At 45.7% G+C, this 105441-nt stretch overlaps 4 protein-coding genes and 1 non-coding gene across 8 annotated transcripts; 4 read left to right on the forward strand and 1 right to left on the reverse strand.

Moving 5' to 3' along the window:
* The first annotated feature begins 9499 nt into the window (after positions 1-9499).
* LOC125553748 lies at positions 9500-12199 on the forward strand. The gene is made up of 4 exons (XM_048717469.1): positions 9500-9883; positions 11060-11156; positions 11300-11359; positions 11921-12199. Exons 1-4 carry the CDS (start codon positions 9564-9566, stop codon positions 11999-12001), a joined length of 558 nt encoding a protein of 185 aa, XP_048573426.1. The 5' UTR covers positions 9500-9563; the 3' UTR covers positions 12002-12199.
* Positions 12200-30148: 17949 nt separating this feature from the next.
* LOC125551274 (probable GTP-binding protein OBGM, mitochondrial) lies at positions 30149-32759 on the forward strand. Of its 2 annotated transcripts, XM_048714446.1 has the most exons (5): positions 30149-30295; positions 30399-30507; positions 30878-30960; positions 31263-31325; positions 31416-32759. In XM_048714446.1, exons 1-5 carry the CDS (start codon positions 30161-30163, stop codon positions 32577-32579), a joined length of 1554 nt encoding a protein of 517 aa, XP_048570403.1. In that variant the 5' UTR covers positions 30149-30160; the 3' UTR covers positions 32580-32759. The 2 variants fall into 2 exon arrangements, with proteins under 2 accessions (XP_048570403.1, XP_048570402.1); XM_048714445.1 differs by having other exon boundaries at positions 30150-30507.
* A 426-nt stretch (positions 32760-33185) lies between these two features.
* On the forward strand, positions 33186-33258 carry TRNAK-CUU. The gene has a single exon. It is a non-coding gene; the product is annotated as a tRNA-Lys (tRNA).
* Positions 33259-36105: 2847 nt separating this feature from the next.
* Positions 36106-36931, forward strand: LOC125551275 (metallothionein-like protein 1). The gene is made up of 2 exons (XM_048714447.1): positions 36106-36310; positions 36493-36931. The coding sequence occupies exons 1-2, from the start codon at positions 36258-36260 to the stop codon at positions 36665-36667; spliced, it is 228 nt and encodes a 75-aa protein (XP_048570404.1). The 5' UTR covers positions 36106-36257; the 3' UTR covers positions 36668-36931.
* Positions 36932-38958: 2027 nt separating this feature from the next.
* LOC125551276 (disease resistance protein RPM1-like) lies at positions 38959-43471 on the reverse strand. 3 transcript variants are annotated; one of them, XM_048714448.1, is made up of 3 exons: positions 43308-43471; positions 42529-42941; positions 38959-42123 (listed from the first exon to the last, which is right to left on the reverse strand). In XM_048714448.1, exon 3 carries the CDS (start codon positions 42041-42043, stop codon positions 39290-39292), a length of 2754 nt encoding a protein of 917 aa, XP_048570405.1. In that variant the 5' UTR covers positions 42044-42123; positions 42529-42941; positions 43308-43471; the 3' UTR covers positions 38959-39289. The 3 variants fall into 3 exon arrangements, with proteins under 3 accessions (XP_048570405.1, XP_048570407.1, XP_048570406.1); XM_048714450.1 differs by lacking the exon at positions 42529-42941; XM_048714449.1 differs by lacking the exon at positions 43308-43471 and having other exon boundaries at positions 42529-43291.
* Between the last annotated feature and the right edge of the window lie 61970 nt (positions 43472-105441).

Below are 105441 nucleotides of genomic sequence, written 5' to 3' on the forward strand. Positions count from 1 at the left end.
CTAGGGAATGCAACCAGAACCCGAATCAACTGGCCCTTCCAGCAACTGGCCGTGGAAGCAACCAGCTCCGCAGCAACAATGCCAAGTCTTATGGTCGTGTTCATGCCAACCACGTTGATCTGAGCGAAGCTCAAGACCAGCCTGCTACTGTGATGGGTACCCTCCTCGTAAATTCAGTACCAGCATCCGTTTTATTTGATACAGGTGCATCGCATTCATTCATGTCAGAAGGTTTTGCATGCTTGCACGACATTAAATGTGAGAACATGGATGCTTCACTATTAGTACACACCCCTGCGGGCCAATGTCGAACCTCCATGATTTGCAACGATGTCCCTGTAGAAATCGAAGGACTGGAATTCCTTGTCTCTCCCATCGTACTGAAGTCCTGTAGCATTGATCTCATTCTGGGAATGAATTGGTTAAAAGCGCATACTGCTTCTATAGTTTGCGCCACTAAGGTCGTCCATTTGCTACACCCTTCTGATGAAATAATAGCTTATCAAGCTCATCTAGTTCAGAACGCCGAGGCACGACTTTATGCCTTGAACGCGTTGAACGCTGCACCACTCGAGGGCATTGAAAACGTTCCCGTCGTTCGTGAATTCCAAGATGTATTCCCTGAAGAACTTCCAGGGATTCCCCCTGCTAGAGCTGTCGAATTCATCATCGACTTGAAACCCGGCACTACCCCTATAGCTAAGCGACCCTACAAGATGCCGCCGCATGAACTCCTTGAGCTTAAGGAGGAAATCGACAAATCTCTTGTCAAAGGTTTCATTCGCCCAAGTTGCTCTCCTTGGGGAGCACCTTCTCTCTTTGTTAGGAAGAAGGATGGAACAAACCGATTGTTCCAAGACTACCGTCCTATAAACCAAGCTACCATTCAGAATAAATACCCTCTTCCTCGGATCAATGATCTTTATGATCAACTGGCTGGTTCATCAGTGTTCTCCAAACTCGACTTGAGGTTGGGTTACCACCAGATCCGTGTTCGTGAAGAGGACATCCCAAAACCCGCCTTCGTGACTCGGTATGGATCATATGAGTACACAGTCATGTCATTCGGCTTAACGAATGCTCCCGCCACCTTCTCTCGTCTGATGAATTATATATTCATGGATTACCTCGACAAGTTCGTCGTGGTTTATCTGGACGATATCCTTGTATTTTCCAAGAACGAGGAAGAACATGCTGGACATCTGCGTCTTGTGCTAGAGAAGCTTCGAGAACATCAACTGTATGCTAAGTATTCCAAGTGTGAATTCTGGCTCCCCAAAGTAACCTATCTTGGGCATGTCATCTCCAAGGATGGTATTGCCGTCAACCCTGAACGAGTTCAAGCTATTCTCGATTGGACTCCTCCGAAGAACGTCAAGCAAGTCCGAAGTTTCCTCGGTCTCGCCAGCTACTGCCGTCGATTCGTCGAGAACTTCTCCAAGATTGCCAGGCCCCTGACTAATCTGTTGCATAAGGGTGTCAAGTTCGACTGGACAGACAAGTGTCAGGAAAGTTTCCAGGCACTCAAAGACAAGTTGACTTCTGCCCCCGTGCTTGCACCACCTGATACTAAGAAGGACTTCGTCATTTACTGCGACGCTTCCCGCCAAGGATTAGGCTGTGTCCTAATGCAGGAGCGCAGAGTGATTGCTTATGCCTCTCGTCAACTGCGCCCTCACGAAGAAAACTACCCGGTTCATGACCTCGAGCTTGCTGCTGTCATTCATGCACTGAAGCAGTGGCGACATTACCTTCTCGGTAATCGTTGCGAGATCTTCACCGACCATCAAAGTCTGAAGTATCTGTTTACTCAGCCAGACCTGAACCTCCGTCAGCAAAGATGGATGGAGACTGTTGCAGACTTTGACGTGGATATATCATATACCCCCGGCAAGGCTAATGTAATGGCTGATGCCCTGAGCCGCAAGTCTTACTGCAACCACCTCCAGGTCCACAAAGTTCAGCCCTCGCTTACCGAAGAATTTAGAAGGCTGAACCTCCATATTGTTCCTCCGGGATCACTCGCTCCCCCTCCCGAAGGTTTCCCCAAACAGAACCTCCATGTTGTTTCCAAGGGTTCTCTCAATACCCTGGTTGCGAAACCAGATCTTGTGGACACCATCAAATGGATACAGAAATGTGACGATGAAGTCCTCAAGATTAAGCGCGACCTCAAAAGGGGAAAGCCCTCATTCTTCACGATCGCCGACGATGGCGCCTTGTATTTCAAAGGCCGCTTAGTGGTACCATGTTCGGAGAAAAACCTAGATAAGACTAAAAGGGTTATGCAAGAAGCTCATGATACGCCTCTGTCCATCCATCCTGGTAGTACAAAGATGTATCAGGATATTCGTCAAAGATTCTGGTGGTCTAATATGAAGCAGGACATTGCTTGTTATGTTGCTGAGTGTGACATTTGTCGCCGAATCAAAGCAGAGCATCAAAGGCCTGCTGGGACTCTGCAACCTATCTCTATTCCTGAATGGAAATGGGACCATGTTGAAATGGACTTCGTCACTGGATTTCCCAAATCGCAGAAAGGTAATGATGCTATTCTTGTCGTCATTGACCGGCTTTCCAAAGTTGCCCATTTTCTGGCGGTCAAAGAGACAATCACTGCTAGTCAGCTTGCTACTCTCTACATGGCCAGAATTGTTTCACTTCACGGTATTCCACTGGTTATCAGTTCAGACCGTGGCAGTTTATTCACTTCAAGGTTTTGGGCGAGTTTCCAAGAAGCTATGGGGACTCATCTGTCGTTCAGTACTGCGTTCCATCCTCAATCGCAAGGGCAAGTTGAACGTGTCAACCAAGTTCTCGAAGACATGCTTCGAGCCTGTGTAATCTCATTCGGCAAGAAATGGGAAGAATCTCTTCCATATGCCGAGTTCTCTTATAATAATAGCTATCAAGCTAGTCTAAAGATGTCCCCCTTCGAAGTGCTATATGGACGAAAGTGTCGAACCCCTCTGAACTGGTCAGAAACTGGGGAACGTCCACTCTTTGGTCCGGATATTATACAATAGGCCGAAGAACAAGTTCGCATTATTCGCGAGAATCTCAAGACTGCTCAGTCACGTCAGAAAAGTCAGTATGACCGTCATCACCAAGACATGGTCTATCAACCTGGCGAAAAGGCTTATCTTCGAGTTACACCAATGAAGGGTGCTCACCGCTTAGGGATCAAGGGCAAGCTAGCTCCTCGCTATATCGGTCCCTTCACTATTCTCGAAAGGCGTGGAAAGGTGGCATATCAACTGGAGCTTCCACCGAACCTTTCTCAGGTTCACGATGTGTTCCACGTGTCACAACTCCGCCGTTGCTTCAAGGATCCAATCCGAGCGGTGGATCATGAAGTGCTCGAATTGCAACAGGACCTCTCCTATAAAGAGCATCCGGTCCGCATCCTCAACCAAGCTGAACGCCGCACACGCCAGAAGGCGATCAAGTTCCTCAAGGTCCAGTGGTCGAATCACTCTGAAGACGAAGCCACCTGGGAACGCGAGGATCGCCTGCGTGATGAATACCCCGCACTGTTTCCTTCTACCTCCTAAAATCTCGGGACGAGATTTCTTGTAGTGGAGGAGTTTTGTAACGCCCGGATAATTAAGCTACAGTGATTCCCCGCTAATGATGCCACGTCACCACGGTTACTGTGGTAAACTCTCGATAGTTCAGAACCGAAACAAGTTCAAAATTCAAATAAAAGAAAACAATAAAAGTTTTCAAAAATTAAAACAAAAATGTTCGGTGGTTGCCAAATATTACAAAGATAATTATGGTGTAAGGTTCACCATTTTATAAAATGCCTAAGTGTTTATAAATAAATAAAAACAGAAAAGATAAAAAAAAACAGAAAACAAACAAAAAAAATATAAAAGGCCCCCCCCCCCACACTGGGCCAGACGGCCCAGCCGGCCAGGCCACCACCGGCCCAACTGGGCAAAGGCCCAGCCGGCCACCCCCCCCCCATAACCCACACCCCCGAAACCCTAACCCCACCCCGTCGCCCCACTCACCCCCCACTCCCCACCTCTCCTCTCGCCCCCACTCCCCCCCGATCCAATCGGGATCGGGCCCGAACCCATCGCCGCCTCCCCGACGCATCACCGGCGCCACCCCGCCCGTCGCTCGCCGTCGTCCTCACCCCCTCCCCCTTTCCTGGACCGGAAGGGGCCCCCCTTCCGTCGCCGCCACGCCAACCCCCGCCGTCACCGCCTGCCCTCGCTCAAGGGCCCGGCCCCGTGCCCCTGACGCCATTCCGGCGCAGCCCCGCCACCTCATCACCATCGCCGGACCCCCCCCACCGGACTGCATCCTCCTCCCCGCCGGCCTGCATCCCCTACGCCGCTCGTCACCGTCCTCCTCCTCAACCCCCGCTGTCCCGTCCCTACGAATCCCGGTGAGGCCACGGCTTCGTCCTCCTCCTTCCCTGCCTCTGCTCGAGGCCGACCGTGCGCACGCGCACCACCGCGTCGGCCACACCGTCGCCCCTTGCCGTTCTTGGCCGTGCCCCGCCACGAGGTGCAGCAGCAGCTGCTGTGCTGCGGCGGTGCGGCCACCACCACTGCAGCGCCCCGTCGCCGGTGGCCTCGCCCCTCTGCGCCGCCTCCCCTCACCGCCTGCCCCCCTGCTGCTCCGGCCGGCGCCCCATGGCACCGTGCCTCGCCACGCCTAGTCTCCGCCCTCTCCTCCTCCCACGGCCACGCCACCGCGCCACTGGCCGCACCAGCGCCACCCCTCGCCTCCGCCCGCCGTGGCCCGGCTGGCCGCGCCGGCGTGCCCCGCCGTCGGTGCCCCGGCGGCCTCGTCCCGCCCTGCGGGCGAACGCCCGCTCGGGTGCGCCCGCACCCGGCGCCCGACGCTGAGAACCACTACCCGTATGCCCGTTAAGGGCCTTGGCCCTATGACAAGGGGGCCCCGCCCCAGAACGATTAAAAAAAAAGAGGAATTAAAATTAATAATAATAATAAAATTAATTAATTAATTAATTAAGGAATTAATTAAGTAATTAATCATAATTAGATTAATCAAATTAACTAATTAGTCTAATTAAACTGTGATTAGTTTAGCTAAAACCTGATTAGCCTAAACAGGGTATGACAGGTGGGCCCCGCTGGACCCACACGTCAGTTTGACCAGTCAACGCCCCTGTTGACTGCTGACGTCATGCTGACGTCATGACGTCAGCAAACACTGTTTTGGATAATGTTAGATTTAAATAATTAATTAAATTCCAGAAATTATTAAAATCTTTAGAAAATCATATCTTTGAATCCGTAACTCGGATTAAAATATTTTCAACATGAAAGTTGCTCAGAACGACGAGACGAATCCGGATACGCAACCCGTTCGTCCGCCACACCCCTCTAACCTATCGAACTCGCAACTTTCCCCCCTCCGGCTCCTCTGTCCGAAAACGCGAAACACCGGGGATATTTTCCCGGATGTTATCCCCCTTCACCGGTATCACCTACTACCGCGTTAGGGCACCTCTAACGCCGTAACTTGTCTTGTCATGCATCACTATGCATATGCTTGCATTGTATTTATTGTTTCTTCCCCCTCTTCTCTCTCTAGACACCGAGACCGACGCCGCTGCTACCCCGTACGACTACGGAGTTGATGACCCCTCTCTCTTGCCAGAGCAACCAGGCAAGCCCCCCCCCCTTTGATCACCAGATATCGCCTACTCTTCTCTATACTGCTTGCATTAGAGTAGTGTAGCATGTTACTGCTTCCCGTTAATCCTATACTGATGCATAGCCTGTCCTTGCTACTACTGTTGTTACCTTTACCTGCAATCCTAATGCTTAGCATAGGATGCTAGTATTTTCATCAGTGGCCCTACATCCTTGTCCGTCTGCCATGCTATACTATCGGGCCGTGATCACTCGGGAGTTGATCACGGGTATATACTATATGCTTTATACATGATACATGTGGTGACTAAAGACGGGTCGGCTTGTGGAGCACCCGCGAGTGATTCACGGATTGGGGGCTGAAAGGACCTTTGTCCCAATGGCCCTCTGTGTGGATCTTTGAGGCGGAGCGACAGGGCAGGTTCCGACCACCTAGGAGAGAGGTGGGCCTGGCCCTGGTCGGCGTTCGCGGATACTTAACACGCTTAACGAGATCTGGGTATTTGATCTGAGTCTGGCCATTTGGTCTATACGCACTAACCATCTACGCGGGAGTAGTTATGGGTATCCCGGCGTCGTGGTATCAGCCGAAGCCTTCTTGACGTCAGCGACGGAGCGGCGCGCGCTGGATTGGACTGGAACGCCACTAGGCTAGGTCTGCTTCCGGCCGCCCACGCAACGTGCAGGTGTGCTAAGGGCGATGGGCCCAGACCCCTGGGCGCTTAGGTTTAGACCGGCGTGCTGACCTCTCTGTTGGTCTAGGTGGGGCTGCGACGTGTTGATCTTCCGAGGCCGGGCATGACCCAGGAAAGTGTGTCCGGCCAAATGGGATCGAGCGTGTTGGGGTATGTGGTGCACCCCTGCAGGGAAGTTAATCTATTCGAATAGTCGTGATCTTCGGTAACAGGACGACTTGGAGTTGTACCTTGACCTTATGACAACTAGAACCGGATACTTAATAAAACACACCCTTCCAAGTGCCAGATACAACCGGTGGTCGCTCTCTCACAGGGCGACGAGGGGAGGATCATCGGTTAGGTTTATGCTATACGATGCTGCTTGGAGGACTTCAGTCTACTCTCTTCTACATGCTGCAAGACGGAGGCTGCCAGAAGCGTAGTCTTCGAAAGGACTAGCTATCCCCCTCTTATTCCGGCTTTCTGCAGTCCAGCCCACATATAATAGCCTTATTCCAGTTGATACCAATGCATACATATGTAGTGTAGCTCCTTGCTTGCGAGTACTTTGGATGAGTACTCACGGTTGCTTTCTCCCCCTTTTTCCCCCTTTCCTTTCTTCCTGGTTGTCGCAACCAGATGTTGGAGCCCAGGAGCCAGACGCCACCGTCGACGACGACTCCTACTACACCGGAGGTGCCTACTACTACGTGGTGCCCGCTGACGACGACCAGGAGTAGTTAGGAGGATCCCAGGCAGGAGGCCTGCACCTCTTTCGATCTGTATCCCAGTTTGTGCTAGCCTTCTTAAGGCAACCTTGTTTAAACTTATGTCTGTACTCAGATATTGTTGCTTCCGCTGACTCGTCTATGATCGAGCTCTTGTATTCGAGCCCTCGAGGCCCCTGGCTTGTAATATGATGCTTGTATGACTTATTTTAATTGTAGAGTTGTGTTGTGATATCTTCCCGTGAGTCCTTGATCTTGATCGTACACATTTGCGTGCATGATTAGTGTACGGTCAAATCGGGTTCGTCACAGTTTCATACTTATGATGATATTTTTCGGATGATTGCTCTTGTACTATTCTTTTTTAGCAAGTATTAAAATATCTTGTTGTACGGAAATCTGATTTCTACTAAAACTTTGTCAAGAGGCTCATTTTCTTGTACTAAAATCTGCATTTTTTACTGATTACTGAAATGTACCTTGTTACTAAAATTTCATAGTAAGGAGGTCAATGGAGCAAAAGGCACGAGAAGGAAGGAGCGGCGCCACAGGGACGACGTTGTCGGCAACGCCTTTGGAAGGATTCGCTTCAGAGAAATTACGGTAGTCGGCCATCGCGCTGGGGAAGCGGGGAGGATGTCGTTCGGAACGGTTGGGCCTAGAGGAGTGTGTCCAGGTGGACAGGTGGTGGCCGAGGATGGCCACGAGCAGTTGGGTTGGGCATTTGTCAACGCGATGGAATTGTTGCTCAAGGTACCAACACCCTTGTTTTGACTCAACGTTTCTCGGCTAGTTGTGCATAGTCAGGACTGTTTCGTGCATCTGGGCGATGGCTCATGCCATCCACTTTCAAAACAATAAGGTAGCCATCCATGTCATTGTCTCTTGTTGTTAGTTTTGTTGGATTCCATACTTTATGTGGTGTTCCTTAATGCATGAATCATTTTTAATATGGACGGAAGTCTGAAAATTGTTGTAAGGTTATCGCCATTTTTTTAAACTACAGAAGTCTGAAGATTAGAAGCATGATCTTTTATTTTCATGTTGCTCTACCTCTGTAGTGTCAAGTCGCAGAAACTTTTATCACATATCTTCATGCGCAATATGCTAATTTCTCCTTGATGGCAAATAATCCGAACAAAATATTGGGAAGTAATGGAGTCCTCGCCAGAGTAAGGGGGGAAACTGTGGGAGTGGATGCACATCATGTAGGCGAGACGTCATAGCTGTGGTCGTAGTGGCCATGAGCGGGCATAGAGGAGTTTACACTAATTACTTCTACATTGATATTATTGCTTGTAGACCTGAAAGGAGAAAATAATGGCAAAAGGTCCCTCAAAATTCATAGCATGGGTGTAGAAGGTTTGGGGATTTTGAGCCGGATGGGACATTGATGATTGCGGCTGGCTTGGATAGGGAAGGTAGAGATAGTAAGTGAAGAGGAGCAGGAGAACGAAGATGAAGAAGAATAGTGGTTTATAGGTAGAAAAAAAAATCAAGAATGTTGCTTAATGTGCATGAAGATCCAAACAATGTATGTTTGACACGATTAAAGTTGACTCATGTCGAGCCTCAGGGTGGTGGTGGAGCAGTCATGGCGGACGGTTGGTTGCGGCCACCGTGTAGTTGTGGAGCTGGTCCTGGGAGAGAGGTGGTCGACGAGCCCGTGCTGGAAGAAAAGTGCTGCCGGTAGGAAAGGTAGGGTGGATGGTGACCATCACGGTGTTTTCGAGTGAGCGAGGCGTCTGCCATCGCGCAACCAAAGAAGTCAAAGTCTGTGTCAAGATTGGCCACCGTGGTTGGCGTGAAAGTGGACGGACCCGAAGGCCGGTGAGAAAGACATTTTTATTATACTTGCTCAAATATCGTATGAATGAAACTAAAGATAACATTTCTGATATTGTGCGAGATTTTTTTAAACACATCAAATATATATTAATTTGTAACAGATTTTTAGTTGGATCATTGCTCTATATGTATGCATTGTCAAATTGCCTTTTGTTAACAATTTTTAATGTAAGTGAAGCAGACTTAAATTATTACTCAATTATGCCCGTGCTATTTTTTTCTACATGTGAAATATAACATACATTATATTTACATAATTTCAGCAAAATATTTCAAAAGCCTGTGATAACACACGGCGGGCATTCTACTAGTTATTATAGGTCATGCCTTTTTGAAGGACGATTTATTTTGCCCCTCTGTAAGTCTGTGAGATGTAATTATCTGTGGGGCTTGTTTGGCCCCAGCCGGTGTTAGTGGAAGCAGGTCTCTGAGTCCGAAAAAAAAGAAAGATCTACTCATGGACATTGCCGAAACATGAACGTGGCGTGGGTTGTGAAGCGGAAACGGCCCATGTTCCTTCATCTCCCGCCCCTACTGCCCAATTGGCGGGAAACTCTCTCCCACGCGCGCCCTTTTCACATTCTCCACCATCTTCTTCTATAAGATACAATCTCTTTCCTCCGCGAAAACCGAAGAGCCAAACACCCACCCAATCCACTAACCAAGCGATGCCTCCCAAGCGCAAGTCCCCGGTTGCGACGGCGGCGGCCCCCGCAATGCCGCCTAGGATGACCCGGAGCATGGCCGCCGGGAAGCGGGGCGCCGACGCTCCGGCCAAAAAGGAGGAAGCACAGGCGGCGCCGGCGGCGGCCGCGGAGAAGGGGAGGAAGAAGGCCAAGAAGGAGGTGTCTGCGGTGGCGAAGGAGGTGGAGACGGTACTGTCGCCTCCTGCAGCGCCCAAGCAGAAGGTGAAAAAAAATGCCAAGAAGGAGGTGGTGGCGGGCGGTGCCGGCGCTGAAAACGGGAAGCGCGTCATCGTCGAGGCTTGGTAAGTGCTTGCGCCGGTGCACGTGACGGTTAGGTTTAGCTTTTTGTGACCATGGATGATTTTAACTGATTTTGTGTCGGATTTAACGGGACTTTGGGTACGATTAATGAATGAAAAAGGTGTTGTTTAAGATTATTATTTCGTAGTTTAGATGGGGAAAAGGTTGAAACTGATTTTGGGGGGAAGATGAACGGAGCGACATTAAGCAGATCTGTTATTTTCACTTCTTTTTTTTAATTATATATGCTGCTGCTTGTAGATGGTTCCACACAGGAACTACTTCTACTCTTCTTGAATCTCATCACATATTCACTCTGTAGTTAACCGTGGAAAAAATCAAAATATGTGATTTAAATGGTATGCATCATGCATGATCATGATCAAATATGTATTGCATGCGTTCCAATTTGTAAATAAATATAGTATAATATGATTCACAAGTCGGAATATACTAGGCTACTGTTCTAAAATGTGATTAATAATATGAAAACATCAGCTGAAAATGTAAGTTTCATTCTGCCAGTTGCCATCTTAACCACCATCCAAAGTCCAAACATCATGTTGGATTAAATACGTCCATTAAGCTGGCTTGGAGAATCATCTATCTTTGCAACACTTGCTAACTTGTTGAATAGTTAGCACCGAAAGAAGGTTACACCATCTTCTTTTTCTGGTTCTAAAAATTCCTCTCCTTTGGTGGCTTTCTAACAACAGTCTTTTTGTTTCTTTCATACCAATTTCAATGGAAAGATTAAATGATTTTCAGTAGCAAGGGTGGTAGAATACCCCATTCGCGCTCTCTTTAATTGCACCTTTCCATTACTGTAATTTGATATATGGCAACTACACCCAAAACAACCTGTTCTTTATTGTTTCTTGGAGATATTTCTCTTCTTATGTAGGAAACTGGAGTAGTGAATTATAGTTGGCTGGGTGCAACCATTGTTCTGTATCATCTACTAAAAAACCATTGTTTTCTACCTTGATACTCAAAATATTTCTGACATGGTTACATTTGATCTGGACATACCTTAGACTCAAAGCATGTACTTCAATATCCTTGGTCATTTAAATAATCTGCAAGACTTCTCCAGCTGTCTGTATGTAAACTCAATAAGCTCTGCAGTTATGGTTGTTCTTTCGTCTTACTGATTGCTTGTTTGTTGAACTCTCCAGCACCCAGTGCCAACAGTTCAAGAGAAGAGCTTTAAAGGTGAAGGAGGATCTTGAAAGTGCTGTCCCTGGGGTTTCTGTGACAATCAACCCTGAAAAGGTATCTTCACTGTGTTTCATCTACATAATCATCAACTTTGCCACATCTTTTTTGGCATATTTTTTGTGTATATTGATCTTTTAATTGGCATTTTTTCGTGTATATCTACACCTGAATTGACATATCTTTCTGTCTTTTTTCAGCCACGCCGTGGATGCCTCGAGATACGGGAGGAAGGTGGTGATGTGTTCATTTCACTGCTGGTAATCTTAACTGTCTCTGGGTTAATTTCTGAACCATACTACACTGATCAGATAACAAAGAACCTCATTTTCCTGTGAAAGCTTGCTAACTACTCCCTCCGTTCTAAAATAGACGACCCAACTTTGTACTAACTTTAGTACAAAGTTGTGTCATCTATTTTGGAACCGAGGGAGTATTTCTCCGTCCCAAAATTCTTGTCTTAGATTCGTCTAGAACTCTAGATACGGATGTAAGAAATACTAAAACATGACTTGATACATTCGTATTTAGACAAATTTAAGACAAGAATTTTAGAACGGAGGGAGTAGTATAATCCATATTCTTTGTTTGTTCCAGTCTGATGGTTTCATACTCCCTCTGTCCGAAAATACTTGTCATTAAAATGGATAAAAAGAGATGTATCTAGAACTAAAATATATCTAGATACATTCCTTTTTAACCATTTTGATGACAAGTATTTCTGGATGGAGGGAGTACTAGCCAACAATTTAGAGAACCTAAACTTGTTGCACAGCTTGATGCCACTCCAAATATTTTTAATGCTGAAAATTGACATGCAGAACATGCCACGGCCCTTCAACAAGATGAGGGAGCTCGACATGGACAAGGTTACCAAGGACATTGCCCAGAAAATTGCTTGAATCTGACGTGGCATTAATGTATGGATGCCCTCCTTTTGCAATTGAAGTTTAGGGCTTATTTTGTGTGGGAACTTGGTATTGCAGTGGCCGTAGAATGTGGGATCAGTGTTTCGTTATCGTGTCCTATGTGGGCTAAGACATGCTGAAATTATCGCAGTGGCAATGGATATTACTCCTCCCTCGGTTGCCCTTGTGTTATGTGCTTCCTGTCCTGAAGCCTTGGTTGCTCTTAATATTTGAGTACCTATATGTTCTACGTTTCCAGCCGATGCTGTAACCTTTCTATGACAAATTGGTCAACTGAGAGATATAACTCACAAATAGTCCTTGTGCAGTAACATTGTCTTCTTTCAACGTATAAACAAGCTTGTCGCTTGTTTTTTTTCGAAAAAGGAAGACTCTTTGGCCTCTGCATCAGAACAATGCATACGGCCACATTTATTAAAAAATAAATGAGGTTCAACAAGGTAAGTCTGAAAACAAAAAAGAACGGTTAGTAATAGAATGCACAAGAAATCATAACTGGTTGGCAAAATAGAAGATAGGTAAACTAATCGCCTATCCTATTACATGACTAAAACTAGAAGGGGACGCATGCTTTGTTGTGCCTTCAATGGGTTGGCACACTTCTTCTGCCTTTGTTTGCACGGACAAAAATCATGGCCTATTGTGGTGACAGAGATAGACTGATGTCTGTTTTGCTGTCTATTTTGATTCATTTTCAGCCCAAAATTTGACTTGGTTTATGTCTGCGTGGACACGCCGCGGACACCCGCCCATCAGTGGCATACCATCTTCACTCTACCCTTTCCCTTTCCAAATCTCGTGCTTAACAACAACAAAGAAGTCTTTAGTCCCAAACGAGTTGTGATAGGCTAGAGATGAAACTCATAAGATCTGTCACATGGATAGCAAACTTCCACGCATTCATTGTCCATGGCTAGTTCTCTGGTGATACTCTAGTCCTTCATATCTTTCTTTATGAACTCCTTTCATGTTAAGTTTGGCCTACCCCGACCTCTCTTTAGCTGTCTGCTATGCACCGACGCTTCTGGAGGCATGCGCTGAATATGCCTAAACCATCTCAAACGATATTGGACAAGCTTCTCTTCAATTTGTGCTACCCCAACTCTATCTCATATATCATCATTTTGGACTCGGTCCTTCCTTGTGTGGCCACACATCCACCTCAACATGCACATCTCCGTCACACCTAACTGCCGAAGATGTCGCCTTTTAGTCGATCAACACTCAACGCCATCCAACATTGCAGGTCGAACTGACGTCCTATTGGCACTCTCTTGTCACAGAGAATGCCGGAAGCTTGACGCCACTTCATCCATCCGGCTTTGATTCGATACTTCACATCTTCATCGACATCCCCATCGTTCTGCAGCATTGACCCCAAATATCAAAAGCTGTCCTTCCGAGGCACCACTTGCCCATCAAGGCTAACCTCCTCCTCCTCGTGCCTAGTTGCAGTAAAAGCGCACCTCATGTACTCAGTTTTAGTTCTACTAAGTCTAAAACCGTTTGATTTCAAGGTTTGTCTTCATAGCTCTAACTTCCTACTGACCCTCGTCTCACCATCATCGACTAGCACCACATCATCTGCAAAGAGCATACACCGTGGGATATCTCGTTGTATATCTCTCGTGACCTCATCACCAAAGTAAAAAGATAAGGGCTCAGAGCTGACCCTAATGCAGTTCTATTTTAATTGGGAAGTCGCCAGTGCCACTATCACTTGTTCGAACACTTGTCACAACATTGTCGTACATGTCCTTGATGAGGGTAATGTACTTTGCTGGGACTTTGTGTTTCTCCAAGGCCCACCACATGATATTCCGCAGTATCTTATCGTAGGCCTTGTCTAAGTCGATGTACACCATATGCAGGTCCTTCTTTTGCTCCATACTAGAACAATGCCCGTGTGTTGCAACAAGATATAAATATTCTAGTACGTTAACTTGTGACTTACCTGTCAATAATAATACGATTGTGTAAATAAATGTTCATCAAATTCTGACTGTGAATTACCTTATATTTTGATTAGAACTTTGGTAAGTAAATTAAAGTGGAATTGAAGGTAAGTAAATTAAAGTAATTGATTATCATATACATGGAAGATTGAACGAATGGGTGGTGAAAAGAAAGGTTAAATGGGAACCTTACGTTCCTTTTAAGTTTTTTAGGGAAACGTTCTTTTTAAGTAGTAGAGATATCTATCCATGAGTTGTCGTACCAAGAAAATGGCGCCCACGCAGCCACTCCCATGGGCTGGCCTAACAACGTGCTGGTAGCTCCCACAATCATACATTCGCTCGCTCGCTTAGTCCCCTAAAAAAAGAATTTGCTTGCTCGGTCAACGATTGACCGATCAACCATATTTTTGAAAAAATCAAAAAAATCATGAATTCAAAAATGTTCATCGAATTTGAGAAAAAGTTCATCATTTTTCAGAAAAAGTTCATTGATTTTGGAAAAAAATCATTGATTTTGAAAAAGAGTTCATCATTTTTTAAAAGCACACAAATTTAATAAATTTCATCAAATTTGGAAAAAAGTTCATCTATTTTGAAAAACAATTCTCAAATATTAAAAAGCTCATCAATTTTGGAAAAAGGTCATCGTTATTGAAACAAAATGTGCATTTTGAAAAAGAAAAAAGTAAAACATAATTTTTGTTAAAAAATAGAAAAAAATAAAACTGGTCCAAAAAAACAAAATTAAAAAAATAAAAAGAAATAGAAAAAATAGAAACAAAAAGGAAAAATGATGAAAGAAAATAAATAGAAAAAGAGAAAAAACAAAATCCGGTAAAAAAATCCAGAATGAACAAAAACAAAAAAGACTAGCTGGAGAAAATATAAAAAGAAAATACATTATCACAACGTGTGGTCTGTCTAGTTGGTTAGTGCGAGTCCAGAAGAAAGTGGAAGTCAAACCGGGCCGCGGGCCGGGGGGGGGGGGGGGGGGGGGGGGGGGGGGTGCGCCAATTTGCCAAAGGGCCTATGAATGGGTGGCTGAAGCGCTAAGTAGGAAATCTCCTGCATTGCCCGAGCACCGGGAGCAACTAACAAACAAGTACTCCTTCGGAAGCCCTTGCAAGAGTCATCTCAGGTGGGCTAAGAGCGCGCCACTCTCACTCGCCGTCACGTGTCGCACTTTGGGCGTTCTTTTTAATTTTTGTTTCTTTTTATTTTTCCACACATTTTCGTCTTTTTGGTTTTCCTTAGGTTTTAAAACAAAAAAATTGATTTTTTCCGCGAATAAACTCGTATTTTTCCTTTCATGAGAGGTATAAATTTATTTCTCATGCAGGAACGGATTTGCTTCCGCGAAAGGTACAACTGTGCCTCTCGGATTTGCTTCTGTGAGAGGCACAATTAAACGCGTTTTTTCCTTCCGCGAGAGGCACAGTCGTGCTTTTCTCGAAAAAAAACACGTTTTTCCTTTCGTGAGAGGCATGGATTTGCTTTCGCGAAAAAACATGTTTTTTCCTTTCTCGAAACGAAAAAAATGCGTTTTCTTTTTTTCCCTGCGAGAGACACAGATTTATGCTTCCGTGAGAGGCACATTCGTGCCTCTTTTTGAAAGGAAAAAAATGCTCCCGGCTTGACTTTTTCGTCTATTTTTTTCGTGAAAACCTATTAACATGTGATCTACTTTTGAAGATCTCGGCGCGAGGAATTCAATGGTGAAAACGGTTCCAGATTTGAAGGCACAGTTTAAGGGATAAAGCGTTTTGAATAAATGAATCTATGAAAAAAGAAAAACTCTTAGATTGTAACAGGTAGCTCACATGCACCATTTATCACAACTTTGAAAGATGGAAGTGACCTTTGTAAGAGTGTTTGGTTAGGGAACAAAGTGGAATGAAATGTCATGGTTTCATGACATTCTGTTCCACTAGAAATGGGTTGGTTCCGTTTCTATATTTGGTTGGACAAATAGGTGTAATAGAATGGTTCCATTATTCGATAAAGATAATGTCACGTATATGCATAATTGTCACAAGTCTTTGTATTTTTAACGCATAATAAAAAAGTGCCAAACAAAATACTCCCTCCATTCCACAATGTAGTGTTTCCTCTATCTCCGTGTTTCAACTTTGACCATAAATTTAACTATTTAGACCGATTGCAGCAGGAGCAAAAATTATATCAGTGAATTCGTATTTCAAATAAGTTTTCAATTATATTTTTTTTTCTCCCGCCGCAGTTGGTCTCGTTGATTAAATTTATGGTTAAAGTTGGACCTCGGGAAGCGCGGACGCATTATATTTTGGAATGGAGGGAGTACTAGTTATCACTCATATACATGTCAAAAATCTGTCAAAACACTGGCCTAAAAGTTGTTAAAATACAAGTCGTGCATTCATATTCATGTCAAAATACAAGTCATCCATCCATATAGATGTCAAAAAATCTGTCAAAATAGAAGAACGTGGGGCAGGCACGGGACGGACCCGTTATATTTCATCCGGTGACCAAAACCAAAACCAAAACCAAATACAAGTCCTCCTTTTGATTTCGCTGAGCATCGCCGAAGGGTGGAGCTATGTAAGGGCCAACCTGGGCCGTGGCCCGCCCATCGCTGGAAACCAAATTTAGCTAGGCCCAGCCCACACCAGCTGACCAGCATAACGCAACACGCAGCAGCCCAGCATCCAGGAACTCACGGCACGGACAACAAACACTGTTTTCTCCAGCGGCCGCCGCCCGCCGCCGGATCGTCACACAGGGCACAGCAGCCAGCCGCCCCCCGCTCCCGCTGGCCAGCGGCACAAATCGGCCGCCGCCCACGGACGACTAGCCCACCGGCAGCCAGCAGCGCGACGACGGCAAGTCGGCCGACCCACGTAAGCTGCACAGCTAATTTTCTTTGATTCGTTCCCAATTTCTTTCATTTAGGTTATTGTCTGTTCGTATGTGGACTGTGGTGGCATAAATAAACCACTGAAAATCTTATCGTTTACATTTTATGCAAAGCCATCGTTTACAGTTTATACAAAGGCATTGTTCTGTACATTTTGACAAAAAAATAATCCAGTTTGGCAGTATCAATAATTCACTCAATTCGTCTGTAGTTTGATATCTCCAAGCTTTTGTAATGGCTAACTAAAATAGTCTAATGGGGAAACTGTATTGCGGTATAGCTTCTTTTGTTTATATCTACTCACTTTTTCACGAATACACTTAGGAGCGTATCATTGCATTGATAGGGGGGGGGGGGGGTGAACATACAGGTTGGCATCACGGACGCGTACACAGAATGGCGCTACCGTGATGCTCAGTGAGCATGGGAATGGGTTGCTCAGCCCTACAAAAATGTTTAGATTACAGGGATGATAGTGCTAAGCGTGCCTCCTCCTGTATCGCAGCCAGGAGAGAGGCGGAAGAGGTCGTAATCTTGTCGAAAATCATGGCGTTGCGGTGGCGCCAGAGTGACCATGCCGTGAGCACCGCGATGGTGGAAAGGCCACGTCGCTTGTCGGTAGTCATCGATGGGAGGATCCTGCTCAGCCAGTCAAAGAACCCAAGAAAACCATCCGGAGCCGCAATCGTGGGGCAGCACCAGGAGAGGATGCCATGCCAAATGACGCGAGCGAAGACGCACTCGATGAGAATGTGGTGCAAGGTCTCGGCCTGTTGGGAGCAAAGCACGCATGCCGGTTCATGTGGAAGCGCGCGACGGACTAGGCGATCAGCCGTCCAGCAGCGGTTGACGGATGCGAGGTAGATGAAGAACTTGACCGAGAGGGGGGCGCCGGATTTCCACATGAGGCGCCAATGCTCGGACGTTGTGGATCCGGTGAAGAGGGCGTTGTAGCAGGAGGAAGCGGAATAGGCACCATGCTCCATCCACTTCCAGCGAATGGTGTCGGGCTCCGTGGTCAGGGTGACAGACTGAAGCCTGCGCCAGGTCTCAACGTACTGGAGCATGGCCTCCGGGCTAGGGGAGTCATGGATATCTCTGATCCAGGCGCGGTCTTGAAGGGCGGTCGCAACTGTGCGAGAGCGGCGTGGTCGGCTCGGCACAAGTGCCACCAGGTTTGAGGCCAGGTCCTGGATGGAGTAGCCCTGCAACCATTTGTTAGTCCAGAAGCGGCAGGAGGTAGCATTGCCCAGGATCAACGTCGTCGAGGCCCGGAAGAATTGAAGGGCTTCGGGGTCCGAGGGCGGCTGGAGGTGAGACCAAGGGCGCGAGCTGTCAAAGGCGTGTAACCAGAGCCATCTAACGCGGAGAGAGATGCCAGTCCGATGAAGGTCCCGGATCCCGAGGCCGCCAAGCTCGATGGGGCGACAGACTCGCGCCCAACTGACGAGGCAGCAGCCTGCACGCGCGTCTTTGCGGCCATGCCACAGGAAGTCGCGGATGATCCTGTTCGCCTTCTTGAGGATAGGGGGGGGGGAGAGCGACATGGCCAGGAGAATGTGCATGGGCAGGGCCGTCAAAACTTGCCGGACCAAGGCAAGGTGCTCACCGCGCGAGAGAAGTGTGGCCTTCCATGTTGCCAGCTTGCGGAGCAATTTTTCCACGAGAGGTTGGAGCTGTGAAGCCGGCACCTTCCCGAGGGAAAGGGGAGCCCAAGATATTGTATCGGGAAGGCCACAACCGGGCACGCGAGGGAGGATCCGATACTGTCAGAGACATCGGCGGTGCACTGGATCGGCGCGGCCAAGCATTTAGCAAAGTTGGTGCGTAGGCCGGAGACGAATCCGAAGAAGTCCAGGAGGCCACTAACGGCAGTGAGCTCAGCCGGGTCGGGATGGCAAAAGATGACCACGTCATCCGCAAAGAGGGAAACGCTCGATGCGGCCTGACGCTCCGTGAGGCGCCGTATGGTGCCGGTGGTGACTGCGTGCTGGAGGAGAGAGTTGAGGACATCAATGGCGAGGGTGAAGAGCATCGGGGAGACGGGGTCGCCCTGCCGAAGACCTTGGTGGTGAGGGATGGGGGGGGGCTGGGTGTGCCGTTGATCATGACCCGCGTGGAGGCCGTGGAGATGAGGATGGAGATCCACTCTCTCCACCTTGGCCCGAATCCCAAGTGCTCAAGGACCTGGAGGAGGAAAGGCCAGGAGACAGAATCGAAGGCGCGAGCAATGTCAAGCTTGAGGAGGACCCGAGGGAGCCGGAGCCTGTGAAGCTGCCTTGCCGTCTGCTGGACAAGGGTGAAATTGTCGCGCACACTTCTCCCCGCGATGAACGCGCAGACGAGGTGCCAATCTGAGCGAGAGGACTTTGGCAAAGAGCTTCGCAACCAGGTGAATGAGGCTAATGGGCCGGTAGTCAAACAAGGAGGCTGCGTTTGGTCTTTTAGGGATCAAGGTAATGAGGGCCTCATTGAGTCGCTGGAATGCGTGCCCATTGAGCGCGTAGAGCTTGTTGAAGACGGCACAAAGATCGTGCTTGACGATATCCCAACAGGAGCAAAGGAACTCCGCCGTGAACCCATCAGGGCCAGGTGCTTTGCCGGACGGGAGCTTCTTAATGGCCTCCCAAATCTCATCAGGCGTGAAAGGCGCTTCGAGCTCGGGTAAATCGAAGGAGCGATGATCGATAGCGTCAAGATCAATCGTGAAGGCCTGATCTTCCTGGTGACCAAGGATGGAGGAGAAGTGGTCAAACGCAGCCCGGGCAAGGTTGGCATCGCCGGAGACATGTTGCCCGTCAACAGTGAGGTCTAGGATCCTGTTCTTGCCGGCGCGGTGTGACGCGTGGATTTTGGAGAATGTGGAGGAAGCCTCGCCCTCCTTTAGCCAGCGCAGGCGGATACGCTGCCACACGATAATGCGCTCGAGGGATGCGAGGCCTAGGTATTTGCACTTGAGCTCGCGGCGTAGCCATGCCTCGGCGGAGGAGAGGGGCCGGGAGTCCTGAGCCGCATCAGACCGCGCGATAAGCTCCCGAGCGACGCCCAATTGGGTGGTGATATTGGTAGTGATGCGAGAGCTCCATTGTTGAAGGCTGCGGGTCGTAGCTTTGAGGCGAGCGAAGAAGCGCCGGAACGGATCCGGGTCAGGGGGAATGGAGTTCCAGGCCGCCAGCACGGTGGAATGAAACCCATCCAGTTTGGGCCAGAATCTCTGGAAGTGGAAGCGCCGGCCCCCCGTAGATCGGACGACACAATCTATATGTAGGGGGCAATGATCCGAGGCCGTGGACGAAAGGCACCGAAGGAGGCAGTGCGGGTGGGCCGTCTCCCAGGAGGGGGTGCAGAGGACGCGGTCGTTCCGGACGAGAGTGGGATTCGTTTGCTCGTTAGACTAGGTATATCGCCGGCCGTGCATGTAGATGTAGTAGTGTCCGTGATCAAAGATGAAGCGGCGAAAGCGATTCATAGTGCGTTGAGAGATCCGGTCGTTGTTCTTATCAGCCGCCGAGGTGATCATATTAAAGTCACCCCCAAGAAGCCAAGGGCCAGCAATGCTAGTGCGGAGATCCGGAGCTCGACGAGAAAGGTCAGCTTCGCGTCATCGCCTTGGGGACCATAGACCCCGGTTAGCCACCAATGAGGCCCACCCAGGGGGGAGCTCACCGCAGCGGAGACGCGGTGTTCGCCGACCGACGGGCTGGTAAGGGATAACAAGCTACTCTGCCAAGCAAGAATGATTCCACCCCGGGTATCTATCGCCGGGAGGAAGTAGAACCCATCGAAGGGGCTACTAAGAGTCTCAAAGATGAGAACCGGAGAGACCGAGGAGAGCTTGGTCTCCTGAAGACACACAATAGAGGGAGACACGGAAGCGATAACAGAGCGAATGGCTGCGTGCTTAGCCCGGTTGTTAAGGCCCCGGACATTCCAGAAAATAACTTTGAAGTTGATATCCATAAGAATAATTAAAACACGGAGTGGAGGCCCGGCAACCAGCGCTCATGCCGCGAGCCGACATGACGGGGAAGAGGGGGGGCGAGGCCATCAAGGATCGATTGGGGGAGGTGCCACCCATAGAAATCCGCAAATGCACAAACGACCTTGACGCAAGAGGACGCTCGAAAAGCTTGTAGTATGGGTCGAGGATGGCATCTGACACCGGCTCATCATCTTTTCGGAGGCCCAAGCGGAGTAGAAGAACGCGCTTTGCCTTTGCCTCGGAATCAAGCCCCGGTTAGCCTTGGCAATGCGCATGCTACGGCGGGGAGTGAAACTTGGCGGCACTGTGCATCGGCCTCGCCGCGGACCAAGGGTAGGCAGGACTGGGTTCACTGCAGCCGAGATGGAAGCCAGGAAGCTTTGGAGTGGGGGTACGTGGGTAGGAGAGCGCTGCATGGCCATGCATGGGGAGGGGCGACGTGGCTCGCTCTGGGCCACGGGCATGGGCGGGCTTGCATGCAGGGCGGGGTCCACCCCATCCACCCAAGGCGCGGGCGCGGGAGTGGATGGATTCGAGGCAGGGGGCAGATCGTCCTCGTGATCCGGGCAAGCCAGGGAGGGGATCACCACCGGATCCGAGGCATCTTCCACAGGCCGCATGACGGTCTTCGCGACAGGATCAGGCTGGCCGTTAGCGGGCCCAGCGACCGGATCAGCTTGGCCAAAGCAGGCCTCGGGGCAGCAGGAATCTGGTCAGACTGTGCCCCCAGGGTTGGTGGCGGGGTGGGGCCACCGCATGACCGGTCCGCGGGGGGAGGGGAGGCTGCGCCTGGGGCAGGGCCAGGGGAAGGTTCCAGAGTCGCTGGCTGGACACACGGCGAAGCTGGGTTGGACTGGCTCCGCGGAGCTGAAGCAGGTGGGGTTGGATCCAGCGGATTTTGAACAAGGCTCGTTTGAACGGCCGGGGCCGGCCCCACCCTGGTCGTCGCAAGGTCCAAAGGCGGGGAAGGCCACGTCAGGCGCAGAGCAGGTGGGACCCGGGCAGTAGGCGCAGGTGTCAGACACAGGGCAGGTGGGACCCTGGCAGTAGACGCAGGGATGGAAGGGTGCGGGCCCAGAAGACCCTGCCACCCACGGTGAGGGAGCGGCCGGCGGCGAGACCTTCGGCCACCTGAGGAACCAGAACGGGGCGGCGGCGGGCAGCCCGGCTCGCCGGGCGACGAGTGTTAGACCTTTGAACCTGTGCATTGATAGTTGTGGATGACACTAGGAGAGTTGGGACAATTTTCGTTGGTTTATTTCTCACAATGCCATGCCAACCTGAGAGGTTGGGGATACATACTTATAGGCTGCCAGCCAGCCAAGCATATGCTGAGATGCTGCTAAGATGCTAGTCTAAGATGCCAGTCTAAGATGCTATCCTAACTGCCAGTCCTTGATGGTCAGGAACTCTATCCTAACTACCACAAGGACCATGTGCTGCAGCCCCACAACGACCCTAGTACACAGACTTATCCATCATTCTCCCCCTAAGTCTTGTATGTCGTCTTGTGGGAGAGTTGAATCATCCCGATCCTGGAGCAAAGCTCGAGGAACTTGACCCTCCCAAGAGGCTTGGTGAGCAGGTCTGCGAGCTGGTCCGTGGTGTTGATGTAGCTCACCTCGATGCTCCCTTCTTCCACACAGCTGCGGATGAAGTGATACCTCAGTCGGATGTGCTTGCTCCGTTCGTGGAACACGGGGTTCTTTGCCAGGGCCAGGGCGGACTTGCTGTCCACCAGGAGCTGCACCGTTCTGGTGTCTTGAACGGGAAGATCACCAAGCAGTCGAGCGAGCCAGAGCGCCTGAGTGCAGGCGGTGGAGGCCGCTATGTACTCAGCCTCACAGCTGGACAGGGCCACCACCTGCTGCTTGACTGATTGCCAGCTCACAAGACACTTGCCGAGGAAGAAGAGGATCCCGCTCGTGCTCTTGCCGGTGTCGATGTCGCCGGCGTGGTCGCTGTCACTGTACCCGACGAAGTGTGCCGCTCCCGGACACCTAGGGTAGTGGAGGCCGTGGTCGAGGGTCCCTGCTACGTAACGGACGATCCTCTTCACTGTCTGCTGGTGTTCCGACGTCGGTCGCTCCATGAACCGACTGACATAGCCGACGGAGAATGCTAAGTCCGGCCATGTGTGGGTGAGGTAGCGAAGGCTCCCCACAAGGCGTCGGTACTGCGTAGCATCCACTTCCTCCGTCGTGCTGTCGCGGCTCAGTTTCAGCCTCTCCTCCATCGGAGTGAGAGCTGGGTGGCAGTCGGTGAGCCCAGCTAACTCAATGATGCGCTTGGCGTAGGCGGACTGTCGAAGCGCGATCCCGGAGTGGTCCTGGTGTACCTCAATCCCTAGATAGAAGGAGAGGAGCCCCAGATCACTCATCTGGAAGGTGGCCTTCATGTCTTCCTTGAACGCCGCCACCTCTGCATCTTTGGTGCCGGTGATCACCAAGTCGTCAACATAGACGCCCACCAGCAGGCCATTTCCTCCACTGCCCCGTCGGTAGACGGCAGCCTCATGCGGGCTTTGCTTGAAGCCCATCTTCTTTAGTGTGGAGTCCAGCTTGGCGTTCCACGCCCTAGGTGCCTGCCGTAGGCCATAGAGAGCCTTGCGCAGGCGGAGTACCTTGCCCTCCTGGCCGGGAATCGCAAATCCCGATGGCTGATGCACGTAGACTTCCTCCTTCAAGTCGCCGTTGAGGAACGCTGACTTGACATCCATGTGATGGTCACGCCAGCCCTCCTGGGCAGCCAGCGCAAGGAGAAGTCGCACGGACTCCATCCGTGCCACGGGAGCGAAGGCGTCGTCGAAGTCGACTCCTTCCTGCTGCAAGAAGCCTCGGGCCACCAGGCGAGCCTTGTGCTTGATGATGGCGCCAGCTCCATCCCTCTTCAGCTTGAACACCCACTTAAGGGTGATTGCATGGTGACCACGAGGGAGTTCAGCGAGCTCCGAGGTGCGGTTTTGCTCGACCGCATCCATCTCCAACTGCATCGCGGCGCGCCACGCCACATCTCCCTTGGCCTCTGCAAAGGACCGTGGTTCGCCGTCCTCACACGCGAGTTGTAGCTGCGCCTCCAGGTCACGTGGCATCAGTCCCGGCACCGGTTGGTCGCCGAGTAGATCATTCATCGTGCGATACCGCAACTGTTCGCCTCCATACCACGCGTCGAGTGAGCTGGTGCTGATGCTGATGATGAAGCCGAACCCACAGTGGTGACTGCCGGGGCTGGAGTATGCGGCGTCGCCAGTTGTGGTGCCGTCGGCGTAGCAGGCGCCGGAGTCGATGCAGTTTTGGGGGTCGGGGTAGACGTGCCCGGCGAAGAGGAGCTGCTTGCTCCCCCGGCTTCCTTGAAGTGGGCATACTCGACAATGAAGTCGTCATACGTCAGCGTCGAGCCGTCGTCGACCGCCTTGTCCCATTGCCACCCTCGCCCTTCGTTGAACACGACGTCTCCTGTTGTGCGCACACGCTGTGTCTTTGGGTCGAGGATGCGGTAGGCCTTTGACCCCTCCGCGTAGCCGATGAAGACTCCCGGAGTGCTCCTGTCGTCGAGCTTGCCGATGTGGCCGAGCTCCTTAGCGAACGTAAGACAGCCAAAGACCCGCAAATGGGAGACCGCCGGCTTCCGCCCATGCCAGGCCTCGTATGGTGTCCTGCCATCGAGTGCCTTAGTAGGCGAGCGGTTGAGGATGTAGACGGCCGTCAGCACCGCCTCTCCCCAGAAAACAGCCGGCATCCCTCTCTGCTTGAGGAGAGCCCGAGCCATCCCCACAACCGTCTGGTTGCGCTGCTCGACGACTCCGTTTTGCTGCGGACTGTACGGCGTGTAGTGGCGTTGGATGCCCTCATCGGCGCAGTACGGCGCGAATTCAGCCGCCGTGAATTCGCCGCCGTTGTCAGTGCGCAACACGCGCAATTTGCGGCCGCTCTCCGCCTCCACACCAACCTGCGTGCGCCTGATGGCGTCTGCCGCTTCTCCCTTGCTGCCGAGAATCACCGCCCACATGTAGCGAGAGAGATCGTCGACGAGTAGCAGGAAGTAGCGTCGACCTCCTGGTGTGGCTAGCGTCACCGGGCCGCACAAGTCTCCGTGCACGAGCTCCAGCTTCTCCTTGGCCCGAAAACTCGCCTGTTTGGGAAAGGGGAGTCGTCTCTGCTTCGTCAGTACGCAGATGTCGCAGAACTGCTCCACATGGTCGAGGCATGGCAGGCCTCGTACCATCTCCTTGGCACTTAGACGCTTCAGGGCCTCAAAATGAAGGTGCCCAAAGCGCTCATGCCATTGCCATGCCTCGTCGTCCCGACGGACAGCGAGACAGACCGGTTGTGCCACCTGCACATCAAGGACGTAAAGTCGATTTTCACCTCTGGGTACCTTGGCGAGAAGGCGACCCTGGCGATCCCAGATGCGTAGGACCCCATGCTCAATCAGCATGCGTGAGCCGTTCTCATCCAGCTGCCCCAAGCTGATGATGGAGTTCCTTAGCGCGGGGATGTAGTAGACACTGGTGAGCAGCCGGTGCTCTCCCGTCTTGGTGGTGAAGATGACGGAGCCGACGCCCTTAATTTCCACAGCGGAGGCATCCCCAAACTTGACGGAGCCTCGCGCATTGGAGTCGAGCTCGGCGAAGAATTCCCTTCGACCGGTCATGTGGTGGGTGGCGCCGGTGTCGAGGCACCACCCCGTAGTCTTGTCCTTCCCGGAGCCATCGCCGAGAAGAGCGTGTGCTTTTGGCTCGTCGAGGTGGATGAGAGCTTTTGCGACTGGTGTCGCTGAAGATAGCTCAATGCTTGCATGCGCCATGAACAGAGCCGTCTCCTCCTGCTTCGCCTGTGCGACGTGAGCCTGGCCTTGTCGTGGTTGCCAACACTCATTGGCCCAATGGCCAAACCGGCCACAGTTGTGACAACTGTTGTCTTGTGCCGGCTTGGGCTTGCTAGCGGCGCCGTCCTTAGCGCCTCTGCGGGCGTCACCTTCGGCACGTCCTTGTGCCCTGCCCGGGGGGCCTCTTCGCGTCTTACGCTGCTTGCCACGCTTGCGGCCGCCCGTCGTGGAAGAAGGCTCCCCCTTCTTCCTGTCACCAAGGCTGGCTTCCCACGACTCCCGAGTTAGGAGCAGCTTCCCGCCGTTGGTGATGGGCCCCGAGGAAGGCTGTGGCTCGTCGGTGTCGACGACCTTGAGGCGACCTATCGCCTCCTCGATTGTCATCGTGGAGAGGTCCAGCAAAGACTCGATCGACCGAGCCATCTGCTTGTACTTCTCGGGGATGCACCGAAAAAGCTTCTCGACAGCTCTCTCCTCGGTGTAGGTGGCATCACCAAACTTCACCAACTTCTGCAGCAGAGTGTTGAGACGGAGAGCAAAGTCATCAACGTCCTCACCTGCATCTCGGGCGGGACTGCGGCGATGAGGGCGTCCAGCGCCCGTCGGTCCTCTTGGTGGTCGACGTTGCTGTCCTGGACTGCCTCCCACATGCGCCGCACCTGGAGCCTGATCTTCATGATCCTGGCCCACTCGACGTAGTTGGTTTTAGTGAGGGTAGGTCACCCGACACTGGGACCAACATCCCTGACCACAGTCCGGACCTCGTAGAGGCCGCGGTCCTGGTCGTTGCAGCCGCCGTCGCAGTGCGCATCTCCACCTGGAGCGCGGGCGTGCTCGGCTGCCCACTGCGTCGTCCGCTCTTGCGCCACTTTGGCGCGGTCTGCGTCAGCGCCGTCGTTCGCAGGCGTGGAGCTGTTGGAGCTGCCGGAGCCGCCGCGGAGTACCTTGGCATCCGCCGTAGCCTCACGTGCTGCGTCTGCTGCTGCTGCTGCTTCTACCTCCACCCTGGCTGCTGCCAGCTCCGCTGCAGCCAGCCTTGACACCCTTGCTGCCGCAACAGCTGTTGCTACAGCTGCTCGCTCACGCTCCTCTGCCACGACGCGCTCGGCCTCCTGCCGGCGTCGTATGCTCGAGGTAGCCGTGTGCTGAGAGCGACTTGCAGACATGGCTCGCTGCAGGGGGGCTGTTGCGTGAGGAGGAGGCTGTTGAAGACAAACTGCTGCTCGACAGTCCTGAGGGAGGAAGGTAACCAGAGGCAGACGGAGCAGCTGCTGCTACCGACTTAGGCTGCTCACAGGAAATGCTCAGGGTACAGGATAACGAGGCTCTGATACCACTTGTTAGACCTTTGAACCTGAGCATTGATAGTTGTGGATGACATTAGGAGAGTTGGGACAATTTTCGTTGGTTTATTTCTCACACAATGCCATGCCAACCTGAGAGGTTGGGGATACATACTTATAGGCTGCTAGCCAGCCAAGCATATGTTGAGATGCTACTAAGATGCTAGTCTAAGATGCCAGTCTAAGATGCTATCCTAACTGCCAGTCCTTGATGGTCAGGAACTCTATCCTAACTGCTACAAGGACCATGTGTTGCAGCCCCACAACGACCCTAGTACACAGACTTGTCCATCAACGGGGAGGCTGCTCGTGGCGACGGGGCCAGGGGCCAGGGACCGGAGGAGAGCCACGGTCCGGGGCGTCCGGATCAACGTCGGGCGGCGAAGGCGGGCCCGGGAGGCGGTAATCTTTAGTCTCCTCGACGTGGATGGAAACCGGGAAGCGGAGGAGCGGGCGTGCGAACCGGAAGACGCGGTCTGGGTCGGCGCGGTGATCAATCCCGTCGCGCGCCGGCAAGAGGAGCTCGGACATGCGTGGGATGCTGTCAGGATTGGCGGTCCAAGCGAACAGGCGGAATTCCGACATGTCCTGGCCGGAGCTCGTCTCAGGCGCCAGGTCCTCAATGAGGCAGAAGGGGGCCAGGAGGAATTCCGCAGAAGAGCGGGACCAGGCATGATCTGGGATACCGCGGATCGAGATGCGCACACGGAAATGTGCGGTCACCGGCTCATCGCCGGCGAGGTGGCTCCAGGGGCTGAACATCAGGCGAAAGCGGGGGGAGCGGAGGCTGCTGGCCGCCACCTGAGCACGGTCCTCCAGAGACCGGAAACGGACGAGGAAGTCGTCGGGATAGTGGCGGTTCACGGAGAACGCGTGACGCTGGAGGCCAAACCACTCCAGGAGCGCCGCGGTGATCTCGACAGAGATGCCGCCGCGGTTGCCGTCCACCGTAGCCACAAGCGCAGACTGCAGCTCCAACTCAGCCTCCGCCATCTTATCGCACCACGGGAGGTAACAGACCGCCGCCGCGGGGCGCAGGGATGGATGGCCGGACAGCGGCGAGGCTGTGGCAGAGGACGGACCAGACCGAACCGCGGGGGGGATGGGGGGGGACTCCGAAGTCGGCGGGGAGGCGCGCGGCGAGGCCACAGGCGGAGAGGCGGACGCCGAGGCCGCAAGCGAGGACGGCACGGACCGAGCCCAGGAGGACGCAGGGCCGCACGGTCCAGCGACGCTCGCCGCAGACGATCCAGGGGAGCGGGGGTGCAGCCGCTTGTGGGGCGGCGAACCAGAGGAGTGGGCGCGCGGAGCGGAGCAGAACCGAGCGACGTGGCCATAATGGCGGCAGCGCACGTCGCGCCGACACTCGGCAGGGCGGTGGTCGGGGGAGGGGCTGAGGCAGCGCGGGCACTCCGCGGGCCACGGGGAGGCAGGGTCCCGGTGGGGAGCGGCCCGGTCGCGGCGAGGAGGACGCGGGCGCAGGCGGGGACGGCGGTCACGACCACGGCCGCGGACATCGGTCCAGCCTGCATCCGCCAGCAGATCCACAGGCTCCTCCACCGGATAGACGCGGTGGATCTCGGAGTGTGGGCACGGACGGGCGGCCGGAGGAGAAGGCGACGGGGGCGAGGCTGCCGCCTGGGCATAGGAAGCAGGGCGGGCCGAGGCAGGGGAGCCGGTCGGGCTGGCATCTCGCCAACGAAGCTCACGGGTCCTCCCATGCCCAGAGGAGGGGGGGAAGGAGGCCATGGCAGTAGCGAGCGGAGGCGCCAGTGCGGGCGAGGGCGTGGATGCCGGGGCCGGAGTGGCCACCGGCGGTGTGTGGGTGCGGGGCGGGCGGAGCAAGCTAGGCGCGGAGCAAGCTAAGCCAAGTCCCACATCTACTCACTTGATCTTGTAACAAATGGGAACAGAGGATACTTACTAATGACAATGATTCAGAATTTTAAAATTTTCGCGTTCTTCTTTAGCTTGGCCCGCCTAACAATTTCTTTGTAGTTCGCCACAGCGCCGAAATCAATGCTACTCCAGCTTTCCGATCTAATACTGATCCAGCAGTTCGTGTTTCTGCCCCCCCCCCCCCCCCCCCCCTCCCCCAACAACGATCGAGCGAACGTACTCAGCGATACGATGGCAGGTACACATGTATTTGGCCCCCCCTATCAGATTATCCTCAACGTGACAATCTCAATAATGGAAAAAAGGCCCATGTGAAAAAAGCCCAGTAGTAGTGGCCGATGGGCATTGACTCTAGTCTGCCACCCCTATCTTCCATCGTAGTAACTGCAAGATTAGTCGCCGCCGTTCCAGTTTTCGACGCCCTAGCCGACGTCGTCCGTTCGCCTCTTCTCGCCCTACTCCCAGGACCCAGCCCTGCTGCTCTTGATCAGTCGATCTGATTCACAGATTCAGGTATTTGGCTGCTGCACTTGTCAATTTTTCCCGCTTAATCAACGAACGAGCAAAGGTTTAATCTCTGTAGATTCTCATCCTGTATCACTGTCGATTGTGGAATTGATACTCCAGATTTTGTTTTGTTTTGGTAATTTGCTTCTGTAATTTGTTAACGCTTCTGATCAGGATATGTCTATTTTGTAAATGTCACAGTCCCACAATTATCATGAATTCAGTGGTGTACTGGTGTGTCTCGGCCAGTTCCTATTTTTGTGATGCAAATTACCTTGTATTAGTTCCTATCTGTGATGCAATATTTTTTATTGTCGAACTTATAGATTATGTTAATTCTCCATTGCAATCCAGCAGGCAGAGGTTATGAAGAGAAAAGCAGGGCCAAACACCATTAAGATTAATGCTTTTTAAGCCGGTTGCTTCAAATCTGAGTCCAGTTAACCGCAAGTATGTTTTTCTACTCTCTAAAAGTACTTATACTGCATTAAGTTATATCTTGGTTGCTTTTTATCTTCAGAATTGAGCCGACTTTATAATCAAATTATTAATATTTTTGATCTTATTGGCAGTCGTAGAGGCCACTTTAAATTATTACGAATGTAATGATATTTTTATGTCACTTAAGCAAAACCTTGTTCTATACGATTAATTTTTGTACTGGGATTTTCTTTGTTACTTGGCTTGGCCCCCCCACAGTAGTGCCCCCGAGTAGTGAAGATGTTGCGGCGGCCGCAAGCTGTCCTGTGTCGCGTCTCGCTGGCGAACCTGTCTCCAGCGGCATGGACTGGTGGTGGGGCGAGCTACCATGGCTCCTCGTCAGAGGGGGGGAAGGGAAACGCGGCGCCTTTGCAGGTCAGAGTCTATCTTCTTACAGCTTTATGTGGGCTACACTTGTCCTCAAGCTTGTTCCGACGAATCAACGACGAGCCAAGGCATTGAATACCCGTTGTTCCAGGCACGTGGGATGGTGGATAGGTTCCGGCTACTTGCCAGGGGTGGCGACGGTGGCAATGGCTGCATCAGCCAAAGGCGCTCCAGGTCCGATCGCCAAGGCAGGCCCGATGGTGAGCCTTTCCAAATTTAATCCATTATCTTTTTTTGTGCACTGTTCATTGCTGTCATATGTATGCAAGCCATCCAAATCCTTGTAGACTGATAAAGCTCTGAATTCAGAGTCTGATGCAACTATGGTTGTGGTGTTATCGGTTCTGTTTGTTTGCATCATTGACCATCCAAATGTATGTTACTATGGTGCAACGGATCATCTGATTTGGTTGTGTTTCATTGAGCTCCGGATGCTGTGAAAAATCATTGTAGATTTATACTGTGCCATCTACACTATGTCAAAATGTTTCTAATAGCCCAAGTGATTTTCTGCTACTTAGTCTAGTTTTCATGCGCCCAGAATTTCTTATTCACAATAAAATATTGCAGGTGGCGATGGAGGGACAGGTGGTAATGTCATTCTTGAGTGCTCAAGATCTGTCTGGGATTTCAGTAACTTGCAACATCACACGGTATGCTTTTGGTATCATCTTATTTTGTGTTTCGGCATGAGGTATATAGATGTCATGGGCTCTTTGTTTTGCTAGATGCATTATCCCTCTTCGTAAAAGAACTAATCTCTTGGTGTAAATTCTTAGCCTGTGCATATTATCGAGTTAGAAGCTCACCCTTACTTCTGTTGGACTTAAGACTAAGAGCGACTTATTCACACTCTAACTTAATATCACATTGAGTCTTTGCAAATGAAGAAGATTCTGCAGAATTTATGCTTTTCAGTGTCATGGTTTTACACTTATTTACTTTGTGTTTCCAGAAAGCAGTCCGAGGAGGCAATGGACTTTCTAAGAAACAGATAGGGACAAGAGGTCCTGACAAGGTTACCAGAAATATATGTATATACATGTGCATTTCGCATTTACTAAGTTCCTTTTCGAAATATATAACCTTCTCTTCGTGTGTCTGACAGGTTGCACAAGTACCAGTTGGCACAGTGATTCATCTAGTCCGAGGGGAGCGGCCGTCTTTCACTGTAAATAAACCAACCAGATCTCTAGATCCCTGGGATATCCCAGATGCTGTGGATGACTCTGCAGACAGTTCCAATCAGAAGAACAAGGATGGCATTAATGGAAATGAAGCTGAAAGAGAAAGTAGCAATCAGCGGGAGAAGCAAACATACCCTAGTACATGCTCCAAGACTGGGTTTTCGAATGCTGAAGATGGTGATGCAAGTAGCATTCAACATCAGGTCGAGTTTGATGAAAATGATCAGTTTGATGACGACGATGAAGAATTTTGGGAGGATGAAGATGAAACGGAGGAAGAGGCTCTAGATGCAGATGGGGAGAGGGAAGAAGATGACATACAGTATTCTGTTGCTGAAATGACAAGACCTGGGCAACGGTTGATCGTAGCACAAGGAGGGGAGGGTGGGCTAGGGAATGCTTCTATCGGCAGAGACGTCCGTCTATCCAAAGGAAATAGACAAGAGGAGGTAGCCCGTTTAAGTACTGGACAGGCAGGAACAGAGTCTTTTCTTGTCTTAGAACTGAAGAGCATTGCTGATGTTGGCCTTGTTGGTTTGCCTAATGCCGGAAAGAGCACACTTCTGAGTGCTCTCTCTAGGGCTCGGCCGGAGATCGCTGACTATGCATTCACCACACTAAGGCCCAATATTGGTAGCCTGACCTACGACGACTACTTGTCAGTGAAAGTTGCTGACATGCCTGGTCTTATCAAAGGTGCCCATGAGAACCGTGGCCTGGGCCATGCCTTCTTGAGGCACATTGAGCGCACCAAAGTTCTGTCCTATGTACTTGACCTGGCAGCAACACTCAACGGTAGGAAGGGTATCCCACCATGGGAGCAGCTATGCGATCTGGTCGTGGAGCTAGAGCATTACCAAGAAGGCATGACAAAGCGCCCATCGTTGATTGTCGCAAACAAAATAGATGAAGAGGGAGCTGAAGCAATGTATGAAGAACTGAAGAGGAGAGTGCAAGGTGTTCCTATATTTCCAGTGTGTGCCATCTTGCAAGAGGGAGTACCTGATCTGAGAGTTGGCCTGAGAGACCTTATTGATGCCTCGGATCCGCAAGGTGTTGATTTGAGCAAAATTATTGTAGACTAAAAGGCTTTGCCCCTCGTTGGAGAAGAATTATTCTCTGATTTTTTCCCCTTGAGCACTGTCTGCTTACAGATGCACTGTAGATCCATGTTGCAAAAATTGCTCTAATTTTCTGCGTTGCAGAATAGATCATCTATTGTTTTAGAAAATTCAGTGTAATAATAACTAAGGGTTACCAGTATGTATGCTTTGGTCTTTCATAGGAACAGCAATGCGTACTACCAAAAAGGTTCATTCAAGCGCTATTTCTAGTGTCCGAAATATCACAGTAATATTTTTTCTGGAAATAAATACAATTTGATTTGCATTTAGGACAGTGTACTGGTGAGTTTTGCATGGGACCTATCACCAAGAACTTGACTGAAACCTGTAGGCGTACTTTGCTTTGTTTCTCAAAAAGTCATGGTCTCGTGGAGGTGCACTGACGTCCATTTGGTCCAGATGCCATGGATTTTGATTGTTATTGACTGGTGTATGCTGAAACTTGCGCCAAAGTTAAGCAACTTTGCTGATGTTTATCTATTGTATTTCAAGAATAGAGGTCACCATCTGTCAACTTTTTCCGAGTACAGCGAACAATTAGAATGCTGAAAAAGATTAATCAAATAAGCCTGTCTAGCTCAGTTGGTAGAGCGCAAGGCTCTTAACCTTGTGGTCGTGGGTTCGAGCCCCACGGTGGGCGTGTCCACTGTTATTTTTTTAAAGCCAGCCACCCTTGTCATACAGTTTTTTGGATCCACCAGGCCATTACTTTTCCCGTCAACTCTCAACTGCCCATCTACATACAGATATTGGTATTTATATACTGCATATGCCACCAGTTCTATGGAGTACAGTTCGTGATTTCAAAAAAAAAGTCCATGCTATATATATTGGTATATTGTTGACAAGATCATGCCCCAACTCACTTGGCTATGAAGTCTGAACAAAATGAACCTACATTTGGAAGCGTTGTCATTTCTGAAAAAGCACGGCACAGCTGCCAAACCAATCCTCTAAACTGTACTCTCAACTGCCAGCCACCCTTGTCATACAGTTTTTTGGATCCACCAGGCCATTACTTTTCCCGTCAACTCTCAACTGCCCATCTACATACAGATATTGGTATTTATATACTGCATATGCCACCAGTTCTATGGAGTACAGTTCGTGATTTCAAAAAAAAACTCCATGCTATATATATTGGTATATTGTTGACAAGATCATGCCCCAACTCACTTGGCTATGAAGTCTGAACAAAATGAACCTACACTTGGAAGCGTTGTCATTTCTGAAAAAGCACGGCACAGCTGCCAAACCAATCCTCTAAACTTGCCACCCTTGTCATACAGTTTTTTGGATCCACCAGGCCATTACTTTTCCCGTCAACTCTCAACTGCCCATCTACATACAGATTTTGTCAACGTGTCCACTGTTATTTTTTTAAAGCCAGCCACCTTTGTCATACAGTTTTTTGGATCCACCAGGCCATTACTTTTCCCGTCAACTCTCAACTGCCCATCTACATACGGATATTGGTATTTATATACTGTATATGCCACCAGTTCTATGGAGTACAGTTCGTGATTTCAAAAAAAAAGTCCATGCTATATATATTGGTATATTGTTGACAAGATCATGCCCCAACTCACTTGGCTATGAAGTCTGAACAAAATGAACCTACACTTGGAAGCGTTGTCATTTCTGAAAAAGCACGGCACAGCTGCCAAACCAATCCTCTAAACTTGCTGAATTTGAATGACCTTGATAAACAGGAAGCGTTTCAAAGTGACAAGTAACAGCAAGCATCTTTCGGCTTGAAATTTAGGCATGAAAGCTATCTTTCTGGTACAAGTGTGAAGCATTTCAAACCGATAAGTGACAGCAACCAGCTTCAACTTGAAATCTAGGCATGAAAGTTATCTTTTGGACACGGGCGCAAGCATTTCAAACTCACAAGTCACATCAACAATTTTAAGAAACTAGGCATTGATAAGTGACGGAGCCAATAATTCCAGCACGTTAGTTGAATCTAATAGAAATTTACTGCAAAATATGCCGATTTCTTTTTCACTGAAGACTCTTGTGATCTGATGCGTGATGTTTCGACGTTTGTAGCCATAGTTTAGAAACCTGCCCAGGATTGTTTTTCTTTGAGATTGGAAGTAATTATTGGAACAAATAGCTTCAACTAGCTTCATAATCCACGTGGAGCCAAGACGTCATTAAAAACAAATCTTCAAACTGTGATATGAAGATTTATTCTGAAACTATGATTCATAGGAGAAAATAGGCCTTGTTGAGTTTCTGTTGATGAGATATTCTCCGCCGTGGAGTTTGTCCAGTACTTAATTCTCTTTTGTTTTTGACGTGCAGGACTAGTTAGTACCTAAGGATGTGACATAATCTTTGTTAATGTTTTGTGATAAAGTTTTCTATGTCCCGCATCAAAATAAGATATCTCCTTCTAGATTGTCGATGTATTGGATGTGATGTTTTGTTGCGGTCTCGGTTACAAGAACTAGAACAAACAAGCTGTGATCTAGCATCATCAATGTTTAAAAAAAAATAGTTCTCATATAGTAGTAGTCTTCAGAATGATCATTGCTGGTAATGCATACCATTGTGATTCATACGGGCTTCTTCCTGAAACAGAAAACTGTGACATGCAATTGGAGTGGAGAAAACAATTGCTTCCAGTACAAGTATACCCCATGCTTACAAAATACTAATTCGTTATGTACCCTCTCGATTGAGGGAACTAGTGAAATAAGAAGAAAGTTATCCACAAAAAAAAGTACTTATGTTCACCATACTTTCTTTAAAAGAAATAGAAATATTGCACTTTTATTCCCTACAACTTGTAGATAGATATTAAATGAATGGTTCTTTGTTTAATATCTAAAAGCTACTTGATGTACGGCAAAAGAAATTTTGAGAAGCAACAAAAAAGGCCCACTTCTTGCCGTCTTGCAGTAGAGAAAGTCATATATAGAAAATCATAGTTTTTTCTTTTCTTTTCGAGAAGATACAAAATGATGTCGAATAGTTTGAAATCAAAAGAAGGGGAAGGGAAGGGAAGTCAACTACGCATTATTCCTTTTGACACAAACCATCCATGCATGTCTTCATCAAGGAACAGTATACTGCGAATGTAATCCAGAGAGAGATTTGAAGGTAGAGGAGGTCCATACGTTGGATTTGTTGGCGTGCCGAACTATTATTAGTGGGCTTGGATATTTTTTTATTCGTTTTTTCAGGAAGCAACTAGAAAGATCAGCTCAGGTTTGTCTTCGTGCTTAACTTAACCAGCTACCGCAACCCCTTTTATCACTACAAGAAATTCACTTGTAATGTCAAACACGCTCTTGTATTATGAGAATTACATCTAACCACCTCAAGGATAATAAAAAAATTATCGAGTGAAGAGCTTTTTGTCTCTGTCTTAAGGCAATCGATTTTGAGAAATTGGACTAGTTCCGGGAGGCCGGCGCACCAGTAGCATCGTGCCACGCAACGGCAGCTTATTAGACTAGAGTGGCCTCCTCTTGTACGCTACCAAAGCTTGTGTACACCATTCGTCTATAAATAGTGGCGCCGGTGTGAGGCTATCCATTCAATTCAATTGTGCGCATCATCATCCCTGATACCAAAGCTCATCTTCTTCTCCTTGAAATCTTTTTGGGTCCACAGATTTGGAGGATGTCTTGCAACTGCGGATCAGGCTGCAGCTGCGGCTCAGACTGCAAGTGCGGGTATGGATGCTTTATTTTATTTTTATTTTTTGATTGACGTTAATGGATGCTTCTCCTTGCGAAAATACTCTCATGCTATTTATCTACTTGATCTGGTGATCTCTGTATCTGGTAAGAATTAGTTCCTTGTGGTGATGAACTATCGATTTGATTCGCCTACCGGTTGCCTTCGCCCGTTGCAGGAAGATGTACCCTGATCTGACGGAGCAGGGCAGCGCCGCCGCCGAGGTCGCCGCCGTGGTCGTCCTCGGCGTGGCGCCTGAGAACAAGGCGGGACAGTTCGAGGTGGCCGCCGGGCAGTCCGGCGAGGGCTGCAGCTGCGGCGACAACTGCAAGTGCAACCCCTGCAACTGTTAAGCTGCATGCACTCGTACGTAGTACGTGTGATGGTGTGAGAGTATACGTGAATAACGAGCGTCTGATCTGATGGAGTCGAGCAAGTGTGCGTGTGTGTGTGGTTTACTTGCTCGCTCTCCGCCTATGCTCTGCCCTTGCTGTCCCTGTGTGTATGTGTATGCATGTGTCCCTGTAATTGCTTCATCTATCTCCACTATGGATGGAGTGGTGAATATGTAAGAATGAAAGATTTACCTAATTAACTACTCCTAAATCGCTCCTTCAGTTAACTGGTTTTCTTGATTTTCTGGGCGGCGCATCTTCGGCTATTTATCCTCTAATAACATGAAGTATACAGCGAAGAACAAATTGACCCCTTTTCCTAAAAAAAACAACAACAAAAACAAATTGACCCAAAAAATTGCTGATTCCTCCTATACAATGAAGATTTCGATCGAGAATTGCAACCGTCAGAACGTTCAATGTTTCTTAACCGGAAAACTAACAAAAAAGAAAAGAAAAAAGGTTGTACACAAGTGAGCAACTATGTTGCTGTGTTGTTTATTTTCTGGGCAGCGCTCTGTGCCGGTCGATCGGCGCAGGCCCTAGATCGGTCCCCGTCAAAGACATTCGATCGAGATGGCTGTAACCGTTGGATCTGCCCCCTTTGCCGTTCCCTTCATCTCACACAAAAAATGAAACATTTCCTAGTTCGAATTAAGTGATGGCACTATTTCAAGATATACTTTTAAAGCTAAACTTTTCCATCTCATGCAAATACGTGCATGTAGAATTACTGGAATATTTTAATTTTTTTTTGGAGAAACATGAATTTTGGTCAGTTTTACAAAATCGTGCTATAGATAAACCAAACGGGGCATTTCTAAGCAAGTGGTTTTCCAACTTTCGAGAATTAAAATGGTGCTATAGGTAGACCAAAATGGGGCATTTCTAAGTAAATGGTTTTCCAACTTCCGAGAAATAGTCTGAGATTTTTATGACAAGCTTATGTACCGATGTTAAGAGACCGTGAAAAGTTTCACAATTTTTTCTTCTTCTTAAAAGTTGAAGAAAATGCTAAACTACATTTATTACATAACGAAAGATGATTTTAATTCACATTTCTTATTATATATCTTAAACCATGGTATATAAATTTTTTGAAGTGGAAAAATGCTGATCACTAAAATTGGGTTTATGGAATTTGCATTTGTTATGGGAGATAGTCCATTTGGTGAACCAATCATTATTTCTTTATTTGTATTCTTCTTAGATTTTTATCATAACCTATTGTACCAATATTGGGACCCCTGATTAACTTTTAGTATTTTGTGACAACATTAAGATGTTTTGTTTTGTCATCCCCTCTTAAATAGTAGAAGAAAATGCCAAATTATGATTATTATTACATAACAAAAGGTGATTTTAATTCACATTTGTTCACCAAGCCCTCGATCACGGTGTTATGATTATGATTATGACAACACAACGAGCGGTGATTTTAATTATCATTATGATTATAATCATAATCACAATTTGCTAAATTATGAGCATGGTTACTACTCCCTCGGTTCTGAATTACTCGTCGCAGAAATGAATGTATCTAGATGTATTTTAGTTCTAAATACATTCATTTCTGCGATGAGTAATTTGGAACGGAGGGAGTACTTGACAGCCCTCGGCCGCGACTGGGGCGGCCAAACACGCCGGAAGTTGTTGCCCTCTGTTCATTTCTGTGCAGAATGAGTTTGTCTTGATACTGCCAAGAAGACCAGGCTATTTACAAGTTGGTTTTGAGAAAGAAAGAGTTGACGGGATATTCAAGTCAAGCGTGGCAAAGGAATATTGTATGCTAGATTTCAGGATATGCTACCCTTCTGCGTCGAGTTTCAGTGTATTCTTCTCCACTCAACTACCAGTCATGCAGACATGGCAGTGCCATAGTACTTTTTTGAATGTTGGCAGGAGAGCTGCCAAAACCATTAATGACAAATTGACATATACTGAAATCCAATTTAAGGGGAGTGGATAACTGCAGTGAATGAGCCACATAGTCTTCTTATGATCACTGCACCAGGAATCTGAAAGGCTGCCGTACTTGTTTGCAATTTGTTGACTTCAAAAGGTCTTTTTTGCAGAATGTTGAAAGCCGAACTCGTATCATGGGAGCATTTAAGCCCCGGTATCACCTGATACGCAATATCACAAAGGTCCGAACCCAAACGCAATCATGCAAATGTCTTGTTATTTAACTCACAGGCAAAACCAGAATAAACAGACAATACCATGCTTCACAATCACAAACACAGTAGTAACGACAAGCATATTTCATTCTGGTACAGTATTTGGAATACCATGCTTCAGAATAACAACCAAACCAATACAGACATGAAGGTGAAGTTACACGAGGAAACTGGTAGTGGAACAGTGGTCTGTAGTTGAGTGGCTTAGGCCTTGTTTGGATTACCGTTTCTGTCTCAAATACCCTTGTAAAAGACACAGGTCTCTGCTCGTCGTTTTGTTTCCAGCTGAAAATCTGTTCATGGCTGGTAAGACACACGTGTAGAATAAATACATCCATATTAGAATACACCGCATCCAAGCGCGGCCTAAATACTAATTTCGAGACCAACAGGGTCAATGTCACCGAAGAGTATGCCGCCACTGCACCCCTTGAGTTCTAGGACATTGTCGCAGCGAAGTCAAAAACTCACTGGTGATTTCCCGGAACGAAATATGCTTTACGTGCGTGAGAAACTCTATGCCAGGTGGGACCTCCACCATGCCTTCAAGGTTGACTAGTGTCAATATTTCCAGGCTCACCACGGCACCCTCCTTCATCTCTAGAACCTCCAGATTTGGCAGGTCTCTCAGTCTCAGGGTTTTTAGCTTGGGGAACCACTCGGCAAGAAATGTCATCTGCTTTCCGCTGTATGCCCTGGTGAGCATCAGGTCTGTCAAATTTGACAGTCGAGAAAGAGATGGTAAGGGGTCTTCTATCATCTGGGACCAAGATAGAGACAGTGAATACAGGTTCCGCCCCGCAGTTTGGAAGAGAGGAGACTCTCCCAATGTGCATTCCGCTAATCGGCCAGTCAAGCTAAGCCTTTGCAGGTTTGGGGGTAGACCATTCAACCGGAGAACCTCATTGTCTTGGCTTGCATTCACATGTAGGTAAGAAAGGTGTCGCATCTCGGCTAGAGAAGCACATATATGTCCGCAGTAGGTTCCTTTCACATTCCATATCTCCAAGCTTCTCAGTTGCCTCAGCTCCCCCAACTGTCTAACGGACTCATCCTGCGCTTCCAGTGATACTAGTGTCTGCAGACTTGTCAGGTTCTCAAGGCCCTTGGGGATGCATACACCACTGCCGCACCGGAAATCTCTCCTGAATCGATCACTAGCTTTGTCAGTGAATAACTGCCTAAGCTTTTTTAGTTTACCAATGCCTCTAGGCAGCTCCTTCATGCCAGACCCTGAAAGGTCCAGTGTCAACAAACTTGAGAGTTTCTCAAGAGACCTGGGAAGGAGCTTCACTTTTGAACCACGCAGACCCAGATAGCGGAGATTGAAAAGATCTCCAATACCATCTGGAACCTTCCCAATGGGTAGGCCACTTAACTCCAGCACCGACATATATCTGGACTTCTTTGCTATTAGAGGCAGTAGAGTGGATGATGGAATATTGATGTCCAATGCGATAACAGAGCGGAGACGGTGTACACCCGATACTGACTGATAAATATCCTTCTTCATTTTGTGTATTACCAGCCGACGTGCATCCGTCTCATCAAGAGATTCCATGTGTTCATCCTCCTCATAAACAACACCAAAGCATTCCCGGCGACACAAATCTACTGCCAACTCACGTACAATATCATGCATCCGGAATGATTTTATCCTACCAAATGGGTTTCTTGTATCAACTTGAAGCATATTTCTGTGAACCAACTCTTCTAGATAACCTTCAGCCACTTCCTCCATTGTGCTTTCACCCCTTCCCTTGACGAAGCCCTCTGCTACCCACAACCGTATCAGCTTTTTCCTTTTGAAAAGATAGTCCTCTGGGAACAAGCTGCAGTATAGGAAACAACTTTTCAAGTATGTCGGGAGGTACAAGTAACTCAAATAAAGGATATTCCTGACATGTTCCAAGCTTGGATTGTTAATTAGCTCCCAGTCGAGCTGGTCATGTATTCGCTTCAGTTCCTCTTTGGTCTTGTCACGTACAAAGAGGAGCTTGCCAATAGAGACAATTGCGAGGGGTATGCCTTTACACTTGTCAACCACTTCATGTGCTAATTCTGTCAGTTCTGTGGGACACTCATATTTTGTATCTCTGGGAAAAGCTGTCTTACAGAAGAGTTCCCATGATCCATCCTTTGATAGAGGTTTTAGTGTTAAGACCTGTCCTTGAGAAGCAAGTCGAGCAACATTGCCTTCCCTGCTTGTGATCACAACTCTGCTGCCCTTCTTGTTACGAATAACCACCCCAGAAAGATCATGGAATGCTTCAGGAGTCCAAACATCATCCAGCATGATCAAATACTTACGCTGCTCTAAAAAATTCTTCAGTGCCTCTTCAAGGCTTATGATGTCCATGGTCTCAATATTAGATGGAACAATGGCTTTATCTTTGAAAAGCTCCTTGATTAATTTTTTCAAAACATCTTCTCTGGAATAAGTTTGAGAGACAGAGACCCAACAGTGGCAATCAAAATTTTCACTTTCCTTCCTGTAGACATTTGCAGCCAAAGTTGTTTTACCAAGCCCTCCCATACCATGCAGCACTATCACAGAGCGTTCCAACTCATCACCTGCCAACCACTGCTCAAGCTTTTTTCTGTTTCCATCAACCTCCACGAGATCTTCTTCGGCAAGGGAACGTGAAGTGCTTGCTAGATGCTGAGACCTCTCAACAATGTAACTCGAGTCATTCATATACCCACTATCTACCATTGACACCCATCGATCTTTAGCCTGGAACAGGTGCACAAGATTGACCTCCGCTTCCTTAACCAAAGAAGCTATCCTGTTTAAAGAGAAGAAAACATTTGGTTGTTTGAATCCTTTCTTCAGACAGGCACTCCATCCACTGTCATGTTTCTGACCAACAAGATGCAAATACTCATCCACAATGTCCTCAATCCCATGAACAAAGATTCTCACCTCCTCCACCCAGATTTCATATGTCTGATTGTTGCGATTCCGTATGTCCATTCGGCAAAGATATTCATGCATCAATCTGAGCTCCCTTCTGATGCGACCCATGCTTCCTTGAAGCTCTGTTAGCTGTTTTATAAAGTTATTGAACTGTAAAGTAGCCTGGTTCATTGCTTCATTCCCCAGAGCTACACCGATCTTTGCCACTGCCGAGAGAATCACAACCTCGGCCATTGCACCTCAAGTCAGAGCTGAGACAGATATGTTGCACAGCAGGTAGCCTGTGTGTCTTCAGATAATTTCTGTGGCCCAGCCTAAAAAATTACAAGGTATATATTATTATCACACTGCAGTACTAAACCATGAATTACCATACTTCTGCAAGGAGATACACGAATTATGAGCCAAGCATATTAAGGAACAACGAAGAATTTTAACTCATAAGGTGCTATTTCCTCCAAACAATTTGCAGATCTAGTCTAGAAGGAAAACAATGGATGCATAATACCAAGCAACCTACGGGAACAATGACTCAATGGCAAGTTGGCAACTAAAGTCGGCTGAAGCTGGGTATTTGAGTAGTTTGGTTTTGTAGGATCTTGCAGTTTTGAGCCAGATCTTGTTTTGATTGGTGGTTGGGAGAACAAGAAGATGTCTGCACCAGCAAACTATGGAGGCTGATACATGCAGATTAATCAACGAAAATAACTTATGCATACCTGCTAAGGTAAGCCGCTGCTTTGTTGAGAAGATCTGCCGTTCGTCGATCCCATACTTCTGATGAGAAGCACTCCCAAGCTCAGGTCTGTTAAAGTTTCTATGGTCACAAGATGTGTATCTTTGTACCAAACCAATAATTGCTCTCACCAGCCCTTGAGAAACTTCGGGAAACATGGCGTGGCCGTCATGTTTCAGTGTGCAGATGAAGCACGGCAACGAGAAGTGTCTTTACTCTTTAGTACTACTCACCAGTCAGCTTATTTATAAAAATTTTATGCACACCAGTCACCACTTTTATTAATTATTATTGCTAAATACAGAGCTTGGGATCCTTGCCAATAATTAATTCTGATAGTTGATGCTGGCAGGCATGGTGGCATGGATGATACACCAAGGACAATCTGATCGAGACCTGTCGACAGGTAAAACAATTCAGAATAAGCCATAAAGGACCGGAGGAGAATCGGCAGCTACCTCTACCTGCACGGCATGAGAACATGACCGTCCTCAACAGATCACGACCAAGAGACCCTAGCTAATTTTTCGCCAGAAAAGTCTTCAGGAAACTGTGTGCTTTGTGAATTTACTCACAGTATTCGACTCCGGTAAGATAAAAGGAGATCGAGAGGGTGCATCGGGCTGATACGTACTTGCACCTTTGATCAAGATACACCATAGGATACATTTCGTTTTGTCAGCGGAAGCAGCATTCAAGCAAATGCAATAGCACGGGTATCTGTACCGGCGACTTCGCTAGTGGTGAAGTTGGATGGCTTACCTCGCTGTCGCCGCCGCCAGGAGTCAACTTCGCGTCGGCCACGGTGGGCGAAGGAGACTTGGCCGGCAGCTGGGGGTGCGCCTGTCGCCGCAGGCGGAGACGACGCATTCTCCTATCCTAACCCTCGCCGGCGGTACGGTCTCCTTTTTTTTTTCTTTGAGCAATTCCAGTCCATTTTTCTTAAGGACAGTTCAGTCAGTTTTTTTTTGAGAACTGACATTTCATTCAGTAGGTGCCTTGTGAGCACCTGGCCAAATGGGCCGGCTCGACCCCTTGCATGGCATGGCCCGTGACGACCCATTATACAATTTTACTTTCGCGAGAGGCACAGTCATACTTCTCGAAAACAGAAAAAATACGCATTTAGAGACATAATTTTTCTTTCACAAGAGCTATGGTTTTGCTTTCACGAGTGTTTCTAGAAAACAAAAAAAAAACACATTTTCTCTTTTTTTTCTTCCGCAAGAGGCACAACCGTGCCTCTCGAAAACGAAGAAGAATGTGTTTTCTCTTCTTTTTCTTCTTCCGTAAGTTGTACGGTTTTGCTTCCGCGAGAGGCACGTCTGTCAACATGGATATAGTTTTGAAATTCTTGATGCGAGGAATCCAATAATGAAAAATGTTTGAGATTTAGACGCACTGTTTAAGAGATAAAACATTTTAAATAAATGAATCTACGAAAACAAAGAAAAACTCTCATGTTGTGCGCACATGTAGCGCGTCATTTGTCACGACAGGGGATGATCTTTGAAAGAAGTACTCCACAATTAGTGATTTCGCATATCTATTATAGTTGATGCCGGCAGGCATAGTAGGAGGCCCATATGGCAGGCACAGTGGTAGGTCCATGCACGACATATTAGTTTTTTCTCATTTATCTTGTATGGATTGTTTGTTTTTAGCCAATTTAGCTATTTTGGGTGTGTACATCAGAAATATTTTTTTGAATAAACAATAAATAAACAAATGGTTGTGTCATGCCGGCATGCGGGTTTGGCTTTGTGGCCCGGCATGGCCTCACACATGTCGTGTCCCATGCCGGGTCCATGACGTGCTAATGGTCGACGCGATCTATGTGGCTAGGTTTGATTGTGACAAAGAGTGAGCAAACTTAGACCGGTACAAACACGACACGACCCGCCTATAAATAGACCTGACACACAGCTTGCCCGAAGGCCTAGGCTCAAGAAGCATCCTGGCATCCGACTTAAAAAGGGCGGTTTGGCATGCCACGGCTACAGGCCGGCTCGTGTTAAGAAAAAACCATTCAACACTAAAATCACTAATTAAAGGCTACTAGTAAGTATGCACGTGCAACACATATCTCGATTAAATATGTTCTATTATGAAACTTAATAATTCTGTCATAACATAAATCTACTTTTTGAACAGCTGAAATCTCACGCAAAAAGCATATAATTCCTAACTCGTATAAATGACTGTAAATATTGTGCTCTATAAATCAACAGGCCCATGTCCACTGCTTAGCAAATACCATTGATCATTAACTAATTGACATAAAATCAGTCCATCAAGAAAATTTAATTGTGGCCTATGGCCAAGCATGCACCCCTAGCTAGTGCATCTCGACAACCAAGGTCATTACCAACATCTCGCCAGCGTCCACAGTGCCATATAGATATTCATGTATCATGAACAAAATTGTTTCTCATATATCACATTCCATGGCCTCTTAAACTGTATAACTGACATAATTCACCAGTTATTTCGATCTTCGAGTCATCAGTGTATCCAAACTGAAGTAAATTTGAGGTATAATATTTCCAACCAAGAAAAATACATCTTTGATCTTATTTTCTTCTAGGTCGTGCCTATGAGTGGGCCATTGCCAATAAGCAACAGAAAAAAAGATATGCAAGTGTGTGTACAGAGGCAATGATAAATAGTACTCTTTTTTTTCACATAAGCTGATCAAATGAAATAATTCATCAAGGTTGTGAGATACAAGTTTGTCCACCTAAGAAACAAAACATTGCTAGTTAGCAAACCAAGCTGCAGCACCTGTGGCTGTTCCAAGCTAAAATCACGTACCCGTGAAACCAGCCTGAGAGACAAAGCAGATGCGCAAACCACTGAAGGTAGAACCACGCTTACTCATAATCTAGAGGCATTGTGGTCATTTAGTGTTCATCCTTCCATGGCAAGGTCCAAAGCAACGAAGGTATTTGCAACCTGATATTTGGAAAAGCTCGCCATGTATCTGACCCCCTTAGTCTATGTTCGGTTCCAACAGATTATATCCACTAGTGGATCTAATACCTGCAGGGTTTTGGTGTCGCCACCCAACCCCCACGTGGAATCATTCCACTAGGGGGATTAATCCTTCTCACCTAATCTCTGTTCGGTTAAAAAACTCACCAGCAAAAACACTTCGTAGTATACGGCAGCATAACAACAGTATACAACATCACAGCAGCACAACAAGAGTAATATAAGTCTTGTTCATTAGTGAAAGCAATCAGTTACAATTACAAGAAGTAGGAATCAGCAGCATGCTTAGAAGCCAACAAAAAAGCCTGTGGTTTGTTCAAAAAAGCAGAGAAATTACCTTGTACAGAGTTGTAGATCAGTAGATAAAATTACGATCAGCAGATGAAATTACGATCAGTAGATGAATCATTTTGGGACTTCTAGCGCCCAGACTACGAGCTGGACAATCGGAGCAGCAGAACTGCACCACCGCGGACGCCGGAACTGCAGCCGGAAGGCAGGGCCATACCCGCACGGCCGACGGAGGAAGTGGAGTGGCCTTTGGGTCCTGGGACCGACGGAGGTCGGAGGGAGAGGGCTGCCGTCCGCCGGATCTGGAAGCCTTGGCGTCGTTCGCCGTCGCCGCCGTCAGTTAGGTCCGGGTCGCCGCCGAGCTTGCCGCTGCAACTAGATGCTGTGGCGCCGGTTGGACAGGAGAGAGAGGGGGGAGGGGGGCACGCCGCCGCAGTCTCTGCAGTCTCCGGCGCCGCCACGACACGAAAGAGGTCGGGCGAGAGAGTGTGCCGTTTCGCGAAAGACAGAGAGCTTCCACGAGATGTGACGCGTGGGCCGTTTCCCTGCGATTTCCACGGAGTTTGGGAGGGAACTAATCCTGGCCAGGTCTAACCGAAGACTGTTATAAGCCAGACCGGGATCTGACCCTAGCAGGGGAGAAACCCACGGGGATCAGCGGGGTTTCGACCCGATCCCGGCGGGGGTGGGGATAATCGAACATAGCCTTAGTTTTGCGAAAGCAAAGAAATCAATCTCTAGGAGAGTATTAACACATATCACTGATGATGAACATAACTCTGCAAAGAAAAAGGAAAAACTGTGAAGAAGATTAACAAACGTAGCTGTACATATGCTACATCAATTTCCATCTAATCTTCAAACCATGTTCCCGGTCTGCAGTATGTTGTCTTGCTCGTCCAGCCTGAACCAGCCTGAACTGATAGAGAAAGTTCCCCGTAGCACTTTATTTGTGAGGATATAACATGAGTCAACAACAAATTTATCATTGTTATTCATGGCAAGATAATAGATCATTCATAAATATATATTTTGTTGGTTGTTGATTACTGGAAAGTAATACCAATATGGGCTTACAATTTTGGGCATGTTTCTTTGCAACGACGACTTCTATTAGCAGAGGTAAATCATAATCTTATAAACATATGTTACTAATAGAAAATATTGAGAAAATACTACTTTTCTTTTTATATTACTTTTTTTTATAGAAAAGGAGGTCAGTCCCCGGCCTCTGCATCAAAGCGATGCATACGACCATCTTATTAATAAGTAAATTGTACCAGCAAAGTCTTCAAATCTCAAATCATAAGATACAAAATGCTCACACCGAGCCAAAAAGGAAAAGACAGGATAACCACAACCGGTGGCATAAAAGAAAGATAGGACCTAAATTCCTATCATATTACATGACCGCCATCCAAACCGGTTGAAGATAGCTCGTGCTACCATCTCCCAACGGATAGACCTAGTAACCAAATGCTTCCTGGCATCCATCAAAGTGAGTAGCGACCACATACGGATCAGAGTAGTGGCCCGAAAGATAACCTGCAAGAAATGCACATTCTTGCTCTGTTAAAAACCATACCATTCCTGCAATTCCATATAGCCCATAATAGTGCACAAACGCATACACGGATGTGACTCGCTAATTCTTTGTCAACTCCGTTTAGCCACATCCCAAAAAACGTGTTGATACTAGTTGGAGGAGTAATGTTAAACGCTATATGTACCGAGCACCATAAAACTTTGGCCAGCGGGCAATCAAGAAAGAGGTGTTTGATAGATTCATCACGGTCAGAGAAACTACATCTCGAAGACCCATTCCATTTATGTTTGGCCAAGTTGTCCTTAGTGAGAATTACTTATTTATGGACAAACCACATAAACACTTTAATCCGTAAGGGTACTTTGGCCTTCCAAATGTGAACAGACCGAGGTATGGGTACAAAGTTGATTAAATCCAGATACATGGACTTCACTGAAAACGTTCCATTTTTTGTTAGTTTCCAATGAATCAGATCTGGCTGCTGAGACAACTGGACATCCATCAATCTTCTCACAAGATGGAGCCATGCTTCCCAACGATTTTCGACCAGCGTCCTTCTGAATTGAATATTTAGAGGGTTGGACTGTAACACTGTTGCAACATAAGCATCTCTACGTTGAACAATATTATAGAGAGATGGATATTGGATAGCTAGGGGCGTCTTCCCAAGCCACGTATCTTCCCAGAATCTCGTGGAGAAACCGTTACCAATGATAAACTTTGTTCTATTGAAAAATGCTACTTTCACTTTCATTAGTCCTTTCCAAAATGGTGAGTCAGTTGGCCTAACTGTCACCTGTGCTAGGGTCTTAGTGGTAAGGTACTTATTACGCAAGATCTGGGCCCATAAATTAGAACAATCACTTTTCTTTTTATATTACTTTAATTAGAACAGTCAATTTCTTCCATGTCCCGAAACTTCTCATAGAGCCTCTCCGGCTTTAACTCGCCAATTTTGGGTTAGGGTAAAATCATGGGTTTTCCCCAAAATAAAAAAACAACAATAATAAAGAAACCCTAACAATTCAAGCCTATCAGACAATCATGCACTTCCGATGGCAGGTCAACAATTGGACATACGGAAACCTTTAGTCCTCAATTTTTTCCCATTACAAAATTAACCATGGAACACCTGTGTGTGTGTGTGTGAAACAGGAAACATAACCTTTATACTCCCTCCTTCCATCTATATAGGGCCTAATGCGTTTTTCGAGGCTAACTTTGACCAAATATTAGAGCAATAATATATAACATGCAACTTACACAAAGCACACCGTTAATTTCGTGTGTGAAAGGAGCTTTCAATGATATAATTTTCACATTGTGCATGTCATGTACTATTAATATTGTCAATAGTCAAAGACGGTCTTAAAAAACGCATTAGGCCCTATATAGATGGAAGGAGGGAGTACCAACAATGCATATTAATATTAGAATATCAAAATGTGTTTCGCTGTATAACATTTCCATTACATGTGCATAACATGCTATGCATCAGACCCCCTTGCATGAGCCTCCTCTGTCGTGGCCACACTCGTATCCGGTGGTGGTGGAGTAGCCTGGGTCGTGGAGCAGGGAAAGGGGCACAACATACCAGTGCGGCCGGCGACGACGGAGACACCACGGACTGCTCGGCCTCCTCAAACCCATGATGCTTTAACTATCTTGGATATCTTTCAAAAAGATTGCCAATGAGGGCGTCACTTGCTACAAATTCATGACTTCAAAGAAACACAATAATCCGTTAGATGGTTCAGTACAAATCATTTCTTCACTTGCAGTACCATGTAAAACATTGAATGGGTATGCATCACTCATCATTTCAGAAAGACTCCAAACAAAAACGTTCAACAGTTCTGACTCCACAAAGCTTAAGAAATTAGGGTGCCTAAGTCTTTATGCAGAACTGGGGACATCTTACTTATTATTTAGCTAACCACCATAATCAAGTGGCCCAGTTACGTGAATACAATCAGTTGTGCGATGTGAGGAAACGTCTTACCCTAGCTTAGGGGACGTGTACGTGTTATATAGCAGGGGCGCAATAACCCTGAGGCGCATACAGTTGAGATCTTACAAAATACTTGGAGAAGAAGAGATAGAATAGGTTACAACAGATAAATATGAATCAACTACCTAACTTATCTCTACCAAGATTCTGGACTCCTGATGCGGCTCAATGTGTCAAGGTGCGGTGGAACCAATGCAACATGACAGGTTGTTTAACACCCTCCCGCAATCACAACTTCATCAAGTTGAGATTATGCTTGAAGTCTTCAAAGCTTCTTGTGGGCAACAGTTTTGTGAATCCATTTGCAATTTGATCTTTGGAGTGCACAAACCGAATTTCAAGTTGCTTCTTGGCAACTCTTTCTCTGACAAAATGAAAGTCTATCTCAATATGCTTTGTTCCGGCATGAAAACTGGATTAGCACACAAGTATGTTGCACCTAGGTTATCACACCATAAACATGGAGCTTGAGTACTTTTAATACCAAGTTCCCTCAGGATGGATTGTAACCAAATAATTTCTGTTGTTGCATTTGCTAATGCCTTATACTCTGCCTCTGTACTGGACCTGGAGACAGTAGCTTGCTTTCTTGCACACCACAATATCAAATTAGGACCAAAAAATACTGCAAATCCACCAGTGGACCTCCTATCATCCAAGCATCCTGCCCAATCAGAATCTGAGAAGGCACTCACAAGTGTAGATGGAGACTTGCTGAAATTCAGACCAACATTAAGAGTGTTCTTGATATATCTAACAATGCATTTGGTAGTAGTCAAATGAACTGTAGTGGGTGCATGAAGAAATTGGCAAACTTTGTTAACAGCAAAGGAGATATCAGGCCTAGTAAGTGTCAGGTATTGAAGAGCACCTACTAGACTTCTGTATTTTGTACTATCATCCTGACTTAGAGACTGCCCCTCTGTAAGAGCCATTTTTTTTTTCTGAACTTGACAAAGGAGTGGGTGAGGGTTTACAACCTTGCAGACCAGCCTTCTTTACCAGATCTGTTGCATATTTCTCCTGGGATAGATGAAGTCCATCCTCATGCTTCTTCACCTCAATCCCTAGGAAAAAGTGTAAATCTCCAAGATCCTTGAGAGAAAACTATGTACCAAGATCCTTCAAAAGTCCTATAATGGCCTCATCTGACGAACTTGTGACAATAATATCATCAACATATATGAGTACAAATATGTGTGTATTGTACTTGTTGCAAATGAACAGTGAGGTGTCAGACTTAGAAGGGACAAAACCAAGTGTTTGCATTTTGTGACTGAGACATGAGTACCATGCTCTTGGAGCTTGTTTCAACCCATACAATGACTTGTCAAGTTTGCACACAAAAGAAGGTGCATCTTTGTTCACAAACCCAGGAGGTTGCTTCATGTACACTTCCTCTTCCAGAACACCATGGAGAAACGCGTTCTATACATCTAGCTGCCTGAGACTCCAGCTCTTGGATACATCAATAGACAAAACAAGACGAATAGTGGCAGCCTTTACAACAGGACTAAATGTGTCCTCATAGTCTATGCCATACCGTTGTTTAAAACCTTTTGCCACTAATCTGGCCTTGTACTGATCAATGGTTCCATCAGACTTTCTTTTAATCCTAAATACCCACTTGCAATCAATAAGATTTTTACCTTGCTGTGGAGGAACCAGATGCCATGTTTTATTTTTCTACAGTGCCATGAATTCTTCATTCATAGCCTTCTTCCACTTCTCATTGCTTAGTGCTTCTTCAAGCGTGTAAGGTTCACCTGTAGAGCACACCATCCCATACTTAGTTACACGTTTATAATCAACGGACTGTATTACCCTTTTTTGTAGTTGTGTACGGCGTGGGGATGATGCAGCTTCAATTTGTGGCACAGAAGATCCTGCAGCCGAATCTGAAACAGTACCAGCAGCAGCATCTGTGCGCGCCGGATCTTCTGTGGTGGTTGGTGAAGCAGTAGGCGTTGCAGCAGGCACAGAAGATCCTTTCCCGCGTGCCTCATCATTGGCGCATGATTGTGTGGGCCGGCCATCAACGTGGGATCCCACGCCTGACAGGCCAACAACTATCGGGTGGCGCACGTCTCGCCTTTTGTAGCATATTGGCTGGGACGGAAAATGAGCTGAGGGCCCTGACGAAGCTATGTACCTAGGGTAGGGTCATGGACCTGTTCAAGATACCCTCCCCAAGGACATCTCTAAAAGAACCAGAAGCAGTCGAAGAGAGATCATCATCCACTCAACCATGAAGTTATGTTCCACTCGACAGCTTTGAAGACACTCGACCATGCGAACAACCACTCGACCACCAGAAGATGTGAAGCCACTCACTCCGCAACGGTCAGGATTTAAGTCATAGCTTTAATAATCATTTATAGCACTTTACTCTGGACATTACCAGTAACGCTCCTCCTTTATGAACATTGAACCATGTGTAACGGAGGGGAGCTGGGGTCCTGGCGCACTCTATATAAGCCACCCCCTCCTCTGGGACAAGGGTTCACACCTTTTCTAATTCACACGCATATATCCAGTCGACCGCCTCCGGGCTCCGAGACGTAGGGCTGTTACTTCCTCCGAGAAGGGCCTGAACTCGTAAAACTCGCGTGTACAACTCTTCCATAGCTAGGATCTTGCCTCTACATTCCTACCCCCTATTCTACTGTCAGGCTTAGAACCACGACAGTTGGCGCCCACCGTGGGGCAGGTGTCTTAGCGATTTTTTTGGAGAAGTTGCAAGTTTTCCGATCCCCGTCATCATGGTCTCAGGTGGAGGTTTGGCTGAGGGCCGCGAGATCCGTCTCGGCGCGCTCGTGTTTATCGCTGACGACTCCGCTTGGCTTCAGGAGGCTCCACTCGACGTCGACGCGCTCCCCGTCCGCGGGGCGACGCACTTTCGCGTGTGCGTCCGCGGCGTCCTCCTGCGGCAGCTGTCGACCCAGTATCAGTCGGCTCTAGCAGCTTTCCCCCTCCCTGTGGCTCGGCGGAGCAAACGTTCCGGTCGGTCGAGGCTTCAGCGGTGGGTGAGGCATGCGGTGGCCCGCCAGTTGGCCACCCCTCAAGTCGCGGCAATCGAGCCCGACGAAAATCTCTACGGCTTGTTCGATCTGTCGACTGGCTCCGTAGAGACTGCATCCGAGTGCGACAGGAGCGACCCAGTGGCAGAAGTTTTGATGGTCAATGGACCACACGGTCCTCCTGGATTCACCCGTGAAGACGGAGGTGATGGGGACGGCGATCCGTCACGCGTTCATGAAGAGTTCCCCCCCGAACCCCTCTCTTCGCATCAGAGGGAGGAACTTCGCCGCTGGAACATGGATGCACTGCACACTCCTATAGTTGGAGAAACCCCTGAGACCCAGGCCTTGGAGCAGGCGCGCTTGGCCAACTTGGCTGAGCGCACTCGACTGGAGAACCTCCAGCGCGCACTCGACGATCGCGCTCGGCAACATGCTCCCGAATCCAGTCGACGCCAGCTTTTTCCACCTCCGACTCAGGTATACCGAACCCCGATCCAGAATCTAGCAGCTGCTGCCCGGATAGCGGAGTTGATCCAACCTTCCCAGTCAGAAGCTGGCCGAGGTTTGGTGCAGATCCGAGCTTTGCTCCGAGCGGCAGGAGAATAGAACACAGCCGTATCTCAGTCGCGGAATAGGATCCATAGCAGATCCGTGGTTGCAGACACAGTTCAGCCGGCCCACAGCCCAAGATCGCCCCCGAGGCATGAGGGACGTGGAGATCGACGAGATCAGTACAGAAACCGTGAGCAGTATGATCACCGAGTCGATCGCGATGATCGTCGTCGAGTGCCCACGCCTCGCCCAAGGAGTGGGTCGTACGTGCCTCAGCAGCATGAAGACATGCGCCCTCACAGCGTTGGGCGAGGGATTCCAGTCGACCCCAGGGAGCCAGGCTTTGATGCGAGATCTATTCTCATTCAGGGCTTGGTCGACAGAAACAGAGCTCACCGAGAGGGCCATGACAGGGATCTGCAAACCAGCAGCAAGGTGCATGTCTCAGGTCCAGAGTGCTTCAGCAGAGCCATCAGGGCTGCAGTGATTCCCCCCAACTTCAGATTAGCGACTGGAGTCAGTAAGTTCACTGGTGAGTCCAAGCCTGACACCTGGCTTGAAGACTACCGAGTGGCTGTCCAGATTGGTGGAGGCAATGATGAAGTGGCCATGAAACACCTTCCTCTGATGTTGGAGGGCTCGGCTAGAGCATGGCTGAATCAGTTGGCACCTAGCAGTATTTATATTTGGGAAGATCTCGCCCGAGTGTTTGTCAGAACATTCGAGGGCACTTGCAAACGGTCGGCAGGTTTGACAGAATTACAGTGTTGTGTTCAGAAACCGAATGAAACTTTGAGGGATTATATCCAGAGATGGATCACCCTGCACCACACGGTGGAGGATGTGTCTGATCATCAGGCAATTTGTGCCTTTAAGGAAGGTGTCAGGTATCGGGAGTTGAATCTAAAATTCGGTCGGACAGGAAATATGACTTTGACTCGGATGATGGAGATTTCCACCAAGTATGCCAATGGTGAAGAAGATGAACGACTCCAGAGTGGCAAGCACAAAGCAGTCGCCCATGAAGCCGGAGGAGGAAACTCCGGTCGGAAACAGAAGCGCAAGGCCGAGCCAGCTGCTCCTGGTGAAGCCTTAGCTGTGGTTCAAGGCAAGTTCAAGGGGAAGCCCAAAGGGCTGTGGAACCCCAAGAAAGTAAAAGATCAAGATGGAAATGACGTGCTGGATCTGCCGTGCCACATCCACACCAAAAAAGATGAAGAGGGTAATTTCATTTATCCGAAGCACACCACTCGGAGTGTCGACTCCTAATCCAGCAATTCCGAGAGAAACATCCCAAGGAAAAGGAGAAGGAAGCAGACAAGGCTGAGGATGAGGAAGAAGATGATGATGGTTATCCCCACGTGAATTCCACTCTGATGATTTTTGCTGACGTTGAGAGCAAAATTCGATTGAAAGTCATCAACAGAGAAGTGAACATGGTCGCTCCGGTGACACCCAGTTATTTGAAGTGGTCGCAGACTGCCATTACATTTGACCAGTCTGATCATCCAGCGCACATAGCCACCCCTGGGAGGCAAGCACTGGTGGTCAACCCGGTAGTCTAAGGCACTCGACTGACAAAGGTCCTGATGGATGGTGGCAGTGGCTTGAACATACTGTATGCAGAGACGTTGAAGGGAACAGGCATTCCGATGTCCAGACTCAGTGAAAGCAATATGAGTTTCCATGGGGTCATTCCAGGCAAGAAGGCTGCATCACTCGGCCAGATTGCTCTCGACGTGGTTATCGGTGATTCCAAGAATTACCGCAAAGAAAAGTTGACATTTGAAGTTGTGGATTTCTAGAGTGCCTATCATGCCATTCTGGGCAGGCCAGCTTATGCACGTTTTATGGCTTGACCATGTTACGTATACCTCAAATTGAAGATGCCTGGTCCCAAAGGGGTGATCACTATCACTGGTAATCGGAAGAAGGCAGAAGAGTGCTTCCAGAAGGGTTGAAAGATCGCCGATGCACAGATGGCCGTGGCAGAATTGCAAGAATACCAGAAAAATATAGATCCGAGTGATTTGTTGCGAGCCAAGAAGCCAGCCACAGATTCAGCATTCCAGTCGTCTGGTGAAATGAAGTCGATTCACATTCACCCGACAGACCCCAATGCTGCTCCGACTCACATTTCAGCCACACTCGACTCCAAATAGGAAGAAGTGCTCATCCAGTTCCTCCGTGAGAACTGGGACATCTTTGCATGGAAACCTTCGAACATGCCGGATGTTCCCAGGGCACTGGCTGAACATCGTTTGCGAGTCGACCAAAAAGTGAAACCAGTCAAAGAACATCTTCGACAGTCCGCCATACAGAAGAGAAAGGCAATCGGTGAAGAGGTGGCTCGGCTTTTGGCAGCTGAGTTTATCCGAGAGATTTACCACTCCGAGTGGTTAGCCAATGTTGTCATGGTCCCAAAGAAGGACGACTCACTTCGCATGTGCATTGACTTCAAGCATATCAATCGAGCATGCCCGAAAGATCACTTTCCTCTCCCTCGCATCGACCAGATAGTCGACTCGACTGCGGGGTGCGAGCGTTTGTCCTTTTTGGACGCCTACTCCGGGTACCACCAGATCCGTCTGTACGGACCCAACGAGATAAAGACAACTTTCATCACCCCGTTTGGGTGCTTTTGTTATGTCACAATGCCATTCGGTTTGAAGAACGCTGGAGCCACATTCATGCGGATGATTCAGAAGTGCCTGCTCACTCAGATCAGTCGGAATGTGGAAGCATACATGGATGACATCGTGGTCAAGTCACGTAAAGGTTCCGACCTACTGACTGACCTTGCTGAAACCTTTGCCAACCTCAGAGGGTATGATATCAAGCTTAATCCATCAAAGTGCACGTTTGGAGTTCCGAGCGGAAAATTACTCGGTTTTCTCGTTTCCGAATGAGGGATCGATGCTAACCAAGAGAAAGTGGGTCCTATACTCCGAATGAAACGCCCTGTGCGTGTGCATGATGTACAGAAGCTTACTGGTTGCTTGGTCGCCCTAAGTCGATTCATTTCTCGCCTTGGTGAAAAGGCACTGCCTCTTTACCGACTGATGAAGAAATCAGATAAGTTCGAGTGGACTCCTGAAGCTGATGCAGCATTTGCAGAGCTAAAATCCCTGCTTTCCACCCAGCCGGTGCTTGCTGCCCCAATCAGCAAAGAGCCTTTACTGCTTCATATAGCAGCCACTGGACAAGTCGTCAGTACAGTACTTACGGTCGAGCGGGAAGAAGAGGGAAAAACCTACAAAGTTCAGCGCACAATTTATTATATTTCTGAAGTTCTGACTCCGTCAAAGCAGAGATATCCGCACTATCAGAAGCTCGTTTATGGAATTTATATGACCATGAAGAAGGTTTCACACTATTTCTCTGATCACTCTGTTACAGTCATCAGCGACGCTCCATTATCAGAGATTCTGCACAACAAAGATGCAACTGGTCGAGTGGCAAAATGGGCGATTGAACTCCTTCCCTTAGATATCAAGTTCGAGGCAAAGAAAGTTATTAAGTCCCAAGCAATAGCAGATTTCCTCACCGAGTGGATTGAACAACAACTGCCGACTCAAGTTCACTCGGAGCACTGGACCATGTTCTTTGATGGACCCAAAATGCTGAATGGTTCCGGTGCTGGGGTGGTTCTGGTATCCCCCCGAGGAGACAAGCTCAGATATGTCCTCCAGATTCACTTTGATTCCTCCAATAATGAAGCTGAATATGAAGCACTCCTGTATGGGTTGCGTATGGACATCTCACTCGGCGTCCGTCGCCTTATGGTCTACGACGACTCAGATTTGGTAGTCAATCAAGTGATGAAGGAGTGGGACATCAGAAGCCCAACCATGACTGATTACTGCAATGCGGTGAGGAAGTTGGTAAAGAAGTTTGAGGGGTTAGAGCTCCATCACATACCCCGACTAAAAAATCAAGCTGCCGATGACTTGGCAAAGATAGGTTCCAAGAGAGAAGCCATTCCCAGCAATGTGTTTTTGGAACATATTCACACACCGACCGTTCAAGAAGATCCTTTTACTAAAGAGCCCCCGCAACCTAAGAGCACCACAGATCCGACTGAAGTTGAGGTCCTAGCAGTGGTCGACCTGATCATGGAGGTTCTGGCCATCACACCCGACTGGATAGTGCCATACATTGCATACATCCTCAGAAAAGAACTCCCAGAAGACGAAGAAGAGGCTCGGCAGATCGTCCGTCGATCCAAGGCCTTTACTGCGATAAGAGGACAGTTGTTCAGGGAAAGCGTGACTAGAGTCAGTCAGAAATGCATAACGCCAGAAGAAGGTCGAATGATCCTCAATGACATCCACTCAGGGACCTGTGGTCACCATGCGTCCTCTCGGGCCATCGTGGCTAAATCATACCGAGCCGGATTCTATTGGCCACGAGAAAATGAAATGGCGAAAGATATAGTCGACAAATGCGAAGGCTGCCAGTTTTACTCCGACATGTCTCACAATCCAGCGTCAGCCCTGAAGACCATTCCCCTCGTCTGGCCCTTTGCTGTTTGGGGACTAGATATGGTTGGACCACTGAGAACTGGTAGGAGCGGCTTCACTCATGTGCTCGTTGCAGTCGACAAGTTTACCAAATGGATCAAAGCTAAACCTATCAAGAATCTTGAAGCCAGCACCGTTGTCAGTTTTATCAGAGAATTGCCATTCAGATATGGAGTCCCCCACAGCATCATCACTGACAACGGATCGAATTTCGATTCCGATGAGTTTAGAGCTTTCTACGCTTCTCAAGGCACACGAGTCGACTATGCTTTAGTCTCTCACCTGTAGTCGAATGGACAAGCAGAAAGAGCCAATGGCCTAATTCTCAAAGGATTGAAACCCCGATTGATGCGTGATCTCAAACACGCAGCAGGCGCTTGGGTCGATGAACTTCCGTCAGTTCTGTGGGGTTTGAGGACAACTCCCAACCGATCGACTGGACGAACTCCTTTTCTTTTTGGTCTATAGAGCCGAAGCTGTTCTACCAAGTGACCTGCTCCACAACGCACCCCGAGTCGAGCTTTTCTCCGAAGAAGAAGCAGAGCAGGCCCGACAAGATTCAGTCGATCTCCTAGAGGAGGAAAGAGAGATGGCCTTGATCCGGTCGACCATCTATCAGCAAGACTTGCGTCGATTCCACGCCAGAAATGTGAGAGGTCGAGCCTTCCAAGAAGGAGACCTGGTTCTTCGAGTGGATCAACAGAAACCACACAAGCTCGCCCCGGCTTGGGAAGGCCCCTTCATCGTCACCAAAGTTCTCCACAATGGAGCATACCATCTTTACAGTGTTGAGCATCAGAAGGACGAGCCACGAGCCTGGAACGCGGAGCTACTCCGCCCCTTTTATACTTAAGCACTTGTTCGAATAAAATGTAACAAGAAACACCTTTGTAATTTGTTTACCAAAGACAAGAGCTTTATAGTCCTCTCTTACGATTGTTGTTGTTCTTATTTACCTCTGAAATCCCCCAGTGGGTGGGCTTAGCCGCGAATCTGTTTCGCCTAAGTTCGAAAGAAAATCCTACCGAGTGACGAGCAAGCCTCTCATTCGGGAGGCTTAGCTGCGAATCCGTTTTGCCTAAGTTCAAAAGAAAACCCTATCGAGTGGTGAGCAATCCTTCCACTCGGGGGCTTAACTGCAGTCCAGTACTCGCCTAAGTTCTCTCACTCGGAGACTTAGCTGCAGTCCGACACTCGCCTAAGTTTGAAAGAATCCTACCAAGTGGAGAGCAATCCTCCCACTCGGGGGCTTAGCTGCAGTCCAGTACTCGCCTAAGTTCTCTCACTCGGAGACTTAGCTGCAGTCCGACACTCGCCTAAGTTTGAAAGAATCCTACCAAGTGGAGAGCAATCCTCCCACTCGGGGGCTTAGCTGCAGTCCAGTACTCGCCTAAGTTCTCTCACTCGGAGACTTAGCTACAGTCCGGCACTCGCCTAAGTTTGAAAAAATCCTACCGAGTGGAGAGCAATCCTCCCACTCGGGGGCTTAGCTGCAGTCTAGTACTTGCCTAAGTTCTCTCACTCGGAGACTTAGCTGCAGTCCGACACTCGCCTAAGTTTGAAAAAATCCTACCGAGTGGAGAGCAATCTTCCCACTCGGGGGGCTTAGCTGCAGTCTAGTGCTCGCCTAAGTTCTCGCACTCGGAGGCTTAACTGCGGTCCAGTACTCGCCTAAGTTTGTAAAATCCTACCGAGTGGAGAGCAGCCCTCCCACTCGGGGTCTTAGCTGCAGTCCAGTACTCGCGTAAGTTCTCTCACTCGGAGACTTAGCTGCAGTCCGGCACTCGCCTAAGTTTGAAAAAATCCTACCGAGTGGAGAGCAATCCTCCCACTCGGGGGCTTAGCTGCAGTCCAGTACTCGCCTAAGTTCCCCCACTCGGAGACTTAGCTGCAATCCGGTACTCGCCTAAGTTTGAAAAATCCTACTGAGTGGAGAGCAGTCCTCCCACTCGGGGGCTTAGCTACAGTCCAGAGCTCGCCTAAGTTCTCCCACTCGGAGGCTTAGCTGCGGTCCAGTACTCTCCTAAGTTTGTAAAATCCTACCGAGTGGAGAGCAGCCCTCCCACTCGGAGGCTTAGCTGCAGTCCAGTACTCGCCTAAGTTCGAAACATATCCCTATCCACAAGGACGACGAGGTGTAGGTCGACTGCAACCTTCTCCTTTGGAGCTACGACACAAGTACAACGTGTGCTCCATCCCTATCTGCAAGGATGACGAGGTGCAGGTCGACTGCAACATTCTCCTTCGGAGCTACGACACAAGTACAACATGCGCTCCATCCCTATCCGCAAGGATGATAAGGTGCAGGTCGACTACAACCTTCCCCTTCGGAGCTATGCCACAAGTACAACATGAGCTCCATCCCTATCCGCAAGGACGACGAGGTGCAGGTCGACTGCAACCTCCTCCTTTGGGACTATGCCACAAGTACAATGTGCGCTCCATACCTATCCGCAAGGGTGATGAAGCGCAGGTCGACTGGAGTCGCCATCTCAGAACTGCGTCTCCGACGCAAAGACTATTCCGAGCAGAGAACAAAGTCCACTTGAAGGCAAAACACAAGCATACTCGGAAATAAACCAAATTCGGATAAATCCTAAGGTTCCAAGCAGCAAACCAAAAGTATCCGAGCATCAAGCCCGAAGGAGTTTAACGGTTACAGCAACCACTCGGCATTCCGAGGCAAATTTAAAGCAGATTCAAGTCTCATAAGTTTGTTCACTCGGCATGAGGAGGGCTGGCAGGCTCCACGAATTTGTCCAGGTTGATCCCATCCACGATCCGAGTGGCAGCAGCGATGAAGGTCTCCATGAAGGACTGGAAGTCATGCTTTTTGGTGTTAGCGACCTTGATCGCTGCCAGTTTGTCTTAACGAGCTTCCTTGCAGTGGACTCGCACCAAAGACAGCGCCACGTCAGCACCACACCGGGCGGAGGACTTCTTCCATTCCTGCACTCGGTCAGGGATCTCGTTGAGTCGAGCCATCAGGGATTCCAGGTCATTTTGAAGCGTCGCCCTTGGCCAGAGCAATGAGTCCACTCTTGAGACTGCCTCCTTCAGGCGCGCGAGGTAGCTTGTGACCCTGGCGACACGAGACTCCAGTCGGAGCACGTTCATTGTAGTTTCGTCGCAAACTGGAGAAGCGATAGGGTCCAGACCCGTCTCGACCTTTCCAGTTTCCTCATCAAAGTCTTGGCAGAATTCTGCAGCCGAAAATTAGTCAGTCGACCGGATAGGATCCGTTTGCAAGCATCAACACAGTCGGTCTAAAAGAAATACCTTCCAGCATAAGATAAAGCTTCTTGGCGAGAGTTCTCAAATAAGCCTCCGTGTCATTCCTCTTGTGGACCACAGACTCCAGCTTTTCGTTCAGAGTAATTTTGTCCTTATTCAGACGAGTCACCTCTCGGTTAGACTCGTTGAGACAGGACTTCAGCTTGGTCACCTCCCCTTCCAGTGTTTCGACTGAAGCCAGCTTCTGGTCTGCGAGGGCAGTTTTGTCTTGGGCTTCTTTTTGTGCAGCGGCGAGGTCCGAGTCCTTCTTCTCTAGAGCCAACTTCATTTTCTCTGTAAAAGAAGCAATCGGATCAGACAAGAGCTCGAAGAAATGTTAAAAAAAAACAGTCGACAGGTAGTTACCTTCCATACCAGCAGCTTCGTCTTGAGCTTTCTTCAGATTCTGCTGGGCCAACTCCAAGTCGAGGTTGAGTTGCCTCTGCTTCTCCTGAAGTTCAGCAAACTTGGAAATGAGAGTACAAGACTTCTGCAGAAGGCAAAAGACGTGTCAATCGACAAGATCAAAGGTTGTTCACTTCGAGTGGATAAAACTTAAAGAAGTTCGCTTAGACCCCAGCCGACCGCACATAGTCGACTGCGGTCTCGGGGGCTACACCCAGCGGGTGCACTTGGCGTGCCCCCGCTGATCCAGACCCCACTCGATCGGTCCACCCGGATCGAGTATAAAAAAACACTGTTCAGACCCCAGTCGACTGAGTCGACTGCCAGCAGTCGACTGCGGTCTCAGGGACTACACCCAGTGGGTGCACTTAGCGTGCCCCCACCGGTTCAGATCCTACTCGACCGGTCCGCTTGAGTCGAGTGGAAGAAAAGAAAGGAAGGTAGAACTCAGACCCTAGTCGACTGCCAGCAGTCGACTGCAGTCTCGGGGACTACACCCAGTGGGTGCACTTAGCGTGCCCCCACCGGTTCAGATCCTACTCGCCCAGACCGAGTGGAAGAACGCAACTACCAAAGACAACAAAACACCCAGTGGGTGCACTGATTCGACGCAAACAACAAGAGATTGTATAGAAGAAAAAATTTCGGTTAGCATATCCTGATAGAACAAGGTAGTCGAAAAGTCTACTTACCTGGACATTGGCCCGGAGAGCAGCGCTGGCGTCATAGGCAGCCTGGCTATTCTCATGCACTGTCTTCATCCGCTCCATCATCACGTCAGCCTGTCGGATGGCTTCCGCAGCCGCTTCCGACTGGTTGTCCGGAACAGGGTAGCTGGTGAAGAAGAGAGCAGACGACCCAGGTGCAGCCGCTTGGACCTCCGAGGCATGAGATGGGACGACTGAAGGAATGACCGGTACAGTCAACGGTGCGGGGCGCTCACTCGCCAAGGGTACAACGAAGGTTACAGAGGCCCCGCCCGCGTCTTCAGATTGATAGACGGTTGGTGTTGTCGTAGGTCCCTGCTAAGACGCCTTACCAGCCGTCGCCTTTTTATTCTTCCTGGGCCTAAGAGCCACATCTTCATCGTCATCTGGGAGATCAATGACGTTGGACGGAGCTGCGGAGAAGACCAGTCGACTCTAAAGTAAACCGCTAGAATTCAATCGACCGAGTAGCCAAGAGCAAGATCATAAGAGTTTTTACCTGGGTTGGAGGTGACCGCGTCTTCCATCTCCTCGTCTCAGTACTGGAGAGAAGAGGTTCCTGATGTAGCAGCACTGCAAAGACCCGCACCCAGTCGGTTATGTTCTGTTGTTCGAGTCGACACAAAAAAACAAGTCAGATGATTACCCGGGGATGGTAGGGATGGTCACTTTGATCCTGGGCAGAGCTTTTGGCAGTTTGGAGGAGGTGGCTTTCGGTGCTTTTGGCGCTGGAGGCAGCACAACCTTGGGCTGCTTCGGAGCCTTCTCAATCGGCGCTGGGGAAGACGTCCTGGGACGCTTCGAAGACTGCCCAGTCGACGCAGTCACCAGGCCCGGAGTGCTCACTGGGTCATGAGCGTGTTTGGATCTCCTCTCCCCGCGAGGAGGCGGGTCGACCTCTTCGTCTTCAGTCGATTCGTCGCTCTCCTCGTCCTCCTCGGCATCCGAGCGCCACTCGCCGCTCTCGCCCCTGCTCGCTCCTTCCTCGACGTCTTGCTCCTGCACTCCATTGGGCATCGAGTACATGTCAATGAGGGCCTGAAAAGACAACGATCAGAAGAAATTCAGTCGACCATCAACAAGGTGTCACACAGTGAATCGGAAAGATACTTGGTAAAACAGAATCATACCTGCTCCGGCTGGCGCGAGTGGTCGAATGGAATCACCCTCCTAGACCCCCGGGGGTTGTCTTTGTTGCTGGTGATTCCCATCAGGCACTTCTCCAAGATGTCCTCGCTGACGTCCTCCGGGTGGATCCGAGTGGAGTCCTCAAGTCCAGAGTACATCCACATCGGATGATCACGAGCCTGAAGCGGTTGGATGCGTCGATCGAGAAAGACCTCCAGCAGGTCCATCCCAGTCACCCCGTCGCGGATGAGTTGGACGACCCGCTCGACCAGCACCTTGACCTGCGCCTTCTCTTCTAGGACCACCTTCAGGGAGGAGGGCTTCTCCACTCGAGCTAGAGAAAAGGGAGGAAATCCAGTCGACTGACCCGGGGTCGGCTGATCCTTACAGTAAAACCAAGTCGACTGCCAGCCCCGGACCGAGTCGGGAAGGATCATTGCTGGGAAGGTGCTCTTGTTCCTCATCTGGATCCCTAGACCCCCGCACATCTGGATCACGTGCGTCCTCTCATCACTCGGATTGGCCTTTTTGACCAACTAGGAGCGGCAGGTGAAGATGTGTTTGAAAAGACCCCAGTGCGGTCGACAGCCCAAGAAATTTTCACACATTGACACGAAAGCAGCCAGATAGACTATGGTGTTTGGAGTGAAGTGGTGGAGCTGAGCCCCAAAGAAGTTCAAAAAGCCCCGAAAGAAAGGATGGGGAGGCAGAGAAAACCCGCGATCGACGTGGGTGGCAAGGAGAACGCACTCACCCTCCCTTGGCTGCGGCTCGGTCTCGTTCCTTGGGAGCCACGCCGATTTGTGGGGGATCAGTCCCCCCCTCCACTAGGTCGTCGAGGTCGTCCTGGCTGATCGTCGAGTGGATCCAGTCGCCCTGGATCCAGCCCGGCGGCAGGCCGGATCTCGACGAGGATCCGCCCCGGCTGGTCCGCTTGCCCTTCGCCTTCGCGGTCGCCTTCTTCACGCGCTCCAGCGCCATCGTCTTCTCTTTTCCCTTGACGACGGATCGAGTTCGAGCGAGGGTTCAGCGACGAGAGCAGGAGCGAGCGTGGCGGAGAGGTCAAAGGAAGAAGAAAAGAGAATGGGAGTGCACGGGGCAGAGACCCGGTCTGGTGCCTTTTATAAGGTCGTTCCCCGAGTGACTGACTGGTAGGCCCAGACAATCTAAACAAATCCCACAATAGTCACACGCGCAGTACGTGGCGAAAAAGGTGGCATGGAGATCGAGGAGACTTGCCTAATCCGTCCCGATTACCACGGCCCTGCCCGTCTGGCGCACTTCCCGAAATTCGAATCCCGCGAAATCCGCGGAGAGCAGAGCAACTTGTCAGACTGAAAACGTCCTCTACATTATCATTCGGAATTCTACCATGAAAATTCACTCGACAAAAAACTAAGAATGGACCAAGGCGACTGAAGAAGTTGGCATTGTCTCCTCAGTTCATGGCTCCAGAACAAGTTATACTCACAACATGAAGAATGAGTCGGAAGTGTTCTCAACTCCTTCCCCACTCAAACCCTGATCCATTTGGGGGCTAATGACGAAGCTATGTACCTAGGGTAGGGTCATGGATCTGTCCAAGATACCCTCCCCAAGGACATCTCTAAAAGAACCAGAAGCAGTCGAAGAGAGATCATCATCCACTCGACCATGAAGTTATGTTCCACTCGACAGCTTTGAAGACACTCGACTATGCGAACAACCACTCGACCACCAGAAGATGTGAAGCCACTCACTCTGCAACGGTCAGGATTTAAGTCATAGCTTTAATAATCATTTATAGCACTTTACTCCGGACGTTACCAGTAACGCTCCTACTTTATGAACATTGAACCCTGTGTAACGGAGGGGAGCTGGGGTCCTGGCGCACTCTATATAAGCCACCCCCTCCTCTGGGACAAGGGTTCACACCTTTTGTAATTCACACGCATATATCCAGCCGACCGCCTCTGGGCTCCGAGACGTAGGGCTGGGCCTGAACTCGTAAAACTCACGTGTACAACTCTTCCATAGCTAGGATCTTGCCTCTACATTCCTACCCCCCTATTCTACTGTCAGGCTTAGAACCACGACAGGCCCGGCGGCTGATCGCCAGGTGTCAGCTGTTGATTGGTGCGGAGCAGAGGGGGCTTCATACGTCCATTTTGCATCATGCTTTTATATCGATATTTATTACATTATGGGCTATTATTACACATTATGTCACAATACTTATGCCTATTCTCTCTTATTTTACAAGGTTTGCACGAAGAGGGAGAATGCCGACAGCTGGAATTCTGGGCTGGAAAAGGAGCAAATATTAGAGACCTATTCTACACAACTCCAAAAGTCCTGAAACTCCACGGAAGTCAGTTTTGGAATATATAAAAAATATTGGGTGAAGAAAGCACCAGAGGGGGGCCACCCATCATCCACGAGGGTGGGGGCGCGCCCTACCCCCCTGGGCACGCCCCTGTCTCGTGGGCCCCCTGGCAGGCCTCCGGTGCCCATCTTTGGCTATATGAAGTCTTTCGCCCTAGAAAAAATCATAAGCAAGCTTTCGGCACAAAGCACCGCCGCCACGAGGCGGAACCTTGGCGGAAACAATCTAGGGCTCTGGCGGAGCTGTTCTGCCGGGGAAACATCCCTCCGAGAGGCGGAAATCATCACCATCGATCCTCTCATCGGGAGGGGGTCAATCTCCATCAACATCTTCACCAGCACCATCTCCTCTCAAACCCTAGTTCATCTCTTGTATCCAATCTTTGTCCCAAAACCTCAGATTGGTACCTGTGGGTTGCTAGTAGTGTTGATTACTCCTTGTAGTTGATGCTAGTTGGTTTATTTGGTGGAAGATCATATGTTCAGATCCTTTATGCATATTAATACCCCTCTGATTATAAACATGAATATGATTTGTGAGTAGTTACGTTTGTTCCTGAAGACATGGGAGAAGTCTTGCTATAAGTAGTCATGTGAATTTGGCATTCGTTTGATATTTTGATGAGATGTATGTTGTATTTACTCTAGTGGTGTCATGTGAACGTCGACTACATGACACTTCACCATTGTTTGGGCCTAGGGGAAGGCATTGGGAAGTAATAAGTAGATGATGGGCTGCTAGAGTGATAGAAGCTTAAACCCTAGTTTATGCGTTGCTTCGTAAGGGGCTGATTTGGATCCATATGTTTCATGCTATGGCTAGGTTTACCTTAATACTTCTTTTGTAGTTGCGGATGCTTGCAAGAGGGGTTTGATGTCTACTACACAACCTTCTTCTTGTAGACGTTGTTGGGCCTCCAAGTGCAGAGGTTTGTAGGACAGTAGCAAATTTCCCTCAAGTGGATGACCTAAGGTTTATCAATCCGTAGGAGGCGTAGGATGAAGATGGTCTCTCTCAAGCAACCCTGCAACCAAATAACAAAGAGTCTCTTGTGTCCCCAACACACCCAATACAATGGTAAATTGTATAGGTGCACTAGTTCGGCGAAGAGATGGTGATACAAGTGGTATATGGATGGTAGATAAAGGTTTTTGTAATCTGAAAATATAAAAACAGTAAGGTAAATAATGATAAAAGTGAGCGCAAACGGTATTGCAATGCTAGGAAACAAGGCCTAGGGTTCATACTTTCACTAGTGCAAGTTGTTTCAACAATAATAACATAATTTGATCACATAACTATCCCTCAACATGCAACAAAGAGTCACTCCAAAGTCACTAATAGCGGAGAGCAAACGAAGAGATTATGGTAGGGTACGAAACCACCTCAAAGTTATTCTTTCCAATCAATCCGTTGGGCTATTCCTATAGGTGTCACAAACAGCCCTAGAGTTCGTACTAGAATAACACCTTAAGACACAAATCAACCAAAACCCTAATGTCACCTAGATACTCCAATGTCACCTCAAGTATCCGTGGGTATGATTATACAATATGCATCACACAATCTCAGATTCATCTATTCAACCAACACATAGAACCTCAAAGAGTCCCCCAAAGTTTCTACCGGAGAATCACGACGAAAACGTGTGCCAACCCCTATGCATAGGTTCATGGGCGGAACCCGCAAGTTGATCACCAAAACATACATCAAGTGAATCACGTGATATCCCATTGTCACCACAGATACGCATGGCAAGACATACATCAAGTGTTCTCTAATCTTTAAAGACTCAATCCGATAAGATAACTTCAAAGGTGAAACTCAATCCATTACAAGAGAGTAGAGGGGGGAGAAAACATCATAAGATCCAACTATAATAGCAAAGCTCGCGATACATCAAGATCGTGCCAAATCAAGAACACGAGAGAGAGAGAGAGATCAAACACATAGCTACTGGTACATACCCTCAGCCCTGAGGGAGAACTACTCCCTCCTCGTCATGGAGAGCGCCGGGATGATGAAGATGGCCACCGGAGAGGGATTCCCCCTCCGGCAGGGTGCCGGAACGGGTCTAGATTGGTTTTCGGTGGCTACGGAGGCTTCTGGCGGCGGAACTCCCGATCTATTGTGTTCCCCGATCGTTTTAGGGTATATGGAGATATATAGGAGGAAGAAGTATGTCAGGGGAGCCACGAGGGGCCCACAAGGGTGGAGGGCGCGCCCCCCTACCTCGTGGCTTCCTCGAAGCTTCCTTGACGTGGACTCCAAGTCTCCCGGGTTGCTTTCCTTCCAAAAATAAGTTCCGTGATGTTTCAGGTCAATTGGACTCGGTCTGATTTTCCTTTTCTGCGATACTCTAAAACAAGGAAAAAACAGAAACTGGCACTGGGCTCTGGGTTAATAGGTTAGTCCCAAAAATCATATAAAATAGCATATAAATGCATATAAAACATCCAAGGTTGATAATATAATAGCATGGAACAATAAAAAATTATAGATACGTTGGAGACGTATCAGGGTTAATCATAAGTGGGATGCTTGTCCAAGTAAGGGCAGTACCCAAGCACCGATCCACCCACATATCAAATTATCAAAGTACCGAACGCGAATCACATGAGCATGATGAAAACTAGCTTGACGATAATTCCCAGGTGTCCTCAGGAGTGTTTTCCTTTATATAAGAGTTTGTCCAGGCTTGTCCTTTGCTACAAAAAGGATTGGGCCACCTTGCTGCACCTTGTTTACTTTTGTTACTTGTTACCCGTTACAAATTACCTTATCACAAAACTACCTGTTACCGATAATTTTAGTGCTTGCAGAGAATACGTTACTGAAAACCGCTTGTCATTTCCTTCTGCTCCTCATTGGGTTCGACACTCTTACTTATCGAAAGGACTACGATAGATCCCCTATACTTGTGGGTCATCAAGACTCTTTTCTGGCGCCGTTTCCAGGGAGTGAAGCGCCTTTGGTAAGGAAAAATTTATATAGTGTGTTGAAATTTACTGTCACTTGTTACTATGGAAAGTAATCCTTCGAGGGGCTTGTTCGGGGTACCTTCACCCCGACCAGTAGAGCAAAGAGTTGCTCCTCAACCTACTAAACCTACTGAAAATGTTTACTTTGAAATTCCTTCTGGTATGATAGATAAACTGCTAGCTAATCCTTTTACAGGAGATGGAACATTGCATCCCGATTTGCACCTAATCTATGTGGATGAAGTTTGTGGATTATTTAAGCTTGCAGGTATGCCCGAGGATGTTATCAATAAGAAGGTCTTCCCTTTATCTTTGAAGGGAAAGGCATTGACATGGTTTAGGCCATGTGATGATATTGGACCATGGAACTACAACCGATTGAAATTGGAATTTCATCAGAAGTTTTATCCTATGCATCTGGTTCATCGTGATCGTAATTATATATATAATTTTTGGCCTTGCAAAGGAGAAAGCATCGCTCAAGCTTGGGGGAGGCTTAAGTCAATGTTATATTCATGCCCCAATCATGAGCTCTCAAGAGAACTTACTGTTCAAAAAATTTATGCTAGGCTTTCTCTCAATAATCGCTCCATGCTCAATACTTCTTGTACTGGATCTTTTATGATGAAGACTATTGAATTCAGATGGGATTTATTGGAAAGAATTAAACGCAACTCTGAAGATTGGGAACTCAACAAAGGTAAGGAGTCAGGTATAACACCTAAGTTTGATTGTGTTAAATCTTTTATGGATACCGATGCTTTTCATGAATTTAGCACTAAATATGGACTTGACTCTGAGATAGTAGCTTCTTTCTGTGAATCATTTGCTACGCATGTTGATCTCCCTAAGGATAAGTGGCTTAAATATCATCCTCCCATTGAAGTAAAAGTAGTTGAACCTACTAAAGTTGAAGAAAATACTATCACTTATAATGTTGATCCTATTGTTCCAACTGCTTATATTGAGAAACCACATTTCCCTGTTAGAATAAAGGATCATGCTAAAGCTTCAACTGTGGTCAACAAAAGTAACATTAGAACACCCAAACCCTCTGAGCAAATTAAAGCTGAACCTAGTATTGCTATGGTTAAAGATCTCTTATCCGATAATATTGATGGGCATGTTATTTACTTTTGTGATGAAGCTGTTAGAATTGCTAGACCCGATACTAAAAATAAACATAGACCTGTTGTAGGCATGCCTGTTATTTCTGTTAAAATAGGAGATAATTTCTATCATGTCTTATGTGATATGGGTGCTAGTGCGAGTGCAATACCTCATTCTTTATATGAAGAAATTATGCATGATATTGCACCTGCTGAGTTAGAAGGTATTGATGTTACAATTAAGCTTGCCAATAGAGATATTATTTCACCGGTTGGGATTGTTAGAGATGTTGAAGTCTTGTGTGGGAAAGTTAAATATCCTGCTGATTTTCTTGTTCTTGGTTCCCCACAAGATGACTTTTGTCCCATTATATTTGGTAGACCCTTCTTGAATACTGTTAATGCTAACATAGACTGCAAAAAGGATATTGTTTCTGTTGGTTTAGGGGATATGTCTCATGATTTTAATTTGCTAAATTTTGTAGACAACCCCATGATAAAGAATTACCTAGTAAAGATGAACTTATTGGTCTTGCTTCTATTGCCGTGCCTCCTAATGATCCTTTAGAACAATATTTGCCAGACCATGAAAATGATATGTTTATGAATGAAAGAAGGGAAATAGATGAAGTATTCTTTAAACAGGGACCTATTTTGAAACACAACTTGCCTGTAGAAATTCTAGGGGATCCTCCTCCACCCAAGGGCGATCCCGTGTTTGAGCTTAAACCATTGCATGATACTCTTAAATATGCTTATCTTGATGTAAAGAAGATATATCCTGTTATTATTAGTGCTAATCTTTCAGAGCATGAAGAAGAGAAATTATTGAAAACTCTGAAGAAGCACTGTGCTGCTATTGGATATACTCTGGATGATCTTAAGGGCATTAGTCCCACTCTATGCCAGCACAAAATAAAATTAGAGAGAGACGCTAAACCGGTTGTTGATCACAACGACGGTTAAATCCTAAGATGAAAGAAGTGGTAAGAAAAGAAATACTAAAGCTTCTAGAGGCAGGTATAATTTAGCCCGTTGCTGATAGTCAGTGGGTAAGTCCTGTCCATTGTGTCCCTAAGAAGGGAGGTATTACTGTTGTTCCTAATGATAAATATGAATTAATCCCACAAAGAATTGTTACAGGTTATAGAATGGTAATTGACTTCCGGAAATTAAATAAAGCTACTAAAAAGGATCATTACCCTTTACCTTTTATTGATCAAATGCTAGGAAGATTATCCAAACATACACATTTTTGCTTTCTAGATGGTTATTCTGGTTTCTCTCAAATACCTGTGTCGAAATAGGATCAGGAAAACACCACTTTTACTTGCCCTTTCGGTACCTTTGCTTATAGACGTATGCCTTTTGGTTTATGTAATGCACATGCTACCTTTCAAAGATGTATGCCTGCGATATTCTCTGACTTTTGTGAAAAGATTGTTGAGGTATTCATGGATGATTTTTCTGTATATGGAACTTCTTTTGATGATTGCTTAAGCAACCTTGATCGAGTTTTGCAGAGATGTGAAGAAACTAATCTTGTCTTGAATTGGGAGAAGTGCTACTTTATGGTTAATGAAGGCATTTTCTTGGGGCATAAAATTTCTAAAAAGGACATTAAAGGTATAAGAAGTTTCCTTGGTCATGCCGATTTTTATAGGAGGTTCATTAAAGACTTCTCAAAAATTTCCAGGCCTCTGACTAATCTCTTACAAAAAGATGTTCCTTTTGTCTTTGATGATGATTGTGTAGAAGCATTTGAAATACTTAAGAAAGCTTTGATTTTTGCACCCATTGTTCAACCACCTGATTGGAATTTACCCTTTGAAATTATATGTGATGCTAGTGATTATGCTGTAGGTGCTGTTTTAGGACAAAGAGTTGATAAGAAATTAAATGTTATCCAATATGCTAGTAACACTCTAGACAGTGCCAAGAGAAATTATGCTACCACTGAAAAAGAATTTTTAGCAGTTGTATTTGCTTGTGATAAGTTCAGACCTTATATTGTTGATTCTAAAGTAAATGTTCACACTGATCATGTTGCTATTAAATACCTTATGGAAAAGAAAGATGCTAAACCTAGACTTATTAGATGGGTTCTCCTACAAGAAGAATTTGATTTGCATATTATTGGTAGAAAAGGAGTTGAGAACCCCATTGCAGACAACTTATCTAGGTTAGAGAATGTTCTTGATGACCCACCACCTATAGGTGATAGCTTTCCTGATGAACAATTAGCTGTCATAAATGCTTCTCGTACTGCTCCATGGTATGCTGATTATGCCAATTACATTGTTGCTAAATTTATACCACATAGTTTCACATACCAGCAAAATAAAAAGTTTTTCTATGATTTAAGACATTACTTCTGGGATGACCCACACCTTTATAAAGAAGGAGTAGATGGTGTTATTAGACGTTGTGTACCTGAGCATGAACAGGAACATATCTTACGCAAGTGTCACTTTGAGGCTTACAGAGGACACCATGCTGGAGATAGAACTGCACATAAGGTATTGCAATCCGGTTTTTATTGGCCTACTCTCTTCAAGGATGCCCATAAGTTTGTCTTGTCTTGTGATGAATGTCAAAGAATTGGTAACATTAGTAGACGTCAAGAAATTCCTATGAATTATTCACTTGTTATTGAACCATTTGATGTTTGGGGCTTTGATTATATGGGACCCTTTCCTTCCTCTAATGGGTATACACATATTTTAGTTGCTGTTGATTACGTTACTAAGTGGGTAGAAGCTATTCCAACTAGTAGTGCTGATCATAATTCCTCTATTAAGATGCTTAAAGAAGTTATTTTTCGAGGTTTGGAGTCCCTAGATACTTAATGACTGATGGTGGTTCACATTTTATTCATGGTGCTTTTTGTAAGATGCTTGCTAAGTATGATGTTAATCACAGAATTGCATCTCCATATCATCCATAGTCTAGTGGTCAAGTAGAACTGAGTAATAGAGAGCTTAAATTAATTTTGCAAAAGACTGTTAATAGATCTAGAAAGAATTGGTCAAAGAAACTTGATGATGCATTATGGGCCTATAGAACTGCATAAAAAAATCCTATGGGTATGTCTCCATATAAAATGGTTTATGGAAAAGCATGCCACTTACCTCTCGAACTAGAACATAGGGCATATTGGGCCATTAAAGAGCTCAACTATGACTTCAAACTTGCCGGTGAGAAGAGACTATTTGACATTAGCTCACTTGATGAGTGGAGAACCCAGGCCTATGAGAATTCCAAACTGTTTAAAGAAAAAGTTAAAAGATGGCATGGCAAAAGGATACAAAAACGTGAGTTTAATGTAGGTGATTATGTATTGTTATACAACTCTCATTTAAGATTTTTTGCCGGAAAACTCCTCTCTAAATGGGAAGGTCCTTACGTTATCGAGGAGGTATATCATTCAGGTGCCATAAAAATCAACAACTTCAAAGGCACAAATTCGAGGGTGGTGAATGGTCAAAGAATCAAACATTATATCTCAGGTAATCCTATAAATGTTGAAACTAATGTTATTGAAACTGTAACCCCGCAGGAGTATATAAGGGACACCTTCCAGAACGTTTCAGCCTTCGAAAAGGAAGATGTATGTGGTACGGTAAGTAAACCGACTCCAAAACAGTTCTAATAGCAATTTTTCTCCGTTTTGGAATATTTAAGAAAATAGGAAAATAAGAAGCAGTCCGAGAAGGACACGAGGCGTCCATGAGGTTGGAGGGCGCGCCCTACCCCCTGGGCGCGCCCTTGCCTCGTGGGCACCTCGTGTGCCCTCCGGACTTTGTTTTCTTGCACGATACTTCTTTTGGTCGGTAAAAATTCATTATATAATCTCCTGAAGGTTTTGACCACCGTACCACGCAAATATCCTCTGTTTTTGTTTTGAGCTGTTTCTGCAGCAGATTTAGAGCAAGATGTCATCTCAAGACTCTAACGGAGAGAGCTATGTCTCACATCTCATTGCTGACCCAAAGACCTATGGGGACCTATCTCCTTGTGGTCGAACTACGGATGATGAGGAGGATGCTCATTTGAGGAGGATCAATGATTCAAGTTCGGAGGAGGAGGATGTTCCTCTACCTCAACCTGGGGATATGCATGTGAAGTTGAAGAAGTCTAGTCTCCCTAAGAGGGCTAAACTGTCTAACAACCGATCTATTCCTTCTCGTTTTTGGTAGAAAAGCAAAGGAGATTTATGTGACAAGATCTTGAAGCTGGAATCGGAGGTCGATGATTTAAAGGAGGAGATCGCTCTTCTCAATTACAATATGAAAAAGTTGAAGGCACAATTGGCATCATCATCACCATCTCCTTCACCCCCGAAGAAAGAGACATAAATACATGGGTATGGGCACTCCCCTTGGCAACTGCCAAGCTTGGGGGAGTGCCCCGGTATCGTATCACCATCACACTTTTATCTTTACCGTTTTTCTTAGTTCGATCCTTTTGGTAATATCTTGATCTAGTAGAATAAAGTTTTATTATGATCTAGTTTGGAGTTTTGCTTTATGATCCTTCTATGTAATCGAGTCCGTGAGCTATATATAATAAAGATTAGTTTCGAGTCGAGGGCTTTGCTATCTTGCTATGATCTTGAGGGAATAAAAGTAAGAATAAGAAGAAATAAAGAGATCATATTGATCTTATGGAGAGTAATGACTTCACATATAAAGAGTATGATGAATAAAAGTTGTTGAGAGTTGACAAACATAGTTTTGGTCATCATTGCAATTAATAGGAAGTAATAAAGAAAGAGAGGTTTTCACATATAAATATACTATCTTGGACATCTTTTATGATTGTGAGCACTCATTAAAATATGACATGCTAAAAAGTTGATGTTGGACAAGGAAGACAACGTAATGGGTTATGTTTTCTTATATCCGAAATAAATTATATTGTCATGGATCATCCAACATGTTGAGCTTGCCTTCCCCCCTCATGCTAGCCAAATTCTTTGCACCAAGTAGAGATACTACTTGTGCTTCCAAATATCCTTAAACCCAATTTTTCCATGAGAGTCCACCATATCTACCTATGGATTGAGTAAGATCCTTCAAGTAAGTTGTCATAAGCAATACAAATTTCCCTCTAAATATGTATGATCTATTAGCGTGGAGAAAATAAGCTTTATATGATCTTGTGATGTGGAAGAAATAAAAACGACAGACTGCATAATAAAGGTCCATATCACAAGTGGCAATATAAAGTGACGTTCTTTTGCATTAAGATTTCGTGCACCCAACTATAAAAACACATGACAACCTCTGCTTCCCTCTGCGAAGGGCCTGTCTTTTTTTTGTCCTATACTTTATACAAGAGTCATGGTGATCTTCACCTTTCCTTTTACATTTTATCCTTTGGCAAGCACTGTGTGTTGGAAAGATCTTGATATATATAGCTAATTGGATGTGGGTTTTCATAAACTATTATTGTTGACATTACCCTTGAGGTAAAAGGTTGGGAGGCAAAACTATAAGCCCCTATCTTTCTCTGTGTCCGATTAAAGCTTCATACTCATAAGTATTGCGTGAGTTTTAGCAATTGTGAAAGACTAAATGATAGTTGAGTATGTGGACCTGCTGAAAAGCTCTTATATTGACTCTTTCCGATGTTATGATAAATTGCAATTACTTCAATGACTGAGATTATAGTTTGTTAGTTTTCAACGAAGTTTCTGGTTCATACTTTACATTGTGAATAAGACTGTTACTTTAGCATAAGAAATCACATGATAATATATATATATATATATTGCTGTTATAAGAATGATCATGATGCCCTCATATCTGTATTTTATTTTATTGACACCTCTATCTCTAAACATGTGGACATATTTTTTGTTATTGGCTTCTGCTTGAGGACAAGCGAGGTCTAAGCTTGGGGGAGTTCATACGTCCATTTTGCATCATGCTTTTATATCGATATTTATTGCATTATGGGCTGTTATTACACATTATGTCACAATACTTATGCCTATTCTCTTATTTTACAAGGTTTGCACGAAGAGGGAGAATGCCGGCAGCTGGAATTCTGGGCTGGAAAAGGAGCAAATATTAGAGACCTATTCTGCACAACTCCAAAAGTCTTGAAACTCCACGGAAGTCAGTTTTGGAAGATATAAAAAATATTGGGTGAAGAAAGCACCAGAGGGGGGCCACCCACCATCCACGAGGGTGAGGGGCACGCCCACTGTCTCGTGGGCCCCCTGGCAGGCCTCCGGTGCCCATCTTTGGCTATATGAAGTCTTTCGCCCTAGAAAAAATCATAAGCAAGCTTTCGGGACGAAGCACCGCCGCCACGAGGCGGAACCTTGGCGGAACCAATCTAGGGCTCCGGTGGAGCTGTTCTGCCAGGGAAACATCCCTCCGGGAGGGGGAAATCATCACCGTCGATCCTCTCATTGGGAGGGGGTCAATCTCCATCAACATCTTCACCAGCACCATCTCCTCTCAAACCCTAGTTCATCTCTTGTATCCAATCTTTGTCCCAAAACCTCAGATTGGTACCTGTGGGTTGCTAGTAGTGTTGATTACTCCTTGTAGTTGAGACTAGTTGGTTTATTTGGTGGAAGATCATATGTTCAGATCCTTTATGCATATTAATACCCCTCTGATTATGAACATGGATATGATTTGTGAGTAGTTACGTTTGTTCCTGAGGACATGGGAGAAGTCTTGCTATAAGTAGTCATGTGAATTTGGCATTCGTTTGATATTTTGATGAGATGTATGTTGTATTTACTCTAGTGGTGTCATGTGAACGTCGACTACATGACACTTCACCATTGTTTGGGCCTAGGGGAAGGCATTGGGAAGTAATAAGTAGATGATGGGTTGCTAGAGTGATAGAAGCTTAAACCCTAGTTTATGCGTTGCTTCGTAAGGGGTTGATTTGGATCCATATGTTTCATGCTATGGTTAGGTTTACCTTAATACTTCTTTTGTAGTTGCGGATGCTTGCAAGAGGGGTTAATCATAAGTGGGATGCTTGTCCAAGTAAGGTCACTACCCAAGCACCGGTCCACCCACATATCAAATTATCAAAGTACCAAACGCGAATCATATGAGCATGATGAAAACTAGCTTGACGATAATTCCCATGTGTCCTCAGGAGCGTTTTCCTTTATATAAGAGTTTGTCCAGGCTTGTCCTTTGCTACAAAAAGGATTGGGCCACCTTGCTGCACCTTGTTTACTTTTGTTACTTGTTACCCGTTACAAATTACCTTATCACAAAACTATCTGTCACTGATAATTTCAGTGCTTGCAGAGAATACCTTACTGAAAACCGCTTGTCATTTCCTTTTGCTCCTTGTTGGGTTCGACACTCTTACTTATCGAAAGGACTATGATAGATCCCCTATACTTGTGGGTCATCATGGCTCGTTCTCCAGTAGCGTCGCGCCGTGTGGTTGGCTCGGAGACGACGCGCGATGGGTCGCGCCCGACCGCGCCTAGCGAGGCGCGCCGCGTGGTCGACTTGGAGAGGACATGTGGTGGCTCACGCGCAGCTGCGCCTGGCGAGGCTGTCGGCGCAGGATCTGACGCGGATGCACCTGGCCGGTCTAACGGTTTTGGCCGCCCGGATCCCGAAGACGATGTGGCTGACGCATCTGGCAGCACGAATCCCGAGAGGGATTTGTTCCCTTCGCTGGAGCACATGAAATATGGCTCTGTAGGGCGCATTTCTTCACCATTTTGGCTTCCGTTTTTTTCTATGTATTCTCCTGCATCATCACAAGGCTCACACAGGGCGTTAAGAGGGTCAGTCAATAATTGATCATTGCAGCTATTTCCCCCTTGATCAAAAGCGGTGAGATGAGGAGGCAGAAGGAGAAACTCCTTGTGCAGGAGTGCACCAGCATTAGGGTGAAGGTCGGCGAAGGGAAACTTTGTCTCGTCAAAAACAACATCACGAGAAATATAGACACGACCGGTGGATACATCGAGACATCTTACACCCTTGTGTTGAGAACTATACCCAAGAAAGACACACTGTTTGGAGCGAAACATGAGCTTGCGATTGTTGTAAGGGCGAAGATTGGGCTAACAAGCGCAGCCAAAGACAAGTAGAGACTTATAGTCTGGTTTGGTGTGAAGGAGTCTTTCTATGGGTGTTTCATTGTTGATGACATGACTAGGAAGCATGTTTATGATGTGAACGACGGTGAGAAAGGCTTCATCCCAAAACTTAAGGGGCATAGAAGCACCAGCGAGGAGAGCTAGACCAACTTCAACGATGTGTCTGTGCTTGCGTTTAGCAGAGCCGTTCTGTTGGTGAGCGTGTGGGCAAGACATGATGGGAGATGCCCAAGTTTTGGAAGGAGGAATTGAGCTTTTCGTATTCCCCCCTAGTCAGACTGGACAACAATAATTTTGCGATCAAACTTTCTTTCAATGAGTGCTTGAAAGTTTAGAAATACTTGAAATACCTCGGATCATTTCTTGAGAAGATAGATCCACGAGAATTTGCTATAGTCATCACTAAATCTTACATAATATGTGTGTCTACCAACCGAACTAGGGGCAGGACCCCAAACATCCGAAAAAATTAATTCTAAAGGTTGAGTAGAAACACTAGTAGAAACAGGATAAGGTAATTGATGACTTTTTGCTCTTTGGTAGGAATCACAAATGGTTTCAACATGACGCTCACCAACAAACGGGAGCTTATTCTTTCTAAGCAAACGTTCAACTAAGTAAAAAGAAGCATGCCCTAGACGATCGTGCCATCATGTGGAGGAAAGCTTGACAGCACCATAGGCTTGTTTATTCAATCTTCTAAACTCCGGAAGCAATGGGTAGAGCCCTCGAACACATCTACCTCGATATAGGATTTTATTCGTGACCTGATCCTTAATCAAGAAGAAAAAAAGGATGAAACTGAATGAAGACATGATTGTCAAGCACAATTCTATGAACAAAAAGTAGATTTTTGTTGGCACTAGGGACATGCGAAATTTTCCTAAGGTGGATTTTATGATGAGGGGTATGTATAACTGAATGACCAATATGACGGATCCTCATACCTGCCCCACTTGCGGTGTGGATTTGGTCCTTGTCGGGGTACTTCTCACGAAGGGTTACTTTCTCAAGTTCACCGGTGAGATGGTTGGTTGCACTGCTGTCAAGGTACCAGTTCGTGTCAACACCGTAGGCACCATCGGCAGCGGTAGCAACCTTCTCTTCATCTTCTGACGAAGCCTCATCTTCTTCAAAACGGTACCAGTAGTCTCTAGCCGAGTGCCCGAGCTTACCACAGATCTGGCAGCACTCGGCATCCGGGCAAGATTTGCTGTTCCTGCCGCGGCGACCCCGAGTGTTGTTGGAGGAGGGGCGCCCGCCACGGGAGTTGGAGCTGTTGGTGTTGCCGCCGCTGATACGTCTCCATCGTATCTACTTTTCCAAATACTTTTGACCTTGTTTTGGACTCTAACTTGCATGATTTGAATGGAACTAACCTGGACTGACGCTGTTTTCAGCAGAATTGCCATGGTGCTATTTTTGTGCAGAAATAAAAGTTCTCGGAATGACCTGAAACTTCACAGAGAATATTTTTGGAATATATAAAAAATACTGGCGGAAGAATCAAGACCAGGGGGGCCACACCTTGTCTACGAGGGTGGGGGGCGCGCCCCCCTGCCGCGTGGGCCCCCTGAGGCTCCACCGACCTCAACTCCAACTCTATATATTCACGTTCAGGGAGAAAAAATTAGAGAGAAGGATTCATCGCGTTTTATGATACAGAGCCGCCGCCAAGCCCTAATCTCTCTCAGGAGGGATGATCTGGAGTCCGTTCGGGGCTCCGGAGAGGGGAATCCGTCGCCATCGTCATTATCAACCTTCCTCCATCAGCAATTTCACGATGCTCACCGCCGTGCGTGAGTAATTCCATCATAGGCTTGCTGGACGGTGATGGGTGACGAGATTTATCATGTAATCGAGTTAGTTTTGTTAGGGTTTGATCCCTAGTATCCATTATGTTCTGTGATTGATGTTGCTATGACTTTGCTATGCTTAATGCTTGTCACTAGGGCCCAAGTGCCATGATTTTAGATATGAACCTATTATGTTTCCATGAATATATGTGAGTTCTTGATCTTATCTTGCAAGTCTATAGTCACCTATTATGTGTTATGATCCGTTAACCCCGAAGTGGCAATAATCGGGATACTTACCAATGATGGCCGTAGTTTGAGGAGTTCATGTATTCACTAAGTGCTAATGCTTTGTTCCGGTACTCTATTAAAAGGAGGCCTTAATATCCCTTAGTTTCCAATAGGACCCCGTTGCCATGGGAGGGTAGGACAAAAGATGTCATGCAAGTTCTTTTCCATAAGCACGTATGACTATATTCGGAATACATGCCTACATTACATTGATGAACTGGAGCTAGTTCTATATCACCCTATGTTATAACTGTTGCATGAGGAATCACATCCGACATAATTATCCATCACTGATCCAATGCCTACGAGCTTTTCACATATTGATCTCCGCTTAGTTACTTTTCCGTTGCTACTGTTACAATCACTACAAAATTACTACTGTTACTTTTGCCACCATTACCGCTACTATCATATTACTTTGCTACTAAATACTTTGCTGCAGATATTAAGTCTCTCATGTGTGGTTGAATTGACAACTCAACTGTTAATACTTGAGAATATTCTTTGGCTCCCCTTGTGTCGAATCGATAAATTTGGGTCGAATACTCTACCCTCGAAAACTGTTGCGATCCCCTATACTTGTGGGTTATCAAGACTATTTTCTGGCGCCGTTGCTGGGGATCATAGCTCTATTCTTTGAGTCACTTGGTATTTATATCTGTTGATCACTATGAAGAACTTAAAAGATGAAAGAACCAAGATTTATCCCTCAACTACGAGGGGAGGTAAGGAACCGCCATCTAGCTCTGCACTTGATTCACCTTTTGTTATGAGTAAACTTGCAACACCTACTCCTGCTATTCATTCCGATATGTCGCATGTTATCGATGATGCCACTTCTGCTTTGCATGATACTTATGATGAAACTACTTCTATGCTTGATAATACTGTGCCACTAGGTGAATTTCTTGATGACCAACTTGCTAGGGTTAGAGAGAATGAAATTATTGAAACTGATAATAAAGTGATGATGACGATTCTCCCCCTAGATATGAATTGCCTGTTGTGCCTGAGGGTTATGTTATGGATGAAGAAACTGCTAGAGTTTTTTTAGCTTGCAATGATAGATATGATCTTAAGAAACTATTAGCTAAGCTGAAAGAAAAATCTTTGAATGCTAGAATGAAATATGACCCTGCTTTTGCTACTTCACCTATCTGTATTTCCGATAAGGATTATGATTTCTCTGTCGATCCTGAGTTAATTACTTTGGTTGAATCTGATCCTTTTTATGGCTATGAATCGGAAACTGTTGTGGCACATATTACTACATTAAATGATATAGCCACCTTGTTCACTAATGATGAGAAAACTCGCTATTACTTTATCCTTAAGTTATTTCCGTTCTCATTAAAGGGTGATGCTAAAACATGGTTTAATTATCTTGATCCTGGTTGTGTGCGTAGTCCCCAGGATATGATTTATTACTTCTCTGCTAAATATTTCCCCGCTCATAAGAAACAAGCTGCCTTAAGGGAAATATATAATTTTGTGCAAATTGAAGAAGAGAGTCTCCCACAAGCTTGGGGGAGGCTTCTCCGATTACTTAATGCTTTGCTTGATCATCCTCTCAAGAAAAATGAAATACTTGATATCTTTTTTAATGGACTAACTGATGCTTCCAGAGACCACATGGATAGTTGTGCTGGTTGTGTTTTCAGGGAAAGAACTGCTGATCAAGCTGAATTGCTATTGAATAATATGTTGAGTAATGAAAATGATTGGACACTTCCTAAACCAACTCCTAAGCCAACTTTGAAGAAAAGGGGTATTCTATTTCTCAATCCTGAAGATATGCAAGAGGCAAAGAAATCTATGAAAGAAAATGGTATTAAAGCTGGAGATGTTAAGAATTTACCACCTATTGAAGAAATACATGGTCTTGATAACCCGACACAGGTAGTAAAGGTAAATTCTCTCTATAGATTTGATAAATGTGAAGTCCCGTCTACTAAAATTGCTAGCCAATGCTTGGATGACTTTGATGACTTTATGGTTAAACAAGAAAACTCCAATGCTTATGTTGGTAGACAATTGAAACGTAATGCTTATATGATTGAACACTTGAGTGATTATATGTCTAGAATTAAAGGTGATCTTAAACTTATTAATAAACATGCTTCTATGGTTACCACTCAAGTAGACCAAGTGCTTAAAGCTCAAAATGATTTGCTCAATGAATTCAATAATAAGAAAAATGATAATACTGTTAGAGTTATGACTAGAGGGGGTAAAATGACTCAGGAACCTTTATATCCGGAGGGCCACCCTAAGAGAATTGAGTAAGATTCTCAGAGAACTAATGTTGATGCACCTAGTTCTTCTAAGAAGAAGAAAAAGAAAAATGATAGGACTTTGCATGCTTCCAGTGAACCTGTTGTTGACACACCTAAGAATCCCAATGATATTTCTATATCTGATGCTGAAACACAATCTGGTAATGAACATGAACCTAGTGATAATGTTAATGATGATGTTCATGTTGATGCTCAACCTAGCAATGACAATGATGTAGAGATTGAACCTGCTGTTGATCTTGATAACCCACAACCAAAGAATCAACATTATGATAAGAGAGACTTTGTTGCTAGGAACCACGATAAAGAAAGAGAACCATGGGTTCAGAAACCCATGCCCTTTCCTCCTAAACCATCCAAGAAAAAGGATGATGAGGATTTTGAGCGCTTTGCTGAAATGATTAGACCTATCTTTTTGCGTATGCGTTTGACTGATATGCTTAAAATGAATCCTTATGCTAAGTATATGAAAGATATTGTTACAAATAAAAGAAAGATACGAGAAGCTAAAATTTCCACCATGCTTACTAATTATACTTTTAAGGGTGGAATACCAAAGGAACTAGGAGATCCAGGAGTACCAACTATACCATGCTCCATGAAAAGAAACTATGTTAAAACTGCTTTATGTGATCTTGGAGCCGGTGTTAGTGTTATGCCTCCCTCTTTATATCGTAGACTTGATTTGAATAAGTTGACACCTACTGAAATATCTTTGCAAATGGCTGATAAATCAACTGCTATACCTGTCGGTATTTGTGAGGATGTGCCTATTGTGGTTGCAAACGTTACTATTTTAAGGGACTTTTTTATTCTTGATATTCCCAAGGACGATAGTATGTCTATTATTCTTGGTAGACCCTTTTTGAATACTGCAGGGGCTGTTATTCATTGCAGCAGAGGCAATGTCACTTTTCATGTTAATGGTAATGAGCATATGGTGCACTTTCCGAGGAAACAACCTCAAGTCCACAGTATTAATTCTATTGGAAAACCTTCAACGATTATTACTGGAGGCTTTGAATTCCCTCTTCCTACTCTCAAGAAGAAATATGATATTCTTATTGTTGGGGACATGCATATCCCCATTAAGGTAACCTAGTGTTATTCGAAAATTCTCCGGTTTCATGTTATTCAAAAAGAGTTTGTTAACAAGACTTGATCAACCTTGTTAGTAGATTCCTTTTGATGAGCATGAGATGGATGAAGTTAGAAAGCACAACTCTCTGTACCCTCCTTTTACTTTCTGTTATTTAGTTTAAATAAAGCAAAATTAGTATTTTCTGTCTGTTTTCTGAATTATCCTTGCAATAAAAAATACCCCGAAAATAAAAGTTCTAAAAATGTCCTAAAAATTTAATATGATTTTTTTATAGAATATTTAAGAATATTTGGCACTGAGAACACACCAGGGGCACCCTCCATGTGCCCGCGAGGGTGGAGGGCACGCCCCCTGCCTCGTGGACCCCACGTGGGCCCCTCCACTTATTCTTGCACCCACACACTTCGTATTCCTCCAGAAAAAATCCTTCACCAACTCAAACCCGAGTTCTAGCTCATCTTGCTGCCATTTTCGATCTCCTTGCTCAAAGCTCCATTCACAAAACTGCTTTGGGGGATTGTTCTTCGGTATGTGACTCCTCCAATGGTCCAATTAGTTTTTGTTCTAGCGCTTTATTTATTGTAAATTTTTGCTGCTTAGGTGACCCTGTTCTTGAGCTCGCATGTCAAATTTATGTGGTCAAAAGTAGTTTTAATGCATGATATGGCCTCTAGGCACTTGTGGGAGTAGTTGCTATCAATCTTGTTGAGTTTGGTTTACTTTTATTTTGAGGTACTAAAAATTTCAGAATTTTTTTAGAGGAAATGATGAAGAGATTGTTGAGGGGCTCTTCGAGCCGAAGCTCGAAGGATAAGCAAAGTGAAGAGAATAAGAAACCCAAATATAATCTCCCTCGCACTGCGGAGGTTCGGCCGTGCGAATGGCCTTGTGATGAGTTCTTGAGAGCAGCCGGGCTTTATGAGGACTTTTATTATTTGGCTGAGAATGCAAGCCTCATCGACTTCCTCCGCGGCCAGCGTGAACAGTATCTCCTCCTCACTAATATTTTCGTGCAAATTTTTTACTTTCATGCTAAGAAATCACCACCTTCAGTGGAATTTCATTTATATGATGAGGTTAAGGAGATGTCACTACACGAGTTTTGCTGGGTCTGTAAGATACCCTTTGCGGGTAGCATAGAGGAACCACATCATAATGATGTGGAGGGGTTTATTGATATGATTGCTGTAGGGGAAACAAGGAAGGTTTCCGATGTAAGAATTACTAGCATACATTTTCCTTTTCTACGCTACTTTGCAATATTTGCTAGTAGATGCTTAATTGGTCGCGGGAACAGTGGAAATCTTAGTGCCCCTGATATTGTTATTTTGCGCCATGCTTTGTTTCGTGATACCACTTTTAGTTTAGGCGCTATTGTTGCTAAACGGTTAAATCTGAACCGTACAAAGGGTCCCGTCTTTTGAGGCCTCTTTGCCTCGCGCCTTGCTGCATACTTTAACATACATATTAGGCTTATGAGAAAGAGGAAAAGTTACTGCATCCTATTTTTCTAGATTATAAGAGTATGGTAGCACATGATTTTATTGTGAAGGATAAGAAGAAGATGCTTAAATATAGACTGATATTTGATAAAAATTACTTTGAGACTATTACCTTGCCCACTCCTTCTTTGTTCAACATATTTCCAGGAACGTACCTTGTTCTTTCGGAGGCCGTTCATGCATACTGGAGCCTGACATCAGCTCCAGAGCCTGAGCCAAAGCCACCACTTGATCCTCACCGCCAGTCTGTTTATCAGTGGGATACGGAGGAGATTGCCAACCAGTGGCACCCAGAGGACACTCCTCCGTACGTTGGAGATGGCGGCTTTGAGCCGTGGCCATAGACCAACTTAGGCCAAAAGCCTAAGCTTGGGGGAGTACGTATTTCTCACCGACATTACATTCATGTTCACACGCATGCTAGTTGCCGGTGCTCATACTTTTTTATTGTAATATCCATGCTAGTTTATTTTCTTTTCCAACATTCTTCTTGTGTGTTTGAAAAACCTTAAGAAAAACCAAAAAAATATTTAGTTGTAGCTTTTAACTAGTTTGCTTTCTATGCCTGTAGTAGTAATAATTAAAAAGAAAACCCCAAAAGATTTCTCGTTCTTCTTTTGCTTGTTGGGAACTTTCCTGTGTAAATGGTTTTGTTTCTTTTCTTTTCTTTGGGGGTCGAGAGGAGAAGACGATGATGAAAATGGTGAGTGGCTCTCATATGCATTATTGTTGATCTAACCAAGAGCCCATATTACCTTGTCTTCTCCTGTATATTGAATGCTTGCAGATTCCAGCTTAGTCCAATGCACTTGCACTATTATTATTATCCACACCGTTCGGTCGTGCAAGTGAAAGGCAATAATGACGATATATGATGAACTGATTGAGATGAGAAAAGTTGGTATGAACTCGACCTATCTTGTTTTTGTAAATATGGTTAGTTCATCGTTCCTGGTTCAGCCTATTATGAATGAAACATGTTTGTAATGACAATTAGAGATTATAGTTTCTCATGCCATGCTTAATTAGCTAGGAGTTTATAATGATTTACCTTGCGTGCCAACATGCTATTAAAATGGTTGTGATGTGGTATGATAGGGTGGTATCCTCCTCTAAACGATTCGAGTGGCTTGACTTGGCACATGTTCACGCATGTAGTTGAAACAAAATCAACATAGCCTACACAATATTTATGTTCATGGTGAATTGTATCCTACTCATGCTTGCACTTAGTGTTGATTAATTTTTATGCATGTTCATGACTGTTGTCGCTCTCTAGCTGGTCGCTTCCCAGTCTCTTTCTAGCTTTCACTTGTACTAAGCGGGAATACTGCTTGTGCATCCACTTCCATAAACCCCAAAAGTTATTCCATATGAGTCCACCATACCTTCCTATATGCGGTATCTACCTGCCATTCCAAGTAAATTTGTATGTGCCAAACTCTAAAACTTCAAATGAAATTCTGTTTTGTATGCTCGAATAGCTCATGTATCAACTAGGGTTGTCTGTATCTTCCATGCTAGGCGGGTTATTCTCAAAAGGAGTGGACTCCGCTCCTCACTCACAAGAAAATGGCTGGTAACTGGGATGCCCAGTCCCATGCTCTAACCAAATCAAAATAATTGCAAACAAAACTCCCCCAGGATTGTTGTTAGTTGGAGGCACCCATTGTTTCGGACAAGCCATGGATTGATGTTTGTTGGTGGTAGGGGGAGTATAAACTTTACCATTCTGTTTGGGAACCGCCTATAATGTGTGTAGCATGGAAGATACCGAGATCTCTCGGTAGTTATGTTGACAATGAAAGTATACCACTCAAAATATTATTTATCTCTATTTCAAAATCGAGCTCTGGCACCTCTATAAATCTCTGCTTCCCTCTGCGAAGGGCCTATCTATTTACTTTTATGTTGACTCATCATCCTCTTATTAAAAAGCACCAGTTGGAGAGCACTGCTGTCACTTGCATGTATTACTATTAGTTTACATTGAGTATGACTGTGACTGGATCTCTTTTACCATGAATTACAATGTTTAGTCAGTCCTTGAACTTCAAAGGTGCTCTGCATTTATGTTTTGCGGTCTCAGAAAGGGCTAGTGAGATACCATCTTGTTATATCATATTATGATTGTTTTGAGAAAGTGTTGTCATCTGATATTTAATATTATTGCTCGCCAGTTGATTATGCCATTGATATGAGTAAACATGAGACCTAAATGTTATTGTGAATATGGTCAGTTCATAATCTTTGCTGAAAACTTGAATGCTGGCTTTACATATTTACAACAACAAGATCAAACAGAGTTTGTAAAATTTTTTCTTTATCACTTTTAGTTTGTCAACCGAATTACTTGAGGACAAGCAAAGGTTTAAGCTTGGGGGAGTTGATACGTCTCCATCGCATCTACTTTTCCAAACACTTTTGACCTTGTTTTGGACTCTAACTTGCATGATTTGAATGGAACTAACCCGGACTGACGCTGTTTTCAGCAGAATTGCCATGGTGTTATTTTTGTGCAGAAATAGAAGTTCTCGGAATGACCTGAAACTTCACGGAGAATATTTTTGGAATATATAAAAAATACTGGCGAAAGAATCAAGACCAGGGGGCCCACACCCTGTCCACGAGGGTGGGGGCACGCCTACCCCCCTGGGCGCGCCCCCTGCCTCGTGGGCCCCCTGAGGCTCCACCGACCTCAATCCAGCTCTATATATTCATGTTCGGGGAGAAAAAAATCAAAGAGAAGGATTCATCGCGTTTTACGATATGGAGCCGCCACCAAGCCCTAATCTCTCTCGGGAGGGCTGATCTAGAGTCCGTTCGGGGATCCGGAGAGGGGAATCCGTCGCCATCGTCATCATCAACCTTCCTCCATCACCAATTTCATGATGCTCACCGCCGTGCATGAGTAATTCCATCGTAGGCTTGCTGGACGGTGATGGGTTGGATGAGATTTATCATGTAATCGAGTTAGTTTTGTTAGGGTTTGATCCCTAGTATCCATTATGTTCTGAGATTGATGTTGCTATGACTTTTCTATGCTTAATGCTTGTCACTAGGGCCCGAGTGCCATGATTTCAGATCTGAACCTATTATGTTTCCATGAATATATGTGAGTTCTTGATCTTATCTTGCAAGTCTATAGTCACCTATTATGTGTTATGATTCGTTAACCCCGAAGTGACAATAATCAGGATACTTACCGGTGATGATCGTAGTTTGAGGAGTTCATGTATTCACTAAGTGCTAAGGCTTTGTTCCGGTACTCTATTAAAAGGAGGCCTTAATATCCCTCGGTTTCCAATAGGACCCCGCTGCCACGGGAGGGTAGGACAAAAGATGTCATGCAAGTTCTTTTCCATAAGCACGCATGACTATATTCAGAATACATGCCTACATTACATTGATGAACTGGAGCTAGTTCCGTGTCACCCTATGTTATAACTGTTGCATGAGGAATCACATCCGACATAATTATCCATCACTAATTCAATGCCTATGAGCTTTTCACATATTGATCTCCGCTTAGTTACTTTTCCGTTGCTACTGTTACAATCACTACAAAACTGCTACTGTTAATTTTGCCACCGTTACCGCTACTATCATATTACTTTTCTACTAAATACTTTTCTGCAGATATTAAGTTTTTCAGGTGCGGTTGAATTGACAACTCAACTGTTAATACTTGAGAATATTCTTTGGCTCCCCTTGTGTCGAATTAATAAATTTGGGTTGAATACTCTACCCTTGAAAACTGTTGCGATCAGCTATACTTGTGGGTTATTAGCCTCCGCTACCGCCAGGCCTGCCCTTGGAGTGAGGAGGACCACGGTGGCGAGAGGAGTAGCCGCCATGGCCACGAGTCACGGCGTTTGCAGAAGATTTGAAGCCGCCCGTCCCCTGGTACAGGGCCACCCGCTGGTCGAAGTTGCTGAGCATGGCGAAGAGTTCATCGAGGGAGACCGGGGTGGTGCGGACGTCGAGGGCAGAGACCAAGGGCTGGCACTCCTTGTCGAGGTCGTGAAGGATGTAGGAGATCAGCTCGTTATCCTGGAGAGGCTTGCCGACGGCCGCCAGCTCATCAGCGAGGCCGCGCATGTGGGCGAAGAAGGTGGCCACTGATTGGGTGCCCTTCTGTGCGATGAGCAGGGCCGTGCGAATGTTATTGACACGGCTCAAAGACTGCGAGGAGAACATACCTGTGAGCGTCGTCTAGAACGTGCTCACCATGGTGACCGTGGTCACCTGCAGCAGGACCTCCTTGGTGAGGTTGTTGAGGAGATATCCCAGCACTTGCTGGTCCCCCCGGACCCAAAGGGAGTGGAGAGGGTTGGGCTCAGAGGATTCCTTCCCATCCTTATCTTTGGTGGAGAGGAACTTGGCTGGCTCCGGTGTAGTGCTGTTGGCGTAGCCGAAGACTCCCGCGCCCTTGAGCTACGGCCTCACCTGCGCGCTCCAGAGGACATAGTTGGTGCGGGTTAGCTTCTCCGTGACTTGCCGCTGAGGTTAGTTTGGGAGGCGCCGGAGGAAGACATGGCTGGAGATTGGATCGCTAGATGGCTGTGGAGAGGATCGCTCTGATTACCATGTGCGATGTGCGGAAACGTCTTACCCTAGCTCGAGGAAGTGTTACGTGTTATACAGCAGGGGCGCAATAACCCTGAGGCGCATACAGTTGAGATCTTACAGAAGACTTAGAGAAGAAGAGATAGAATAGGCTACAACAGATAAATATGAATCAACTACCTAACTTATCTCTACCAAGATTCTGGACTCCTGATGCGGCTCAATGTGTCAAGGTGCAGTTGAACCAATGCAACATGACAGGTTGTTTAACATCAGTATCAGTCATAAGTATGAAACATGAAACTTTCTGAAATGACTAGTACTTATTAGTTTGCAGACTATACATATAGAAACTTGAGACTGCAGACATGGATGGTCGACTCCGAAACTCCACTCAAATCACCCCATTATCTAAGCATGCTGTTAGAACCAGTAATACAAATTACAGAATCTGAAACCTCAGACATTATTTAGAGAGTACCTTATTTTCTTTTCTTGTTACACTGGAAGCAATGTATACTCTGAATGAAAAAGAAACAAACACTTGATTGATATGGCCAACATATATGAAATAAGACAGTATGTGACAAAGTATATAAAGCCGTAGATTTTGATGTACTAATGATATTCTGTCATCCAAACTCACATAATAGTTGATCACCTGCAAATCCTCCAGTAATTGCGCTAACAAATGAAACATCTTCTGTTGGAATTTTACTACTAGGCCTTTGGCCCAAAGCCCAACTAAAATTCTGAAATTTTCTTGGCCCGTTCATGCACACATGTGAGTGGAGTGAGTGAGACTAAAGTTTAGTCCCACCCCGGAAGTTGAGAGAGAGTTGAACCTCTTTATAAGGTGAGCTCTTCTACCACTTGTATGAGCATGAGAAGAGGAGACCTACACGCGCACTCCTCCTCCTCGCTCGCGTCGCCACGCCACGCCTTGTCACGACGCGCCGCGGGTTGCAGGTTGCGGGATTGAGCCGAGCCGAGGACAGAGCTATGCGCGTTGTCTATATTTTTGCTGCTCGGGAAAAATTAATGAGTCATTAATTAATAATTAAGGGACACATTAATTACTGAACCATTTTCGATTCTTTTGGATCGTGACGACTCGGACGTGGGGTTTACTCCCACGCCCTACCCGGCTCGCACTATATAGTCAGGCAGATGTCTACCCTAGCCGCTGCCGCTTCGTATGGTTTCTCATCACCGCTCTAGATCATTGCACCGCCAAGCAAGTATTCTCCATCCCTCCTTTCGGCATGCACTGGGAGAAGGGACAGCAGGCCTCCAGAACCCCGCCTCTCGTGATCCTGTACGGGAGAGGGGCAATCAGGTTTTTAGGGAGCGCACTCGCGCGACTGCTGGCAGCGATGACTTTGCGAACGACGACTTCTTCCCCGACCTCGGCAACCTCATCCTCGACGACATGGGCGACAATGTCAATGCCAGCGGTGCTGCTCCCGCTGCACCGTATGTGATTCTATCCATCCTGTTCGAGATCGTGGTAGAATTCATGTTTCTAGTATGTGCCCTAGGTGTGATCTGTTCATCTACTATGCTAGTTCGCATGATTAGTTCAATCTCTGCTACTGTAGTCATGATTTATCTTCTGTTTATTCGGATTAAATCTTGTAGTAATTTGCTCATATTTCCAACAATCCAAAAACCTGATTATAGGCAATTTACTCCGAGTGGTTTTGCTGCGCATATGAAGCCGCCTGCCTTTAAGGGGGCGCAATATAAGAGGTGGCAAACGAGAGCAGTCTACTGGTTTCAGACCATGGGCTACTATGAGGCCACCAAGGGCAAGCGTGAGGGCGATCTTAATCCAGCACAACTGGAAGCTTTTGAGAAGATCGATACTCTCTTTAAAGGAACTCTTCTAAGTGTTCTGGATGATTCCATTATGGATTTGTATATGTCGTTTGAAAATGGCAAGGACATGTGGGCTGCGCTCGAGGCCAAGTTTGGTGCCTCGGACGCCGACATCGAGTTGCACGTCATGGAGCAATTCTATGACTACAATGACTGATGAGCGCTATGTTGTACAGTAGGCTCATGAGATACAGTCGCTCACAAAAGAACTTGAGTACTTCAAGTGTGTGTTGCCAGACAAATTTGTTGCCGGAGGCATCATTGCCAAGCTTCCACCTTTGTGGAACAATTTTGCTACTTCCCTGAAACACAAGAGACAGGAGTTTTCCGTTGCGGATCTCATATGTACTCTTGATGTTGAAGAGAAGGCGAGAGCAAAGGACACACGTGCTCGAGTTGCTGAGGGAGCTTCTAGTGCCCACATGGTATAGAAGAAGAACTTCCAGCCCAACAAGTTCAAAAACAACAAGAACAAAACTCAGGGCAAAGGAAAGTTTGATACAAAGAACAAGCCATCACATTCTACCAACTTCAAGAAGAATTCTCATAAGAAGGGGAAGGGACTTTGCCATGTCTGCGGTGATCCTAATCACTGGGCTCCAAAGTGTCCTAACCTCTTTGAGGAGCACGAACATGAGAAGAGCGGCAAGTCTGCTAATGTTGTCATCGGTGATACTGATATGAAGGATTCTGGGTACGATATTCTTCCTACCATCCTTTCAGTATTTCAATCTCCTGATTGGTTAATTGACACCGGTGCCAATGTACATGTTTGTGCTGATGCCTCCATGTTTTCTTCTTACCAGGTCACAGGGACTTCTCCCATGCTGATGGGGAACGGGTCACATGCCATCGTTCGAGGTGTTGGTACGGTCGATCTGAAGTTTACTTCGGGGAAGACCATGCGTCTGAAGAACGTTCATCATGTGTCGTTCATCAATAAAAATCTCGTTAGCGGTTCCCGTTTATGTCGAGATGGTTTTAAGTTGGTTTTCGAATCCAATAAAGTTGCAATTTCTAAGTATGGACAATTTGTTGGAAAAGGCTATGAGAGCGGAGGCTTGTTCCGCCTGTCTTTGTCAGATATTTGCACTAAAGTTATTAATAATGTTTGCCACAATAATGAGTCTGATATTTGGCATTCACGACTGATGTCTACTACACAACCTTCTTCTTGTAGACGTTGTTGGGCCTCCAAGTGCAGAGGTTTGTAGGACAGTAGCAAATTTCCCTCAAGTGGATGACCTAAGGTTTATCAATCCGTAGGAGGCGTAGGATGAAGATGGTCTCTCTCAAGCAACCCTGCAACCAAATAACAAAGAGTCTCTTGTGTCCCCAACACACCCAATACAATGGTAAATTGTATAGGTCACTAGTTCGGCGAAGAGATGGTGATACAAGTGCAATATGGATGGTAGATAAATGTATTTGTAATCTGAAAATATAAAAACAGCAAGGTAACTAATGATAAAAGTGAGCGTAAATGGTATTGCAATGATAGGAAATAAGGCCTAGGGTTCATACTTTCACTAGTGTAAGTCCTCTAAACAATACTAACATAATTGGATCATAAAATTATCCCTCAACATGCAACAAAGAGTCACTCCAAAGTCACTAATAGCGGAGAACGAACGAAGAGATTATGGTAGGGTACGAAACCACCTCAAAGTTATTCTTTCCAATCAATCCGTTGGGCTATTCCTATAAGTGTCACAAACAGCCCTAGAGTTCGTACTAGAATAACACCTTAAGATACAAATCAACCAAAACCCTAATGTCACCTAGATACTTCAATGTCACCTCAAGTATCCGTGGGCATGATTATACGATATGCATCACACAATCTCAATTCATCTATTCAACCAACACAAAGAACCTCAAAGAGTGCCCCAAAGTTTCTACCGGAGAATCACGACGAAAACGTGTGCCAACCCCTATGCATAGGTTCCCATTGTCACGAAACCCGCAAGTTGGTCACCAAGACGTACATCAAGTGGCACGTGGTATCCCATTGTCACCACAGATATCCACGGGAAGACATACATCAAGTGTTCTCAAGTCTTTAAAGACTCAATCCGATAAGATTACTTCAAAGGGGAAACTCGATTCATTACAAGAGAGAAGAGGGGGGAAGAAACATCATAGAATCCAAATATAATAGCAAAGCTCGCGATACATCAAGATCGTATCATCTCAAGAACACGAGAGAGAGAGAGATCAAACACATAGCTACTGGTACATACCCTCAGCCCCGAGGGAGAACTACTCCCTCCTCGTCATGGAGAGCACCAGGATGATGAAGATGGCCACCGGAGAAGGATTGCCCCCTCCGGCAGGGTGCCGGAACGGGTCTAGATTGAGTTTCGGTGGCTACAGAGGCTTCTGGCGGCGGAACTCCCGATCTATGTTCTGTTCTGGAAGTTTTAGGGTATATGGAGTTATATAGGCAGAAGAAGCACATCAGGGGAGCCACGGGGGCCCCACGAGGCAGGGGGCGCGCCCTAGGGGGGTGGGCGCGCCCCCCACCCTCGTGGGCAGCTCCCGTATCTTCTGACGTGGGGTCCAAGTCCATCAGGTGTGTTTCTTTCCAAAAATAACTTCTCTAGTTGATTTCGTTCCGTTTCGACTCCGTCTGATATTCCTTTTCTTCAAAACACTGAAATATGCATAAAACATCAAATCTGGGCTGGGCCTCCGGTTAATAGGTTAGTCCCAAAAATAATATAAAAGTGGATAATAAAGCCTAATATTTCCCAAAATAGAAGATAATATAGCATGGAGCAATCAAAAATTATAGATACGTTGGAGACGTATCAAGCATCCCCAAGCTTAATTCCTGCTCGTCCTCGAGTAGGTAAATGATAAAAAGAGAATTTTTGATGCGGAGTGATACTTTGGCATAATTTCAATGTAAATCTTCTTAATCATGGTATGACTATTCAGATCCGAAAGGTTCAAGACAAAAGTTCATATTGACATAAAAATGATAATACTTCAAGCATACTAATCAAACAATTATGTCATCTCAAAATAACATGGCCAAAGGAAGTTCATCCCTACAAAATCATATAGTTAGGCTATGCTTCATTTTCGTCACACAAAGATGTTCCCAACTTCTATACCCCCGATGACAAGCCAAGAAATTGTTTCATACTCAAATAATCTCAAACTTTTTCAACCTTCACGCAATACATGAGCGCGAGCCATGGACATAGCACTATGGGTGGTATAGAATATGATGATGGGGATTGTGTGGAGAAGACAAAAAAGGAGAAAGTCTCACATCAACGAGGCTAATCAATGAGCTATGGAGATGCCCATCAATTGATGTTAATGCAAGGAGTAGGTATTGCCATGCAACGGATGCACTAGAGCTAAGAATGCTCAACAAAAGAAAACTAGTGGGTGTGCATCCAACTTGCTTGCTCATGAAGACCTAGGGCATTTTGAGGAAGCCCATCGTTGGAATATACAAGCCAAGTTCTATAATGAAAAATTCCCACTAGTATGAACAAGACAACTTATGAGACTCACTATATGAAATCATGGTGCTACTTTGAAGCACAATATATGAGACTCACTACATGAAGAGGAAGGTGCTACTTTGAAGCACAAGTGTGGAAAAAGAGATAGTAGCATTGCCCTTTTTATTTTCTCTTTTTTTGGGCCTTTCTTTTTTTTTCTTTTTGGCATTTCTCTTTTTTTGATTGGGCAATGCTCTAATAATGATGATCATCACACTTCTATTGATTACAACATAATGATTACAACTCGATACTAGAACAAGATATGACTCTATATGAATGCCTCTGGCGGTGTACCAGGATGGTGCAATGAATCAAGAGTGACATGTATGAAAAATAATGCATGGTGGCTTTGCCACAAATACGATGTCAACTACAAGATCATGCAATGGCAATATGACAAAAGTAAAGCATGTCATGATGATGATGATGATGGTGGAAGTTGCATGGCAATATATCTCGGAATGGCTATGGAAATGCCATGATAGGTAGGTATGGTGGCTGTTTTGAGGAAGATATAGGGAGGTCTATGTGTGAAAGAGCGTATCATATCATGGGGTTTGGATGCACCGGCGAAGTTTGCACCAACTCTCAATGTGAGAAAGGGCAATGCACGGTACCGAAGAGGCTAGCAAATGGCGGAAAGGTAAAAGTGCGTATAATCCATGGACTCAACATTAGTCAAAAGAACTCATATACTTATTGCAAAAATTTAGAAGTCATCAAAAATCAAGTACTACGCGCATGCTCCTAGGGGGATAGATTGGTAGGAAAAGACCATCGCTCGTCCCCGACCGCCACTCATAAGGATGCACAAGCCAGGTACACTTCATGTTTCAAATTTGTTACACAACTTTAACCATACGTGCATGCTACGGGACTTGCTAACTTCAACACAAGTATTTCTCAAATTCACAACTACTCAACTAGCACGACTATGATATTATCACCTCCATATCTCAAAAAAATTATCAAGCATCAAACTTATCTTAGTATTCAACCCACTAAAAAGAAAGTTTCACATATCTTAAATACCAAGTGTATTAACATTAAGCAAATTACCATGCTATTAACGACTCTCAAAATAATCTAAGTGAAGCATGAGAGATCAAGTTTCTTTAAAACAAACCACCACCGTGCTCTAAAAGATCTAAGTGAAGCACTAGAGCAAAACTTATCACGCTCAAAAAGATATAAGTGAAGCACATAGAGTAAACTATCAAGCTCAAAAGATATAAGTGAAGCACATAGAGTATTCTAACAAATTTCAATTCATACATGGCTCTCTCAAAAGGTGTGTACAGCAAGGATGATTGTGGTAGACTAACAAGCAAAGACACAAATAATACAAGATGCTCCAAGCAAAACACATATCATGTGGTGAATAAAAATATAGCTCCAAGTAAATTACCGATGGAAGTGGACGAAAGAGGGGATGCCTTCCGGGGCATCCCCAAGCTTTGACTTTTTGGTGTCCTTGGATTATCTTGGGGGTGCCATGGGCATCCCCAAGCTTAGGCTCTTGCCACTCCTTGTTCCATAATCCATCAAAAGAATTCACCCAAAACTTTAAAACTTCACAACACAAAACTCAATAGAAATCTCGTGAGCTCCGTTAGAGAAAGAAAACAAAAGACTACTTTAAGGTACTGTAGTGAACTTGTTGTTTATTTGTATTGGTGTTAAACCTACTGTATTCCAACTTCTATATGGTTTATAAACTATTTTACTAGCCATAGATTCATCAAAATAAGCAAACAACACACGCAAAACAGAATCTGTCAAAAACAGAACAGTCTGTAGTAATCTGTTACTAACGCAAACTTCTGGAACCCAAAAAATTATACCAAAATTAGAAGACCTGGGCAATTTGTTTATTGACCAGAAGCAATTTGAACCACTATTTATCACGTTCTGGTGATTTTTGACAATTCGGGCACTGAGCGCAAAGATTCTGGAAATTACAGCAAGATCAAATAACTATCTTCCAAGAAGATCTAATAGGTTTAACTTGGCACAAACACTAATTAAAACATAAAAACACATCTAAACAGAATATAGATGAATTATTTATTACTAAACAGGAGCAAAAGGCAAGGAACAAAAGTAAAGTTGGGTTGCCTCCCAACAAGCGCTATCGTTTAACGCCCCTAGCTAGGCATGATGATTTCAATGATGCTCACATAAAAGATAAGAATTGTAACATAAAGAGAGCATCATGAAGAATATGACTAGCACATTTAAGTCTAACCCACTTCCTATGCATAGGTATTTTGTGAGAAAACAACTTGTGGGGACAAGAATCAACTTGCATAGGAAGGTAAAACAAGCATAACTTCAAAATTTTAAGCACATAGAGAGGAAACTTGATATTATTGCAATTCCTACAAGCATATGTTCCTCCCTCATAATAATTTTCAGTAGCATCATGAATGAATTCAACAATATAACCAGCACCTAAAGCATTCTTTTCATGATCTACAAGCATAGAAAATTTATTACTCTCCACATAGGCAAAATTCTTCTCATTCGGAATAGTGGGAGTATCATAGGAAAGTCGAATACTATAAATTGTTTCCATATTAAAAGAGTAATGTTCAGAGAAGGGGTAATCATAATCATGACAAGTTTTATAAATATAATCATCACTACTTTTTATAGCATAAGTTTCATCACAATAATCATCATAAGTAGCAACTTTGTTCTCATCATAATCACTTTGCATATCAAAACATGGAAGGCTAAAAATATCATCATTATTAAACATAGAATCCCCAAGCTTGGGACAGACATTAATTGCAGCAAATATATTCTCAAATATGTCATCCTCATCAAACATAGCTTCCCCAAGCTTGGGCCTTTTCGTATCATAAGCATAATCACTCTCATCATTAATAGCATGGATAGCACCAATAGTATAGCAATTATTATATTCTTCCAAGCATGTGCCAAAAAGATTTTCAAGATCATAAGAAGTATCATTATCTTCCCAATCATAATCATCACAACAAGCAATAGGCATAACAAGATCATCATCAAGTGCATCATCTTCATTTTCATGAGGCACAACAATAATAGGAGCAACTTTATTTGGGAGAGATACCTTTTTACCTCTCTTCCTTTTTCTTTTCTTCTTCTTTACCACATCATGTGTGGGTTCAATCCTCTTTTTGGAGCTCCTTATTAATGAGATTGGTTGAATGGGAGGCTCCTCCTCGTTGCCTGATTCATCATAAGAGATAATAGGAGGATATTGGGAAGTCTCTTCCCTTTCATTAGTATTCTCTTCATCTTCTATTTGTTTCCTTTTCTTTATGTAGTTGGCAATATAAGGATTTTCAATGCAATTCACCGCACAATACATATAAATATTCTCTAGATCAAAATCAAGAACTCTTATCAAGATTAAACTTTGGAATACCCTCAGTTATACGTTTCGTTTCTTCATAACCCAAAAGAAGGCTAAGCTCTTTATGATGCTCAAGGGTAATCAAATTATCACAATGTTTGGACACGACTTTATCATGAAACAAATAGCATTGGAGCTTTAAATGACCATGTTCATTGCAAAGTTCACAAGGGGCACGGAGAATATTGAATCTTTCAGCACATTCATCTAGACTTTCTTGCAACAATTTAGTTTCTAAGTACTTATGCCTCTTACAATATCTATCTTCCCTATTCAGTGTGTACTTGCAAACCCAATCTACTCCACAAAAATTGACATGTTTATAGGAGGTATTTTCATCATAACTAGTGCAATCATCATTAGCATCATGGATACTCAAAGAATTCGTACTAACAACATTGCAATCATGCTCATCATTCAAAGATTTAGTGCCAAACATTTTGTAGATTTCTTCTTCTAGCACTTGAGCACAATTATCCTTTCCATCATACTCACGAAAGATATTAAAAAGGTGAAGCGTATGAGACAAACTCAATTCCATTTTTTGTAATTTTCTTTTATAAACTGAACTAGTGATAAAACAAGAAACTAAAAGACTCGATTGAAAGATCTAAAGATATACCTTCAAGCACTCACCTCCCCGGCAACGGCGCCAGAAAAGAGCTTGATGTCTACTACACAACCTTCTTCTTGTAGACGTTGTTGGGCCTCCAAGTGCAGAGGTTTGTAGGACAGTAGAAAATTTCCCTCAAGTGGATGACCTAAGGTTTACCAATCTATAGGAGGCGTAGGATGAAGATGGTCTCTCTCAAGCAACCCTACAACCAAATAACAAAGAGTCTCTTGTGTCCCCAACACACCCAATACAATGGTAAATTGTATAGGTGCACTAGTTCGGCGAAGAGATGGTGATACAAGTGCAATATGGATGGTAGATAAAGGTATTTGTAATCTGAAAATATAAAAACAGCAAGGTAACTAATGATAAAAGTGAGCGTAAACGGTATTGCAATGATAGGAAATAAGGCCTAGGGTTCATACTTTCACTAGTGTAAGTCCTCTCAACAATACTAACATAATTGGATCATAAAATTATCCCTCAACATGCAACAAAGAGTCACTCCAAAGTCACTAATAGCGGAGAACAAACGAAGAGATTATGGTAGGGTACGAAACCACCTCAAAGTTATTCTTTCCAATCAATCCGTTGGGCTATTCCTATAAGTGTCACAAACAGCCCTAGAGTTCGTACTAGAATAACACCTTAAGATACAAATCAACCAAAACCCTAATGTCACCTAGATACTTCAATGTCACCTCAAGTATCCGTGGGCATGATTATACGATACGCATCACACAATCTCAATTCATCTATTCAACCAACACAAAGAACCTCAAAGAGTGCCCCAAAGTTTCTACCAGAGAATCACGACAAAAACGTGTGCCAACCCCTATGCATAGGTTCCCAATGTCACGAAACCCGCAAGTTGGTCACCAAAACGTACATCAAGTGGCACGTGGTATCCCATTGTCACCACAGATATCCACGACAAGACATACATCAAGTGTTCTCAAGTCTTTAAAGACTCAATCCGATAAGATTACTTCAAAGGGGAAACTCGATTCATTACAAGAGAGAAGAGGGGGGAAGAAACATCATAGAATCCAAATATAATAGCAAAGCTCGCGATACATCAAGATCGCATCATCTCAAGAACACGAGAGAGAGAGATCAAACACATAGCTACTGGTACATACCCTCAGCCCCGAGGGAGAACTACTCCCTCCTCGTCATGGAGAGCACCGGGATGATGAAGATGGCCACCGGAGAAGGATTGCCCCCTCCGGCAGGGTGCCGGAACGGGTCTAGATTGAGTTTCAGTGGCTACGGAGGCTTCTGGCGGCGGAACTCCCGATCTATGTTCTCTTCTGGAAGTTTTAGGGTATATGGAGTTATATAGGCAGAAGAAGCACATTAGGGGAGCCACGGGGGCCCCACGAGGCAGGGGGGCGCGCCCTAGGGGGGTGGGCGCACCCCCCACCCTCGTGGGCAGCTCCCGTATCTTCTGACGTGGGGTCCAAGTCCATCAGGTGTGTTTCCTTCCAAAAATAACTTCTCTAGTTGATTTCGTTCCGTTTCGACTCCGTCTGATATTCCTTTTCTTCAAAACACTGAAATAGGCATAAAACAGCAAATCTGGGCTGGGCCTCCGGATAATAGGTTAGTCCCAAAAATAATATAAAAGTGGATAATAAAGCCCAATATTGCCCAAAACAGTAGATAATATAGCATGGAGCAATCAAAAATTATAGATACGTTGGAGACGTATCAATGACTTTGTCACATTAACTTTGGTTGCATGACGCGGCTAGCCAATATGAACTTAATTCCAAAAATCTCTACTGTCAAAGGCTCCAAGTGCCAAGTATGTGTGCAAGCTAAGCAACCTCGCAAGTCCCATAAGACTGCAGAGGCAAGAGACTTGGCGCCGCTAGAGCTCATACATTCTAATCTTTGTGAGATGAATGGCGTGTTGACAAAAGGTGGAAAGAGATACTTCATGACGTTGATTGATGACTCCACTAGATATTGTTATGTGTATCTTCTGAAATCAAAAGATGGGCTTTAACTTTCTTCAAAAACTATAAAGCTGAGGCAGAGAACTGATACGTCCATTTTGCATCATGCTTTTATATTGATATTTATTGCATTATGGACTATTATTACACATTATGTCACAATACTTATGCCTATTCTCTCTTCTTTTACAAGGTTTACATAAAGAGGGAGAATGCCGACAGCTGGGATTCTGGGCTGGAAAAGGAGCAAATATTAGAGACCTATTCTGCACAGCTCCAAAAGTCCCGAAACTTCACGGAAGACATTTTTAGAATATATAAGAAATACTCAGCGGAAGAAATTTACCAGGGGGGCCACACCCTGCCCACGAGGGTGGGGGGCGCGCCCTACCCCCCTGGGCGCGCCCCCTACCTTGTGGGCCCCCTGGTGGCCCTCCGGTGGCCATCTTCTGCTATATGAAGTCTTTCGATGGGAAAAAAAATAACAAGCCATCTTCTCGGACGAAACTGGCGGAACCTTGGCGGAACCAATCTAGGGCTCTGGCGGAGCTGTTCTACCTGGGAAACTTCCCTCCCGGAGGGGGAAATCATCGCCATCGTCATCACCAATGCTCCTCTCATCGGGAGAGGGCAATCTCCATCAACACCTTCATCAGCACCATCTCCTCTCAAAACCCTAGTTCATCTCTTGTATCCAATTCTTGTCTCCTAGTCCGGGATTGGTGCTAGTAGGTTGCTAGTAGTGTTAATTACTCCTTGTAGTTGATGCTAGTTGGTTTAATTGGTGGAAGATCATATGTTCAGATCCTATATGCATATTAATACCCCTCTGATTATGAACATGTTTATGCTTTGGGATTAGTTACTTTTGTTCCTGAGGACATGGGAGAAGTCTTGCTATTAGTAGTCATGTGAATTTGGTATTCGTTCGATATTTTGATGAGATGTATGTTGTCTCTCCTCTAGTGGTTTTATGTGAACGTTGACTACATAACACTTCACCATTGTTTGGGCCTAGAGGAAGGCATTGGAGAGTAATAAGTAGATCTGGGTTGCTAGAGTGACAGAAGCTTAAACCCTAGTCTATGCGTTACTTCATAAGGGGCTGATTTGGATCCATATGTTTCATGCTATGGTTAGGTTTACCTTAATACTTTTGTTGTAGTTGCGGATCCTTGCAATAGAGGTTAATCATAAGTGGGATGCTTGTCCAAGTAAGGGCAATACCCAAGCACCGGTCCACCCACATACCAAATTATCAAAGTACCGAACGCGAATCATATGAGCGTGATGAAAACTAGCTTGACGATATTCCCATGTGTCCTCGGGAGCGCTTTTCTCTATATAAGAGTTTGTCCAGGCTTGTCCTTTGCTACAAAAAGGATTGGGCCACCTTGCTGCACTTTATTTACTTTTGTTACTTGTTGCTCGTTACAAATTATCCTATCACAAAACTATCTGTTACCACTTATTTCAGTACTTGCAGAGAATACCTTGCTGGAAACCGCTTATCATTTCCTTCCGCTTCTCGTTGGGTTCGACACTCTTACTTATCGAAAGGACTACGATAGATCCCCTATACTTGTGGGTCATCAAGACTCTTTTCTGGCACCTTTGCCGGGGAGTGAAGCGCCTTTGGTAGGTGGAATTTGGTAAGGAAAAATTTATATAGTGTGCTGAAATTTACTGTCACTTGTTACTATGGAAAGTAATCCTCTGAGGGGCTTGTTCGGGGTATCTTCACCCCGACCAGTAGAGCAAAGAGTTGCTCCTCAACCTACTGAACCTACTGAAAATGAAAATGTTTGCTTTGAAATTCCTTCGGGTATGCTAGAAAAACTGCTAGCGAATCCCTTTTTAGGAGATGGAACAAAGCATCCTGATGAGCATCTAATACATGTGGATGAAGTTTGTGGATTATTTAAGCTTGAAGGTGTACCCGGAGATGTTGTTAAGAAGAAGGTCTTCCCTTTATCTTTGAAGGGAGATGCATCGACATGGTATAGGCTATGTGATGATATGGGGTCTTGGAATTACAAACGATTGGAATTGGAATTTCATCAGAAGTTTTATCCTATGCATCTTGTTCATCGTGATCGCAATTATATATATAATTTTTGGCCTCGCGAAGGAGAAAGCATCACTCAAGCTTGGGGGAGGCTTAAATCAATGTTATATTCATGCCCCAATCATGAGGTCTCAAGATAAATGATTATTCAAAATTTTCATGCTCTTCTTTCTGATTGCAATCGCACCATGCTTGATACTTCTTGTTCTGGCTCTTCTATGATGAAGACTATTGAATTCAAATGGGATTTATTGGAAAGAATTAAATGCAACTCTGAAGATTGGGATCTCGACAAAGGTAAGGAGTCAGGTATGACACCTAGTTTTGATTGTGTTAAATCTTTTATGGATACCGATATTTTTCATAAATTTAGCACTAAATATGGACTTGACTCTGATATAGTAGCTTCTTTCTGTGAATCTTTTGCTAGTTATGTTGATCTCCCCAAGGAGAAGTGGTTTAAATATCATCCTCCCATAGAAGTTAAAGTAGCTGCACCTATTAAAGTTGAAGAAAATATTGTCACTTATAATGATCCTATCGTTCCTACTGCTTATATTGAGAAACCACCTTTCCCTATTAGGATAAAGGATCATGCTAAAGCTTCAACTATGATTCTTAAAAGCAATATTAAAACATATACACCTCCTGAGCAAGTTAAAGTTGAACCTAATATTGCTATTTTTAAAGATCTCTTGTCTGATAATATTGATGGGCATGTTATTTATTTCTGCGATGAAACTGCTAGAATTGCTAAACCCTATGCTAAAGATAAACCTAGACCTATGGTAGGCATGCATGTTATTTCTGTTAAAATAGGAGATCATTATTATCATGGCTTATGTGATATGGGTGCTAGTGCTAGTGCAATACCTCATTCCTTATACAAAGAAATTATGCATGATATTGCACCTGCTGAGATAGAAGATATTGATGTCACAATTAAACCTGCCAATAGAGATACTATTTCACCAATGGGAATTGTTAGAGATGTTGAAGTCTTGTGTGGGAAAACTAAATATCCTGCTGATTTTCTTGTTCTTGGTTCCCCACATGATAGCTTTTGTCCCATTATATTTGGTAGACCCTTCCTGAACACTGTTAATGCTACCATAGATTGCAAAAGGGATGTTGTTACTGTCGGTTTAGATGATATGACTCATGAATTTAATTTCTCTAAATTTAGTAGACAACACCGTGAAGAAGAATTACCTAGTAAGGATGGACTTATTGGTCTTGCTTCTATTGCCGTACCTCCTAGTGATCCTTTAGAACAATATTTGATAGACCATGAAAATGACATGTTTATGAATGAAAGAAGGGAAATAGATGAAGTATTCTTTAAACAGGAACCTATTCTGAAACACAATTTGCCTGTTGAAATCTTAGGGGATCCTCCTCCACCCAAGGGTGATCCCGTGTTTGAGCTTAAACCATTGCCTGATACTCTTAAATATGCTTATCTTGATGAGAAAAAGATATATCCTGTTATTATTAGTGCTAACCTTTCAGAGCATGAGGAAGAGAGATTATTGCAAACTCTGAAGAAGCACCGTGCTGCTATTGGTTATACTCTTGATGATCTTAAGGGCATTAGTCCCACTCTATGTGAACATAAAATTAATTTGGAAGAAGATGTTAAACCAGTTTGTGATCATCAACGACAGCTGAATCCTAAAATGAAAGAAGTGGTAAGAAAGGAAATACTAAAGCTCCTTGAGGCAGGTATAATCTATCTCGTTGCTGATAGTCAGTGGGTAAGACCTGTCCATTGTGTCCCTAAGAAGGGAGGTATTACTGTTGTTCCTATTGATAAAGATGAATTGATCCCTCAAAGAATTATTACAGGTTATAGGATGGTAATTGATTTCCACAAATTAAATAAGGCAACTAAAAAGGATCATTACCCATTACCTTTTATCGATCAAATGCTAGAAAGATTATCCAAACATACACATTTTTTCTTTCTAGATGGTTATTTTGGTTTCTCTCAAATACCTGTGTCATCCAAAGATCAATCAAAGACTACTTTTACATGCCCTTTTGGTACTTTTGCTTATAGACGTATGCCTTTTGGTCTATGTAATGCACCTACTACCTTTCAAAGATGCATGATGGCTATATTCTCTGACTTTTGTGAAAAGATTTGTGAGGTTTTCATGGACGATTTCTCCATCTATGGATCTTCTTTTGATGATTGCTTGAGCAATCTTGATCGAGTTTTGCAGAGATGTGAAGAAACTAATCTTGTCTTGAATTGGGAAAAGTGCCACTTTATGGTTAACGAAGGTATTGTCTTGGGGCACAAAGTTTCTAAAAGAGGTATTGAGGTTGATAAAGAAAAGGTTGATGCTATTGAGAAGATGCCATGTCCCAAGGACATCAAAGATATAAGAAGTTTCCTTGGTCACGCCAGATTTTATAGGAGGTTCATTAAGGACTTCTCAAAAATTTCTCGGCCTCTGACTAATTTATTACAAAAGATATACCATTTGTTTTTGATGATGATTGTGTAGAAGCATTTGAAATACTTAAGAAAGCATTAATCTCTGCACCTATTGTTCAGCCACCTGATTGGAATTTACCCTTTGAAATTATGTGTGATGCTAGTGATTATGCTGTAGGTGTTGTTCTAGGGCAAAGAGTTGATAAGAAATTAAATGTTATTCAATATGCTAGTAAAACCCTAGACAACGCTCAAAGAAATTATGCTACTACTGAAAAAGAATTCTTAGCGGTTGTATTTGCTTGTCATAAGTTCAGACCTTATATTGTTGATTCTAAAGTAACTATTCACACTGATCATGCTGCTATTAAATATCTTATGGAAAAGAAAGATGCTAAACCTAGACTTATTAGATGGGT

This window comes from Triticum urartu, chromosome 4, assembly GCF_003073215.2.
Source record: "Triticum urartu cultivar G1812 chromosome 4, Tu2.1, whole genome shotgun sequence".
NCBI classification, from domain to species: domain Eukaryota; kingdom Viridiplantae; phylum Streptophyta; class Magnoliopsida; order Poales; family Poaceae; genus Triticum; species Triticum urartu.

Excerpts from the sequence above, each read along its gene's own strand:
- LOC125553748 (XM_048717469.1), top strand. The coding sequence starts at position 9,564 with ATGCCTCCCAAGCGCAAGTCCCCGGTTGCGACGGCGGCGGCCCCCGCA. Across the intron at positions 11,157-11,299 it reads TGACAATCAACCCTGAAAAG|CCACGCCGTGGATGCCTCGA; the intron begins GTATCTTCACTG and ends GTCTTTTTTCAG. Across the intron at positions 11,360-11,920 it reads ATGTGTTCATTTCACTGCTG|AACATGCCACGGCCCTTCAA; the intron begins GTAATCTTAACT and ends ATTGACATGCAG.
- LOC125551274 (XM_048714445.1), top strand. The coding sequence starts at position 30,249 with ATGGCTCCTCGTCAGAGGGGGGGAAGGGAAACGCGGCGCCTTTGCAGG. Across the intron at positions 30,961-31,262 it reads GTAACTTGCAACATCACACG|AAAGCAGTCCGAGGAGGCAA; the intron begins GTATGCTTTTGG and ends TTGTGTTTCCAG. Across the intron at positions 31,326-31,415 it reads GGACAAGAGGTCCTGACAAG|GTTGCACAAGTACCAGTTGG; the intron begins GTTACCAGAAAT and ends TGTGTCTGACAG.
- LOC125551275 (XM_048714447.1), top strand. The coding sequence starts at position 36,258 with ATGTCTTGCAACTGCGGATCAGGCTGCAGCTGCGGCTCAGACTGCAAG. Across the intron at positions 36,311-36,492 it reads GGCTCAGACTGCAAGTGCGG|GAAGATGTACCCTGATCTGA; the intron begins GTATGGATGCTT and ends CGCCCGTTGCAG.
- LOC125551276 (XM_048714450.1), bottom strand. The coding sequence starts at position 42,043 with ATGGCCGAGGTTGTGATTCTCTCGGCAGTGGCAAAGATCGGTGTAGCT.